Genomic DNA, 117,464 nt, shown 5'->3' on the forward strand with positions numbered 1-117,464 from the left:
CATGATTTGTATGATTTTGATTGGGAAAGAATAGGTCTTATTGATGATGTTGAAAATGCTTGGACATTTTTTTATGATGGTTTTACAAGCCTGGTAAATAAGCACGCCCCACTCAAGAGACATAGAGTGAAAGGGCGAAATAATACTTGGTTTAACAATGAACTGTCTGATCTTCTCCTACAGCGAAACCAAGCTTGGGCTCAAGCCAGAAAGTCAAAGCTTGAGTCTGATTGGATGAAATTTCGGCGTTTATGTAATTTATGTACTGTAAAAATTCGTAACGCCAAATCCACTTACTTCCTTTCTGAAACATCGAAAAACTTAAATAATCCTTTAAAGTTCTGGAAAACAATCAAATTAATGAAGGAATCAAAAACAGGTATAGAAGTACCATCTTATATTGTTGTTGAGGACAAAAAAATTATGGACAAAAATGAAATTTTAAATAGTTTTAATAATCATTTTATTGCTGCTAGCTCTCTCTATGAAACACAACATAACCCAATTTCTAGTTCTTCCACTGCATGTCCTGTTCATCAGTTACCGGTAGCTCAACAATTTTATTTTAAGGCAGTAACCGTAGCAGAAGTAAGGAAGGCCCTGAAGGATCTAGATCAAAAGAAATCATCAGGTCCAGACAAACTGGAACCATATTTTCTAAAAATAGCTGCAGACTTGATAGCAAATCCAGTTGCATATCTAATTAATCTTTCTTTAGCTACAAATCAAGTTCCAGCTATCTGGAAATCTGCCAATGTCTTCCCCCTTCATAAAGGTGGTGATCCGGCTAACATAAATAATTATAGGCCTATTTCTAAATTGTCAGTATTAGCCAAACTAATGGAATCATTTGTTAGCATGCAGTTGAAAGATTATTTAATTAATAATAATATTCTGAATGAATTTCAATCTGGTTTCAGGAAAAAACATAGTACAATAACAGCTGTCTCAAAAGTTGTTAATGACCTGGTTACGTTCTTGGACAATAAACAGTGCTGTGCAGCACTGTTTGTTGATTTGTCAAAAGCTTTTGACACAGTGGACCATAAGATACTCCTTCATAGACTCGCATCTGTTGGACTATCTGAACAAGCAGTGGGATGGTTAAACAGTTATCTATTAGGGAGAACACAATGTGTGCAAGTAGATGGCCTTACATCTGCCTCTTTAAATATTTTAAAAGGGGTGCCTCAAGGCTCAATCCTTGGGCCTCTTCTTTTTATTATTTATACAAAAAATCTCTGCTATAATATAAATAACATAAACTATCATTATTATGCTGATGACACTGTTCTCTATTGTTCTGGATCTACAGTAGTTCAAGCTATTACAAATTTACAAACTGCTTTTAACATTTTGCAACAAAATCTGGCTATTTTAAAACTGGTATTAAATGTTAAAAAAACTAAAGTTATGACTTTCACTCGTGGCCAATTAACTAAAAACAATGTTCCAGCCATTTATACATTTTCTGGAACAGAAATTGAAGAAGTGTCACATTACAGATACTTGGGTATAACTTTTGATCAATTATTGTCTTTTAAATTGCATATCCAAGATTTGGTTAAAAAACTGAGATTGAAATTAGGTTTCTTTTTTAGAATTAAGTCTTGTTTATCTTTTGATGCAAGAAAACAACTTGTAAATGCAACATTCCTATCTGTCTTGGATTATGGTGATATTTTATATATGCATTCATCCTCCCAGTGTCTGCATGCTTTGGACACGGCATTTCATGGAGCCTTAAGATTTATCACCAATCTAAAATCTCATACTCATCACTGTTTGTTATATTCTCGGGTCGAGTGGTTCTCCCTGTCCATTCGGCGTTGGATGCATTGGCATCTTTTTATTTATAAAGCAGTTTTAGGATTACTTCCTGCTTATCTGAACACTTATATTCTCCCGAGATCTGCTGGGTCATACCATCTGCGTTCACATGATCTGTTTTTATTGATAGTCCCTAAAGCCTGCACTGATTTTGGCAAAAAGGCGTTTAGTTATGCAGCTGCATCTGCTTGGAATCAGCTTCAGAATCAGTTACATTTGAAAGAGTTGGTTTCACTAAATTCTTTTAAGGGTTTTTTAAAGGATCTTGCAGAGAGGCAGTCTGTCTGTCATTGTTTTAAATTGAATTAGGTCCCAGGAATTTTTTGATGACATTGCTGTTTGTGTATGATGAGTGAAAGTGTGTTTATGTATTTACCTGTAAATGTTTTTGTATTTATTCGGAACCGCGTTGCTGCCACTTGCCAGGACACTCTTGTAAAAGAGATTTTTAATCTCAAGGAGTTTTTTGTCCTGGTTAAATAAAGGTTTGAATGAATGAATGAATAATTGAATTAAGAGCCTGTGAACGTCAGCGATACTTACCGCACCCCCAGCTAACGCTATACTCACCTCGAAGAACCTATAATTGAATTAAGAGCCTGTGAACGTCAGCGATACTTACTGCACCCCTAGCTAAAGCTATACTCACCTCGAAGAACCTATAATTGAATTAAGAGCCTGTGAACGTCAGCGATACTTACCGCAACCCCAGCTAACGCTATACTCACCTTGAAGAACCTGTAAAGTGAAATTAAGAGCTTGTGAACATCATTGATACTTACCGCACCCCTAGCTAAAGCTACACTCACCTCGAAGAACCTATAACTGAATTAAGAGCCTGTAAACGTCAGTGATACTTACCGCACCCCCATCTAAAGCTATACTCACCTCGAAGAACCTATAAAGTGAAATTAAGAGCTTGTGAACATCAGTGATACTTACCGCACCCCTAGCTAAAGCTACACTCACCTCGAAGAACAACATGATCTCACAAAGTTCCGTGGGATAGTCACGGAATTTTGTGCTAATTTTTCCGTGGCATTCTCACGGATCTCCGCATTTTTTCGTGGCCCTGCTATGACTGTCTTTTTCCGTGGCATTCTCATGGATTGGTTACTCAACTGCTTTTTCCTATTTTCAAACCATTTTCGCTTCAGTTTAGGGTTAGCTTTGGTGTTTGCGTTAGTATGTCACTTTAACTATTGGTTTATACTATTTTTTATGATTTATTATTTTATATTTTCTAAACTTTAAACAATTGTCGCCTGGTGTTGGGGTTAGAATTGGGTTTGGGTAGGGATGTCATTTCATGTAAATCTAACCCTAAACCGAAGCAAAAATGGTAAGAAAACAGTTGAGTAACCAATCCGTGAGAATGGCACAGAAAAAGACAGTCCGTAGCAGGGCCATGGAAAAATGCGGAGATCCGTGAGAATGCCACAGAAAAATGAGCACAAAATTCCATGACTATGCCACGGAAATTCGTGAGATCAGGTTGCGAAGAACCTATAACTGAATTAAGAGCCTGTGAACGTCAGTGATACTTACCGCACCCCTAGCTATACTCACCTCAAAGGAACCTGTAAAGTGAATTAAGAATCTGTGAACGTCAGTGATACTTACCGCACCCCTAGCTAAAGCTACACTCACCTTGAAGAGCACGGACGCTGAATTGAGAACTTGTGATTGTTTGAAATACTTACCTGTAGAGTCAGCCAGAGCCACACTTACCTCGAGAAACCTGTAAGAGGAATAGAGAGTTTGTGACCAACAGAGACCCCTACGTGTAAATTTAAGAAGCCATACTCATCCATATCTTGTATTCCAGTCACAGGCACCCGAGGCCTAGGGTGGCTGTTGGAGTTAAGGGTCTGTTGGAAGTCTGCGCGGAGTGGAGTGAGCGCACACGCCTCGGAGAGGCTCAGGTAGCTGCTTTCTGTTCTCCCCCCCTATTACACTCATCATGTGTTTCTGCCTTCAGGAGAAGTGAAGGGCGCCACGTGAACAACTTACACTGCAGGAGGTGGACAGGGACGAAGGAGCTCTGTCCTGTCCTTTCCCTGGGAATACTCACCCGGCTGGCTTCCCTGCTTCACTCTCTGGACCCCCGCTGTCTCCTGGAGGAGAACGAGAGAGAGAGAGAGAGAGAGAGAGAGAGAGAGAGAGAGAGAGAGAGAGAGAGAGAGAGAGAGAGAGAGAGAGAGAGAGAGAGAGTCATTTTAAATTCCCCTTCCCCATCCCCAACTTGTTTTAAATAATTTAATAAAGATTGTCCTATATTTTATGTATTTCACTCGTGTGTCTGGTCATTGGGGTGCTTTGGGGACCTCCTCGAGGTGGAACTTAAGGAGAGGCGTGACTCACAAAGTCTGTGGTCCGCCTCGACCTGTGACAACCGCATAGCACTTGCCCCTCCCACAAGAAGCGGATTTTGCCTCTGACGCGCGTCAAATGCTTACTTTTTCCGGGCGTCTACTCCTCTCTACACGTGCGAATGCATTCAAACTGTTGAAGTGGCAAACTAGGCGCAATTTTGACGCCTGAAACGCGGTTGGTGTAAACTCGGCATAACTGTGCTTTCACACCGCCACCGATGAGTGCGTCAATAAAAGCTCTGGCTGCTCTACTAACGACGCTATAGAACAGGTGTAGTGGACGGAATGCATTCTCTGTAATTCTTTAAAGCGGAGGTTACCGCCTTCCGATTGGTTGCCGCCGAACCGCGTCATAGCTCATTACCATAAAATTTAGCTGATTTCAACTCTCCTCAAGCCTCAGACCGTACATGGCGCACTGCGTCGCTGCTCGACAGAGCTCGCCGCCGGCTATCATTAAAAATTAATGACTTCCGGCCACTTTGACGCTCTCGCCGGTGTGAAAGCACGTGAGGTACATTCACACGGGGCGTAAGCGTTAACCCTTAACGCAGTGCTTCTCAAATAGTGGGGCGGGACCCCAGGGGGGGCTCGAAGCAACACCAGGGGGGGCGCGAGACCCCGGGGAAAATACTTTCTCAGGAAGTTATTTTTTTTGCACTGTCACTTAAAGACATTACACCCCAATCACGCTGATAAGCTGCTTGAGTTTTTTATTATTATTTATTGATTATATTTAATTTAATTTTTCAGTATCAAATGGTCAAAAAATATGCTGTAAATAAGGATAGATTTTTTTTATTTCAGGCAAATTGATGCATTTTAAGTCTTTTCAGTTACAGACTAAAAAACAATGTTAATAAAGTTATTCTTTGTTGTAGTTGTGTAACGGGTGCTTTAATGAAAGCGATGAAGAGGTGAATCCATGTGCAAAAGGTGTTTATTAAGTAAAATCCCAATAAGGGCCAGCAAACAAATCCAGTCAGGGTAATCCACAATCAGAATCCAAATAACAGGCGATATATCAGGGCAGGCGGCAAACAGGCAATAAATCCAAATAAACAGGCAATGGTCAAAAAACAGGAACAGATACAGGTAACAGGTTTAACAGATAACAGAATCAGACAGGTAACAGGCTGGGCTTACTATGTGTAATATTCAGCCGGGAACAGGTGAACAGGAAGTGACTTATATACCAAACAGACAGGAAGTGTGAACTGAAACATGGCATGATGATTTCAAAATAAAAGTCCGAACAGAGCAGAGTATCAAAATAAAAGTCCAAAATACAAAAATACACAGAACACAGAACAAAACCATTACAGAACCCCCCCTCTAAAGGGCGACTCCCGGAGCCCAACATACAAAACATACAGTCCAATAGAGGGTGGGCGGGCGGGCCAGGACCTCTTGGTGAAGGCAGGGCAGTTCAGGAGAGGTCCTGGGTCATATGGCCAGGATGGTCCAGAAACATGGGGCAGATGCGGGCCTGGGTCATGGGGCAGATGCGGGCCTGGGTCATGGGGCAGGCTAGGACCTGGGTCATGGGGCAGGCTAGGACCTGGGTCATGGGGCAGGCTAGGACCTGGGTCATGGGGCAGGCTAGGACCAGGGTCATGGGGCAGGCTAGGACCTGGGTCATGGGGCAGGCTAGGACCAGTGTCATGGGGCAGGCTTGGACCTGGGTCATGGGGCAGGCTTGGACCTGGGTCATGGGGCAGGCTTGGACCTGGGTCATGGGGCAGGCTTGGACCTGGGTCATGGGGCAGGCTTGGACCTGGGTCATGGGGCAGGCTTGGACCTGGGTCATGGGGCAGGCTTGGACCTGGGTCATGGGGTAGGCTTGGACCTGGGTCATGGGGCAGCCATGGACCTGTGTCATGGGGCAGGAATAGACCTGGAACACAGGGAGAGGATGGGTCCGAGCACACTTCGGCCTCCGCCTTGGTGTCCTCTGCCTCCTCCCTGTGTCCGGGTACTACCCCCCCCCCAAAAAAAAAACTTGGGAAAGCTCCCAAAGCCCAGGGTGGCGATGTCCCAGGTGGTGGACCAGATGAATCAGAATAGTCAGTTGAGCCAGGTGAATCAGACAAGACAGGTGAATCAGGCAGGACAGACGAATCATGTGAATCAGGTGAGTGAGACGAATCAGATGAATCAGACGGGACAGGTGAATCGGACAGGACAGACGGGACAGGTGAATCGGACAGGACAGACGGGACAGGTGAATCGTGCAGGACAGACGGTACAGGTGAATCGGGCAGGACAGACGAATCAGATGAGTCGGGCAGGACAGACGAATCAGATGAGTCGGGCAGGACAGACGAATCAGATGAGTCGGGCAGGACAGACGAATCAGATGAGTCGGGCAGGACAGACGAATCAGATGAGTCGGGCAGGACAGACGAATCAGATGAGTCGGGCAGGACAGACGAATCAGATGAGTCGGGCAGGACAGACGAATCAGATGAGTCGGGCAGGACAGACGAATCAGATGAGTCGGGCAGGACAGACGAATCAGATGAGTCGGGCAGGACAGACGAATCAGATGAGTCGGGCAGGACAGACGAATCAGACGAGTCGGGCAGGACAGACGAATCAGACGAGTCGGGCAGGACAGACGAGTCGGGCAGATCAGACGAGTCGGGCAGATCAGACGAGTCGGGCAGATCAGACGAGTCGGGCAGATCAGACGAGTCCGGCAGATCAGACGAGTCGGGCCGATCAGACGAGTCGGGCAGATCAGACGAGTCGGGCAGATCAGACGAGTCGGGCAGATCAGAGGAGTCGGGCAGATCAGACGAGTCGGGCAGATGAGATGAGTCGCTCAGATCAGATGAGTCGGGCAGATCAGATGAGTCGGGCAGATCAGATGAGACGGGCAGATCAGATGAGACGGGCAGATCAGATTCAGGGTCTTGAGGAACCTCGGGAACAACAGAGCAGAAGGCAGACCAGACGCACCACAGGGCTATAGCAAATTCAGGTAGTACTGAGTTAATGAGACATACCTCAGCAGTAGTCGATTCAGGCAGGGCGACCATCTTGATGTCAGGTGCAGGGTGAATATTAGCCCTCATGAGTGCAGGTGTGGTTGTGATGATGGCTCTCTGAAGTTCAGGTGCTGGGATGACGGTAGCTCTCTCACAAACAGGTGCAGGTGTAGAAACAGGCAGGATGGCGGCCATTTTGGGAACAGGCAGGGTGGCGGCCATTTTAGGGACAGGCAGGATGGCGGCCATTTTGGGAGCAAGCATGGTGGCGGCCATTTTGTGAACAGGCATGGTTTGTACAGGTGTGGGTAGAACAGGCGTGACATGGCTTGGTGGCTTGTGTACATACTCCGGAGGTGTATCAGCAACACCCACAGTGAATGGTGAGCCACACAGCAACAAAGCAAAGTCAATATAACTTTCCAGAGACCAAATATCCATATCCCGTGGCATACACAAACGCAACCATTCATCCAAAGCATTGTAGAACAAGTTCTTAAGAGTAACATCATCAAAATGTACCTGGTAACTCAAGTCCAAAAAATCATTAACATACTCCTCAATGGGCCGGTGGTTCTGACGGAGTGCAAGTAGTGCATAAACAGGTTTCATGGTGCTGGTGGGAGATTACTGACCTTCGCTGGATTCCGGTTGTGGCTGAATATTCTGTAACGGGTGCTTTAATGAAAGCGATGAAGAGGTGAATCCATGTGCAAAAGGTGTTTATTAAGTAAAATCCCAATAAGGGCCAGCAAACAAATCCAGTCAGGGTAATCCACAATCAGAATCCAAATAACAGGCGATATATCAGGGCAGGCGGCAAACAGGCAATAAATCCAAATAAACAGGCAATGGTCAAAAAACAGGAACAGATACAGGTAACAGGTTTAACAGATAACAGAATCAGACAGGTAACAGGTTGGGCTTACTATGTATAATATTCAGCCGGGAACAGGTGAACAGGAAGTGACTTATATACCAAACAGACAGGAAGTGTGAACTGAAACATGGCATGATGATTTCAAAATAACAGTCCGAACAGAGCAGAGTATCAAAATAAAAGTCCAAAATACAAAAATACACAGAACACAGAACAAAACCATTACAAGTTGATTGATATTTCTTTTTTGTGTTTTCTTTGATGTTAATAAGGATACAATGTTTTGCAGATGTGTAATTTTATAAACAAATTATACTATTTACAGTCCCGGCGGAGAGTTGGGGGGGCGCGAAATGTTTACTTCTTCCTGGGGGGGTGTGACAGAAAATAATTGAGAAGCACTGGCTTAACGGAAGGCTTGTCTGAAGTGTGGCCAACAGCCAATCACAGTGGCCACAACTTATGCTCCGGTCTTTTATAAACGTAATTGGCTGGTTCTGCCTAGGTTATTTGCATAAGGCGATCTGATTGGCTGACGTACTTATCAAAGAAATATGACACTGGTACACAATATTGCTATATTTCAAAACAAATAGCGATTAAAAAAATGTTGGTATCTGAACTGCAGCAAATTTAAAATCTGTTAAATGTTCATAGGAAAAAAATCTGGCCAGCATCTCAAACTTCACAACAATCATTTAAATGCCCTGATACCTGCCCATAACTATAAAATACAGTGATATCACCACTAACAGTACAGTGTTAACAAAGATAAGAATTTTTCCATATTGGCTTAGATTTATATTGCTAGACTTAAAGTCTATTGCTGCATAAATGTTTGCTTAAAGTGTTTTTTTTCTTTTTGAACTGGAACTCTTTCATCATCGTTTCGTTGCAACGTTTCTTCACTTACTGTAGCTTTATGTCATAAACCTTTATGATCGGGGTGGATCTACCAGGGTGGCACAGGGTGTCACCCCATATGCCACCCCAGCGCTGGTATCCCAATATATAATATATATGTACCCGAGTAGGCTCCTTTAGCCAAAAAGGCAATGTTTTCTCTAGTGTGCGTGTGTTTGGGGGTGGGAGACACATATCTGATGATGATTGGTGTGTGTGTCTTAAGCCCTATTCGGACGGGATTAGTTCTACAGGGGTAGATGGTGTAATGTAATTTTACCACAGGACGTCTGTAATATTAATTAAAAGCAATTATGTGATATGTTTTTTCTTCTTCGAATTGACACGTTTTCAGTTTCACTTTCATTTTGTAAAAATCGTCATGCTAGATGTGCTTCTTTCCTTTGTTAACATCAATATTTTTAATAGGCTATTTCTACCCACATGTAGGTATAAGCACATAATAATTATTTAAGATACAGTAGAGATATTGATTTATCGTATACATTTAAATGCCACGAAGACCAAGCGTCTTAACAAACAGGAAGATAATGAATAGTATCTGCGCTTTTTACAACATGATAAAGTTTTATTTTTTTATATAACTCTTGTAAATAAAAATATTTGTGTGGTCATTTTGTTAATATTGAATATTCAGTTTTTCGCTTTTTTAAATATCCCTTTTACATAACGGTTCACCCTTTGCCGGTAAACCATTGTTTTTAGAACACAGTTACGTTTTTCGACTGCATGCGCAGATTGATCTGCTTATGACATCAAGCTACCGTGAGACCTAAACGAAAGCATATGGGCTTGCAGTACTTTAATTCCCTCTATTGTTATACAGTACTCACAAGGCGAGGCCACACTGAACTTGGTCCTTTTAGTAAGCGCTTAAAACATAATGAATAAATATCAGTAATATGTTAAAAATTCTTGTCCTTATTTTACTATTGGTTCCAACAACAGCTCCAAAAGGTAAGATTTCAAATAAAAATCTTTTAATTAAACTTGTCTTCAAATGTTAATAGGAAATACCTCCTAAAAAAAAAAAAATTCATCTTGCTTTTTACCACACTGTACTGAAGAAAAATTATGAATTGTGATCATTATTAAGATGTGAAAATAAGTAAAGATATGAAACAAGAAATAACATGCAAAAAATCTTAATTGTTAATCTAAAGATTTTGTTTTTTGTTTCTATGTCTTTTAAATGCACTGCAACAAAATATGCTGCCTTAAAATTTGAGATATAGTAAAATAATTGCCACTTACCATTTCATATATTTGAAATGTTTCTACATAACTTAAACTAATCAAAATAAGTTACATTTCAACTTTTTTTCCCAAGTTGTAAAAAACGCACCAATGGGTTAAAAATTTTAAATAGTTGAAATGACTTATAAAGCCCATTTGATTGTACTTAAATTAAGGCAGCAAAATAGTTTTACACTGCAGATTTGTCAGTCCAAGACTTTGAATAAAAACAATTTCATTTTCATTTCATTCACATTATGTTTTTGGTCATTATTCTCTCTATTTAACCTCAACATTTTCTGCTGACATAAAACTGATTAGTCAATAGGCAAGTAAAAATATTTTTGGAGGTGTCATAAATAAGATATGAGTTAATTTGTGTAACACATTTCATTTTAATAAGGCCATATGAATATGACGACTAACAATTAAAACTGCACATTATGTTTTTACTTTTTTATTTATTAAAGGACATTTCAAAATTGTGGTGTTAACTGTTTCGTTATTCACAGGCTTGCAATTCACAGGAAAGGAGAAATACAATTTCCTCATTTTAGTTATGCATTGATCAGTCGCGGCCGTTTACTTCTTTTTTTGAGGGCGCTCAATGTGAAGTTCGTGTGTAGCCTGTCATGTATGTGGTTCATAATTTCAAAATATGTGTTTTGCGTGTCGACAGATCCTGTGAGCATCGCGTGCCTTGTCAAGGTGGGTGCCTGTTGCAGACGCGTCTTAAGGGTTTATGATAAAAGACAAGCTTGCGTTTGCCAGATACTCACATGATCTCATGTGTAATCATGTGTAATCAAAGTTTACTGTTAAGGGAGTCTCTTGCATGTATTTTGTGAACGTGAGTGTCTCTTTTATCATAAACAGGTTTGACGCGTGTGCAGCAGGCACTTATTTTGACAAAACAGGTGATGCACATGGTTCACATGACGCAACAAACACATATTTTGATAACACAAGCAACACACACGACACTCTGAACACTTATTTTGAATTTGCTCCCCGCGGATGAGCAGTCACGAGCAGCCACTGTAAAAGTACACAATTTTGATGTAATTAGGTATTAAATACATTTTAATATGCAATATTAAAGAATACACAGTATGATTTTATGCTTTAGAATGTAGTGAAGTAATTTTTTCCCCAAGACAAACACCCTAATAAAGCACAGATGCTTGAAAAATGTAACTATTGTAACTAAGTATTGTCCACCTCTGCTATCAAGTCCACCTCAATTCAATTTAAGCTGATAATAGTCAGTTTTCCTGGCTTTTTCGCAGCAGACGCTTTAAAAATCAGCCATTTTGTTGAACGTTTGCCACTCAACAGGGCGTGGTCACGTGGAAAAGTGACGTCAATGCATACCCTCTATACACAAATCTGATGTGAACTCTATGGGCACAGCCATCTTGACTGCCACCATTACTGCGTGCCTGCAGACAATGTGACATTAGCCAGTGCCCTCTAGTGGCATTTATATTAAAATGGATCCTGCTCATGAAAGAAAATGTCAGGTGAAAGGCAACATTGGTTGGATAATGTCAGGCAGTGGCCAAAAACTTACTAATGAAGGTAATTTATTGACAACATAATGTATTAAGACGCGTATTAATTGATGACAACAATAAAACAAAACACTGTCATTACTAGCTGTGTTGCTAATAATATGTTCACAAGCTGCAAATAATTATCAGGTTTGGTTTCATGTTTAGTTCTGTGTATACTACTGGTATTATTGTTTCATTTTACTTTGTTGTGTTTGTATTAAAAGTCGCTTGCGTTTGGATCCGCTGCCTCTGCCTGTCTTTATCCACAAATGTTACAGAATGGTTGATCAACTAGAATCCAGCAGTGACTCTCATCACTCCACGCCACGACAATATGGACCCAGCAGCGCTTCCAGGCCTACTTCTGTTCCTAAGATGGCCATTCCAGAACCCAATACATTAGTTAAACCAGGACGAGGTTTCAGGATGGCAATCAGAAGAACACCCTTCTCAAAGAAGACCGCCATGCCTGTACCTGTTCTCAGGATGGCCACTGCCATGGCTGTTTTTAAGATGGCCGCGACCATACCTGCACCTGTTCTCACACTTGAGCCTGTTCACAAGATGGCTGCTGCCACATTCGAGCCTGTTCACAAGATGGCTGTAGCCGCACCCGAACCGGTCCACAAGATGGCCACCATACCTGAATCAGTTTACAAGATGGGCACCACACCTGAGTTATTTTACAAGATGGCACCGTACCTGAGTCGGTACACAAGATGGCCGCCTTTTGGGTGAACTTCAAGACTAGATGTCTGGTTTCAAATCTGGCAGATACTCCCCTAGTGTCAGGGCGAGCAGCTGGTGTTCCTAGTTGGGTGGTCTCCATTACAGTGATCTCCAGTTTCCGTGGAACCTATGGTGCCCGAGGTATGTCCTTTGAATTCTGTGTTCCCTGTATTTTCCATGGCTCTGTGGTGTGTGTGGTCTGCTTTCTGCTCTTATGTTCCACAAGAGGTCCCTTCCTATTATGGCTGAAAGGTCTGGACCTGAGTTTCATGCGCTTCCTGTCACAGCTGAAAAGGTTGAACCTAAGTCCTCTGCACTTCCTGTTTTGGCTGAAAGGTCTGAATTCGAGTCCCCTGAGCTTCCTGTCTTGGCCAAGTTAGCTGAGCCTAAGTTTCCTGAATTTTCTGTCCTGATCATAAGGCCTGTTTCTGAGTTTACAAGACATTTAATCCAGAGTTTCCTGTGTCCTGTAGGTCAGCCTACATGGTCGCTCCCAAGTTTCATAGACTCTCTGCCCTTGTCAAAATGGCCATACACAAGCTCCCTGAACTCTCTGACTACCCCAAGATGGCCATCCTCGAGCTCCCTGAACTTTCTGCTTGGCCCAAGATGGCCGTCCCAGAGCTCTTTGCCTGGCCCAAGATGGCCGTCCCCGAGCTCCCTGAGCTCTCTGTCCTATCTAACCTGGCCCAGAGGGCCTCTCTCTGCTCTCTCCCTCTGCCTAGGTTCCTGTTATTGCCGGCACCACCATGGGTCCCAACGTTGCCCTGGTCTCTGGTTTCGCCCACGGCCCCGCCCCTGGTCTCTGATTGTGCCTGCTGGCTCTGCCCTGGTTTTAGTTCCACCCTGCCGGCTCCGCCCTGCCAGTTCCGCCCTGCCGGTTCCCCCCTGCTGGCTCTGCCCTTTGGCCCCTACACGGTCCTGCATTAACGCATTCGTCCTCACGATATCTTGCTCTCGTCTGTTTCAGCAACGAGCTCCGAGACAAAGATGTATTAGTTTGCACCGACAACACTGTGACTGTTGCATATATCAATCGCCAATGTGGTTTGTGCTTTTGTCACCTGTCGCATCTCGCCCGTCATCTCCTCATATGGAGTCAGAAGAATCTGAGGTTCCTTCATGCCATTCACATCCTGAGACACGTTGTCATGAGCAGCGTACCGGGGGGTCTGGCGAGTCCACCTCTAGTCGGTTCAGCTGATTTGGAAATGTTTTGTCAGAGCTCAGATAGATCTGTTTTCCTCTCCAGAGACAACCATTGTCACCTGTTTTATTCACTAACCAAAGGGGACACACGGCGTGGATGCACTGGCTCACTGCTGGCCTCGGTGTTCTGTGCAGATACGCTTCCCCCAGTGAGCATCCATGCCCAGACACTGTGCAAAATCAGGGAGGACAAAGAGAGCATTTTACTGGTTGCGCCTTACCAGACCACCAGGATGCATAGGCATAGGCCTCTGTTTAGAAGGTAGAGGACCTACATGCATTTTCGGACTAATATTCGTGCCTGCAGTTCAGGCCCGCTGAATCCAGCTTAACACTGAGACCCCATCTACGTGCCCAAGGTTCCCACCACTCCTTTCAGAGATCAGGTGGTGAGCAGACCTTTTGGAGGAGGCAGACCCAGCCATGGCTTTGTTATGTCCTTTGTTATGTCCTATGTACGCACACTGCGACTGTATGTGGACTAAACTCAAAGCTTTAGGACCTTAATAGCTATTTGTCTGTTATGGTGGTCAGCAGAAAGAGAAAGCTGTCACTAGCCAGAGGATGTCCCATTGGATTGTAGACACCATCACCCGTGCTTATCAAATGCAGGGCACCCTATGCCCATTTAACTAAAAGCTCACTCTATGAGAAGTGTTGCATCATCTTGGGCATTAGCTTGTGGTTCCTTGCTGACAGACATCTGCAGAGCTGCTGGCTGGGTGACACCTAACACGTTTACTAGATTCCATAGTGTTCGTGCCGAGCCGGTTTTCTCTCGGGTTCTTTCCTGAAACTGGTGAAACACAGAGGGCCGGCTTGTGTGTCGGCTTGCAGCTCAGTTTTAGTGCTACGCTGTAGTGCCATTACGGAGTAAAATTATGATTGATGACAATTTACAAAAAGTCTGAGACTCCTCCACCGCCTTGGTGGCCGATGTTGCGGAGCATCGTCTGTCAGCCTCATACTAGATGTATTCTTGAAAACCTGTGTTTGGCTCAACCTGGTCTCGCGGATTTCCGTGGGATAGTCGCGGAATTTTTTGCTCATTTTTCCTTGGCATTCTCACAGATCTCCACATTTTTCCGTGGCATTCTCATGGATTGGTTACTCAACTGTTGTCCTATTTTCTTACTATTGTCGCTTCGGTTTAGGGTTAGATTTACATAAAATGACATCCTTACCCAGACCAAACACTAACCCCAACGCCAGGCGACAAATGTTTAAAGTTTAGAAAATATAAAAGAATAAAGCAGAAAAACATAGTATAAACCAATACTTAAAGTGACATACTAACGCAAACACCAAATCTAACCCTAAACCAAAGCGACAATGGTTTGAAAATAGGAAAAATTGAGTAACCAAAAATTGAGTAACCAATCCGTGAGAATGCCACGAAAAAATGAGCAAAACATTCTGTGACAATCCCACGGAAATTCGTGAGATCATGTTGGTTTGGCTAGGCGCCCACATTTATGTTCCCTATGTGGGATTCCTATGTGTGTATTTCCTGTGGGGTTAATTCTACCACGTTTCTCTTAGCAGAGGTCACTCTGTATTTCTCTCTCTAGTATGTTATATTACTTAGACGACGCGACGTCGTAGTGACCGACTAAAAGGGAACGTCTCGGTTATGTAACCCTCATTCCCTGAAGGAAGGGAACAGAGACGTCAAGTCCCATCGCCACAGTTTGCTGTTCCACTGCTGATACCGGCCAGGCACTAATGCTCAACTTTCTCAGTGAAAATAGCTGATTTGGTATTGCACCTGCTGCTCGTTAAATACTCGTGCGGCATGCGTTTGCAATTTGGCGGCCACAACGTGGCGTCTCCTTTCCTGTAACCTGGGTGCTTTAAAGAAAGCGAAGGAGAGATGAATCCATGTGCAAAAGGTTTATTGTGTAAATCCCCAAAAAGGGCCAGCAAACACATCCAAAAAGGGCAATCCAACAAACGTAATCCACAAACAGGCAAAATGTCAGGCCAGGCAGAGAAACAGTCAAAATCCACAAAACAGGCACAGGTCAAAAACAGTAGTGGTGTTACATTTGAAGCAGGGCTTTACAGCTTGTGTCGAGCAAAAGGGGGTGTGCCTGATGAAGCATCATTTCGAAGCTTGTGTTGTTAACGTAGAAATCATGTGACCAATGACAAACGAAGCTTCACTTTCTGCTCAGTCACGTGTGCGCTTCGCTTTGCGTGTCAGAACGTTACAACCCCAGAGGTTTTTAAGCAGTTATTTGCATTATTCACATTTTAGTCCCACATAATACTGAATAGATAGTATTATATGTACATATACTTGTGCGTGTGAACATTATTCAATAAAATACAGTATTGAATCGTATGAATATGAAATCTTATTAATTAATACTGAAACTTTTGCTACACTTGAATGAATAAATACATTTATTATTTTGACCATTTACACACATGTTGTCTAAGCTTTATTTGTACACATAATATTAATATTCATCTGGATTTCACCAGCTTGTTGCTTCACTGACGGAACTTCTTCCAGAAGCGACTGCTATTATGTATTATTAACCAAAAGATGGCGCTTTTTTCGACACCCTTGTTGAGGCTTCGAATCATGGTTCGAAACAGTAAGGGAAGTATCGGTGCTTGATTCGATGCTTCATTTCCCCATCACTAAAAAACAGACAGGTACAAAACAGGATACAGGTAAACAGGTTAATAGATAACAGGCTGGACATACAAAGTAATAATCAGCCCTGATATGGTGTACAGGAAGTGGCTAAATACAAAACAGACAGGAAGTGTGAAGCGTGACATGGCATGATGTATATCAAAATAAAAGCTGGAACAGAACAGGATGTCAAAATAAAAGTCCTAATAACAAAAACACAGAAAACACAAGAAACACAGAACAAAACCTTCAGTTCCCTTCCTTCAGGGAACGAGGGTTACATACATTTCCACCCATTTGTCACGCCCCACTTGTAATGTTCCTATTCCCCACCAGTGGGGCCTGCCCCACACTTTAAAAAATGCTGGCCTTATGGGTAAGTCTGCCCCGATTGCCCAAAATAAAATTAACGTTAAACAATCGTTGCAATTTTTTTGATATGCAAAATGCTTGCTAGACGCTTTGATATATCACTGACATAAGTCCCTTTCACACATACTACAGTCCTTACTGGTAATTTACTGGTAAATTGCAGTTAACAGATCATGTGTGAACAGAACCTTTCCGGTAAATCAGTGCTCCCAATTTACCAGTAAGACAGGTTGTAAGATTACCAGTAATTTACCGGTAAGCGCTATGTGTGAACGAAAAGTATAGGATTACTGGCATTTAGAACGGACGACGTCAGACCGTGCTGACAGCTTCGGGCCAATCATAATGTTAATACAGATGACACGTTTACCCCCGCACTGTTTTACGGACGTTTCCACACACACGCTGCTTGAAAGTCGAGCACACCTGAAGTTTACGTCCACATTTCTTCACCAAAGTTGTTTAAAACAGCTTACCACCTACTTGCCGAATTGCCGACATCCTTAGCACACCCTCTGTGAAGCCTAATGTGCAAACAATACATTTTCGGTTTGACGTCGCCTCATGTAATGTTGTTTGGTCATGAGCAACTTCGCGACTGTCAGAGTTTACCACGGACGTGAAAACAACAAAATACCGACCGTGGATATGAACAATGTGGATTGTTTACAAATACAACACTGAGCTCACCGCGCGCCACAGGTAACTTCCGCTTTCTGAACAAATTTACCGGTATTTTGATTCTGATGTGTGAATGATGTCTTACTGGTAAAAAGACGGAATGTCACTGCGTGTGTGAGCAGCACATGTAAATTCATTCAGGTAAATTCATGGTAATTTACCAGAAATACTGTGTGAAAGAGGCTATAAAGTCTTTTGGGAATTATTATAATAATTATTATTTATCATAAGCGTCTTAGTTGAAAATTTTCTGAATCAATGATAAGTTTATCTGTACATTGCCCAAAGTAAAAAAAAGGCCACACATAATGTCTCCATAATTTAATGGGGAATTTGCTGGGGAATTTTTTTTCACATCCTTACTCTTAAGAATTGTCAATAGTATGACACTCTCAGAAAAAAGATACAAAGGCAGTCACCAGGACATGTTCCAGAAAAGTAAAACAATTCTCAACAGGGTCAATTTATTGTCCACATCGTTGTCCACATATGTCATAATGTTTTTGGTATATTATGTTAATATAGTTTAATTTATTGCTTTGATGAGAAACATTGGGTGACAGGAGCATTAATGGAGCAAACATACATAAAAGCAATCAGCTGTTTGTTTTTTACATTATCATATTATCAAAATGTTGCAATACAGCTAATAATGCACAATACTACTGTTACCCAGTTATTTTTGTTATGTTGGGGTGAGAATTAATCACTTGACTGATTTCTAAACTAGAATGTGTTTTACAAAAGAGTGAGCAGAGACATGACTATTTGATATCAAAACCTGTTATTCAACAGAAAAACGCATCTCTCTTTTAACTCAACTAATTTATGCACTCAAATGTTCATACTTTCCCATAACAAAAACAGTGCATATACTGTTACGGCATAGGGCATTGGTGAATTGGGAAGCAGGGTCAGAGTCCACACAGTATAAAGCTCCATTCTGTGTTTAACTACTTCACTACCATAACACAGCAGTCGAATAGTGACAGAACTAAATACCAGTTTGTTTAGTGACAGTATATGTGCACACTGTGTTAATTTTCAGGAAACCTTATGTGGTAACCGTTTTAGACTATAAAAGCATTTTTTTTAATTTAAAGGTGCCAAAATGCAGGAAATGGAATCTACTCCAAATACCCAAAACTACCTCCAAGGATGAACAGAGACAACACTTTGGTCAATTTTACGAGTGCTTATGTGCCGTTTAAATATCATTAAAATGGACAAAGCTCTTTTGCTGTTTCTACTTCCACTTCTACTTCCAACAGCTGCTCCAAAAGGTAAGATTTCAAAAGAAATCTTACAAAAAAGACAAACATATTCAAACCAAACATATTTCCTGCTTCTTGGCCAAATACTATGCAAGTCAATTGCATAGTGCTGAATGTTGTAAAAAAAATTAAATGAATGGTTGATTAAACAGTGCACTTCTAGTAAGTGAAAATGAGATGATTATGAAACTAGTTTTAATATAAACGTAGGCGATTCTTTACCTCATGTTTGTGTTCATTTATTAACCTTTAGAGTATTTATTGAAATAGCAACTGCTGCCAATGATACCAATGAAATGCAACATTTTTCAAACACCAAAATATGTAATATCTATTTATTAACTTAAAATTAAGTTTTTCCGCAATATCTTGCAAGGTTTGCGCAAAGTCTCACGATTTACATCCAGAACATAATGGGATACGCTTAGCCTTGAATCTTCGAAGCTCGAAGACACTGCACTTTGCCAGTTTTAAAGGTGCAGTGTGTAATTTTTAGATGGATCTCTTGACCGAAATGCAAAATAATATACAAAACTATATTATCAGTGGTGTATGAAGACCTTTCATTATGAACCGTTACGTGTTTATTGCCTTAGAATGAGACGTTTTTATCTACATATACCGAGGGTCCCCTTACATGGAAAATGCCATTTTGTGCCGCCATGTTTCTACAGAAGCCCTTAATGGACAAACTTTGTCTCTGATGACATGTTTGTCCGGTGGGGGCTACCGTAGCTTCTCTATGTGATTAAAAAACGAGGAGGAAGCAGTAGACTGAGCTGTTGTTTGCAATTCACCAGCACCTCACCACTAGATGCCACTAAAATTTACACACTGCACCTTTAAGACATGGGACAGTCTTGCGCACTTACTTCCTGTCATGTGCATGCACTCTCGAGGGGTCAAGATCGCAAGTGTGGGCATTTGGACACAGCCTGCCTGTTTTAGGTATAGGCCTTATGCAGAAAGACCACTTCGGATCAAGTTAAGTGGTTTTCTTGCCCCCATCATGTCCTAATATTAGTAACAATTTTAAATTGACAATTTTAAAGATGAAAATCATATTTAATAGTTACTGTCACAATATCATCTGGAAAATAAACTACATTTATTACAATGAGATGTTTCTATTCTTCTTTTCCCCCATATGCTGCAGAACTTGTTTCTTTCTTTTCATGAGTCAGCATTTCCAGTTTTATAATTTTTTTACAGGTTCCCATTCTTTGTGGTTGCTTGTGACTTTCATTAAAGGACAAATACCCTTTCCTGAATTTAGTTGCTTGGTGATGTTGGATGATGTTAGAGTTTTGTATTATAATGGTGACACAAAGACATTCATTCGAAGAGGAAACACAACAAATGAAGATGATGTGTTGAATTCTAATCTTGTCCGCCAGATAAGTGACTCTCTGCTACCAGGTTTCATGGTAAAATTTGATTGGATTAAAAATAACTTAAATACAACCGACAGTAAGTATTGTCCAGTTTTATCTTTAAAAGTGATGATAGACACTTGAATATATCCTTCCATCATCCATACTGTTATCCTTTAAATTGGAGTTATAGGATTTTGAAAAAAGATTAAGTGTGTTATGAATGATGAATGCGTAGTTATATAAATTATAAAAATATCTATGAAAATGTATGTTTGTCATGTGTTTTTGAGTGTGTTTTCATATTGGACTTTGTTTTTTTTTTATCTCAGTTAAAGGTCCTCTAGTTATTCAAAGACTGGTTTCGTGTGAGCTGAATGACAATGGTGAACCGGGACAAATGATCGTACGAGAAGCTTTCCGAGGCACCACCACAGATGAGTTGAGATATAATGACAATTATTTTACATACAACAGTACCTTAAATGCCACAGCTGAGGTGGTGAAATTTCATCTTGACATCTCAATGTGGCGCCATGAAAATTTTTACTACCCACACTGCATAAAAACTCTAAAGGGTTACCTTGAAAAAAGAACAAATCAAGTAAACAGAAAAGGTAAGATGACCTCTCCTGATGCTAATAGCTTTACTTTAATCTTACTTAAAGAGGACAAATCATGAAAATCTGACTTTTTTCATGTTTAAGTGCTATAATTGAGTCCCCAGTGCTTCCATTAACCTGGAAAATGTGAAAAAGATTAAACCATTCTTTGCAAGCATGTGAAAAAACAGGTAATTGAAATTTGGCTCCCCTTGTGATGTCAGAAAAATGTGTCACATCTACAAAGTGTCAATTTTAACATGTTACAATAAATTAGCTATATGATATTTTGAGCTAAAACTTCACATATGTACTCTGGGGACACCAAATATCGGCCCTTCTGGGACCCTAGATGGTCCAAATTTAAGATTAGAGTTGATTTTAACCCTCAAACGCTCCTCGTTTTCTGTTTACACTTCTGGCCCTTGGGGTCTATATGACCCCAAAATTGAAAGCATAATTGTAAGAAAAATATACATTTTCAATAATACAAATAATATATCATTTTTTTTTGTTTACTTCTCATCTATACAATAAAGCTGTGTTTTGAGAGATTTGAAGTAGTTTTGTACCTGTTTACCACTGAAATCCTCAACTACACAATTTGCTTTCCTGAAAAATATCAAATTTTTATGAAAATTCACATAAATTATGATCTAAATTTGATTTAAATTGTTTTTAGATATTAATATAGGTGTGGGGTGTTGAATTCAGGCATCGGTTTTAAGAAAAAAAACATAAGAGAATTACAGTGTAGGAATTAAATCATTTAGACCGGCAGATTCCCATAGAGACCCATTCATTTTCCTGGATATGGACAACTGCTCAAATCATTACTTTTGTGATACATTTTGTAAATTTATGTTTATATAAACATTAGAAAGGATATTAAAAATAAATATTATGTCAAATAGTATTTTTTTATAGTTTTTTATGCATTTTTGAAATGTCTGTTATTACAAAATGCCATAGAAATTTGACTGAGTGTAAGTGTGTGTGTCTGTGTGTGTGTGTGCGTGTGCACGCATGTGTGTGCGCGCACGTGTGTGTGTGTGTGTGTGTGTGTGTGTGTGTGTGTGAGAGAGAGAGAGAGAGAGAGAGAATGAGGGAGAGAGAGAGACAGAGAGAGAGAGAGAGACACGCATGTGTGCTTGAGAGAATGTGTGTGAGAGGCAGAGGGAGAGAGCATGTGAGTGTGTCTGTGTGTGTGTTTGTGTGTGTAAGAGAGAAAGTGTACATGTTCGTGCATTAGGTTACACCCCTTTGTATCATTTTTCTACATTTGTGACTGATTTTATTTGCCACATTTTATAAAAATGCTCTCTGTGGTAGTCATGCGTGTGTGCGTTTGTCTGCGTGTGTTTGTATGTGTTTGTGTGTGCGTGTGTGGGTTTGTATGTGTGTGTGTGGGTTTGTGTGTGTGGGTTTGTGTGTGTGCGCGCATGTGTGTGTGTGTGTGTGTGTGTGTGAGAGAGAGAGAGAGAGAGAGTGTGAGAGAGTGTGCATGAGAAGGAGAGAGAAAGAGCATGTGTGTGTGTGTGTGTGTGTGTGTGTGTGTGTGTGTGTGTGTGTGTGTGTGTGTGCGTGCGTGCGTGCATGCGTGTGTGAGCGTGTTTGTGAGTGTACATGTGTGTGCATTATGTCACACCCCTTTATGTGTTATTTTCTGCATTTGTGACTGATTTTATTTGCCAAATTCCACACAAATGCTCTCTGTGGCAGTCACACCTGTGTGTGTTTGTGTGTGTGTGTATTTGTGTGTGTTTGTGTGAGCATGTGTTTTTTGCATTGCATTTGTGCACAAGTACCAGGCCTTCATTTCTGTGTCAAAATTTTCAGATTTATGCTGGATTTATTGATATTTATTTTTTGACAAATGGAAAAAAAGTACATTTTTTTGCATTTCCCATTCACTTTCAATTGGGGTCATATTGACCCCAAGGGACAGATTGATAAAAAATTTTTTACATACCTTTAGAACAACCGAATCAAGCCCAGTCTTTTTGTGCATGTAAAGATAGATTATTTAGGAAAAGTCACAAAGTTTTACATCTCTGAGATGAAGGGAACCTTTTTTGTTAACCAATGAAATGTCGTTTGGGGTCATATTGACCCCAAGGACCGATTGAGGGTTAAAATGCATTTTTTAAATGTGGATGATCTGTTCCTTTAGGTATACTAAAAGTATATTAAATTCGAGTACATCTGTTATCTCTTTTATTAACAGTAAAACCTATAGTTAGACTCCTCCAGAAAGCAAACCCAGATTGTAAAGGGTTTCGGGTGATGTGTCTAGCAACAAGATTTTATCCTCGTCACATCAATCTGACCCTGTTCAGAGATGGACAGCCTGTATCTGATGATGAGATCACTGGAGGAGATCTGCTGCCCAATGATGATGGGACGTACCAGATGAGAAAGATCCTGAAGATCAGCGAAAAAGAACAGAGAGAGAAACACAAATACACCTGCACTGCCACACATCTCAATCTGGACAACAAAATGGAAGTTAAACAGGATAAATTATAATGGCAGAAAACCTGTAAAAAGAAAGAAAGAAAAATACCAAATTCATGTCATGTAAAACATCAGGCAAAATCATATAATCTCTTAATCTATGTGATCTTTGCTCATGGAATTTGTTTTAGAATATGATCATGGGACACCATTAAAGCCAGTGCTTAGCTCAGTGCTACCAATTTTGGTACTGGTCATGGTGATTGTGGTTGCTGTAGTTATATGGCGAGTGCTAAAAGCAGGTAAGATGGGGGTAAAATGAGTAAAAATGATCTAAACTAATACAAAAGTTATCTTTAGTGTTACAGTACTTTAATCATCAATAAAAGTCACTAAAACAGCTATGCTTTTTATTTCCTTTGATGCTGTATCTTCTAAAAGGGAATACTCCTCTGCAACTAGTAAGTATAACCTTTGTTTGTAATACATATTTACTTCAGTTAACAGTAACTTACTTGGTAATTTTCATAGGTTTTAATTTTATAAAAAATATACAATACCGGATTTTTCTGACTCGTATATATTTTTAAGTAACATTTTCAGCACCTGTAGAAAGTATGGACACAAGATCAACTAGTTGAGGCTGCAGGAATGAAGCCAAGAAACATCTTCAAACAACGATTAGTAAATAAAATAATAATGGTGAACAGATCAAGTTTAACACATATGCAGCAATAGTCTTCAAGTCTGGTAATGTGCAGATTAGATAGTTTACACCAGGGTTTTCAAACTTTTTATTCCCTGGTATGTTAAGTAAATATTTTATAGCACATTTGCATGTCTTAATTAAAGCAACACTATGTAGGTTTTTTTACCTTTAAATAATGTCTCTAAAATTATTTCAGTGATAGAATAACTTTTAACTGGACAAATTGTACTGTTGTTGCAACCTGAGCAGCCTCCTAGCTGCTACAAGCACACTCTGAAAGTGGCGGTGGAGGGTAGAGCACACAGCCCCGCCCCTCCCTCTGCCTGCAGAAGAGTGTCTGATACCAGGCACTGTTGCACTTTTCAACCACATGGGGGAGCTGTAAGTCATTTTTACATGGAAACTACATAGTGTTGCTTTAAAAAATATTTTCATCCATTTTTTTCAAGTTTCGTCAATATTATTTTACATAGTTATTGTTATTACCAGGCGCCCCTAGGGGGACACGGAGCAAAAATTAAATAAAGTTTAGTTTCGCGTGCGCACGTGAAACTATCGCGTACACACGTGAAACTATCGAGTTTACTTTCACGTGCGCACGTAAAACTACGTGCTCACATGAAACTTTCGTGTGCGCAGGTAAAAGGTTCGTGCGAGCTCGCAAAACTAAACTTTAAAAGAAAATTCTGTACATGAAGGTTTCGCGTGAGCACATGAAAGTTTCCCGTGAGCATGTGAAAGTTTAACTACCTCGGGCTCAGTAGTTATTGGATCTTTATCTGGTAATTTTCTTTAATTGGCACATAAAATGTATTTGTCCAGAGCTATCAGTTTTTAGATTTATTGTAGTGTGTAATTGTCAAATACATGCAGAATTATCAAACTATTGAGATTTTTTATTTTAAAATTATTTGTTTGCATATTTGTGATTTAATTGTATTTTTTCAAACCCTGGTTTGCACTGTAAAGGTCTCTCCCCATTGCCAGCATGCAATAAAGCGAGACGAATCACCTTAAAACGGTACATTTAAAGACGAAACCATTGTTAGCCTTGACAGGTGGCGCTAATGGACAATCAACGTCACTCAAAGCACTAAAGAAGCGGTTAACCCTTTCAAGCATCAGTATTAATAGAGTGCTTTAAAGTCACAATAAAATTGAAATACTGTAAATTTTGGGGAATATTGTGGTATTTTTTTTTACAAATGACTTATCTGTGAGCTTCATTATTTTTTTTAATTCACTTGCATAATCTTTAATCAAAAATGCAAATTTCCTCCCCTCCTCGAAACTCTCTTTACATCCGGTCATTTGGGGCGCATTCAAGTTCAAACGTTTTGCTTCGGCTTCTGGGTTAAACAACATGTTTCCTGGAAACGGTGTGCACTGGTGTGCAACAGGGTTTGAGATATATTTTTTCTTGTTTGACGGCTGTTTCAGAACTGTGGTCCAATCAGCATCAACATGTAAATAAACCATGCAGTACTAAAGACAGTCCTTCCAGTAAAACAAGTTTTTTTGTGATTGTTGCGGGCAAAAATCCTTGATCTTGCGGTACATTTTCTTAAAAAATGCAATGGAATATGCGGGATATTTATGCAATTTTACGCAATGAAATTGCGGGAACTTGCCAAAATTGCGGGAACTTGCAAAAACTGCAGGAACTTGCAAAAACTGTTCGCAGCTTTTGCAGCTGGCTGCACATGTGGGAAGTAAATGCAACATTTTTCTAATTTCTGCTAAGATATATATGACTTTTTGCAACAAAAATGCAGGGATTTTGAAATCATGCAAACCCTGCATGTTTTGCAAACAAAAATCTACAATTTAAAGTGCGGCGTATCTAAAAATGCAACGGTGATATTAAATGCAGTAGTGCTAGAAACAGGGATTTACACAATTTAAATTGCCTATTAAAATAAATATGGGTTGAGATGTCCGAATATTTTCTAATTTGTATCATATTTTAAACAGAAAATGTGTTTTGTTCTAGCGCGTTATTGCGGCAAACATTTGTGCCGATATATGCGGTCAGTGGGGAATAACCTTCAGTGAACAGGTATCAGGGCACTTTAATGCTGTGACGTTTACTGTGCAGTAATTAACAGTATTAATAAATGACTTGTAAATCTGAGTTGATTCAACAAAAAATTATAAAAAGTATTTTTTACAGTGTATGATTAATTTGACAATTATTCTATGTTATATTATGCTAAGGGTTAAATAAACTATACAGTGATAATCTTGAAAGTGAGAGCTTTTATTTGATGTACGTGACCCTGGACCACAAAACCAGCTGTAAGTCGCAGGGGATTGTCACCAAACTGGTCAGAAATTTGCCTACAAACTTGCTCTTGTAACCTGCTTTTTAGGGATTTTGGGGGAAGTTTAGTTTTTATGTAAATTTTTTTCAGTCCACATGGTCATTACAGACCTTTAAATGCACTTTTCTCAAAATTTAGATTTTTACCATTAAATTCAAGATTTTCATTGTTGTATCTCTTGACCAAATATTCTAACAAACAATACAAAGGAAAGCTTATTAATTTAGCTTTCACATAATCTCAATTTTAAAAAAATTACTCTTGCGATTGGTTTGTGGTCCAGGGTCACATATAATATTTTGTGATATAAATATAAAAATAGCCTAATAACAACTTGGTATCAGAAAACAATGTTTCCTTGTCAACTTGTGGACATAGCCCTTGGGTGCTCCACAGATTCATTTTTGTAGCCCAATACGCAGAGGTGGAAAGTAACGAATTACATTTACTCACGTTACTGTAATTGAGTAGTTTTTTTGTGTATTTTTACTTTTTTGAGTAGTTTTTAAAATCTGTACTTTTACTTTTACTTAAGTATGTTTTATTTAAAGTATTGTACTTCGCTACATTTTAAATCATATCCGTTACTGAGTAAAAAAATATTTTAAAAAGCAAGGTGATAAAGACGTGCAACGGATGTAAATGGGCGGGGCCCGGGGGAACGTGCAAAAAGAACCATGGAGACGGACGAGACAGGCGCGCGCTAATGCAGACCTCTTATGAAAGAAACCCCTGGTCATATTTAAGCGACCACTTTCCACTGACGCGAAGCGAGTGTTTCATTTCTATGAAAGGTAGGATTCATGCTCTTACGAAATTGCACGACGCGTTTTTAATACCATGCGCATTATCTTCCGAGGTCTAGCAGCTTTGCGTCAAGTCAAACACAACTTCAAAACGTCCTCTAGGATGCGCAGGTCATTAGACATTGCAGAGAGAGAGAGAGAGCGCGAGAGAGAGAGAGAGCGCGCGCGCGCGCGCGAGAGAGAAAAATAAAGGTCATCAGGTCCCCAGGTCAGGGAAGTAAGAAGATAATAAACGTGTCAAATGTATATAGACATGGCACTCATCTCATTATATGCTCATTTAAACTATATATAGTTTAATAAAATAATGTATGTTACCAGCAATACATCAATTACAACCTTACTATAGTGATTGTATTTACAAGCTGCTGACCACCTTCAAAAGTGCATAACTCACATGTAAAAATCATTAAACAATTTCATAAATGTTTCTTACTTTAAAAAAGCTTTTTATTTTATTAACTTTTTGTTATTGCACTTTAATTGTAAAGATGTTCCTACAATTAAAAACAACTAGTTTGAGATTTATATTCCCTTGTAGTTTTTGAACTATACTAGAATCCTCCACCTCTTCCCGCTGTAAAAAAGTAACTTTTACTCTGAGTAAAGTTAAAACGACTTACTTTTTACTTTTACTTGAGTAGATTTTTAGACAAGTAACTTTACTTTTACTTAAGTAAAATATTATTAAAGTAACTTTACTTTTACTTGAGTACAATATTTTATTACTTTTTCCACCTCTGCCAATACGGAAGAGAAATTGTGTTCAAGACTATTTTCACAAATGAACATGCTATAAATTTTGTCTAAATGCGTTAACTAGAAGTAAAAAGCTAACCTTAGGCTATAAGTAAAGTACAACACGGTCTCTTGAATTTAACAACATCACAACAGAGCTTCCGACAACTCTTTCAAACTTTATTAAATACATTTAAAAACATGTTCCTTGATAAGGAAATATCTGTGAATTAATCCTTTTTGGGAATTGTGCCATGTTGTATTGTTTTTGGGATTTTCATGCTTGATGATGCTTAAAGTCTGCTAAAACCTCTATAGTCCCATCTAGTAACTTGTTAGCAACCTCACTTTTTAAGACGTAAAAACTTCTATGCAAAATTCCCATAAAATGATCTAGTTCATATTAACTCTACCAGTGCTACACGCACCATTAACAAATAATTTTTATCCTGTCTTCCCAAACTAATTTTTACAATTTTAGAGTGTGCCACTGAATTTTACATCCACGTCGCACATGTGCGACCAGTAAATTTGACCTTTTTTTTGTGATGTGACACTGAATTTAAAACAGCACATTGTACTTTTTGCATCTATAATCAAAGTATTTATTAGTAATACAGTGTATTACTTAGTAAAAATGTGAATATTTGTTTAGCATGATGGTTTACGATGTGTGCCCCTAAATTTTCTGGTGCACCCCTAAAATTTTCAGCCACTGTGCTCCTAGTGAAAAAAGTTAGTCTGGAGCCCTGTGTTATACTATTTAAATCAGGCAGATAAGTTGGTGGTGTCCGAAGCCAAAGCTTACACATTGTGAACTGACCTGAACCTTGTAACATTTCTTTTCCATTTGGAGACGGGATGCTGTGTGTTCCTGGGCATAGCTGTCCATCAATTGTGACATGTGTTACTGTGCAAACAGATGGCATTTGATATCAAAGTATGACCATCAAAGAGTGTTTGTATATGGAGGACCCCACATACTTGGGTACACAAACTGAATGTGCATGGCGTGGTTTTTTATAACTCTGTGTATTGGGAAACACTGCTGTTTTACCGCTTCACTGAGAAGGTGTTATTAAAGGCAAGCTATGAGAGGACATTCAAGTCCTTTTAATGAGCGCTTAAAACAAAATGTAAATATCAGTAATATGTACAAAATTCTTGTTCCCCTTTTGTCACTCACTCGACGTTATGTTGATGAAGTGACACTAGGGGTTCGACCTGGGAGACCAATCGCTCTAATTCTCTATATAAAATTTGGTGTGTGAAATACAGATTAAATTTACATACGATAACTCCGCCCAGACATCCGGGTATAAAACGGAGGCCGGTAGGTGATTTCATTCAGTTTCAGTTTTTCAGAGCCTATGCTGACGAGTGTATCCCTCATATCGCCTGAAGATTTTCCTATCCTGCTCTGCAGCTGTTTGTGTGACGACACGGTTAAGCGGTCTCTTCTCCGGGGTCCAGCGCACGCTTAAGTGCATTGAAGGGTCCCCTTGGCGTTTCAGCAGTAAATAAAAGAGTGAATTTCCTAACATACATGATGCCCTTTCGTGTATGTTCTTGTCACGGTAGGCAAACACATTGTTTCCTCCGTGTCTTGTGTATGGTGTTTACTCACCTGTGATGTCATGTGCTCGTTATCCCGATTCCCTTCACCTGTGTTGATTGTCTCACTCCAGCTGCTCATCATTACATGCTCTCCATATATACTCACTCTGCTCTCTGTTCCCTGCCAGATCCTTGCTCTATGTCGGTCTCAGTATTGTTTTGGACTGTTTTGTATAGTGTGTGGATTGTTTCGCGTGTCGTCTTCGTGTTGGATGGTTTGGTCTTCACCTCTTGGATTATTACCACAGACTCACTCCACCAATGGCACCAGCAATCACCAGCACCCGCTCACCCCCGTAGTCCTTCGATCACCATAACCGTCATCTGGACATTTGTGTTTGTTCCTGTTCCCTGTGTGTGAGTCCAGTGTTTTAATAAATCTGTGTTTGCATCTCCTGCGACTGCTTCCTGTGTGAAGTTTATCGTTACAGTTCTACTGGGTCCGGTTGGTACCTCTCTCCCTCTAACAGGCACGATCGCTGTCTTTGGTGTTTGGGTCCCGCCCATGCCGAAGCGGCATTTGTAGAGGGTTCTTGTTCTCTTTGCGAGGATATGTCCATGGCAACGTTGCAGTCACGTGTCTCGTTCTTCCACAAGTAGAGCAAGACTTCCTCTGCTGCCTCCTCAATGGCACCCTCTGCTGCTCTGGCGCATAGGGAGGTTATAGTATGCAAAGAGGATGATTTGAGATCTACAGTGAGTGTTTCTATGTCGGATGATTTTCCACAGGACGCTCATTGCTCAACACGCTCGTTGCAGTCTGTTGATTTTACAGAAGCAATGAAGAAGTCACCTTATGGTGGCATTTCTGCTACTTTGGAGCTCATGACGAGGATGAGTAATCGATTGCAGCATCGGAGGGTTGGTTTTTCCCTTCAGAGGCTGATGACTCGGTGGCCCCTCCCCCAGCTGGTGGGTCGGCGCTGTCTGAGAAGGATGCTGAGATGGCGGACGTGCTTTCCCGGGCAGCTAAGAGCATTGGGCTGGAGTTAAACCCATCCCCAGAACGCTCAAAGGCTGGATGATTGGTTTCTGGGTTCGGGTTGTGGCGCCCAGCCGGGTCTGGCTCTGGTGCCTTCCTTTCCGGAGGTGCACGACGAGCTGACGAAATTATAGAAGTCGTCCGTTTTTGTCGCCAATTTTGTCGGCTCGTCCATTCTCATTACCCTTGATGGGGGGCAGCCAAGGGCTATGTTCAGCTCCAGTATCGAGAACGAGCACTTCTGGTGGCCCCTTATTGGCCCACCTGCTTGTGGTTCGCAGAGCTAATACTCCATTAGGACTCCCTCCTGGCCAATCCCCCTAAGGAAGGACCTTCTTTCTAAGAGGGGGGGCACGATTTGGCACCCTCGACCAGACCTCTGGAGCCTCCATGTCTGGTCCCTGGATGGGACGTGAAAGACTTAGCTGGCCTACCGCCAGCTGTGGTGGAAACCAACACCCAGGCTAGAACTCCTTCTACACGGCGGCTCTATGACCTGAAGTGGTGTCTTTTCATGATCTGGTGTTCCTCCCATGCTGAGGACCACACAGTTGTCCAGTGTCGTCTGTGCTCACCTTTCTCCATGAGAGGTTGGATAATAATTTGTCTCCCTCTACCCTGAAGGTATACATGGCTGCTTTTTCAGCTAACCACGTTTTACAAAACAGGAAGTCTGTAAGTTGTCAGATTCCTCAGAGGCGCTAGGAGACTTAACCCTCTGTCAGAAGACAGCCCTCCTGATTGCGCTCACCTCCATTGAGAGGGTCGGGGATCGGCAAGCTTTCTCTGCCACCCATGGTCGCCTCGAATTCGGTCCGGCCTTCTCTCACGTTATCCTGAGACCCCGGCCCGGCTATGTGCCCAAGGTTCCTACCACTCCCTTTCGGGATCATGTAGTAAACCTCCAGGCCCTTCCTAATGATGACCCAACTCTTGCTCTATTATGTCAGGTACGTGCACTTCGCACCTATTTGGACCGTACTCAGAGCTTCAGGTCTTCTGATCAGGTTTTTGTTTGTTTTGGAGGTCAGCAGAAGGGGAGGCTGTCTCCAAACAGAGGCTCTCTCATTGGATTGTTGATGCCATTTCATTGGCATATCATACCCATAATTTGCCCTGTCTGCTGGGGGTACGGGCTCATTCTACCAGGGGCGCAGCTTCCTCTTGGGCACTGGCTAATGGTGCCTCTCTTGCAGACATTTGTAGAGCTGTGGGTTGGGCTACTCCTAACACCTTTGCTAGATTTTATAATTTGAGGTTGCAAACAATGTCATCCTGGGTGGTGTCTGCTCTGAACATCTAACCCGGTCGATATCTGTGGGCCTGGATTGTGCACTTGTTTAGTGGTACAAATATTTCCCCCATCAATTCCCTCTAAGTGGTGAATTTGGGTATTATTATTTTCTTAGGTCACCTTTTTTCCTGGCGATCTCTTTAGGACACCGCTATTTGTCTTCATTTGTCTTTGATCCTGATTTAATTTTTCCCCATTCAGTTTCCATTTGTAAACCTTGTCTTCCCTGGGCGTGTTACAGTATTATCTTCGCCATGTGCCGTGGTAGCTCCACGCTGTGTAGCTCTGGCTCTGAGTTCATTTCCATTTATTTTTGGAAATGTTTGTTTGCACTTATACCTCCCATCATTTTTTTCAGTGTACAGGAGTCATGCTGTTAAGAAATAACCCAGTCATGGTGTTAATAAAAACAAATTTGTGAACCACAATATTGTCTCTTTCTTTTAAATGACCCTTGGAATTTTAGAAAAGTTAAATTGTGTTTGTCTTTTTTAAAATGCTATGTAGGACATGTTTTGTAGCTGTATGACGACCAATTGTGAATTGTACAGCAGATAAAATACTTTTACTTGGCTCATTCACCCAGTCAAATTTAGATTTATATGTTCCATCGATGCACTCAAATGTTTATACTTTTCCATAAAAATACTTTTAGGGCATAAAGCATAGTACGCAGGGTCAGAGTCCACATATAAAACTCCATTCTTTGTTTCACTACTCGCGCTTGCTGAACTAACATAACACAGCAGTCGAATAGTGACATGTGCCCACTATCACTAAATTAACTAGAATTTAGTGCTGTGTTAATTTTTAGGAAACTTTATCAGGTATGTGGTAACCGTTTTAGATTATAAAAGCATTTTTTAAAGGCACCAAAATACAGGAAATGGCATCTACTCCGATCACACAAAACTACCTGCAAGGATGAACAGAGACGACACTTTGGACAATTTTATGAGCGCTTACGTGCCGTTTAAATATCAGCAATATGGACAAAGCTCTTGTGCTGTTTCTACTTCCACTTCTACTTCCAACAGCTGCTCCAAAAGGTAAGATTTCAAAAGAAATCTAATAAAAAAAAACAATCTTATCCAAATAAAAAAACTGCTAAACCAAACATATTTTCTGCTTCTTGGTCAAATGTGGTACTATGCAAGACAATAAGATTGGTGATGAATGTTCCAAAAAATAAATAAATAAATGAAATGAATGGTCATAGAGTTACAAAATATATAAAACTTTGTAAATGTGACTATAATAGGAGATGTTTATTAAACAGTGCACTTTTAGTAAGTGAAATTGATATGATTAGGCAACTAATTTTAATATCAATGTTTTAATATCAATGTTTTAATACCGTGAAGAAAGGTGGCTACCTCATGTTTGTGTTAATCTATTAACCTGTAGAGTTCTTACTGACATAGCAACTGCTGATTCTGAAATCCATGGGAGGAGTCAAAACTCAGTACAGAAAGAGTCTTTGATTTATTTAAAGCATCACTGCAGATGTGTATGTTAGGAGGCTTCAAGAATTAGGTGTGAAGATATTTGCTGTTTTACTAGGTATAGGCCTAATACAGGTAGACCACTTTGGAATAAGATAATTTTCCTGCCCCAGAGATGTCTTAACATTAGAAATTATTTCAAATTCACAATTTTCAACAATGAATATCATATTTACAGTCAGTTACTGTCACAATATCATCTGGACATTCCTCTGTTTTCCTATGTTGCAGAACTTAAAAACGCAAAAACTAATCATTTACAACAGTTGTTCTCAAACCCTATGACAGTTTTATAAAAATATATTAATTCATCATAAATTCTGTGTAATTAAACCTCAGAAAAATAAGGCTGCTAACCAACAGCAATATAATTTAATTTGTTTTGTTTAATTCAAATTTTAAGTTTTTAGGAGGTTTTATGTCATACATTTTCTTTGGGGGGGGGCACAAATGGGTGCACCATACACAAGGGGGGCCACGTGCCGAAAAAGTTTGAGAACTGATTCCATGTGCTCAGAGCCGGATTAACGCAAAGGCAAACTAGGCACGTGCCTAGGGCCCGATTGGTGGGATGGGGCCCAGACAGAGGGGATTTTTTTTTTTACAAATGTCCCATCTACAACGTCGCTGTCGGGCGGAAACCTGGTATGTCCAAAATTTGTCAATTTTATATTTTTTCACAAACCGATGCTATTGGTCAATCCCCACGTGGGTCTGTTACTTTTACAATTTATTAACCAATCTAAAGTCCTGAAAAAGCTTGAGCGCAAACCTCTTAACTCCATTGGACATTTCAACTGTCTGAGAAACCTCGTAACTCCACCTCTTCATCACTCCGTAGGAGAGCTTCGCTGCATATTTCTCTTCAAGATTGAGAATCGCAACAAAATCCTCGTCGAGCAACACATCCACTGAGGTAAATGTCCTCAAAACACTGGTTATTTATGTTTCAGTTATAATAATTATATGATAGCAGTTTTTATATTATGTACAACAGTTTTATCTCGATGTAATGGTAGTGCTAAAGTCTAATGTATCGTTTCTGAGGCTGCTAGATTTTTCTTTACGCTATTCACGTTTGTGAAGTGAATTTAAAGCACAGATTGCTTGCAGTTGACTTTGTTAGCCACTATGCATTGGGTTTTTGGTATCATGTTTGGTGAGATATCTAACGTGATTTTCGTGGGGCTTAAAGAAAAAAAATCTTGACCCCGCTAGTTCTGCCATTGCAGTCATTAATTATTATGCAAGCTAACTGTTTTTTTGCCTCATTATTAAACGTAAACATGCCTTATATAACGTAGGGAAATAATCGTTTGTCCTTTATTTATTTATTTTTTGCAGCAACCATGTCTGTGTCCTTAAAGGAACTCTGTCAGGTACAGAGTGGAACGATGAACTTGAAAATCAACCATTCTGATGACTGGCGTCCCCATCCGAGTCACCATCTCAGACAACAGTCACAAAAACACATACACTCAGTAATGGGCTTAATGAAGTGTGTTAACCTATGATATCAGTTATTGATGTATTTTAAATATTTACGTATTACTAGGCTTATCATACATGCACTGAAGTTTTAAAATGTATATAATATAATACTTGAATTAAATTGAATGTTTTGGATACCATCATTAAATTATTTTGTGCATGTAAAACACAAGTAAAAGTTTTATTACAATCCAATAATTTGTTTTTGCGCCTTTAAACATGCTTCAGTTCATTCAAATTCCTCTATTTCTTCTTGAATTATAATATTTTGACAATTGGCCCTTTTCACCTCTTTTTCCAATTATTTCCTCAATTAATGACAGTTTGTATGTACATAATATCTGTAGCCCTGGAAGACATAAAACTTTTAAGCTGTGAATATTTAAAAAAAATTGTTTTGAGGGAATCTGGTGTTTATCACACAAATCTTGAAATGTAAGAAGTATCCCATCCATATATAAGTCTTTACAGGGGCGGATCTACCGGGGTGGCACGGGGTGGCAGTTGCCACCCTAAATAAAAGCATTGCCACCCCATATGCCACCCCAGCGCCAGAGATGTATAGTAACGAAGTAGAACTACTTCACTACTGTACTTAAGTACTAAAAGAGAGTATCTGTACTCTACTGAAGTATTATTTTTTTCTCCTACTTCCACTTTTACTTCAGTACATTTTTTCTTTGAGTTTAATACTTTTACTCCAATACATTTTTTATGTGCTGCATAGTTACTCGTTACACGCGTTATATAAATGTTACAAATCATTCCAAACCCACATTATCACTGCCGGAGCGGTGATACACGTTAGAAACACACACCTATCGTGGTCTAAACCAATTGGAGATGGAGATAGTGAAGGGCGGACCCCTCCCTCCCTCTCACTCACAAATATGAGCCGCGGTTGTGGACAAATGTGAAGCGAAGAGAGAGCCAACGTGCGCGAGAGAGACAGAGTTTGCGTGAGAGAGAGAGAATGCGCGAGAAAGGGCGCGTGTGCCCGAAAGAAGGAAACTTACATACATTGAAACACCTACCTTTACCTTTATATCGACTAATATTTCATTAATACTGAATTCTCTATCGCCATGTCAGTTAAATTAATCTGAATTAATCTGAACATTCCTGCCTTTGTACTCCTGCTACAGCCAAAGGAATTGTGAGTGTCCTTTAGCTTAAACATTTGAAATGATATAAATAATATTATATTCAAACTTTTGACTGTTTTCTTTAATAACTACATTACACAATACTTGTACTTTTACTTTCAGTACTTGAGTAGTATATTTTAAAATAAACTACTTGCAATACTTAAGTACAAAAAATGTTTAATACTTTAGTACTTCCACTTAAGTGCTGTGCTTAAAGAGCACTTCAACTTTTACTTAAGTCACTTTTTTGATAGAGCACTTGTACTTTTACTCAAGTCTTGGTCCCTAGTACTTTATACATCTCTGCCCAGCGCTGGTATCCTAATATATATAATATATACCCGAGTAGGCTCTTTTAACCAGAAAGGCAATGCAGCTTTTCTCTGTCTGTGTTTAGGGGTGGGAGACCATAGACCGTAAAAAAATATGGACGTAGTGTCCGTGACGTCACCCATTGGTTTGTGAAGATCGCTTTTGAAGCTTAAAGTAGGCGTCGCCTGCCGTCGCCATCTTGGCCGCGCGTACCCGCGAATTACTCGTGGAAAACCGAAAATGGGTAAAAAGGCGGGACATGGGTGAAGCTGAGGTGAAACCACGCCCGCCTAGCGCGAGTCTAGTGACAGCAGTGGCTGTTCAACCGACACTCAAGCGGCCACGCCCTTAATTATGCAGAAGTTTAAGGCTTAATATAATCTAAACGGGTGAATTACAAAAAAATTCACCCCCCTCACAGTTGTCATGAAGGGCAAAATTAGCTATATAGGCCAAAAACACTTTTTGTACCAGGCTGTAAACATATTATTTTCTACTGTAAAGTTGGCCATTTTTAACATGGAAGTCTATGGGAATTGACTCCCTTTTGAAGCCAGCCTCAAGCGGCCAGTCGATGAATTGCAGTTTAAGTCACTTCCGTGTTGGCTTCATTAGAGAGATCGGAAGGTTGCCCCTCGTGGGAGACACATATCTGACGATGATTGTGTGTGTGTGTGTCTTAGAGGGGGTGGGACAACTACATAGCTGATTATGATTGGCTTAATTTCCATCGTTAGCCAATCAGAGGCAGCAGAGTTCATACCCGGTCATAGCCAAGCACGCACAGTCAGTCCGAGCAGAAAGTCTTTTACCGTGTAAAAAAGCCCGCACAGTTTGCCAACTTGGTGACTTTGTCGCTATTTTAAGAAACTTTTTAGACCCCTTTAGCGACTTTATTAAAAAATCAACTAGGACAAATCTAGCGATCTTTTCTGGTGTGGTTGGAGACTTTTGGAAACTGCCGTGAAAGGAGGATGCATCACCCCATCCAAGGCACTCACATGCAGCCCGGTTCTCAGGCTGCAGTCCATCCGTGATCCGAGTCGCACAAACCCGCGACAACAGAGCGATGGAAAGTACAACGAGCTCAAAACAAAGGTAGCGGACGCAAGCACAAAGTATAAAAAGCACAAACGTTGAAACGTTACTTTCCATCGTTGAGGTGAAAGGCAAGAATGTTTATGAACGTGCAACTTATGCCCATCGATCTCTTCACGTCTGTAGCAAGTAATTCTGATCTATTAAAGCACCTCACATCATCACGCATCCCTGCAAAACATTAGTGGTTTCTTTTTAGTGTCTTTAAATGATTAAGTTGAGCATCACATCACCAAATCAGAGTACTGAATACGGTCATATTTTACAGATAAATGTTGCATCAGGATAAAAATACAAAAATTAAACTGTTGATTGTTGTAAAATATTGCCTGAGGTAGTTGCTTGGTAGTTAAAACTACTGAACTGCAGGTTTGTGTAAGCAGTAAATATCTTTTAAGCAGTTCTTTATAGTTAGCCCGTCATGTCTTGTTAGCTACTGCAGCAATCAAAATATTCCAAACGTGCATATATGAAATCGCTCATTATGATATTGCCTAATGTTTTTGTTTGTCTTCATTAAGGAGACAAAACTATTCAGTGTTGTGTATGTTTAGAAAGCTTGAAAGACAGCTTAATGCTGCATTTTCCAGGATAATATGAAAAGAAAGGCTGATATCCATTTTTTTTAACCAAAAAGAATAGAAAAATCCAATACTATGGAAGTGGAAGGTACAAATAAAACAGAAAAATATGTTGTAGAAGGGAGAGGAGTAGATGAAGTCATGAAAGAAAGAAACATATGGATGGCAAAGAGCTAAAAAGAGACAGAAATCCATCATGAAGTGAGTGAAATTATTAAAGAAGAGGGTTATGAGAGAAAGAGATGTGTGCCTTTTAAATATGTTTTACATTAATATAAACTAGGCAAACCTATTTTATTTATATAACAGTCTTTATACCATTATGTTCAACCTTGCTCATCATGGTTACAGTCAGTGTTTTTAGATATTGGTAAGATGTGTGTATTAAGACAAAGGGTGCTACAGTAGAGATGCTAAAGGTAGCTGCTTGGGTACTTATAGGAACATTTGTTGTTGCGTTTTTTATGTTATAAAAATTTGAGGTCCAGTATATACACCGAATATAGTATATACAGTATATCATTTCTTGTATCCACGACAACCATGCAAGGATGCTTACTTCATTGCCACCCCTCGTAGTTCTCATGCCACCCCCTTGCCACCCCATAAATATTTTTCTAGATCCGCCCCTGAGTCTTTAATAGTCTGAATACCTTTAGTTTTCCATAGTTTAAATCCACCATCCTTATATTTATTATTATTTATTGTTAGACAGTTTCTAAATGGTCTTGATGAATATGAAGGGGTCATGTTTGCCTTCTTATTCCTAATTACAACATTTATAAATGTTGTAAGCTATTGCATTTTGCAGAAAATCTTAATTAAATGTGTTGATTAAATGTAAACAGTTTACATAGTTTACTGACACCTATTGGTTATTTACTGGTACTACTGCCTTAACAATGACACTCCCAATGGATAAGATGAGGATAATTAATAGCATTTAATAGAGCCGTGTAATGACGTATAAATAATAATTTTGTCTGATAGACTGGTTGATATACAACACATGACTTCATTTGGCATAAAAACAACCAATTTGTAACCAAAGACTAGGCTATGTAAAATGTGAATTCACTTTTATTAGTAACTTTGGTAAGTTTCAGATTTCAATTCATAAATAACCTCGATGGGGGGGCCCAAAAAATGCAGCCTGCCTAGTGTAGTCCATTTGTTTAATCCGGCTCTGCATGTGCATCTTTTCTTATACCATGGTCTGTTTAAATTCTCGATTCTGATTGGCTGGAAGGTGTGCATTAAAACCGTTTAATGCACAGGTAGTTCCATTCAGTTTGATTACAGTTAGAAATTAATCCGCTACTAAAAAACTGGTAACACAGTTACACTTGCAAACTGAGTCAGAGACACATATGAAAACGTTTATTTAGATAGGCTACCGGGGGCGTGCACACCAAAGCTTTTACGTCCGCAGCCGGCGCATGTTTTCAATTGTTTCCAATGGAGGCTTTGCGTTTTTCAAATAAGCCAGCAGCTAGCGTTTTTTTCCGTGCTGAAAGCCGGATCTCAGCGGTTTTTCCGATAGTAAAACGAGATTCAAGTTGGAGTGAAAAGCTCCGCTCGTCAATGTCAGTTCTCACACGGTCGTCCAATCACAATGGGGGAGGGCGGGACAAATATCACAACAACCAACCAGGGCATCGTACAATGACTGATAAACAAATCAGCAGTATCACAGTAACCAAAGCGCTTAGCTAAAGAAAGCCTGCGCTCAGCTGATAAAACAGCTGGCATTTGGGGTCCTCCAGGCTTTTTCAGCCGTGTAAAAAAAGCTTTGGTGTGTCCCGCCCCTCGATGATTTTTGCATATCGTTTAACTTGTATGGTGAATATGGCAATTTTGAGAAATTGGCCCAAGCACAAGACGAAAAATAGAGAGCGCTTGGAGAGAGTGCATCTCTCTTTAAAGTGCGTCTCTCTCTCTGTCTCTCTCTGGTCCTTCTCTTTCAGTTGTCTGTCTCTCTCTTTTAATAATGAATTTAAATAAATGTGATAATTAATTTAAATAAAAGCAATACAATGGCACTACTTTATTTAAAGCAGACGGAGTGCGAGCCTTAACTTTAGAAAATGACCTTAATTTTTACCTGTCTGTTAAAAAATTACACTGTAAACATTAATTACAGCTTTAACTTGGCAAATAACCAAGGTATAAGCGGGATAATAAACGGCTAGCCATGCATTACAGGATTTTAATGCACTTCGCAGAGGCAACCATACGCGTCGGGTGGTTCCTTTAATGCATAGCCGTGGATTATCCCTTACATGTGTCATCATTTTTTTTACAGGTTCTCATTCTTTGTGGTTGCTTGCAACTTACATTAAAGGACAAACACCTTTTCCTAAATTTAGTTGCTTGGTGATGTTGGATGATGTCAGACTTCTGTATTATAATGGTGACACAAAGACATTCATTCGAAGGGGAAACACAACAAATGAAGATGATGTGTTGAATTCTAATCTTGTCCTCCAGATAAGTGACTATATGCTACCAGGTTTCATTGAAAGATTAGCTTGGATTACAGACAACTTAAATACAACTGACATTAAGTATTGGAATTTAAGTCTCTTATCTTCTCTTTAAAAGTCATGATAGACACATGAATAATCCTTCCATCATCCATACATACCGTTATCCTTTAAAGATCACGTTCTTCCTGATCCCATTTTTCAAACTTTTGTTAGTGTGTAATCAGGGCTCTCAAGTTTTATCAAAAGTTTGGAGTGAGATTTCATCTTTTAGGGGAGGAGCCACTTAAATATTTGCAGCAGCGACCCCTCGGCCCCAACCAATTCTCTCAGGTTTTTGGTAGCAGTTAAATTTAATATATTGTTTATAATTGATTAGCACAAATAGAAATTATAACAGTTGGGAAATCTAATTAAAGACAAAGTCATAGAAATTAAATACATTGTTTTATTTCAAAAATACAAATATATAAAAAATTGCCCCAAATGAGCCAACTGAACAGCAACATTGCAGAACTTGCCCTGAGCATACTTACAATACAAGGTGTGTTTGTGTGACATCTTTTAAACAGATAAATGCAATGATTAATGTATACATTGGCAGGATATAAACATTACTAAAATAAAAGCCAGAGTATAGCTGAATAGCTAAAAAGAGTATGAATAAAGTATAATTTGAAAATAATGAAATAAATGAAAATGAAATATCTTGTCCTTTCCATTCCCAGGTGAAAAAAATACTATAGTAATTTATAGTAAATACTATAGTGTTTTTGACCCATACTATAGTAATGTACTTGAATTAATTTGTTGTGGTAATTCTATAGTTGCTGTGATAACATAACAACTATAGTAATATAAACGTATTACTTTATCCAATACTGTACTACATTGTCTACAACTATAGGGTATAATATACTAGAATATACACTACAGATTACTGTAGTATAAACTAAAGAATACTAACGTTAGAGTATTTATTACAGTTTATCAGTTCACTACTATAGTTAATACAGAGTATGCTGTAGCAATCATTAACAAAGTGTTGTAAATACTATAATATACTAAAATTTACTATACTATTAGTATGGTTCAAAAACACTATAGTATTTCCTATAATATTTTTCACCTGGGATTGTTTCAGGTAGCCTCTAGTGTTTAGTACTTTCCTAAAGTTAAAGCTAATTCTGATTGCAAAGCAGTTCGATTTTTTTAATCAATAATAATTTACCTCGGCTATATTTCCCAACAACAGTTTTTATTATCTTTGATCACATTTTTGTGATGTCATCCAAGAATCGTAAAATCAAATTGCTATAAAAAAGAATGCGTTACCTACCGCTTTCATCGGATTCTTCTCTTCCAACTGCCACTTCGTCTGTGTGACGTGAGAATCTATGTTGCCTAGTAACGAATGTGCTTGCAGCAGGATCACGAAATTTACCCAGAAACAACAAATTCTGATTTCTGATTGGCTGGTAGGTGACAATTATATCAGGATGTCTAGTGTGACCGTGTCCGCGGCTCGACAGATATGAACTCGGCAGAGAACTTCTCTCCTGTGCCTCGTTCATTAATTGTATAGAGTGGGAAAAGTTTTCTTATTTTTTCAGCGTGAGAAATACAAGGTGTGGCGTGTGAGCGTGTGAACTTACTGAAATGCGTGAGTCTCACGGTGAATGCGTGAGACTTGAGAGCCCTGGTGTAATGTTGGTATAATAGGATACCGTAAATAATACCTGCAAAATGGCAGGCGATATATTTTCTTTAACAGAATTCCCCTTTCAAAGCCTACAGCGAACAGCCGGTTTGGACAGCCCTCTCTACTTTCCGATTGAATGACGTCAATAAAAGAGTTTTTGACTAAACTCCGCCCACAGGAATATGTCAGTCGCCAGCTAAGCTCATACAGCACTGCTAAGCTAAGCTGCTATTGAATCACAACACACTAAACAAACTACACAATCAGAACTCGATACGTATTTCTGAAGGAGGGACTTTATAGTAGAAATCAGCCCGTTTTTACGACAAGCAGCGGTATAGAAATAAGTCAATTGTGTGTAAAATAATGTGTTTTTTACACGTCACACATGAACACATGTTATATTGCGCACTGTAAACACAATCAAAGCTTCAAAAACACAGGAAGAATGGGACCTGTAAATTGGACCTTTTACTGTTTGTACACATTGATGACGTGGCAGCGTATGCGCGCGCATTTAGGCAACAGAAGTATGGCAAGAATCAGCAGTGAAGCAACCCAGACAGAGAAAGTTATTTTAAAAAGTTGACTTTATCAACTTTTCAACACAACTACCAGATTTGTGTATTATGGAGTGGTTAGAAGACGTCAGCAGATGGCCAAATATAAAGTGGCCAGATAGATATATACGTATATACTAGGGCTGTGAATCGATTAAAATTTTTAATCTAATTAATTACATACTCTGTGATTAATTAATCTAAATTAATCGCCTACATAATTTTTGCTGTGAAAGTATTAAATATTTCTTTTTAAATAAATCAGTGAATAATCAGCATTAGTGACATTGAAGCTCAAAAACTCTTTTATTATTACAGTATTTTCACTGTTATGATTCTCGAACTGCTCTCACGGGATTTGGATGTCATCTGCTTCTTGGTTCTTGTGGCGCCACATAAAGTGTACTCACTAGTTTAACAAACCCGTTTTATCAGCCACTGGTTAGATCAACGTAGCAGTCAAAAACGGGACGCGAGTAATCACATACGCGAGAAATCGTTTACCCACAAAATACAGGACACCTATACTGTGCTATATTTGGTTTTCTGATCCCAATCTTCATCATTCCGCTAAGCCAAGTCAATCTCCATTGGTCTTTTACACCTTTATCGATCTCCAAAACTTCGGAGCCTTCCTGCATAAGTATGTCCATGCTAGCTGAAATAAAGTTAGTGGATCCGGTGCGTAGTGATTACAGAAAGCTTAGAGTGGAGAGAGGAACGTGATTTTGCTCCAGTCCAGGCTTTGATCACATCCCACTTAAAAAGCTGAATACATGTCGTATTTATGAAAAGTTAATTTAATAATTTTGCAATTGACGGAAATCCGTGTAACGACGGAGAACTTTAATCCATGTGCTTTGTATGATGTGGTACTTTAGAGTGGACGAACTCTATGATATGCAAATTCTTTGCTGCAGACGTTGCATACTTTCTTTTTATCATCACTTCCATCAGGCCGTTTTTTTATAAGTAAATGTTCCAGTCAATGATCCAGTCACCGCCAGCGCGTTCTGGTCTACCTCCTTTATTTTACAGTCAAATGGTGGCTAGAATGTATCCAGGTTCAATTCGGAATAGATTAATCTGCGTTATTTTTTTAACGCGTTATTTTTTCTCAGATTAATTAATCGAATTAATGCGTTATTTTCACAGCCCTAGTATATACGTATATTATATTAGTGCAACCAAACGCAACAACCAGACGTTTTGATGCTGGGAAACCGTTTTAATAAACGTTGTTAACATGTTAGAACTAATGGGGAATAACATCACTTCTGTTGCCTAAATGCGCACGCAGGCTATGATCACGTGAGCTGTAAAAGGGTCTATAGGATTTAGAAGAAAAAGATTTAGTGAAATGTCTATGAAAATGTATGTTTGTCATATGTTTTTTTTTTTTTTTAATAATTGCAGAGTGTGTTTTCATATAGAACTTTGACTTTTTTTTAATCTCAGTTAAAGGTGCTCTTGTTATCCAAAGACTGGTTATGTGTAAGCTGAAGGATAATGGTGAACCGGGACAAATGATCGTACGAGAAGCTTTCCGAGGCACCACCACAGATGAGTTGAGATATAATGACAATTATTTTACATACAACAGTACCTTAAATGCCACAGCTGAGGTGGTGAAATTTCATCTTGACATCTCAATGTGGCGCCATGAAAATTTTTACTACCCACACTGCATAAAAACTCTAAAAGGTTACCTTAAAAAGAGGACAAACCAAGTAAATAGAAAAGGTGAGATGACCTCTCCTGATGCTAATAGCTTTACTTTAACTTGACTTAAATATTGGCCCTTCTGGGAATTCTTTTGGACAGATCTCTGAAGCTTGAATCACCTTTAGATGATCCAAAACTAAGATTAGAATTGATTTTAAAGTGCTTTTTATTTTAAAGGTTGGTGATCTGTTCCTTTATTATATATACTAAAAGTATACTAAATGTCAGTATATCTGTCTGCTATCTTTCATTAACAGTAAAACCTATAGTTAGACTCCTCCAGAAAGCAAACCCAGATAGTAGAGGGTCTCGGGTGATGTGTCTGGCAACAGGATTTTACCCTCGTCACATCAATCTGACCCTGTTCAGAGATGGACAGCCTGTATCCGATGATGAGATCACTGGAGGAGATCTGCTGCCCAATGATGATGGGACGTACCAGATAAGGAAGATTCTGGAGATCAGTACAAAAGAACAGAGAGAGAAACACAAATATACCTGCACTGCCACACATCTCAATCTGGACAACAAACTGGACGTCAGTTTGGGTAATTAATACAGTTGTGTTCAAAATTATTCAACCCCCAATGCTGTTAAGGGTTTTAGGGAATTTCGTGTACATTTGTAATTGTATTCAGAATGAAATCCTACAATGACTTCTTAAAGAACCATATGCAACTAAAAGGACATCAATTGGTTTTGTAATATAGTAGTAAATGTATCTTTTGTGAATTCTTCATTGACACAATTATTCAACCCCTTAAAGAACTACCACTCTGAAGAACAGAGGTTCATTGAAGTGTTTTCAATCAGGTATTGAAAACACCTGTGGATGTCAGGGAACAGCAATAAAGCCTAATAGGCACCAATTAGGCAGCTTTAAAATGACTGTGATACTCAACTCCTTCTAAACATTTACTGGTGTGGTTACAAACATGGTGAAGTCAAAAGAATGGTCCAGGAAGACAAGAGAAGAGGTGATTAATCTTCACAGGAAGGGCAATGGCTATAAGAAGATTGCAAAGATGTTAAACATACCAAGAGACACCATAGGAAGCATCATTCGCAAATTCAAGGCAAAGGGCACTGTTGAAACGCTTCCTGGTCGTGGCAGAAAAAAGATGCTAACTGCGACTGCTGTGCCCTATCTGAAGCGTAGAGTGGAAAAAAGTCCCCGTGTGACTGCTGAGGAACTGAGAAAAGATTTGTCAGATGTGGGTACTGAAGTTTCTGCTCAAACAATACGGCGCACCCTGCGTACTGAAGGCCTCCATGCCAGAACTCCCAGGCGCACCCCCTTGCTGTCTCCAAAGAATAAGAAGAGTCGACTGCAGTATGCCAAAAGTCATGTGGACAAACCACAGAAGTTTTGGGATAGTGTTCTGTGGAAAATTAGAACTGTTTGGGCCCATGGATCAACGCTATGTTTGGAGGAGGAAAAACAAGGCCTATGAAGAAAAGAACACCTTGCCTACTGTGAAGCATGGTGGGGGGTCAATCATGCTTTGGGGCTGTTTTGCTTCTGCAGGTACAGGGAAAATTCAGCGTGTGCAAGGTACCATGAATTCTCTTCAGTACCAGGAGATATTGGATGACAATGTGTTGCAGTCCGTCACAAACCTGAGGCTTGGGAGACGTTGGACCTTTCAACAGGAAAATGATCCCAAGCATACCTCCAAATCCACTAGAGCATGGTTGCAGAAAAAAGGCTGGAACATTTTGAAGTGGCCATCGCAGTCACCAGACTTAAATCCGATTGAGAACCTCTGGTGGGACTTAAAGAAAGCAGTTGCAGTGCGCAAGCCTAAGAATGTGACTGAACTGGAGGCTTTTGCCCATGATGAATGGGCGAAGATACCCGTAGATCGCTACAAGACACTTGTGTCAAGCTATGCTTCACTTTTAAAAGCTGTTTTAACTGTAAAAGGATGTTGTACTAAGTACTAAGATTGAATGTCACTTGGGGGTTGAATAAAACTGATAATGATGTGAGCACAGAAAAGACATTTGTGGTTATTTCATTATAAATGTTATGTTATATTTGTCTGACCTACACATGCCTCTTTGATGTAATTGTAAGCAGGATGACTGAATGATCAAAATCAGTGTCAAACCGGCCAAAACAATCAATTTCAGTTGGGGTTGAATAATTTTGAACACAACTGTAACCTACAAAACAAAACACAAATATAATTTAAGTTGATTGACAGTTGATTGTGGTGTGTAATGTGAGCAAAAAGTTCGGGATGCATGTGAACTTTGCTCATTGGTTGTGTTTCAGAGTTGGATCATGGGACACCATTTAAACCAGTGCTTTCCTCAGTGCTAACAGTTTTGGCATTGGTTATTGTAACTGTGGCTGCAGTAATTATATGGAGAAAGAAACATGCAGGTAAGACAGACTGCATTAACATGTCATAATAAGCTTAAACAAATCCAAAAGATATATTTAATTATGATTGATTGTCAATAATAATAGGCATCTTTTTTCACTTCCTTTGATGCTGTAGCTTCTTCTAAAGATGAATATTCCTCTGCCTCTAGTAAGTCATATGCTATAATTCATTTTAAAACAATGTTTTTTTGAATGAATGTTTACACTGCTAGATGTTGAAATTGAATTACAGGATTTTTTTCTGTCTTTTATTTTCTTTTATTTAGCTGAAGAAATAGTGGACACAACATCATAGAGTTCATGTTATCTTTATGACATGAAGCTACATGAAAGAAGCTGTCTTTTATCATGTCTTTTAATTTGTGTGCACAATTATATATTATTTTATCTCATATAAATCAATTTGCAATCATTAATAGTTAATTTATCTTATCTTAGGTACTGCCCATTTTTGTATTGTACTTATTATTATATATCTAGTTTTTTAATTTGTCTTGTGTTTTTCATGTATTTTATTTTTGTACTATGATACTGTGTTGACTGCAGATGTAAAATAGCTCTTTTGCTAACTCTGGTGCATTTACATTTTGAGTGTAAACAAAAAATGTTGATTGATGTGCATTGTCCGGAGATCATTGTGTTTGGCTCGCCTGATGTTCTGGAGAATTATTTTGGAAATTCTGGTATTTTATCTTCTTCGGTCAAATCAAGTGTAAAAAACTTAGGTGTATTCTTCGATAGTGCACTAAAATTTGATAGGCAAATAAATGCAGTTGTAAAAGCGAGTTTTTACCAATTAAGAATTCTGCCTAAAGTAAAGACCTTCCTTTCTTTTAAATACTTAGAAATTGCAACCCACGCTTTTATTTCGCCCAGAATTGATTATTGTAATGCGCTGTATGTGGGAATAAATAGCTTGTTAATAGCGAGATTACAAATGGTCCAAAATTCCGCTGCACGTCGGTTAACCGGTGTTCGTAAATACAAACATATTTCTCCTGTGCTAATGTCTTTACATTGGCTTCCGGTACAGTGTAGAATTGATTTTAAAGTGCTTTTGCTCGTTTTTAAGTCATTACATGGACTCACTCCCATCTACCTCTCGGATCTGTTGTGTGAATATCGTCCAGAGAGAACTCTTCGGTCTACCAACCAGAATCTGTTAACTGTTCCAAAGTCCAATTAAAATCTAGGGGTGATCAAGCTTTTGCCATAGCCGCACCTAAACTTTGGAACACGTTACTGCTTCATATAAGAATATCACCAACATTACATATTTTTAAATCAAGTTAAAAACATACTTTTTTTACTAAGGCCTATGACTCGTGATGATTCCCGGGGCTTTCCGGCGACGCCGGCCCCGAGTCCGTGCGACCCCGTGGACCGGAGATACTTCCGGTCAAATATCCGAATTTCGTTACCGCGCCGCTCCGGCGCCTCGGGCCCGGGGCCTTCGACCTTCGGGTCGATTGGTCCGCCGGAGGGGCCCTTTCGAACGAGCCCACTTGCGAGTATCTGGCCCTTTCCGCGGCGGAGATACGGGGGCCGTCTCCGGATTTTCCGACGACCGCTGCTCGGGCGCCTTTCGAACGAGCCCGCCCTCGACCCTCCGACCTTTTCCGCGGCCGAGATACGGCGGATCGAAAAAAAAAACGCTGGTCCGGAGTTCGCGCGCCCGTAGCGTCCGCTGCGTTCGTCCGCCGGAGGCGCGGCCGGTCTCGTCCGAAAAAGAGGAAACCAAGGCCGAAAACCGAAAGCCGAAACACCGAAAGAAATTATGCCAATTATTAGTACTACCATTGCACTTATGGTATTTTTGCGTGTAATAGAAATGGAGTCAACACACACAATTTGAGAAGAAAATTAAGCCAAACAGCATATGGCATAAACAAACCCAACTTCAGTTATTTAGGACAGTGGTTTTCAAACTGGGGGCCGCGAGATGGTGCCAGGGGGGCCCCAGTTTTATGACATTTTATGAAATACATTAATTTATCATGAATTCTGTGTAATTAAATAAAAAAAATAAGGCTACTAACCAAAAGCACTACATTTTTGTATAATTTAATTTTTTTTATTACAATTTTGAGTTTTAGAACAGTTTTTTGTCACAAATTTTCTTTGGGGGGCCGCGAAGAAATGTACCTTACACAAGGGGGGCCCGCACGCTGAAAAAGTTTGGGAACCACTGATTTAGGCTATCTGCCTCATGTCTGGAAAAACTGATGAGTAGGCTACTAGTGACACATCAGGTTGTTAAAAGTTAAACTGTTTGTTTAATTAATCCTTTGGTGCTTGTTTGCCATGCAGTATACGTTTAAAAACTGAGATGTGCTAGTTGTGGTTTTGTTTAACATTAATGTTACATAATGCTGATAAAAATGATGGCATTTTAATGCACGTTAAAACCCTGAATGGATCGAAGGCTCGGTCAAATGTGAATATCTTCGTTATTTAGTCTGACATGTTTTTGTTTAGATAGAAAGTCATATTTAGCCTACCTTCTCCGCTGAAACACGTTTTTCTCATTAATGCCAGCTGCAGAAAAAAGTCTGCTCTGTTGTTATCCAGTGAGAACAACAAACGGATCTAACAAATATATCTGAATTTAATATTATGTTACAAATAACGCAAGCTGGCTTGATACATTGTTGCTGAGGGCGCAAAGTTACGAGCTTAATTTAACAACACTTCACAAAACGGAGCTATTGTTTGCTGTTACGGCATTTGCAGTTATCGGGTTTGTTATAACCATATCCACAGATAAAATTAATGTTCTCCGTTTCGCTTTCCATGTGTGTCTCGTGTCGTATTAACGACAAAATAAACAAGGCTATATAAGGAAGTGAACAAATCTCTCATGATGCACACGGCTGCGGCGGCGGAGAAGCACGTTTAACACCCGGTATTAAACTCTAAACACTTAAAAGAGTCTGCAATCTGAATTACCAAAACAATCAGAAATACAAACATATTAATTTTCATGTATATTTTAAGTCTGTAAAAGACCGTAGAGGTGAAGTGAAAAAGGATTCAATGAGCAGTAGCCGTAATGCTGCGGTGGCGGATTAAAAACGTTTGAACATCATTTTTCCCCATTCTAATTATTATTGCAGATCGAATGTTTGACCATTCGTGCACATCCCTAATTTTAAAAGCAATCATGTTAAATGTCTGTTATTCTGGATGTTAATCTGAACGAATGTTTAGTCGGAGCTTGTGAAAACAGTACACAAATGCCCAGAGAAAAGGCATTGCGGAGGTCCTGGTCAGAAATTCGGCGGACGCGGGTTTGAGAGAAATCTAGTCCACACCGCAGATATGTTACTTCAGACAAGCACGTGCAGGTCGCGGTTTCTGTTTGCGTCATCACATTATTTCGGCCGTATTTTTTCGGTGATAAAAGTCTTTCGGCCGAAAACCGAAAATCCACTTTTGGGCCATTTTCGGCCGAAAATTTTCGGTGGCCGAATATTCGGTGCATCCCTACTAAATATGCTAAATATTCTTACCTGTCTGAAATTTAAACGGGTTAGTTCACCCAAAAATGAAAATAACATAATTAATTACTCAACCTTATGTTGTTCTACACCTGTAAGACCTTCATTCATCCTCAGAAGAAATTTTTTTATATTTTTGATTAAATCCGATAGTTCAGTGAGGCCTGCATTGACGACATTGACATTTCCTCTCTCAAGATTGATTAATGTACTAAAAACTTATTTAAATCAGTTTATGTGAGTTCAGTCGTTCAATATTAATAGTTTAAAGCGACAAGAATATTTTCGATGTGCCTAAAAAACAAAATAACAACTTGTATAGTAATGGCTGATTTTAAAACACTGTTTAAGGAAGTATCGGAGCTTTTATGAATCATTGTGCTGAATCAGGTGTTCCAAGAACCAAAGTCAAACGATTTCAGCAGTGTGGCGGATCTGACTCATGATTCGACACGCTAATTCATAACCGCTCCGATGCTTTCTGAAACAGAAAGAACTATCTAGTCTCTATATGATATTCCCCCGAGGGGAAGGGAAGTTCCCGAGTGCGTGTTAAAACTGGAGTGGAACGCATCCCAGGCTGAGAGACGACACAAGTAATTTACTCTGTGAGTGAATGCATGTCAGATATGGACAAGATTCTGGTGCTGTTTCTCCTTTTACTTCCTGCTTCTGCAGAAGGTAAGATTTCAATGAAATTATAAAAAATATATATTTTTTCTAGAGTTGTTCCGATTCCGATACCAGTATCGGAAATGCGGTGGATACCACAAAAATTCTGGCATCGGAATCGGCGAGTACTTGAAGGGTTTGAACGTGAGCATGTCACGTTTTCTGTTTGTGTCACTTTCACGTTTTGGTTACTCAACTTTTTTGTCCTATTTTCAAACTATTTTCGCTTCGGTTTAGGGTTAGATTTGGTGCTTGTGTTATATGTCACTTTAAGTATTTGTCACTTTAAGTATTGGTTTATAAAAAAAAAGATACAAGACTTATTCTTTTATTCGCCTGACGTTGGGGTTAGAGTTTGTTTAGGTAAGGATGTAATTTTATGTAAATCTAACCCTAAACCGAAGCGACAATGGTAAGAAATTGGGACAAAAAATTTGAGTAACCAAAACGTGAAAGTGACACAAACAGAAAACGTGACATGCTCACGTTCAAACCAGGCAAAACGTGACATTTTCACGTTGGTCCATACGTGAAATAGTCACGTATTTGCGTGATATTGGGTTGTGAACCCATATACCGATCCGATATTATTTTCTTAATAAACCTACCCAGCAAACACAGAACGTTCTCCTAACGTTAGTTTTTGGTTATATTTTGGTTATTTTTTGGGAACCATAAAATAACGTTCCCATAACGTTGTAGGGTGGTTATTTTTAAATAACCTAAAAAAAACTTATACAGAACGTTATTTTTTTGGTTATTTTCTGGAACCATAAAATAACCTAAAAATAACTTTTACAGAACGTTCTCTAATGGTTATTTTTTTGGTTATGTTTTTTTTTAGGAAATGAAGTGAAAGCATAATTAAACCCATTATTCCTTTAGTGTGCACGTCTAATATGCGCGTGCTTGTCTGCACGAGCTTACCCTGCCTTCTTCACGAGTACCCACTTTCTCTTGTGCTCAGGAAAAATCGTTAATTTAAAAAATAACGGTCCTTTCGTTTTTACCTCAGCGACTAACATTATTTTAGCGGTTCTTTTTTCTCTTTCTTGATTTAGTAACTTAAATATGTGAGAAGAAATATATATACGAGTGATTTCCAATCGATTTGAGGAGAATATAATGTTAGAAACTTTTTATTGTTGTAAAAACGGATAGCTGACTAACTGTGGTAAGATTTTTAACCTAAAGTGACTGATTTATTTGTCATTGCGTTTTTACTTCAGAGTATAACATTCTAGCGATTTCTTTTTTCTTTCTTCATTAGTAGCTTCAATATGTGAAAACGAAAATATATTTTAATTATTTCCATGAAGAGAATATGAAGTTAGAAGCTTTTGATTATTGTAAAAACTGAGAGAGAGATGCTGATTGTTGTTACTTAATAATGGAGAGGCGGCTGCTGTAAGGTCTGTTAAACTAAAGTGAATTAAATGTTTATATATTTTCAATAAATATCTGTTTTAAGTCTTCTTTATTGTGTTGAAGTCACTGGTTATTTATATATTTAATAAAATAGAATGTTATATTTTATGGCGTAATAGCACTTTTGGGAGTACTTCGACTCGCCAGAAAAGTCCGCTCCCCTTCTCACTCTCATAATGGGAGAGGGAGGGTGTTACTGCGCCGAGTCGAAGTACTCCCAAAAGTGCTATTACGCCATAAAATATAGTTCCTCTTTTAAATCCGCTTAGAAAAGCGTTACGTTTTATTTTGTACCACCAAACTTGCTCGTATAACTACTCGTCTTAAATAGGAAAAACGTTGATGTGTTTGGTCACTTCTAACTTTATCTCTGATTGGTACCATTGAATGAATGGGGCTAAGCTAAATGCTATCGAAGCGTCGCAGCGCGTTCCAGCGCTTACGTGCACGCACACAGATGATAGAGGAATGTATCAACAATTCTTAGTTAAGGTAATAACATATTTTAATATTGAAAATGAGTAGACTATACCTTTAACACAAGCTTTTTTATTCTGCTAAAATATATATAAACAATAATAGGCCTATGTTATTTTATATAGGCTACAAACTATAATTCTATCTTGACATGCCACACATGCACATTATCTGGTTCATGTTGGTCCAGTTTAATTCAGAGGACTCATTGGTTTGGTGTATTCATTTTAATTGTAAGCCTTTTAAAAGTAATTATTTTAGATGCAATTTTGTAATATTTAAATTCTCTAATTTGTTCTAAAAACATTTAAAATCATCCCACAGAATTCTGCAGATTTTTCCAATTATTCTAAAACTAAAATACCCTTTCAGTTTACAGTGTTAGATTTGTGGCTTGTTTTCTTTTAGGAAAATAAATATTACTGTCAAATGTCTTTCAGGTAATAAAAATACTCTATTTCACTGTTGTTCATGTTTTGTACAGGAATAAGTCTTAAGCACACCATAAAACAGTTATATCCATTCATACAGGGCTAGTAGTATGTACAGCTGTATATTATACAGATACACACCCAGGTATCGGATCGGTACTCGGTATCGGCCGATACCCTGAGCCCAGGTATCGGAATCGGTATCGGGAAGAGAAAAATGGTATCGGAACATCTCTAATTTTTTCAGTCCACATTAAAATATCTTTGACTAAAAGGAAATATGATTAAAATAGGAATATAAAATGGAAAAAAAAACTTAATAACATAAAAATAAATTCTTGTTTTATCAAAAAATGTAAAATACAAGCTAGGATATTTGGACCAATATATAGAGCAGCATCCAATTTATGATTAGAAAGCAGAAATAGAATCATGTGAAATTAAATAAAAACAAAAGCATAAGTGTTTTATTTTATAAAAAGATTATAAGCATGTTACATGAAAGATGATGTCATAAAAATGATATACAAGCCACAAAAACATGCAGAGTCTTTAATCTTTATTCAAATATGTTTGATGTGCATTTCTTAATTTGACTAGATGCAATTACACTTTATGAAACATCAGTTTACATTTGTAGTATAGATGGTTTAGCAGTAACAACATAAACAAGCGGCTTTCGTGGTCAACGTGTAACTTCCGGTAAACTCCGCCAAGAATAAATAACAACAAAGTACTTTAAACGTAGTTTATTTATATAACAAGCAAAATAAACAACACATAGATTACATCAAAACATTTGTTATTTTCGTCTAGATATTGTTCAAGAGTTCAGTTTAGCGTATTGCGTCACCGCACGTGCGTCCGATAAAACCGCCTATAGACCAGTTCAAATGATGTAAACAACGCTGGTCCAAAAACACTTCCTGTTACAGTTTGTGACAGTTATTTTTTATTTCACATATATTATTATCTTTAAGATGTTTTTTTAACTTCAGTTAATTCAGGTTTATATGTTCTGTTGGTTTATTTTATCCCAACGTTTATCTAGTGTTAAAAAACGGAAACAGGAAGTGCTTCTGGACCAGTGTTGTTTACATCTCTTGAACTGGTCGGTTATAGTCCACATTATTATTACAATGTTAATTTTCATATTTAACCTACAGAGTTTATAGTGGTGATGATTAAATAAAAAGAAAAATTTTGGGGGGAGGGTGAAAGCTAAGCTGGAAAAATTCTAAGGGTTTTTCAACTACTGTGCAGAAGCTCTTTGTTTAAAGTTTTTTTTAAGGAACCATATAGCAGGGCTTGACATTAACTTTTTGAGCAACTTGTCCTTCGGACAAGTAAATTTGTGTTTCACTTCCATGCACAAAAGTCACTTGTCCGGGTAAAGATTTATAATATAATGTATTTTTGTGTTTTGCTAATCAGTGGCGGAGCAAGGGATTTCTCATAGGGGTGGCCAGGCAGGGGCCAGTAGTTACTCTGGGGTGGCACATAAAATATCTATCATCCAACCTTAAAATACTTTTAAGTATAATAGGTGTGTTAATAAGAATAATGTATAACATACAATTGCTGCAATACTTTCATTTTAATTAAAATGAATTGAGATTAACATACAATTTATAGTCATAATTCAACCTCATGTTTTTTTAAACTATTTAATCAAATAATCATAATCAAATAATTTAATCAAATCATTTGGCTGCTTCTTGCTACTCTTTCTGGAGAATGATGCTATATCTGCTGCCTTTCTCTTTATTTTTCCCACATTTCAATGATTGTAGAAAAGTGTCACCTGTAATAAATGGACTAATCCGGTCACCCCTGTTATTAAGTGCGAAATGGACTGTTCCAAAACTTTCCGCTAGAGTCTGCGCAGTGTCGGAGAATTGAGCAGGTGAATGATAACGGGAAAGGAGATCGGCTGAATAGTGTAAATAGTTATAGTTTAAATAAGCTCTCTGTTCAATATTCCGCTCTGTGTTTGCGCTGCGCGTTCTGCTCTGTCGTTAACGGCACATAACGTGAAGTAACATTGATTGAAATGTAACTTGTCCAGTCGGACAACTAATTTTCTCTTACACTTGTCCTACAAAAAATTCACTTGTCCCGGACAAGCGGACAAGCCTTAATGTCGAGCCCTGCATATAGCCACAAATAATTATTGTATGTCATCGTGTAGCACCTTGTGTATTAGCAATGCTAAAATGGCTACCAATTGCTGATGTTTGATAAAAGTTGTTGAATACTTTTAAGGGGGACAGGGCTCTTCAGTGTATGATACAGATCACCAGAATTTAATAGTTCATTCCTGCAGTAAATTTATCATATTTAACTTAAATGCAGTGGTGGCTTGTGACTGCGCATCCAAGGGGTGCAAATTCAAAATATGTGTTCAGAGTGTCATGTGTGTTGCTCGTGATTTTAAAATATGTGTTTGTTGCGTCATGTGAACCATGTGCATCATGTGTTTTGTCAAAATAAGTGCCTGCTGCAAACGTGTCAAAACCATTTATGACAAAAAAGACACTGACGTTCACAAAATACACGCAAGACAAGATAAACCCTTTAGACGCATCTACAGCAGGCACTTATTTTGACAAGACACGTGATGCACATAGGTTCACTCAACGCGCAGAACACATATTTTGAAATTACGAATCACACACATGACGGGCTACATACAAACTTTGCATCGAGTGCCCTGGAAAAAATAAGTCACCGCCGCCACTGCTTAAACCAGGGGTGTCAAACTCAATTTCATCCCGGGCCACATCAGCATTACGGTTACTCTCAAAGGGCCGGTTGTAATGACTGTATGAATGTATCAACTCTTTTATTACTGTACATTGCATAATTCTCTCTGCATTTGCTTACTATTGGTCTTGTTAATAACTAAATTAATACCTAGCTTTGAAAGTAGAAGCCCAGGCAAATAATTACAAAGTGTATAGAGTACAACTATTCCACAGATTATTTAAAAAATATTTGTGGTGACAAAAACACATGTTGTATGCGAGTACACTCAAAATGTTCTGTTATCCTTCATTGTGCAAGTAAGAAAATGAGAGGCATTTTTAGATAAAGAATTTTACAATCTCCACCACAATATGCATTTATTAGACAAATATACTCTCACTTGTCATTTCTTGCCCTCTTTACAAAAAAGCTGTGATCTTTTACCTGGCTTTAAGTGTCTGATTGACTGTCGTCTCATGAGTTCAGTGTTGTAGGCTACAGATCAATAGTTTCAATCGTTTATCGGTTCAGATGAGTCATTAGTTCGCGTATTTAGCGGGAATACGCATTGTAAACTAATCCCAGCTGGACATCGCGAAACATTTCTATAAACGAGACGGAAAACATTTTCTCGCTGGATGCATGTGAGCGTGCACGAGAGAGGGAGAGAAAGAACGAGCAGATAATGTCCGTTTCTAAATTCAAAGGCTGCAGCCTGCGGAGGTCACATATGCAGCGTCATCAAGCCTGGTTTATTTAAGTTAACTAACCATTACATTCACAAGTCATACGCATATTACAACTATTTACTATAAACGAAGAATAATATTTAACTGTATAATTGTTAATATTCTGAAACAAGACAGTCTTGATGACGTATGCAGCCTGGAAATGCGACCTCCGGACTCTGCAGCCTTCGCATTAAGACACGCCCACTCTAGCAGCGCGCGCGTGCGGAGCACTGCTCGTTCTCTCTCATGCATCAACATTATCACTATAATTACATTACAAAAAGACTTTGGCGGGACAAAAGTAGTTTTGGTGGCTGCTAAAAAAAATCAATGTAGGAAATAACCTGCAAAAAATAAAACTTAAAAAAACAATAAAATAATCTGTAAGCTCTCACGGGCCAGATGAAATGAGGGGGCGGGCTGGATTTGGCCCACGGGCCTTGAGTTTGACACCCCTAAATGATAAAAGTGTTGAAACCTCTACTGTCTCACAACTTTACTGTCATTTCACTACTTATTATTTAGTCTCTATACAACTGTGAATGTGACAAATTAAACCCCTTAAAACCAGTGGCGGCTGGTGACTTCTTTTTTTGAAGCGCACGATGCGAAGTTCGTCACAACATGTATGTAGCTTGTCATGTGTGTGGTTCGTCATTTCAATATATGTGTTCTGTGCTTTGAGAGATCGTGTGTGCAATACGTGTCATGCCAAAATAAGTGCCTACTGCCTTGAACTTGAAAGGAGACGTTCGCGTGTGCCAGATACTCGCACAATCTCATGCGTAATCAGAGTTTACTGTTAAGGGAGTGTCTTGCTCTTGCGTGTATTTAGGGAACGCGAGCGTCTCTTTTATCATAAACGGTTTTGACGCGTCTCCAGCAGGCACTTATTTTGACAAAACACGTGATGCACACAGGATCTCTCCACATGCATGACACATATTTTGGAAAAGGGAACCACACACGTGACAATCCGAACACTTATTTTGAATTAGCGCATCCTCGGAAGAGCAGTCACGAGCCACCACTGCTTGAATCCCTTTGATTTTTTATCATTCATTAAGACAAATAAATTATTTCATATTCTCTTTTAATTAATTTAAATTTTTTAAATAAATGTTTCGTTTTATATTGCTTTCATTTTCAAAAGCCAACTAGGATTAAGGATAATGACATCCTCAAAATGATCCATTTTGTTGAAAGAACAAGCCTACGCCCCAAATCTAGGGTGGGACATTTCTAAAATAGCCAATGCTAGCACAACTTCTACAAGGGGCAGTATTACAATTATGCTGAGAAGGATGATAGCTCTTTCCTTATTAGTTCTTCCTTATTAAACCTTTATTAATCAATGTCAGCTATTATTTGTTTTTGAATAAATAATGTAATACTGTTCTTGCTTTTTTTCATTTTCCACAGGCTCTCATTCTATATCAGCACTTTTAACTTACCATCAAGGAAAAACACCTTTCCCTAAAATAAGTATTCTATCGATGTTGGATGATGTCCCCCTTGTGTATTATAATGGTGACACAAACACTATATTTTACAGAGGAAATACAACAAATGAAGATACATTACTTAATCCAGCTGAGTACACAAGCATATATGACTTCACAATCATCAAATGGGAAAAAGTAACAGCATACTTAAATAACACTCCAGGTAAGCATTGTGCATAATTGTTTTTTTAACAACATGTGAAATTGATTTCTGATGAATATAGAAAATGTTATGATTCTTGGCAGTGCCAGAATGTTAAAGGAGCATTTCACCCATAGAAACATTAATCTTTATTGAAAGTGTGTCATATTTGTAGTCAAAATGTAACATACATTTAGAATTTGGTAACCTATTTGACAGAGAAAAGGGGTGTTTGTAGTCTCACTCCCTCAACAAAGATATTGTACTTCCTTCTTTCAATGATGCAAAATTATGATTTTTACATAATTGAAAGAAGGAAGTGCAACACTGAAATCTGTATTTCTCCTGTTTCAGCAGCAACTGAGAAAATTATGCATGACCATTCAAAAACATGTCTGGGGTTCTAACTATACAAAGCTTAATGCAAATGGGTGAAGTGTCCCTTTAAGTGCTGTTAAGCATAAGTTTTCCTAAGTCAGTAAACCCCACCTTTACTTTATAAAAGGTAAATCTAGCGAAACTTGTAAGTGTGTATACCTAACACTGGGGTGTAAATTAGAAAGCTGGATCCAAATGCTATAATATCTTCTTGAGTCACATCATGGGAGCCATGAGAACCAAGAATACACTCAACGACAAACAAACACTAACAGAACAAGGAAAGACTGGATCTCCATATACAAAAGCATTCAGTGGTAACGAGACATAACAATAAAGGTGGGGTCACAAGAACAGGACTTAACTAAGGGAACAGTATAAAACAGAAAGTAAATGGACAAAACTGGTGGACACCTCTATTTTGAATTTTGAAGACACCTGGTTCCACACTCTAATCAGCTAAGTAACTCATCTGTAAAGGCCTTTAAATGGTCTCTCAGTCTAGTTCTGTAGGCTACACAACCATGGGGAAGACTGCTGACTTGACAGTTGTCCAAAAGATGACCATTAACACCTTGCAAAACTGCAAGATGCAAAATATCATTGCAAAGACACCGGCTAGATACGATATGCCAGACCCAACAATGCAGAAGAGTATAAGGCCACAATCAGAGCATCCGGGGCTCTCATAACACCTGAGCAGTGCCACAGACTAATCAACTCCATGCCACTCCGCATTACTGCAGTAATTCAGGCCAAATGAGCCCCAACTAAGTATTGAGTGCTGTACATGCTCATACTTTTCATGTTCATACTTTTCAGATAGCCAAGATTTCTAAAAATCATTTCTTTGTATTTGTCTTAAGTAATATTATAGTTTTCTGAGATACTGAATTTGGGATTTTCCTTAGTTGTCAGTTATAATCATCAAAATCAAAATTAAAAGCACTATACCACTGACAGACCAAGAAATAATACAAGTAACAGGACTATATGTAAAGGTTGGCCCTTTTAAAAATTCACAGTGATGGTAAAATGCAGGACTCTTTTCTTTGTGTTTTTATTTCACACTTTTAAAAAACATTGTCACATTGTGTACAGAATCCAAATGCAGACCGTTGATGAACATAAGGACTTTAGGTAACACTTTATTTTACGACCCGCAAAGTACCGCATAATTAAACCAAATTTACAGCGTACATTTGTAACAACAGAGTACCTCTACAGTACGTACTTGTAGGTATAAGGGAATAATATTTTAAGTTTGGGGTAATAATGGGGTAAGAATATGAAGAATTATAAATTATTTATACTGTAAGTATTTTATAACAACAGGGTACCTATTGTAATATTATGTGGTATTTTATGACTTAGTCAAGTCTATGGGGAAATTATGTTTTTTTTTTTATGATTTTATTGTTAATTTTTCATATTGACTTCTGAATGTTGTATACAGTCGATGTCTACGAGCCACATCGACAAATAAATATAACAGCACATCACTTTTATTTTAGAAGCCTATATTACTTGCTTTTAATAACAAAAGTCCAGCTGATTTAATGTGGTTATCACTTAAGGTAAGTACAATAAAAATAGCAACTTATTCCCTATTTACCAGGTAACTCTAACATTTGCGGACATATTTGAAGTGGTGCTTTGCAATTTTGACTCTGATTTCAAATGACACAAAAATGACCACAAAGCAGCATGCTGTTTGTTTATTTTTAATAGGTGCTATCATTGGTAGAATAAAACTTTGCAACAAGTATTTAAGTCAAATAATTTATGCAATGGCAAACCAGAATGAAACGACAGCAGATATCAGCTCCCACTAAAGCAAAAGACGACTACATGCGTAGGCTACTGCGCAGGTGTAGAGCGCACGGCCGTCTGCAGGAGGTTTGCTAGAAAGCGATCCTGAGGTGAAATTTCTTTAAGAGGTTTTAAATACTTTCTACACTGTGGAGTACGGCTGCGAGTGATGTGAGCAGTTTCCGCGTGCTGAATAAGGTAACTGGTTTTGTTAATACATGACTCACGCATTTTAAACAATGTTTTTTCAAGAAAGTTGCCAGCTAACGGTAGCAGCAGGTTAGCTAGCACATAAGTAAGCCTAAAGTTATTAACTGGCTCAGAAAACTCTGTTTCTTTCAAGGCACAGTGAAGAAACATTTACTGAAGGCTTTCATTTATGTTTTTCATATGTAATTGCAGAACAGCATTTGTGAGACGACATCAACTCAACATCCGAGTGGACAACAACACCAACAGAGGAAGCCAAGCCGCAAAAACAACGAAAAATTGTCATGACTTTTGAAATAAAAGTTTTGTGTTAATAAAAATTAAGTGTTGGCTTAATTATAGTGTTTTAAAGATGTTTTGAAATAAGTTGTTTTAAAATAAAAATAACAATATTCTGTATGTTTATGGTATTTACCCTATAACATTTATAACAAGAGGTGAACAAAGCACCACTATAGTTTACAGCCCGCAAATATGAGCGTTACCTGGTAAATACACGGAACAAGGCTGTAACAAGTGCCGCTTTAATTTACAGCCCGCAAAGGTAAGAGTTACCTGGTACATACACAGAACAAGCGGGGAACAAGCACCACTTTAATTTACAGCCCGCAAATATAAGAATTACCTGGTAAATACACAGAACAAGGCTGTAACAAGTGCCGCTTTAAATGTCAGCCCGCAAAGGTAAGAGTTACCTGGTAGATACACAGAACAAGCAGGGAATAAGCCCCACTTTAATTTACAGCCCGCATATATAAGAGTTACCTGGTAACTCCTGTATACATATACAGATCAAAGAGGTACAAATTGATATTATTTTTATTGTGCTGTTATATTTTATTTGCTGACGTGGGTTGTAGACATCAACTGTTGGCTATACAATACACTTTCATCAGATAAGTAGCAAATATGAAAAAAAAATCAATAGACCATATTGCCCATAGACGTAAGTCATACATACCACGTAGTATTACAATAGGTACCCTGTAGTTATGAAATACTTAGAGTATAAATAATTTATAAATCTCTATTTATTCTTACCCCCTTCTTACCCCAAACTTAAAATATTGTTCCCTTATACCTACAAGTACACGTACTGTAGAGGTACACTGTTGTTACAAATAGGTACGCTGTAAATTCGGGTTAATTATGCGGTACTTTGCGGGTCGTAAAATAAAGTGTTACCGGACTTTATCTATAATAGAAATGAAAAACAAAAACCCACAGGAGGGTAAAACAAAGCAATAACAATGACAATAAACAGACTAGACAGGACTAACACTAAACTTGACAGGAACTCGATTTCTTAACAATAACTTTTAACAATAAACCACTTGACTAACAGAGCATGTAAAGCACAAAACAAATCAACACAAGACCATAAGGGCCGATTCACACCGGCTGCGTGGCGTGTGCGCGTCTCAGCTGCGTGGTGTGTCCGTTTTTATTTAGGCTCCCATGTTAGCAGGTTTGACAGTTCACACCGCCTGCATGACATGCACGTCTCAGGCGCGGCTCGAGCCGCGCCGAAACGCATGCATGCTAGGAATAGGACCGACGCCTTTTTTTCACGCAAACGTTTTGGAAGTGTTTCCAGGCAAAATATATGTCACCTATAGCAACAGCCACGCGTCAGCACTGCGTCAGGCACGCTTCTGGTATGTACAGACACGGAAAACGCGACGCAGCAGCCACGCAACTGACATGCAACAGATACGCCACGCAGCCGGTGTGAATCGGCCCTAACACAAGGGCATTAAATAGGGAGGCAAATCAAGGGCCAACAGGTCAAATCAAATCAAAATCAAATCAAAGTTTATTTATAGAGCACCTTTTTAAAACAGCAGGTGTTCACCAAAGTGCTGTACATACAGTATAAAATAAACAGAAAATTAAAAAGCATAAAATAAATATAAGATAAAAAATTAAAAACACAATAAAATAAAAATACAATAAAATATCCAATAAAAACAACAGTAATCAGTAATACACACTTAAAAATAACTCCTAACAGGTAGCTCTCATACTGCGTTATATGCTGCACTATACAAATATGTTTTTAAATAAGATTTAAAAACAGTAAGTGAAGGTGCCTGCCTAATGTACAAAGGTAAATTATTCCATAGTTTCGGGCCCGCTACTGCAAAGGCACGTTCACCTCTGCTCTTCAATCTTGCATTGGGGGAGACTAAAAGCAGCTGCCCAGCAGACCTAAGTGCTCTAGATGGAGCATATGGCTGTAATAGATTTGAAATGTATTTTGGAGCATTGTTGTTTAATGATTTAAAAACTAAAAGTAAAATCTTGAAATCAATTCTAAAAGGAATGGGCAACCAGTGAAGAGAAGCTAAAATAGGTGTAATGTGGTCTCGTTTACGTGTCCCAGTTAATAAACGTGCAGCTGCATTTTGTACCCTCTGCAAGCGTGTTAGGGATGTCTTATCAATGCCCACATAGAGACTATTACAATAGTCCAGACGGGATGATATAAAAGCATGGATGACCCTCTCAAAATCAGTGAAAGATAAAAATGACTTGACTTTAGATAATTGCCTTAACTGATAAAAACACGATTTAACTACCAAATTAATCTGTTTATCTAGTTTAAAGTCACCGTCCATTAAAACACCCAGGTTTTTTACAACGGGCTTCACATATGACTTTAAGTCACCCAGATCTACATCGGGGGTATTGATGGTACCACCAGGTTTAAACAAAATGATTTCAGTTTTATCTTCATTAAACTTTAAGAAATTGGAGGCCATCCAAGCTTTAACATCCTCAAGACATCTCAACAAAGGTGCTATAGAGTTTGCATTGTTTCGTTTCAAAGGTAGATAGAGTTGCGAGTCATCTGCGTAACAGTGAAACGAAATGCCATGTTTCCTAAATATGGACCCTAAAGGTAATATATATAAAGAAAATAAAATGGGTCCAAGAATGGAACCCTGAGGGACTCCACATACAAGAGATGCAGTAGAAGACACAAACTCCCCAAGGCGTACCGAAAAAGTTCTATCACCCAGGTGTAGGTACTGAAACAATAACAAGATATTAATGAGTAAACGACAGGGGACGAAACAGGGGAGCAGCACATGGCCAGAGTCTACAAACAACAATGACCATGTGCTATAGCCTATGGGGCTATCACAATCCTGACACAAAACTAGAACAAAACTATGATCATAAACAGAGGCGTCATTCCCATTAAAACTGAGGGGCACGTGCCCCCTTGGTTTTTTGAGCCAAATGAATTTTGCATGCAACCTCAAAATCAAAGAAGCATCCATTAATCTGTTACTTTCTTTTAATCTGTTTAAAATGCCCAAATAATCAATTTTGTGCTGCATCCTTCCTTGTCACTTTTCAGAGATTTTTGCGTTTTGATTGTGTTACATTACTTTATTATGGCGGCAGGCGCTGCAGTCAGCGCAGCCGCAGACGTCAACGTCCGAGCTCGCTCACGAGCTTTGCTTTTGCTGCTGAATTTTGCTATATGTGGAATTAAAACGTGTAAGAAACGCTCACAACATTTCCAAACCACAGTACGGTAATGTGCAGTTAACCTCCTCTGTGTAGAAAACGTATGGTTTAAAATGTTACCGTCTCGACGTTATATTAGTAGAGATTTCTAGATTCATCTTCTTGGCACAACGCCAAAGTTCACAGGGGCGCAGAATCACACATGCTCACATGAGGTAAAATTGAATGCAAAAATCCGTTCCTCTAATAATTTTATCTAAACATATTTTTTAAAATCATATTGAACCATAAAATCATTAGACAACTCATTAAACAAAACGTAAATAAACGTAAATAAACAAAACATGCCGTTTCACATGTAAATATGATGCCAATATGTCATTAATCAGATTGAATAGTATCTGATATAAAAGTTAATCAACACTTTTATTTTGAAGGTTTTTGCATTAAGGCAGGGGCGCTCAGATTGTTAGAAATGTAAGTGCCATGGAAAAGACTGAAAGCTCTATAATATAATTAATTTGATGTATGTGTATGCACAAATTTCTGTGAGCTTTGCACACTGTGCCCCCTTAAAAAAAAATGGTGCATGACGCCCCTGATCATAAAGCCAGGATCGTGACACTGGACTTCTGGGTACAGAAATGGCTATCATTGGATGGAATGGCCCCTATAGTATTAGGATTTAATGGCTAATTGTTATATCTATTGGTTACAGGTGTTCCTACTTTTCAAAGCCTGTCTTTGTGTGAGCTAAAGGACAATGGTGAACCAGGATCAATGATCATAGCAGATGCTTTCCAAGGATCCACACTAGATGAGTTACACTGGTACAATGGTACTATAAAATATACATCCCAGCTGGAGACAGATTTTAAAAAGCGTCTTTGCAAGGCTTTCGAAAATGTCTATTACCCACTTTGCATTAAAGCTCTAAAGGTTTACCTTGAAAAAAGGGGAAATCAAGTAAACAGGAGAGGTAAGATGATTTATCTACTTAATAAAATGCATGTGTATACTTTATTATATAGCACATATAACTTGGACAAGTCATTTGTACCACTTCCAGACAAATTACATAAAATAAAGGCCAGGTTGTATTTCTAAAATGTACCTTTTGTGCACCACAGAAGAAATGACATCATACAGGTTTAGAAAGGGTGTGTAAGTTCAATAAATGTGTGTGATCTGTCTGCTGTCCTGAACAGTGAAACCCAAAGTCCATATTATCCAAACTCTTTCGGGGTCTCGGGTGATGTGTCTGGCAACAGGATTTTACCCTCGTCACATCAACCTGACCCTGTTCAGAGATGGACAGCAAGTATCTGATGATGACATCACCGGAGGAGATCTGCTGCCCAATGATGATGGGACGTACCAGATGAGGAAGATCCTGACGATCAGCGAAAAACAACAGAGAGAGAAACACAAATACACCTGCACTGTCACACATCTCAGTCTGGACAACAAACTGAATGTCACTTTCGGTAATTCATACTTAGAGAAAACCAAAAATACCAGGCAAAATCATAAATGTAATATCTGAATCTATATGTGATTTTTGCTTATGGGTTGTGTTTTAGAGTATGATGGGACACTATTAAAACCAGTGCTTTCCTCGGTGCTAACAGTTGTGGTATTGATGATTGGGATTGTGTTTGCTGTAATTTTATGTAAAAAGCAACAAGCAGGTAAGACAGGTGAAAGGAATATACAGTGGTGTGAAAAAGCGTTGGCCTGATTTTTTTTTATTTGCATGTTTGTCAATTTAATGTTTCAGATCATGAAACAAATGTGGATATTGACTAAAGATCACACAAGTAAGCACAACATGGTGTTTTTAAATTAAGCTTTTATTATGAAGGGAAAGCAATTCAACAATCCAAAACAATCCAAACTTGCACAATTACCCCAAGAGCGAAGCTACAACTCTTTCAAGAGGTCACAAAAGACCCCACAACAACAGAACTGCAGGCTTCACTTGCCTCAGTTAAAGGTGCAGTGTGTAATTTTTAGAAGGATCTCTTGACAGAAATGCAAAATAATATACAAAACTATATTATCAGGATGTATAAAGACCTTTCATAATGAACCGTTATGTGTATTACCTTAGAACGAGACCTTTTTATCTACATACACAGAGGGTCCCCTTACATGGAAGTCGCCATTTTGTGCCGCCATTTTTCTACAGAAGCCCTTAACGGACACATTTTTTCATGAACTCCGACGATAACATGTTTGTCCGGTGGCGGCTACCGTAGCTTCTCTATGTGTTTCAAAAGCGAGGGGTGAGCAGTGGACTAAGCTGTTGGTTGCAATTCGCAACCTCACCACTAGATGGCGCTAAAATTTACACACTGCACCTTTAAAGAAGGTCAGACTTTTTCATGTTAAGGTGCTATAATTGGATATCCAGTACTTGTATCAATCTAAAAAATGTCAATGACCTCAAGCTGAAGCGAACTTAGGTTCTGCAGCAGGACAATGATCCAAAACACACCAGCAAGTCCACCTCTGAATGGCTGAAGAAAAACAAATTGAAGACAATGGAGTGGCCTAGTCAAAGTTCTGACCTCAATCCTATTAGGATGTTGTGGCATGACCTTAAAAACCTTCCAATGTGGCTGAATTACAACAATTCTGCAAATATGAGTGGACCAAAATTCCTTCAAAGCCCTTTAACAGACTCATTACAAGTTATCGCAAAAGCTTGACTGCAATTGTTGCTGATAAAGGTGGCCCAACCAGTTATTAGGTTTAGAGGGAAAGTGCTTTTTTCACACAGTGCCATGTGTGTTTGGATTTGTTTTCCCTTCATAATAAAAACCTTCATTTAAAGAGCTGCATGTTGTGCTTACTTGTGTTTTCTTTGATTAATATTTGGATTTGTTCATAATCTAAAACATTAAAGTGTGACAAACATGCAAAAATCAGGAAGGGGGCCAACACTTTTTCATACCACTGTAAATGGTTAAAACCAATCCATTGGATATTTGTGTTTATGACATAGCACTTTGTTGTTATTATATGCTTTTCCGCTACTAAGTAGTTTCTTTTGGTAAAATCTTTTTAATCTTACTTTTTTTAAAGCTTATGGAATTTAAAAAATTGATTTTTATTTTTAACAACATTCAGTATTGTTTATAATAATTAAACAATAATGTTATTTTCAGCATCTAAAGAAGGTGTCTCGAGTCCAAAAGGCTCTCTCACCATAATCTCTCTGCGCTCACAGTCATCTGATGTCTAATGACCTGCACATGTCACAGTCACCTTATCAACCAGCACACACTCCAGTTTACTCCTTGTCTGGCCTTAAACAGACACAGGACACAGAATCCTCACATCATGACAACTTAATCAATTGGTTTTCAACATCATACCTGTGATCTGGTCCAATGTTTACTGAGGTGTACGGTTAGGCTATACTATGCTCTGTCATCCTGCCTTGAATCCTGTCTGTAAGCATCTGACATGGATCAATATATAATCTGCATTAATAATCTGCTTTATTGTATTCAATTTGCATCTCCATCTCTTCTCACCGTGTGTATAAAGTTTGCTGTTATTTACTTCCTGTTGAAACTAAACTAAACTGTTAAAACAAAGCTGCTTTGTTGGACACAACCCATCCAGTCACCAATGGTCAATGGGGCTAATGATGCCAGAAATCGCCAGCTCTCCATTAAAATCAATGGGATCTTGACACTTTGTCGCTGCGTGACGCTAGTAGTGTGAATGGGGCATTAAAGGAAAACTTTTTACTATGTTCTTACCTAAACTTAGACAAATTAATACACATGTTTTTTTCAATGTGTGCACTTAATCTTTGTACAGTGCGTTGTGAATGTGTTAGCATTTAACCTAGCCACATTCATTCCTTAGGATCCAAACAGGGATGAATTTAAAAGCCACCAAACACTTTCATGTTTTCCCTATTTAAAGACTGTTACACGAGTAAGTATGGTGGCACAAAATAAAACTCCATACTTACATGGGATTCTAGTAAAACCTGTGATACTTCTGATGTTCTGAGATAATGCTCCAGGAAGTGAGACAAAAACAGGAGAAACAGGACCTGCAGAATAAGAGGTTTTAGTGTGATCTGGCACAACTTCAAGACAGCAACACTGTAAAAGAAATCATAAAAAATGGTCAAATGACTGGCAGCCAAACAAAAAACATAAATTAAGTAAAAATTCTTAATTCTAATAAAGTCCAAAAATAACAAGTTTACAGATTTTTTTCTTCAACAGTTTTAAATAAAGTGACTAATAAAAGGAAAGAAAAACATGATTATTTCTGCATTTTCCCCATCCACTGAAAGTCACCAACACAGACACATATACTGGGCAACTATGGCCCTGTCCCAAATGGCGCACTTCATGTGGACTTTCGGTCTCGTGGCCTTAAATTGCGCATGCTCACTTAGTCCACGAGTCCGTAGGGTGTCCCATCTGTCATTTTTACGCTTTGAAGTGTGCTTATCAGCGCCTCCTTTGCCCCCTTGATGCGGTCTTCAGCGAAGCCCGCACTGCAGCAGGCTTTGCGCACTTTACCAACCCAGAAGTCCTTGCGAAAGAGCAATCAGACCAATGACACTGACGGGCAACTTCTCTACCTATTTCCGGTGTGACGCTCAAGTCTGTCCCAAAATACGACTCTGTTGCACCCACGTGGACTCGCATTAAGGGTCCCTAAAGTCTGGACTACGTGATGTCATCAAAGTGTGGACTCTGAGGAGGACCACAAGTCCGGAGTGTGCCATTTGGGACAGGACCTATCACTGCAGTACAGAAACACATTAGTCACTTCCTGCCATGTGTGAATTAAACCAACAACCTCTGGGCTACAAACAAGTCTGACTCTTTAACCACTAGCCCTGCGTTCCAGTTCGTTTTTTTATGAACTTCCCTCGCTAACTTCCCTCAGTCTCGTTCACTCGGATGTACGTCATTGCTTACGTTGTACAAGTGCCCACTACTGCTAGAACACTTGAAGTGGGTTCAAATGGATTGCCCTAATTAAGCCCTTGATCACATGGAAAGTGGAGACCGCCCCCTCCATGTGCAAAGCGTGAGTTGCTGAAGTGACGTCACAATCGTGTTGCATTGTGGGATATGAAGCTGCATGGAGGGTACATATGAAGTGGACGAGAGAAGTTTGTATGGACAGACCCTCGCTCCCTCGATTTTGAACGAGGGAGCGAGGGTCTGTCCATACAAACTTCTATCGTCCACTTGACGAAGTGGAACGCACTTCAAAATGGCGACAGGGATTCCCCCGAGGGGAAGTGCTTAGGGAAGTTCGCGAGTGTGTGTCTAAAACTGGAGTGGAACGCACCCCGGGCCACGATGTTTGAACAACACAAAGCTGTGAATCCTGGTCACTTTTACCTCTAGTCTGTGTTAGCTTTCTAGAACCTTTATTTATAGGCTTCTTGATGCCATTACCATTTATTGACATTTTTAATGGTTTATAAGGTACACATATTGTGCACTTATACCATGAACTTAACATTTTTAAATTTACAATAAAGTTGCATGTTAGGCTACTCACAATATGAGAATCTCACAGGTGTGATGTCGGATAATCGCGTGAGTTTTGCACCTCTCTGTGATGATTAAATTTGGTTGGCTTAGATGATAGTAAATATCATTAAGCTAGAAAATATCTGACTGTTGACAGTTTCACCATTTATACATATTTGGAAGTGACCCAATAGACTTTTTACAAAATAATTATAGGCTAAAACAGATATTGCTTTACATGTTTGTGTTTTTTATGTTAAATTGTTAGTATGGTCATGTACTTTTCCTATAAGAACTAGCCTACACTTTTTTTATTGTAAATTTGTATGTTATTTAAGAAAACTGAAAAATACTGTATAAATAATGTAGCATTTTTTTTTAATTAAGGCATTTATAAAATAATAATTTTAATAAGCGTGAAGCTGTTAATTGACAGATAATGTTTGTAAATTCATGTATGTCTATGGTGCAAAATGTAGCAAGTAATATATATAAGAGTATAAAAATTTGAAAATTATAAAGTAAAAATATAAGTATTAAAAAACAACACACTTTTTTATTATTTTTATTTGACTCAGTGGGGATCGTATACGAATCCATCTTACTTTTAGTAACATTTGATCTTTACCACTTTCATTCATTTATATTGATATGTGATTAGAGGTGTATTTACCTTCATGCAGTGCCTCCCAATAAACCGATAGGAGGATGACATCACCTTACCGCGAGAGCGATGAGGAATAACGATTCTCGCGGTATTTCTATGTCATCCGTTTGAAGGTCTGCGCAGGCGAGTGGCTGCAAGTCGAGCACTCATAAAAGCTAAAATCTTTGCAAAGAGTACTGACAAACTTACACCGCCACTGTTTAAACTTTAAGGAACCGCAAGTACAACCAGGTTTAGGTTTTAATAAAAAGTGAAAAAAATGTGATTGCTTGATTGATTGTAACCGACTAGCATACGCCGGAAATGACGTAGTCTGTCCTAAAACAACTGTCCTGCACATTAGTGTGTATAACGTTACCGTTATATAAAATGGAGATTTTACACTGCGAAAATTTCCGTCAATATGAACAAAATTCTCATACAGATAATGATTTTACTTCCAGCAGTTACACCAAAGGGTAAGTTTTGTTGTCCTGTGAAATATTATTTTTTAATAGTAAATAAACCTTGTTTTTCATAAGACGCTTGTCCCGCGTGGCATTTAAAATTAACTTTAAGTTACATAAACTAGATTACTACTCTAACATATGCAGCAATAAACTGTTAAGGATAAGTATAGGAAACGTATCTAAAAGCAAGATGTGACAATTATAACAAAACGAAAGTGAAACTAAAATTTGAACGACGTTAAGTGAAATACATGCAACAGTTGTTTTTATGCTGTATTATATTACTGTTTATCTATTTCGCTTCGGTGGGTTTCTCGAGTCATCCCAACTTTTTTAAAACAAGTACAAAGATCACCACAAAATGGAAGACTTGCAAAAACCTGTAACTTTTGCCTTTCCTATAGTTTTACAATTAATATCACAGCATTATACATCCATATGATAATATTACCCAAATAATTCAGTCAAATTGTCACATTTTTATGATGTGAAATAAATCTTTGGTGTCCCCAGAGTACATTTTAGCTTAAAATACCATATAGATAATTTATTATAACATGTTTAAATTGATAATTTGTAGGTGTGAGCAAAAAGGGTGCGCTTTTGGGTGTGTCCTTTTAAATGCAAATGAGCTGATATCTGCACTAAATGGCAGTGCCATGGTTGGATAGTTCAGATTAAAGGGCGGTATTATCCCCTTCTGACATCACAGGGGGAGCCAAATTTCAATGACCTATTTTTTCACATGCTTTCAGAGAATGGTTTACCAAATCTAAGTTACTGGGTTGATCTTTTTCACATTTTATTGATTGATAGAATCACTGTGGACCCAATTATAGCACTTAAATATGGAAAAAGTCAGATTTCCATGATATGTCCCATTTAAATAAGAAAGTAGCTAATCTAATTTGACCCTCATTACCTACTGAACACATGCAATTGTTTACATTTACTAATACAAATGTTGTTTTGCTATTGTTTCTTACAGGTTCACACTCTTTGTGGATGCTTGGGACGTACATCAAAGGAGAGACACCATTTCCAGAGTTTAGCGTCAAATTTATGCTGGATGACGTCACTGTAGGATACTATGATTCAGAAATAAAGAAATACGTTTCGAGAGGAAATAAGACAGATGAAGTTGATGTGGTTAATCCAAACCACGTTAAGTTTATAAGTGATCATATGCATACTCATATTGTGAGAAGACTAAGTCAACAGAAACCTGACAATCAAACTGAAGGTAAATCCTGATAAAACACCAAACATAACCCTACATCATTCATCCACAAAGTCATTTACATATTATTAATTATCCTATATAATGCGAAGAACATTTTGTGAAAATATAACCTTGATATCTTTAGTACTGACAACATTTTTCCTGTTTCAACTTGTCAATAAGGTCCTCAAGTATATCAGGTGATGAGTCTTTGTGAACTGTGGGACAACGATAAAGGGCAGCTGATCACCAAAGATGCTTACAAAGGTTACATTACAGATGAAAAGCATTTTTATGACAACATATTAACATATAAAGGCACAGTTGAAGTAACACAACTGTATCTGGAGCTCTCCAAGTGGCGTCATGAGATGTTTTACTACCCAGCCTGCATAACAACTCTCAAGAATTACCTTAAAATGAGAGGAACTCAAGTGAATAGAAAAGGTAAGACCTCTGCACCACACTTGTAGTATATTGCTTTTTGCTGTTTGTACCAGGTGTACCTGAAGATAGAAGATCTTGTAAAAAGTTTGACTTCATCTTTTCTTTCTTTGAACAGTGAAACCCAGAGTCCGTATCATTCACAAACCATCTTTACATTCTGGAGGGTCGCAGGTGAGTTGTCTGGCAACAGGGTTTTATCCTCGACACATCAATCTGACCCTGTTCAGAGATGGACAGCCTTTATCTGATGATGAGATCACTGGAGGAGATCTGCTGCCCAATGATGATGGGACGTACCAGATGAGGAAGATCCTGAAGATCAGTGAAGAAGAACAGAGAGAGAAACACAAATACACCTGCACCGCCACACATCTAAGCCTGGACAACAAATTGGACGTCAATTTGGGTAATTAACAATGCCGTATACCAGGCAAAAACAGTGATGTATGATGGTTTCTCAGTCTTTATGTTTGCTCATTGGTTGTGTTTCAGAGTTGGATCATGGGACACCATTAAAGCCAGTGCTCTCCTCAGTGCTAACAGTTTTGGGATTCGTTATTGTGACTGTGGCTGCAGTTATTATATGGAGGAATCGAGCAGGTGAAAGGAATATTAATGCTCTAATGAGCTTAGTAAAAAGTTATCAATTATTAACAGCTATGCTTTTTATTTTCATTTGTTGCTCTAGCTTCTTCTAAAAGTGAATATTCTTCTGCATCTAGTAAGTAATTTCCTATAAACTTTTAAAAATATGTTTCACGGTTTTTACAGGTTGCAAGTTTCAGTCTAAAGAGTTTATTTAGGTAACTTGCACATTATTTTTATTTGTTAGTTTTTAGTAAGTTTTATCATTTTTATTCATTGCTAGATAATAAATATCACTTACATAGTTTTAGTTTTCTGTATTGAATATTTTTAAATTATTAAACATTTATTTTATTTTCAGCTTCTGAAGAGTGTGTGTGCACAGCATCATAAAGGTTTATGTTATCATTATGAGATGAAGCTACAGTAAGTGAAGACGGTTCCAGCACAAACTGATGAAAGAAAAGCTTTAATTGAGCCAACAAATATTCAGCAATATAGACTTTGTGTCTAGCAATATAAATCTCAGACAATATGGGAAAATCTTTGTTAACACTGTAAGTGGTGATATCACCGTATGTCACAGTTTTGGGCATGTATCAGGGCATTTAAATTAATGTTGTGAAGTTTGAGATGCTGGCCAGATTATTTTCCTATAAATGGTAACAGTTAAATGTTAACATAAATGTAAACAGATTGAAAATTAGCTGCACTTCAGATACCAATGTTTATTGTAACAGGTATGATTTCATACACTATAAAATTCAAGGTTAATTTTTAACCCAGCTCTAGGGTTTGTTTATATTTGACCCAATCTTGAGTTAAACGACCTGTTATCATTTTCTTATCTTCATGTTGTTCTGAGTTTTTTTGTTTTGTTATATTAGACACAAAATAAGATATATTAATAAATGATGGTATGCACACAGCTGAAAACAAATACAATGAAATTCAATGGCCAACTGTGCTTATCATCATTTATCAAAATATTGATGATGACAGAATTTTATTTTTTGGGTGAACTATCCCTTTAAGAGAACTCTATAATACTGAACACTCTAAATGAATGTTGGGTTATTTTATTTTGGGGTCAAAAAAGGGCGAGCCCAGCAGCTTTGTTGAAATTAGCCCAGAAAATGTTTATGTTTGACCCAACAATGGGTTAAAACAACCTAGTATTTTGGGTTGAAACAACCAAATTATCCCTTTTTGACCCAATGCTGGGTTGAAAAAACCCCAGCATTTTTTGGAGTGTACAGTTTGGTCAGTTAATTATTGTAATGTTTGATGTGACAGCCAGTTGCTTAATGGATTTCAAGTGCCATTTGTTTTGAAATGCAGCAATATTGTGTACCAGTAGTGTCATATCTCTTTGATAAATTATTTTAAATGTATTGCTTAGATGCAAAACAAAGACATTGAATAGGGCCATTGAGAGAGAATAAATGCATTAAATAATTTGGTATTTTGTATCAATGATGTTTTAATTTATTGTAACAAAACCTTATTTTATTAATTTTGTTTACACTACAGAGCTCTATATTACTATAATTCCATAGTTAACCAGTTGTTGTTTTTGCGGTGTTTAAGGTGGCATTCACTTATTTAATTGATGTGTTTAACGAGTTTATTAAATAGAGACAGAAATCTGTTAAATCAATTCAGAGGAGGAGACTAAAGATTGCATGTTGCATGAACAACTATCTATGTATACACCTACACTGAAAAAACAAACTTTTTTTGTTATAAAACATTATATTAACCCTCATAATTTAGTAATATTAACATTTATTGGGAACTAGATTTTCCTAAGTAAAATGATAATAAATACACACTTAATTAATTTACAAATTTAACTGTGTGGGAATAGTAAGTCGTATTAGTTATTTTCTTGTATAATTTAACTGTTTTGCACATAGTCCTAAAATAATTTAGTATATTTTTAATCCAAAACTTTAGCACGTTCAAGTCAAAAATCTGAGTTCGTTTAACTTAAGAGTATAAAATCCATCAAACTAAAACATTCAAGTAAAACGAACTTAAATTTACTTGCACATGTTGTAAGGAATGCCCACAATTCATTCTAACATTTTGATTTTTAAGCTTTTTCACAGAATAAAAACTGATAAGAACTTTAACTACTTAAATATTTGTTAATTAAATGTCATAAAGGTTTAACCTTTTATAGTAATGATGTTGTTTTGTTGTAAATTATAATTTTGTGAAGTCACCGTTCAGTTAATCAGTGTTTCATGAACCCTGTTCAGAACATTTTATTTTTCTCTCTGCTGACAATGCGGGTTCAAAAAACTCAGTTTTGTGTGCGTTTCTGTGGAGAATCAAGTTTATTCAATGAATTTTGTGTTATAATGCTATTTATAACACTAAGAGTAACTAAGTCCATAGAACTATGTTAAAGAAAATAACAAACAGTAAATACAATATACCCTACAACAGTATAGATTTATTTAATATTTTTAGGACAGCAATGCTTCAGTATTCAAGAAAGTAATAGACTTTACCTAAATGGTTAAAATAAATCTTCTAAAAATAATTAAGTGAACTTTACTTCAGTATTTAACAAATGTTTTTCATGCATTATTAAGTAGATTTTATTTGATTTTAGTAGGTACACTGTAAAAATACTTTGCTGCCTTAAAATATTTTGTTGAATCAACTTGGATTTACAAGTCATTTCAACTTACTATTATTTATCTTGACTAGAGATGAGTTGTTATAACTACAGGGAAGTTGATTTTTCTCAAATATATTTTATTACCCAGGTGAAAAAAAAGTAGTATTTAATGTATTAAAAATATACTTAAAATTTAAGTAATATGCTTTTAATACATTTGTATTCCCAACGTGCTTATTTAAAGTGTATTAAAAAAATGTTAAATAGCATTTAAATGTATTTCAAAAAAGTGTACTAGAAGTACGTTGGTAATAAATATATGCTTAATTACACTTTTTAAAAGTATGCTAAACTCAAGAATACTTTTAATGTATTTCTAAAAAGTGCACTAGAGGTATGCTGGTAATAAATATATCTTTAATTACACTTTTTATAAGTATGCTAAACTCAAGTATACTTTTAATGTATTTCTAAAAAGTGCACTAGAGGTATGCTGGTAATAATGATATCTTTAATTACACTTTTTATAAGTATGCTAAACTCAAGCATACTTTTAATGTGTTTCTAAAAAGTGCACTAAAGGTACACTGGTAATAAATATATTTTTAATTACACTTTTTATAAGTATGCTTAACTCAAGCATACTTTTAATTTATTTCTAAAAACTGCACTAGAGGTACGCTGGTAATAAATATATCTTTAATTACACTTTTTATAAGTATGCTAAACTCAAGTATACTTTTAATGTATTTCTAAAAAGTGCACTAGAGGTATGCTGGTAATAATGATATCTTTAATTACACTTTTTATAAGTATGCTAAACTCAAGCATACTTTTAATGTGTTTCTAAAAAGTGCACTAAAGGTACACTGGTAATAAATATATTTTTAATTACACTTTTTATAAGTATGCTTAACTCAAGCATACTTTTAATTTATTTCTAAAAACTGCACTAGAGGTACGCTGGTAATAATTATATTTTTAATTACACTTTTTATAAGTATGCTAAACTCAAGCATACTTTTAATGTGTTTCTAAAAAGTGCACTAAAGGTACACTGGTAATAAATATATTTTTAATTACACTTTTTATAAGTATGCTTAACTCAAGCATACTTTTAATTTATTTCTAAAAACTGCACTAGAGGTACGCTGGTAATAATTATATTTTTAATTACACTTTTAAAAAGTATGCTAAAGTCAAGCATACTTTTAATGTATTTCTAAAAACTGCACTAGAGGTACACTAGTAATAAATATATCTTTAATTACACTTTTTATAAGTATGCTAAACTCAAGCATACTTTTAATGTATTTCTAAAAAGTGCACTAGAGGTACGCTGGTAATAATTATATCTTTAATTACACTTTTTATCAGTATGCTAAACTCATGCATACTTTTAAGGTATTTCTAAAAAGTGCACTAGAGGTACGCTGGTAATAATTATCTTTAATTACACTTTTAAAAAGTATGCTAAACTCAAGCATACTTTTAATGTATTTCTAAAAAGTGCACTAGAGGTACACTGGTAATAAATATATCTTTAATTACATTTTAAAAAAGTATGCTAAACTCAAGCATACATTTAACGTATTTCTAAAAAGAGCACTAGAGGTACGCTGGGAAAAAATATATCTTTAATTACACATTTAAAAAAATATATGTTAAACACAAGCATACTTTTACAGAAGTTTTGGTGTATTGAGAAAAAAAAACATATTTTTTTTAAAAACATGTACATTAATTTTAATAGGCTAACATTGCAATTTCAACATCATATCATTGAACATGCATTATATATTAATTTTACAAAGTTAATCCACATAAATTTGTTAGTGTTTATATTCAAACAAGACACGTGACGGACGTGACTAAACCTCATTGGTTCTTGGGATTCAGTACGTCACATTGGCTTCCTGATTCTGTTGTTCGATACACAACGTGCGTGATCGTTGGTAAATGTGGATTAAAAGTTGAAACTAAAACTGTTAAATTATATATAGTGATCATCAGAGGACTTGGCTGAAACAACGCGATTCACATGGATTACTTCGACGATGGTTTTTATTGTTGTTGCGATTAACTTTTTGAAATGTGAGCAGTTTTTAGTTCAAGTATCAAGTGGATCTGACATCGAGGGGAAATATACGTTTGGATTTCATTAAAAGTACCTCGGTTTTTGTTTGAAGATGAATGAGAGAACATGAGGGTAAGTTAAGTGATGCCAGATTTTTGCTTTTTTATTTTTAGTGAACTATTAAATAAGTAGAACATTTAGTATTACAGTATGTCTTAATTTTAACCCAGCTTCTTCAAGCGTGTATGTTGTGTGGCTTTTGGAACATACATTTTTTTGTAAGTAAATTTAGGCATTTCATTTCTCTTGTTGTATTTCAGAAATCTTAACAGCCTGTCTTTTTTAGCACAGCGGCATTCAAATTGACCAATCAGAGCCGAGAATTTCTAATAAGTCGAAGTAGAGATGAACAGATGAAGATACGGCCCATAAAAATACTTATTCTTGGTGGTAAGTTTTAAGTTCTACAGTATTCTTATAACATTTAGATCACTTTTACGTTTTTCTAATGCTAATGTTTAAAGAGTAACTACCCTAAACCAACTTTTTTTAGTTAATGATCTGTAGAATGATTTATTAGTGTAAGTTTTGGATATAAAGTGTTTCAATACTACAATATATGGTGTAAAAACGTCTGAGTGCTGCCCTCTTCAGGTTGAACGGTGGCTACTGCATTTTAATTTTCCTATTGGATGTTGGGTCCAAAAAATATGTTGTGACTAACCAGGTTCAAGCTCACTACACCCTTGTTACGATCTCACCACACACTTGGTACAAGCTTAGTTCGTCCTCTCTATCTCCATTGGGATCTGCCAACTTTTCTTGCATTTTTCAAATATTGCCAGTGGGTGGAGTCAGGCTCTGACCAGGGGTTTAGTTACGCTTCAATGCAATGCTAGTACTAGACTAAAAGGTATGTTTGAGCTGTCTTCTCTGAAAATAACTGAAAATAAATTTTACCATAGTCCTTTTTGCTTTGTTTTTTACATCCTCTAATGTTTCAAGATACTAACTCAAAAATAACCAAGTAAAAATGTTTTGACAATCGGCGTGAATATACCACAATAAAACAGTAAAACTCAGAACAGAACTCTGAATGTCACATTTTACACTATCAGCATCATATCATAATATGTTATTCTGTTCGTTTTGCTTTTTCCTCATATAGTAGTAAAAGTGAGATCTCACTTGTCTCTCTTATTTCACCTGACACTTTTACACAACATTACAAAGACATTAATATATTACTAACGTGATTAGCCTGCTGGATGAATTGTAAAAAACAGCACAATGTAAGCACTGCTAGTACAGGCTAGCTGAATTTATCTTAATGATTACAGAGATAAGACACATAAAAAACTTGCAACCTTTCTCAGTTTGCACATCTGGACAATTCTTCACACATCATAGGTTGTAAATTTGGGTAAATCCAGCAAACGAGTAAATTTTAGTGATTCTGCTGTCACTCTGCTTTAAATCTCCCGTATCGGAAACTTAACCTTGAGTCAAACGTGGAAGTTAAGCGTGCATAGAGTGCATTGGCATGACTTCTGATTTCCTTAAATCTCCTTAAACAGAGGCAAACTTTTCTTGTAAGCAAGACCACAATAGACATGTCAATGGAAAATGCCCTTGGTTAAAATAAAACACAATTATCAAAGTAAAGCATATCCTGTACACACAGGTTGCATTATATCAGTGTCAGTGAGTTAAGCCTCCTATAACCCTGTATGTTCAATGTAACTTGTAGAGTGCCATGTAGCGACGGATCAAACGGACACTCATGTCAAGCTTGATGAGGACACAGTCAAAGCTTTAAAAGGTAAACTGAGGAGTTAACAAAATTCTAATGCATATCTATGTTCATTAATTATTGGTTAATTTTGTATATTTCTGTTTCCTTTTCACAGACCTTGTGATTAAGTCTTCAGTGTCTGAATGGCAAGAAGAAGTGACCCTCCACTTAAAGGCGGAGTCCACGATGTTTGGAAAACGGTTTGGAAAGGAGACGGGCCGACCACCAAAACACACTTAGAGCCAATCAAATCAAATCAAATGCCGGGCCGCGCATGCGCGGGGCGGGTCCACCAACAGAAGGTCCAGATTCCACCGGGGCAGGGGCGTGCCCGTCCAGGTGACTCCAAATATCAACATTGGCTTTCAAACATCATGGACTCCGCCTTTAAACGTGACATTTAAACTGCTCTGTGTTTTGGTTCAGCCATTTGCAGGTTTATCTCGAGTTAGTTCAAATGCACTTCTGCATTTTTCCCAGTAAATTTTTGTTTAGAGAATTACATTATTATGATTATATGAATATTCAATGGTTGCATATAGTGTACTTTTCATATTGATGTATTAATGTTCCACAATTTGATAAAAGTAGCTCATTGCATTTCACTGATCTTTGTTTTATATTGTAAAATCATTTCAATAGCAGTAAATAAATACATACTTAGTTGTTTCTTTAACATTTAATTAGTTGTTAATGATGGAAGAAACCGGTTCGTATGTATGAATACAGAAAAGGTATCATTTTAGAATGAGTTAAAACATGTTTTGGTGGCAAACATGCAGGTAAAATACTACATATATAACATTCTAATAGTATACTGTACTGTAATTCAAATGTCACATACAGTACATTAGAAATGATTTATTTTATGTATACAAATGTGTGGGCAATATATTATTATTTCATTTTGTATGCTATATTATTTATGTAATATTATTATATCTGAAATTATTAAATTATATTTATAAATGTTTAAAATGTGGGTTCAAATGTGCTTCAAGTTGTAACTGAATACAATTTTAGAAAATAGCACAGTTGAGTACACTTAGATTGTCTTAAGTTTGTCTTAACAAGTACTAAATACTACTTTTTAGTATATTAAGCACAATTTACTGCACGAAAATAAAGCGCTTTTGGTACCTTAAGGTTGTGAACTTACAGTGTATTTTAGTGAACTTTTTCACCTGGGAATACATTTTGTATATTATTTTAACATACTACTAGTATATTTTAAAGTAGATTCGTAAATGTTTAAAGGTGGGTTCAAGTTGTAATTAAAGATATTTTTTAAATACAGACCTAGTATATTAAAATGACATTTTAGTTCAACTTCATGGTGTCTCAAAATAGCACAGTTGAGTACACTAAGATGGTCTTAAGTTCATCTTAAAAAGTACTTAATACTACTTTTTAGTATACTAAGTTCAAAATTAGTGTGCGAAAATAGAGCACTTTTAGTATAATGTGGAAAGTGTACTTAAATTGTGTATTTAAGTGAACTTTTTTCACCTAGGAATACATTTGGAATATTATTTTTACATACCATTAGTATACTTTAATGTATATTTAAAAATGCTTAAAGGTGGGTTCAAGTGTACTTCAAGTTATAATGAAATACATTTTTTAAATACAGACATAGTATGTTAAAAATACATTTTAGTTCAACTTCATGATGTCTCAAAATAGCACAGTTGAGTACACTAAGATGGTATTAAGTTCATCTTAAGAAGTACTAAATACTACTTTTAAGTATACTAAGTTCAAAATTAGTGTGTGAAAATAGAGCACTTTTAGTATAATGTGGAAAGTGTACTTAAATGGTGTATTTTAGTGAACTTTTTTCACCTGGGAATACATTTGGAATATTATTTTAACATACCATTAGTATACTTTAAAGTATATTTAAAAATGCTTAAAGGTGGGTTCAAGTGTACTTCAAGTTGTAATTAAATATATTTTTTTTAAATACAGATCTAGTATGTTAAAAATACATTTTAGTTCAACTTCATGGTGTCTCAAAATAGCACAGTTGAGTACACTAAGATGGTATTAAGTTCATCTTAAGAAGTACTAAATACTACTTTTAAGTATACTAAGTTCAAAATTAGTGTGCGAAAATAGAGCACTTTTAGTATATTGTGGAAAAGTGTACTAAGTGTACTTAAATAAAGTGTATTTTAGTGCACTTTTTTTTCACCTGGGTAGTTGTGACAACTCAGCTTTGTTGACATGACTTGTAAATCTGAGTTGATTTAACAAAAGAATTTAAGGCAGCAAAGTATTTTTTACAGTGTAAGTTGTACTTTAAAAAAGCAGTAAATTTTACTTAAAAAAAGTTTGTGCAAATTGTTACGAGGATTTTTTAAAGTAAATTTTACAAGTTGGTTTTTTCAGTGTATTCAGGGGTGTTACGTCTTTGGGTTCTTTCTCTATTTTACCTTTTCTCATTTACTCGCTAGTTAACCTATTAGCGCTTCCCCCAGGTGTTCCTCATTTTCTCACCTGCTCCTCATCTTGTGATTTACCTCCCTATATATAGTTCCCTTTTTTTTCCCTTCCTCTGTTGGATTATTATAAGATGGTCACGTTGTGTTGTGTCTCACTCTGTGTTAGATACGGAGCCGTGCTCCTGTCCTGTCCAGTCGAGTCGAGTCTTTGTAACTATCTGTGATAAGCAGTTTCTCCTGTGTGTTACCCAGTCTGCTCTCTGTACAGTTACTCTGCTGAGGAGGTGTGTGGAAAGAGCCTTGGCAACTCAGGCGCTCCAGTATTTCTCCTCTCTCTCTCTCGAGCCCGTCGCTGCTGCCGCAGCCGGTCACAGCCTGCCTTTGAACGCCGCGGTGTCGGCCAAGTCTGTCTGCCTACCCCTGGTTACACAGCCACGCGGACAAGTTTTGCTTTACCTTTTAAAGGACTGTGACCTCCTAAGTTTCATTACCTGAGTGGCTTTGCCTGTGTTTTGTTTTATTTTCTTGTTCACCAAGTGCCACTACCTGTACGGCTCGAACTGTGTATATTAAAGCAAAAGACTCACCTGCTAATTTGCCTTTGGTCCTCTTTTGTTCCCGTGACAGAATAATCCAACCAGACCACATGAATCCCGCGGAGGATAATCCTTTTCAGGCTGCCATTGAGCTGCAAGGTGCTATGCTGGGCAGACATGACGAGGAACTCGCTGCTACCCGTCATGCCGTTGATTCTCTCGCTGCCCAAGTAACCGATCTCTCCCAGCAGCTTCACCTTCTCCGCATAGAGCCCTCTCCCCCGAGACTCCCGGAGGCTCCGGAGCCGCGTGTGAATAATCCCCCGTGCTACTCTGGTGAGCAGACTGAATGTTTATCATTTTTGACGCAATGTGAGGTTGTTTTTTCGTTTCAGCCTGCCACCTATGCTAGAGATCGTTCCCGGATCGCCTACGTCATCTCTCTTCTCAAGGGACGGGCTCGAGAGTGGGGAACGGCTGTTTGGAACACCGATGCCGGTTGTCTGGCTCAGTATGTCCTGTTTAAGGAGCAGATGTTGCGGGTTTTTGACAGGTCTGTCCATGGGCCTGAGGCTTCTCGCCTGTTGTCCAGCCTCCGCCAGGGCAGGCGCTCGGTGGCGGATTTTTCCGTGGAGTTCCGCACTTTATCAACCTCCTGTGGATGGAATGAGCCGGCGCTGGTGGCTCGCTTCATTGAGGGTCTAAATGCTGATATCAAGGATGAGGTACTGGCTCGTGAGGTTCCATCCCGTCTCGACCCCCTCATCGACCTAGCGCTACGTGTTGAGAGACGTTTCGAGCTGCGCCGGAAGACGCGTCATGTGGAGACGTCACTCCTCTCTTCCCCGGCTGCCGGATCCTCTTCCTCAGCCGTCCCCGACACTGAGCCGATGCAACTAGGCGGGATTCGCCTTTCTGCTGCCGAACGCCATCGCCGCATCTCCAACCGGCTTTGCCTCTACTGCGGCTCGGATGATCACTTTGCCTCCTCCTGCCCTTTAAAAGCCAGGGCTCACCGGTAGAGAGAGGGATACGGGTGAGCGCCTCCTCTTTTCCCCCTCCTCCTCTCTCTCGGACTACCTTACCGGTCTCCCTCCGCTGGCCGAGTTCCTCGGCTTCTTGTCTGGCCCTCATTGACTCTGGCTCCGAGGGTAGCTTCGTGGATGAGGCATGGGCTTTACGGCACGGCATTCCGCTGGTGAACCTTCAGGAACCCACAACTGTATTTGCCTTGGATGGGCGGATACTAGCTAAGGTTGGTCGTGTCACTGCACCTGTGAGTCTCATCGTATCTGGCAACCACCGAGAGACTATTTCTTTTTTAGTTTTTCACTCCCCTATTACCCCTATTGTTTTGGGCCATCCTTGGCTGGTTGAACATAACCCTCAGATTAACTGGTTAAAAAGCTCCATTCTGTCTTGGGGTCTGTCATGTCATGTGAAGTGTTTAGTCTCTGCTGTGTCTCCTGTTTCTTCTGTTTCTGTGTTTCAGGAGGAACCGGGTGATTTATCAGGGGTTCCTGAGGAGTATGCCGATCTGCGAGCGGTTTTCAGTCGTTCCCGGGCTGCCTCTCTTCCTCCGCACCGTCCTTACGATTGTTGCATCGAGCTCCTCCCGGGCACCACGCCCCCCCGGGGAAGCCTTTATTCCCTTTCGGGTCCCGAGCGTAAGGCTCTTGAGAAATATCTCTCTGAATCTTTAGAGGCCGGTACTATTGTCCCTTCCTCCTCTCCTGCTGGTGCGGGGTTCTTTTTTGTGAAGAAGAAAGACGGTTCGTTGCGCCCCTGCATTGATTACAGAGGTCTTAATAGCATTACCATTAAGAATCGTTATCCACTCCCCCTAATGTCGTCGGCCTTTGAGATCTTGCAGGGGGCGCAGTTCTTCACAAAACTGGACCTACGTAACGCGTATCACTTGGTGCGCATCAGGGAGGGGGAAGAATGGAAGACGGCTTTTAATACCCCCCTTGGTCATTTTGAATACCGGGTCCTCCCCTTCGGGCTCGTCAACGCCCCCTCCGTGTTTCAAGCCTTGGTCAATGACGTTCTCAGAGACATGTTGAATATTTTCGTGTTTGTTTACATTGATGACATTCTAATTTTTTCCCCCTCTCTCCAGGTGCATGTGCAGCACGTTCGCCAGGTCTTACAACGTCTCCTCGAGAATAAGTTATTTGTTAAGGCTGAGAAATGTACGTTTCATGCGCGCACTACGACTTTTCTTGGCTCCGTGATTTCCCCCCAGGGCATTAGTATGGATCCCTCTAAGGTTAGTGCCGTCACTGATTGGCCCGCTCCGGACTCTCGCGTCTCGCTTCAGCGGTTCTTAGGGTTTGCCAATTTTTACCGTCGGTTTATTCGGAATTTCAGTCAGGTGGCAGCCCCCCTTACTGCGCTTACGTCTATTAAGACCCGCTTTAGTTGGAGTGACGCTGCCCAGACGGCTTTTGATCACCTTAAGTCTCTTTTCTCATCAGCCCCCATTCTTATTTACCCCGACGTCTCTAGAGAATTTATCGTTGAGGTGGATGCCTCCGAGGTGGGTGTCGGGGCTATCCTCTCCCAGCGCTCGCCCGCTGACGGGAGGATACACCCTTGCGCTTTTTTCTCCCACCGGCTTTCGCCGGCCGAACGTAACTATGATGTGGGGGATCGCGAACTCCTGGCCATACGTCTCGCGCTTGGGGAGTGGCGTCACTGGCTCGAGGGGTCGTTATTGCCGTTCGTGGTCTGGACAGACCACCGTAATCTCGAGTACATCCGTTCGGCTAAAAGGCTCAATGCTCGTCAAGCCCGTTGGTCTCTCTTTTTTACGCGTTTTAATTTCACTATTTCCTTTCGACCCGGTTCAAAAAACATAAAGCCTGATGCCCTCTCTCGTCAGTTCGCTCCCCCCGATTCTGTTCCCACCGTGGAAGGCATAGTTTCGCCGCAGATGGTGGTGGGAGCGGCGGTCTGGGGAATCGAACGTCTGGTTAAACGTGCTCTTTCCAACACAATCACACCGCGTCTCTGCCCCAAGGGCTTACTTTTTGTCCCACCTACCGCTCGACGTGCCGTTCTCCAGTGGGGGCATGCCTCCAAGATATTTGCACATCCTGGAGTCAGAGGTACTATTGCCTCGATCTCCCAGAGATTTTGGTGGCCCACTCGAGAACGTGACGTCCGCCGCTTTATCGCGTCTTGCTCTGTTTGCGCCCAGACTAAGTCTAGCAACCAGCCCCCCGCTGGCCTCCTTAGACCTTTACCCATTCCGTCGCGACCATGGGCTCAGATAGCGCTTGACTTTATCACTGGCCTCCCGTTGTCCGGAGGCAAGACCGTAATTCTCACCGTTATCGACCGCTTCTCTAAGACCGCCCGTTTCATCCCGCTCCCTAAGCTTCCCTCCGCTAAGGAGACTGCGCAGATAGTCGTTGACCACATTTTTAAGATCCACGGTCTCCCCGAAAATGTCGTGTCAGATAGGGGTCCACAATTCTCCTCCCTGTTTTGGAAGGAATTTTGTCGCCTCATCGGGGCTTCTGTCAGCCTTTCCTCTGGTTTCCATCCGCAAACCAATGGACAGGCTGAACGCGCTAATCAGACTATAGGGCGCATCTTACGCAGTCTCGCTTTTCGCAACCCCGCTTCTTGGTCCGAACAGCTCCCGTGGGCAGAATATGCTTATAACTCCGCCCCTTCTTCTGCCACCGGTTTATCGCCCTTTCAGAGCTGTCTTGGGTACCAACCACCGCTGTTTCCCGCCTCCAATTCTGAATCTAAGGCGCCCTCCGTCAAGGCTTTTATCGAACGCTGCAAACGCACCTGGAGAGCGGTGAGGTCCGCTCTTTGTAAGTCTCGGTCCGCTACCCGTCGAGCTGCCAATAGGCATCGCATTAAAAGTCCGCGTTATATGTGCGGACAAAGGGTCTGGCTTTCTACCCTCAATCTCCCTCTCCAATTCCCCTCGCGCAAGCTCGCCCCCAAGTTTATTGGACCATTTCGTATCGTTCAGATTCTTAGCCCGGTTTCTGTTAAGCTCCGGTTGCCCTCTAACCTTCGTCGCGTTCATCCGGTTTTTCATGGCTAATGTCTCAACCCCGTCATTCGCCCCCCCCCCTCGCCCCGTTACCACCCACATTCACGTAGAGGGTTCCCCTGTCTATCGTGTCCGTAAACTCCTTGATGTTCGCCCCCGTGGTCGGGGTCGTCAGTTTCTGGTAGATTGGGAAGGTTACGGTCCGGAGGAGAGATGCTGGATTCCTGCCCGGGACGTCCTGGACCGCTCGCTCATTGATAATTTCTATCGTTCTCGCCAGCCCTCCTCTAGTGCGCCAGGTGGCGCACTTTGAGAGGGGGGGTACTGTTACGTCTTTGGGTTCTTTCTCTATTTTACCTTTTCTCATTTACTCGCTAGTTAACCTATTAGCGCTTCCCCCAGGTGTTCCTCATTTTCTCACCTGCTCCTCATCTTGTGATTTACCTCCCTATATATAGTTCCCTTTTTTTTCCCTTCCTCTGTTGGATTATTATATGATGGTCACGTTGTGTTGTGTCTTACTCTGTGTTAGATACGGAGCCGTGCTCCTGTCCTGTCCAGTCGAGTCGAGTCTTTGTAACTATCTGTGATAAGCAGTTTCTCCTGTGTGTTACCCAGTCTGTTCTCTGTACAGTTACTCTGCTGAGGAGGTGTGTGGAAAGAGCCTTGGCAACTCAGGCGCTCCAGTATTTCTCCTCTCTCTCTCTCTCTCGAGCCCGTCGCTGCTGCCGCAGCCGGTCACAGCCTGCCTTTGAACGCCGCGGTGTCGGCCAAGTCTGTCTGCCTACCCCTGGTTACACAGCCACGCGGACAAGTTTTGCTTTACCTTTTAAAGGACTGTGACCTCCTAAGTTTCATTACCTGAGTGGCTTTGCCTGTGTTTTGTTTTATTTTCTTGTTCACCAAGTGCCACTACCTGTACGGCTCGAACTGTGTATATTAAAGCAAAAGACTCACCTGCTAATTTGCCTTTGGTCCTCTTTTGTTCCCGTGACACAGGGGTAAGTGTATTTTGTATATATTGAAAACAAGTTCACAATTTACCACAAAACCAGCAAAGAAGAATTTAAACCTTTTATAGTGGTTTCCCAGACAGAGATTAGCTTAAGCCAGGACAAGGCCTTAGTTTAATTAGGAAATATAACTAGTTTTAACAAATATCTCTTACTAAAAACATTACTTTGTCTGCATTTTGAGGCAAAACAAAGGTCACTGATGTATTTTAAGATATACAAGTGGTTTTCAGTTTGGACAGCTCTTAAATTTATTTTAGTTTTTATAGTGCATAATTTTTGCGTCCCTCAAGTTTCACATGGATTTGTAAGCAATTGCTTAAAAAAAGTAAGCTTAAACTGCTTAAAATTCCATGTAAAACTTACTTTAAAAAGTGGATGCAAAAATGATGCACTATATATAATTTTTTTTTAGTAAATCCAGCGCGTTGTTTTTTTCAGTGTAGTTTAATCCCTGTCCGGGAAACAGACCCTTAAAGTGTTAATGAATATTAAAGAAAGGTCTTATAATTTGTCTGTTCTTGCCATTACAATCTGAAAATGTATTTAATAATTTGTATCTTACATAGTAGTGATATCAAATGAAAAAAGTAAAGGAAAAACTGAAACTGCATAAGCTCACAGCCTGCATGGTTTTAGTCTAAAGTTCACCCCAGAGGCTATAATACTTCACATGAATTTCAAATCATTAACTTAAATGAAAACATCACATCGGTGGAATGAGACGTCATTTTCAAGTCAGTCATTTCGCTTTAAGTACACTGTATGGATATCAACAACATGAACAAACAAATGATTGTGCTTTTGCTACTTTCACTTCCAACAGCTGCTCCAAAAGGTAAGATTTTCCGTAAAACCAACCTGTATTCAAATTTAAATAGAAATATCTCATAATGTTTATAAATAAGGTTTAATGTTAGATGTTATTAATTAGTGTGAAATGAGTGAAGATAACAAAACAATAGCAAACAAAAAAGAAAACATTCCCTATATCTGTTTAATGCACATTTGTCAGACTTAGTATTAGAATTACATTATGAAACATCAGTTTACATAGTTCTTATTTTTATGTTTTTTAATCTCTTTATAACCTCCAGATTTTCTAGTGATTAAGCTGATGATTCACAATAACTAAACATGGAGACATTGAATCATTTTTGCAATATTGAAATATTTAAGGAGTTTCTTTCTTTTCTCTTCCATGTAATCAAAGTTGTAATAGCTGACACTTTAATCCCAATCAGTTTAATATATAATCTTTACAAGGATATAAGTTCATTGCTCATACCTTTCCTAACTTTGTTTTTTCAAAAATATTGTGTTGTTTTTATTTGTTTTGTTTTATTGTTATTCACAGGCTCTCATTCTTTGTGGTTGCTTGCAACTTACATTAAAGGACAAACACAATTTCCTCAGTTTAGTTACGTGTTGATGCTAGATGACGTGAAACTTCTGTATTATAATGGTGAGACAAAGACTGTTAGTAGAATAGGAAATACAACAAATGAAGACAACGTGGTTGATTTGAAAGAGCTCATCGCCTTAAGTGACAATATAGAGAAATCTTTTCTAATTAAATGGGCAGTAGCAACAGAAACCCAAAATAATACTGAGGGTAAGTATTGTTAAATCAATCAGTTTGATTGTTCTGTAATTATGAAATATTTATGCACATTTTGTTTTGACATGTGTTTAACTTATATTTTACTTGCTTTTATATCAGGTCCTTTTGCCTATCAAAGACTGGTTTTGTGTGAGCTAAAGGATAATGGTGAAGGGGGACAAATGATCACACGAGATGCTTTTCAAGGTTTCACAGATGAGCTGCGATATCTTGATAGGAATTTTACATATCATGGTACTTTAAATATCACAGCTCAGGTGTTGAAATGGCAGCTTGACATCTCTATGTGGCGTCATGAAAATATGTACTACCCAGTCTGCATGAAAACTCTCAAGAGTTATCTTGAAAAAAGGAGAAATCAAGTTAATAGAAAAGGTAAGATGAGAAAATATTCAGCTTACAAAAAAAGAAACGTAATAATTTAGTCCCCATTTCGCAACAAAGCAAATGATGATCTGCCAACTACCTTTCTTTAACAGTGAAACCAAAAGTCAGGCTTCTCCAAAAAGATCTGTCTTGGGTGACGTGTCTGGCAACAGGATTTTACCCTCGACACATCAACCTGACCCTGTTCAGAGATGGACAGCCTGTATCTGATGATGAGATTAATGGAGGAGATTTACTGCGCAATGATGATGGGACGTACCAGATGAGGAAGATCCTGAAAATCAGTGAAGAAGAACAGAGAGAGAAACACAAATACACCTGCACTGCCACACATCTCAGTCTGGACAACAAACTGGACGTCACTTTGGGTAATTCATACCAAACACCAGACAAAATCATATCAATCTGTATGTGAACTTTGCTCATGGGTTGTTTTGTTTCAGAGTATGATCATGGGACACCATTTAAACCCGTGCTTTCCACAGTCCCAACAGTTTTGGCAGTTATTGTGACTGTGGCTGCAGTTATTATATGGAGAAAGAGACATACAGGTAAGAGAGGAGGTGAAAGGAATAGAAATGGTCTAAAAAGCTTAGTATAACTGGTTAATCCAAATCAAAATGGTATTTTTATATGATAGTACTTAGTTGTCATTAATAACAGATTTTTTTATGCTGTAGCTTCTTCTAAAAGTGAATATTCTTCTGCTTCAAGTAAGTAATATCATATCATCTTTTTAGAAAAAGCCAAAGTAATTTACGCATGATGTGTTTTTATATATACATTGCTGGATATTGAATATACATTTTCTGGCTTGTATGTTCTTTTTAATTATTAAACTTTAAATTTCTTTTATTTTCAGCATCTGAAAAACATGTTTACAAAGAATAAAAGATTTGGTGTAATCATTATGACATGAAGATACTTAATTAAGTGAAGAAACATTTTGAGGACATAACTATGATTGTTAAATAAAAGGGCAAATAGTTCCTTAAATAAAGAATGAAAGAAACACAGAAATCGAGTAAAAAAACAAAACACCACCAGCTTTGTTGTTTTAACAAAGATTTAATGTCCATTTATGTTTCACTTATAAATACAGGAAATATGTACACAAAATTGAAAACAAAACAATTTTCAGGACTAAGTGTCTTCTTCAGGCATCAGTCAGTATAGTGTGCCCTCTCTTGGCCGAAACACATCTTGAGCTTTTTTGAGGAGACTGAAGTCCTGAAGTCATTCGATTGGAAATTGGGATTTGGTTTTATTTGGGTTTGATAGATCCTGCGGTTTCCTGCTGTTGCTCAGGTGGAAGGGAGTTTACCTTGGATACTTGACTCTTCAGCTTATACTTTTATAATGTTTTTAATAATACATGTAAATTACAAATTTCCTGTATTTTCTGGTTGTATTATAAGAGACTGAGAATTCATTATATATGATCACTATACCATTGCAAACACAACAAATCTAATGGTGGCCTAAGACCTTTGCACAGTACCGTATGTACCGTGCAAAATTATTGGTTGTTTTTGCAGTGTTATAGTGATCATGTATGGTTGTTTCTCAGTCTCTTTAATAGAATACAACCGGAAAATGTGTATAGTATTAAAAGCTATATAAAAGTGTAGGCTGATGTGGCAAGTTTTTATGGTAAACTCCCTTTTTACTTGAGCAATAGCAGAAAACTGCATGATCTCTTAAACCTAGATGAAATCAAATCCTAATTTCTAATTTTAAAGAAATTAGTCTTTTTTACTTCATTCTGCTCATTCTGCTTTGTTTAGTGCCAGGAGAGGTCACACTAAACACTGACGATGCCTGAAGAGGACGTTTAGTCCTGAGGATTTTATTTTTTTATTTTTGTGTACATATTTCCTGTATTTTCTGTTTGTATCTTAATAAAACAGATTGAACAATAAATATGGATGGACATTAAAACATCTAGAATAACAATTCTGGTGGTGGTGGCCTAAGACATTTGCACAGTACTGTATAATTGTTTTATTTTATATATTTTATATATTTTTTTAAATGTTTGAGGTGTCTGTGACTAGCAACATTTTTTTTTGTAAATCACTGAAATCAGTTGAGAAATGTAATCATTTTCGTGCATCTCTCCTGTTCACGTGCATGTATTTATATGGCAGTCTTGCCAGAAGTCGTATGGGGGCGCAGTTGACTTGTGGCAGCAAAGGACCGAAGCATTCAGTTTTCAATCTGACATATTGGCTACATGTGTACTGTATGACACAAACACTGTTATTTTGTTGTTTAGACAATATTTTGCTGAAGTACAGTTATATTGTAAAAGCAAATAATTAACCCATACATCTGCTGTGGTACTGTTTGTACAAACAAAATGTGTGATATCTTTGTTTAAAAAAGCTATTGCATGTTTCTCATTTGGAATTTACATATTTTTACAGTTTCACTTTCATTTTGTAATAATCAGATACGCTTCTTTTCTTTGATTACATCAATACTGTTATTTTGAAAATTTCTGTACACATTATGTAGGCTATAAGCACATAACAAGTGTTAAAATACAGTAGTGGATGTTTTATCGTATCATTTTAAATGCCACGAAGACCAAGCGTCATAACAACGGGAAGATGGCTGATTATATGCGCTTTTATATTACGATAAAGCTTTAGGATACTCTTTGATGTCTTGTAAATAAAACATTTGTATGGTAATTTTGTCCATATTGATTGAGAAAAACCGTTATGATAACGGTTCACGATTTGTGTGTAAAGCATTGTTTTAAGAAGTTACAGGTACTCGACTTCATGCGCAGATCGATGGGCGTGTGACATCAAGATACGTATTTCAACTAGCTCTCGCGGTACTGCCATACATCGATCGAATTCAGAAATACTCACAAGAGTGCAGCGAAACCTCAATGAAGTTTGTCCTTTTAGTAAGCGCTTAAAACATAACATATAAATATCAGGAATGTACAAAATTCTTGTCCTTATTTTACTTTTGGTTCCAACAGCAGCTCCAAAAGGTAAGATTTCAAATGAAAACCTTTTTTAAACAAACTTGTTTTCAAATTTAAATAGGAAATATCTACCCAGACTTCCTGCTTTTTGACCACACTGTACTGAGGGAAAAGTGTGAATTTATGTGAATATTGAGATGTAAAATAATTAAAGTAATGATATAAGCGAAGATATGAAACAAGAAATAACATGCCAAATAAAAAAATAGTTAATGTAAAGTCTTTTATTTTTGTTTCGATGACTGTTAAATGCACTGCACCAAAATGTGCTGCATTAAAAATTTAAATATAATAAAGAACTTAACAAATTTCAACTTACTACTTCAAATATTTTTTAATGTTTCTACGTAAGTTAAACTTAATTTTAATTAGTTTAACTTATGTAGAAACATTAAAAAATATTTTCCCCAAGTTATTTTGGTAATACTTTACAATAAGGTTCATTAACATTCGTAATGTATTAATTAACATGAACAAACCATGAGCAATACATTTGTTACAGTATTTATTAATCTTTGTTAATGTTAGTTAATAAAAAAAGCTTTAATTGTTTGTTCATGTTAGTTCATAGTGCTTTAACTAACGTTAACAAGATTTTAATAAAGTATTAGTAATTGTTGAAATTAACATTAACAAAGATATTAAATGCTTTATACGTGCAGTTCACTATTAGTTCATGTTAACTAATGTAGTTAACTAATGTTAAATAATGAACCTTATTGTAAAGTTTTACCGTTATTTTTTACTTATTTGCAACGCACCAATGGGTCAAAATGTAAAATGGTAGGTTTAAAAGCCCATTTAATTGTATTTAAATTAAGACAGCAAAATAATTTTAGCTGCAGATTTCTACACATTATGTTTTTACAATTAATTAAACCAAATTTCAAATTTTTGTTGTTTCAATGTTTTGTTATTCACAGGCTCTCATTCTTTTTGGTTGCTTGCAACGTACATTAAAGGACAAACACCATTTCCTCAGTTTAGTTACGTGTTGATGCTAGATGACGTGAGACTTCTGTATTATAATGGTGAGACAAAGACGTATTTTCGAAGAGGAAATACAACAAGTGAAGATACTGTCTTTGATCTTAAAGTTTTCTTCACCATAAGTGACAATATAGAAGCATCTTTTCAGAACAGATGGGCAATTGCAAAAAATACCCAAAATCAAACTAACGGTAAGCATTCATTGCAATTAGTCTTTTTTATTTGATAAGGAAAAGGTACAAAGGCTGTCACAAGGGCTTCTAGTACCAGTATGTCTTAATAGGAACTCTTTGGGGCGGTTTCCCTTTAGGTTAACAGGACTAGGCCTTAGTTATATTAGGACACTTAAGTAGTTTTTACAAACAAACCTTATACAAATACTGGTGTGCATCTTGAGAAAAAACAATGGCACTGATATAAGTTAAGATGTGTCAGGGCAAGGTGTTTTTAAATTAAGGCAAACAACCATTTTAGTGTAGGATAAGCAGTGGTGTCTGGAGAAGTGGGTATACTCTAAAATTATCCCCCTTGTAGAAGTGGGTATACTCTTAATTTATGCCCCCAGTAGAAGTGGGTATACCCTATGCCATCAAATAAAGAGGTGGGTATACTCCGTATACCTGCGCATACCCTGCACTACACCACTGAGGATAAGCCCTGTCCGGGAAACTGCCCCTTTAAGTTGGATGGTATACTTTATGAAAAGGGTACTGCCCCAGTGACATTTTTACCTTTTTTTGAGAGTGTATAGTAATTACTTTTGAAAGCACCTTTAATAATCTGTTTCACAAGCACTACTAAAACAGGTAGCTATAATTGTGTTTGACATTTTTTCATTGCTTTTTTATTTTATTTTATCTCTCAGTTAAAGGTCCTCTAACATTGCAAACACGATTCTTGTGTGAGCTGAAAGACAATGGTGAACCAGGACAAATGATCACACAAGATGCTGTCCAAGGCTTCACCACAGATGAACTGCAATATAAAGACAAGAAATTTGCATATCATGGTACTTTAAATGTGACAGACCAGTTGCTGAAACTTCATCTAGAGATCTCTCTGTGGCGTCATGAAAATTTATACTACCCGAACTGCATAAAAACTCTCAAGGCTTATCTTGAAAAAAGGAGAAATCAAGTAAATAGAAAAGGTAAGATCACTGACCTGCTGGTCAAACTGATAAAAATTACATTAGTATAACCAACAATAGACTTACATTAGTATTACTAAGCTTTTTTGCCAGTAACACCCTCTAGTTATTCCAGATAAATTTCTGTCTTCTCTGATGATATGGATGTGGCTTGAAATAATAATCAATTTATTTATTTTTTACAAATGTGACATACTGAACAGTTAAGGCAGAGTTGTATTTTCCTGGGGGAATGGGGGGTTGCTGTTGTGGCTGATGGGGATGAGGGGGAGTCCAAAACAACAGAACTGTCCAAAAAATTAAAGAGGGATTAGGAAGGGGTCTGGACCAGGCCCCAGAGACCGAACAGGACCAAGCCCCAGGGTGGAGTCGCTGGTGGGAGGAGCCAGGGTGGAGTGATGTTCTTACTACCCACCCTGGGGACGGACAACGGCTTTAACAACTGGTGGAGGATTCAGGGTGTAGCCGAGCGAGCAGAGAACCCGGGGGGAGCCGAGGAACCGGAGGGGCGGGGCAGAGCTGGTGGGTCTCCCGACCGAGACGTAGGAGGTGATTTGGAACTACGAGGCGGAGCCAGAGCAGGGGAACCCCAAGGCGAACGCCCGTAGGAGGGAGGAGCCCCAAGGCGAACGCCCGTAGGAGGGAGGAGCCCAACGAGCCGGAAGGGTGGAGTGAGAGACACTTGGTGAGCGACAAAAACCCGGAGGCAAGGACGGGACGACGACGACCGACCAGGGCAGAGCCTGAGTGGTGACGATGCCTGGTGACGTCGCTGTAGAGCCGGGAGCCGACAAAGGGGAGGGAGGAGAGACCTGATGCAAGCCCACTGGTCCGACGTGCCGAGGCGACCTCTTAGTCTCAGGGAGCAGAGGCGGAGAACTGGAGATCTCCCCGAAAGACGCTGGCAGAGAGGCACGCCACGGCTCAGTCGAACCAGCGCCAATGACACACTGAGGATGAGTAGGGGTGTTTCGCTGTGATGGCTGCTGTGGCTTCAAACTGGCTGAGATAGGCAGAGGAGGTGGGAGTGGGAGGCTGGGTGGGACCAACAGTGATGAGGGGGAGCTAGATGGAACCAGACACCAGGGTGGTGCCGCAGGCAGAGCCAGAGAGCAGGGCAGAACTGGGACCCATGGTGGCGCTGGCGGTAACAGGAACCTGGGTAGAGGGAGAGTGATGAGAGAGACCATCTGGGCTAGGTTAGTGAATGACATGTTAAACATGGAGGAGAGACTGACAAACTTAGGGACAGCCATCTTGGGCCGGGCAGAGAGTTCAGGGAGCTCGGGGACGGCCATCTTGGGCCGGGCAGAGAGTTCAGGGAGCTGGACAGAACCAGCGGAAGTGACAAAGGAGGGGAAATGCCCACAGCACAGTTTAAAAATGTAAAAATGGCCCCAAGAGACGTAATGTGCTCACCTTCAGCAGCGTGGAGGTGGACGTCTTCCTCAACGTCATCAGCAGCTCCCACAGCGAATGATGGACAACTCGGCTCCCGCACCTGGTCGGGGGAGGGATCCGGGTTATCAGCAACACTGGGCTCAGGGGTTCGCTCTGGCTCACTAGTCGCGCTTGCCGGGTTCTAAACAGGATTATTAACAATGAACTGAAACAAATACAATAACAAACACAAAACCCTGACAGTGGCAGCTGGTGGCATCTTTTTTGCGAAACTCGTATTAAGCCTGTCATGTGTGTGGCTCGTCATGTCAAAATATGTGTTCGGCGCACGTACGTGCACAGTCAAAAGCACAGCCTAATTACAAAGTATAGTTTATTTGACAATAATAAATTAATTAAGCAGGGCTGTTGATTTAACGCATTAATTCAGTGCAGTTCATAATAGAAACAAACAAATTGTTGGGAGTGCCCTGGTTCAATGCATGTAGCAGAATGCAGTAAGGATGTCATTAAATTCAATATATGGGGGCAAAATTACCAATTGGGTTTTTAACTCATATTGTATTATTAAGCACGAGCAATAAAGCTGTTTTCCCAAATGTGCATTGTGTTCGCCGACGAAACACAGCAAATATTGTACACTTTACAATATGCTTGGTTATTTTCATTTCTGGTGAGTTTATAATTCATTGAGTCATTCCTAAAGACATTAGCTGAATTGGAAATCACATAGGCCTACTGTATTTGTGCCATAAGCCATTTATTTAACATTGTTTTACTAAAGGGAAGTATAAACAGTTTAATATTTAGAACTGTAATGGCCACAATATGAGTAATAAAGCCTAATAATGCTGAATCAAATTAAATAATGTTTCTTCTTAAAGCTAGCAATCTTAACACAATGACTCCATGATGATGATATTTTGGAAGGTAATGTTATTTATATAAAATAAATGTTATTTTGGTGAAGCTTTAATTCCCACCCAGAGAGACAATAAATATAACAACAGCGAAAAAAAGACAATAAGATGGCCGAACTGTTGTCTGTCTTTCCTAATGAGCTAAACACCAGATCATAAAAATGCCCCCCCTTTGACCAAATACATTAAGGTATTTAGCAGATGCTTTTATCCAAAGCGACAATGAGAGAACAGTTTACTTACATGTAAAATGTTGTCTTGTGAAAGGGAACGGAACATACATTATTGCAACAGTTTTGTAAGCAAAAAAAACAACATCCTTGAAAACAAACTATACATCTGCCTATTACCATTGCTCAACAGTGAAACCCAGAGTCAGGCTCATCCAGACAGATCTTTCTTATGGGTCTCGGGTGGTGTGTCTGGCAACAGGATTTTACCCTCGTCACATCAACCTGACCCTGTTCAGAGATGGACAGCCTGTATCTGAGGATGAGATCACTGGAGGGGATCTGCTGCCCAATGATGATGGAACGTACCAGATGAGGAAGAATCTGAAGATCAGTGAAGAAGAAAAGAGAGAGAAACACAAATACACCTGCACCGCCACACATCTCAGTCTGGACAACAAATTGGACATCAGTTTGGGTAAGAAAACAAAAAACATCAGTCAAAATGATGGATGTTATCTCTGAATCTATATATGATCTTTGCTCATGGGTTGTGTTTCAGAGTACGATGGGACACCATTGACTCCAGTTATTATCACAGTCCTAACATTTTTGCTATTTGGTATTATTATTATTGTGGCTGTGGTTAATATATGGAGAACTCGACAAGCAAGGAAGCAAGGTGAAAGGAATAAAAACGCTAATGATTAGTAAAGTTGGTTAAGTTAAATGTAACATTTAAAGTATTTTTTTATATCTTTTAAGAATTTAAATGACAGGACTTCATTTGACAGGTAAATTTATTTAAAATATTAAACATTCCTTTTATTTTCAGCATCCAAAGAAAGTGAGGTTCCAATATTACAGATTTCACATAATCATTATGAAAGGAAGTAACAAGTATGAAGGTACGAAACATTTTTAAACGGTGAGTAAATAAAATGGAAATTGTTCCTGCTTAACTAAAGAATTTATAGTATTTATATATTCAGTTTTATATTTCAGAGTTACTGACTCGACAGCCTCTCAACGTTCCTCAGCACTTCACAATGGTGGTGTGAACCATGAAGTACTTCATGTGCTTAATTGTGGTCATCATTTTTCATCAAGTCTACGATGTTCAGGATGGCATTAATTATTGTTCACTCTTAGGTCAACAAGACTCTTATTTTGCACTGTTTGTTTCACTTAAATGAACCTGAATGTATGAAACTTGGATCAAAGATAGTCAGAGTTGTTTTTATTGGTTCTTCATGGCATTACCAAGTATTTTCAATGAAGCTATGTCATTATTGCTGTATCCTAATTGTATTATTATTATTAGTATTAATCTATTAATTATCTACCAATCTCTATTAGAACTGCTTCATCTTTTTTTAAATGTAAGTCCTTATTCTCCTTAGTGCAACTAGTTACAACTTCTTTATTTTTTATCTATTTATGTGTACTGTATAGATTCTCTTGTTTACACATGGCTGAGATTGTGTGTTTTTTTTTCAGGATTTTGAATCACTTTTGGATACCTTGAGTTGTGTTAAATCTGTTTTATAAATAAAGAGTAAGAAAGAAATATCTTATTATTGAATCTATGCAACTGGATAAGTCGAGGCCTTTTTTTAATGTGGTGTTTTCAACAGTCCTGACCTGCTCTAGACCCCTTTTTAGGGAGACTTCAGCCCCCCCCCCAACTATCAACTCTCAAGAAAAACTATATTTTTTATTACATGAAAATAATTTATTTGTCAATAAAAATGACAATAACAAAACAGGCAGATGGTAAAGGGTCACCATTTCTCGATATGCACTTGACGTCATTTATGGTGCTTTGTGGAAATTTCTTAAGTCTGCTGGAAAGCAACTTTGAATAATGATAATGTTGTAAACCTGTTAGATGCTTTTTTACTATCAAAGTCAGTCACTCACTCACACACAAACACAGGAAACAGGATATAGTGTGGGGGTGCAGTTGCAAAGCAAGCTAACTTAACCAACAACTTGCAAGTCAATTCAACCTATTATTTGTGAAAAACTGACATACAATTTGAAATTGTTTAACTTAATTTTAAGTTAAAGTAACAAACAAACAAATATATGTTGATTTGACAAAAATGCTGCATATTTTTACAGTGTATTAGAGGGGTTCTGGTTTGGAACAGACAGCAAGCCACACTCTAAAAATGTCTGGGTTATTTTTGACCCATAATGGGTAAATATCGGACAGAACACACAGCTGGGTTAAAGTTGACCCAATGCTGGGTTGTTTTAACCCAACTGTTGGTTTATATATGTCCCATGGTTGCAAAACAACAACCCAGCATGGGCTAATATTTAACCCAGCATGTGTTCTGTCCGATATTTACCCATTATGGGTTAAAAAATAACCCAGCCATTTTAAGAGTGTCTTCCCAAACACTGTTCCCCCAGTTTGAAAATAACACATGGATTGGACCATGTGTTTGGAGGATATTACAATTGTTCCCACATCATTTGTTTACAAATCGATTTACAGTATACGCACAAAAATATTGTCAGTCATGTTTGATTTATTCCATGCACAATGCATGCAGTGGGATAGTGCTCACTATTAGTGTTTACTTTATGCCTTCTCAGTGGGAAAGTACATAGACTATCACTGTTTCAAAAAGAGATTTAAGTGTTTTTTTTTAGATAGACGTAAACAATATTGGACAGGTAGACTAGATATGCTGATTTGCTGATCTGTGACTTGTATGGAGAAATTTCGTTTGCATTTGTTTGTGTGTTTGCCCTATGGATGCCTACTATGTAACTTCTCAGTATTAATACTTATGGTTTTGCTTGGTGTCTTTTGTACCTTGCTTACAATGTATACAAATTTGGATTCAAAGAACCTTAAACAGTATGCTATTGAAACACATAAGCTGTTGAAAGGTTTAAGCAGATGTCATCTGTGTCACAAGACTGCAATATGACCTCAAAGGTATATTTATTACGATAACGCCATCTATTGGTCAACTTAAAAATAACACTAGAATTCACTACACAGCTTGACCGAAACTTTTCACACCTTAGTTAGTATGTCCTCATCATGTAATGTAATGACCTAATGCCTAACTTAAGTGTGTGCTTTTTCTATAGGTCTTCCTCCCAAGAAACTTTTCAGTGTTGGATGACCTTCTTGAAATGAAAAACCAAAAGGCAACTCTGTTGTTTTCATTTCAGCATCACCTGAGATGCACTGACTGAATCAGAAAGAGAAAGTGAAGATTGCATGTTGCACCACATGTAGAATTATCATATATTGATGCATACAACTCTTCAGGATTAAGATTATCTAGTAACCTATTGTTTAAATGCTGAGTCTGTGATAGTGGAATGATCTACATCCAAAAGCTTACTTTAGCTGCATAAATCCAATAATATATTGACACTAATTATCAATTGCTTTTCTCTTTAAGTACAAAAGCTTAATGATAGCATTATGTCGACCAAAATTTTCAAATATAAATATTCAAATCAGTATAGGCTTTCACGATGTACAAAATTCACAAGTGCACATTTGAGGATAAAAACTATTCACAATATATCCATGTCAACACAAATTTAAGCCTATAAAGTAAAAGTCTATGAAAAGTCATACTGTATCTGCTCCCATCGTCAGATTTCGGCGTGCAATATAAGTCTTTTTTTGTGTGTGTAAAGGTCACCTTAAAAATAATTATTTACATAAATTGATAAATATTAACTTTAGTAAACATAAGTCGTTTTGGTGCTTATAAATCTATTTCTTCTTGTGTTATATTATTTGTTAAAATTCACATAACTTCGATGTCTTATAAGTTTTGGCAGAATATAGGCCTATATGGCTGATGTGTGCTAATTAGGCTACACAGTAAAAAAAATATTTGTGTGTCAGTTTAAAATTTAAACCAACTAGTTAGCTAGCTACTGATTAATAATTTATATTATGATTTCTTGTTGCAGTGTTGGAATAGTGGGTTAATGGTAATACATGTGATATATGAGTAATGGGGAGGGGGGCAAAGGTGATTATAGTGTGAGGGTTTAACAATTTTAGTAAGAGAAATAGGATTGTGGAGCGCTTAATAAATTGTAAACAAACTTAAATGAAGAACGTTGTCAGCCGTTAATTGAGATTGACAGCAAAAGTGGCCAATGGTAGGTACCTAAAAGTGAAACCGGAGGATGACAAACCTGAAGAGAAAAAACTAAACGCAACAGGATGCAGTTTTACAGTAGTATTTTTTTTCCTCAAAAAACGTTTGTGTTCACAGTTCCGTCATAAAAAATCCAAAGATATGATATAACTGCATTGTTATTATTTCGGACGCAAAATGGATTACGGGATAGGCTATCCCGGATAGCGTAACGTTAATGTTTTAGCACTTCTTCCGCGTAAATCCGTGGACCGCTTTAAGCCTCGAAAAAATACGCATTTAGACTACAGTCCAGACATATCCTAAAATTTCAGTTGAAACACAGTAACCCGAAAAGTGGAACGGCGGTATTTGATGTTGGTCATTTGACTGAAAAGCATCCCAAATAACGGTCAGCATGGAGAGGATTTTTGTGCTGCTTTTACTTTCTGTCCAAGCAGCTGCGCCAAGAGGTAGGCTACAATAAAAAAACTTTCTTTAAATACCAATAAAGTAATTATATCATTGATATATTTAGTAATGCCAGATATTGACCTGATATAACTTAGCCTAATATGGAGAGTGAGATGATGATTGTGGCCAAATTAAATGAACAAATCAAATGACAAATCACACATTCCCAAATAAATCATTGAAAACATGTTAAACTAACAGTTTATGAACTAAACAATGTGCTTTTTAAGCATGTGACTTAAAAATATATCGAAAACAATCTATTTCCATCTTCTTTAAAGATAGAAATCACATTCATTTTGATCACAACTGACAGGAAATGTAATACTTTGAAAGGATGGTGTCATTTGCATACTTTTTGTTTTTTTTAAAGGTTCTCATTCTTTGTTGATGCTTACAACTTACATTAAAGGGCAAACACCGTTTCCTCAGTTTGGTTACGTATTTATGTTGGATGATGTTAGAGTTTTGTATTATGATGGTGAGACAAGTACCTTCATTAGAAGAGGAAATACAACAAATGAAGATGCAGTGTTTGATTCTGCTGTTCTTCTTACCATAAATGCTCATATTGAAACAACCTTTAGGGAAAAATCTGCAGTTGCAGCTCAAAACTTAAATAAAACAGATGGTAAGTACTGTACAATATTACAGTCATTGCAATAGTAATTTAAATGCTTGAACGGCTTTCTTAATTTTCTTAATATTCTTAATTTCTTGGCTGAAGGTCTTGTCTTTCAAAAGCTGGTTTTGTGCGAGCTGAAGGATAATGGTGAACCAGGACAGATGATCACACGGTATGCTTTTCAAGGTTCCACCATAGATGAGCTGCAGTATCTTGACAAGAGGTTTACATACGATGGTACTACAAATGACACAGTTCAGGTGCTAAAAATGCATCTTGACATCTCAAAGTGGCGTCATGAAAATGTGTACTACCCAGTTTGCATAAAAATACTCAAGGGTTACCTGAAAACAAGAGGAAACCAAGTAAATAGAAAAGGTAAGATGAAATTATGTTTCCATATTCTTGCTGTGCCTTAACATTCCCTGACATTTTATAAACAAACATTTCATAATCTTCAGAAGGATTTGGAAGTATTAAACATTACGTGGTCACCCTATGTTGCACCAAATAAACAATGTTATTCAGGTTTGAAACAGGAGTGTACACTGTCAGAAAGAAATGGTCAAAATTTGTACCCCAGCTGTCCCTGGGGCGGTACCCTTTCACACAAAGTAGCTTTGCACCTAAAAAGTATATATTTCTCAGAGGTGCATATAGGTACCACCCTACCAGAGAAACCCTATATTACCTCAAAGATACAGCTGGTGTACACATTTTTTTAATCAGTGTACATGACAACTTATTTGTTATGTGGTTTGTCTGCTACCTTTCTTTAATAGTGAAACCCAAAGTCAGGCTTCTCCAAAAAGATCTGTCTTCTGGGTCTCGGGTGAGTTGTCTGGCAACAGGATTTTACCCTCGACGCATCAACCTGACCCTGTTCAGAGATGGACAGCCTGTATCTGATGATGAGATCACTGGAGGAGATCTGCTACCCAATGATGATGGGACGTACCAGATGAGGAAGATTCTGGAGATTAGTGAGGAAGAAAAAAAAGAGAAACACAAATATACCTGCACCGCCACACATCTCAGTCTGGACAACAAACTGGACGTTAAACTGGGTAATTTTTTATAATTGCAGAAAAACCTGCAAAAGAAAGAAAGAAAGAAAAGAAAAATACTAAATTAATGTAATGTAAAAAATCAGGCAGAATCATATAATCTCTTAATCTTTGTGATCTTTGCTCATGGGTTTTGTTTCAGAATATGATCATGGGACACCATTAAAGTCAGTGCTTGGCTCAGTGCTACCAATTTTGGTCATGGTGACTGTGGCTGCTGTAGTTATATGGCGAGTGCGAAAAGCAGGTAAGATGGGGGTAAAATGATCTAAACTAATACAAAAGTCTTTAATGTTATACTTCAATCATCAATAAAAGTCACTAAAATAGCTATGCTTTTTATTTCCTTTGATGCTGTAGCTTCTAAAAGAGAATATTCCTCTGCATCTAGTAAGTACTTACTTATTAGTAACTTTCACAGGTTTTATTTTTATAAAGAATATACACTACAGGAATTTTCCTTTAACTAACATTCATTTTATTTGCAGCATCTGAAGAAAGTGTGGACATGGGATCAAAAAGTTTGTGTAATTTGAATCTGCAGGAATGAAGCCGAGAAAAGTCTTCAAACAACGATTAGTAAATTAAAGAGTAAACAGATCAAGTTCAACTAAAGACTGAAAGAAACACAACAATTCAGGGAACACTTAAGATAGTTTATCCAGGGGTTTTCAAACTTTTTTGTCAGCTGAACCCACTTGTCCTAAATTATTTCCCTAAAATACCCCCTGATATTTTAAGTAAGTATTCTATAGCACATTTGCATGTTTTACTTCGATGAGCTCTCAGTTTTCAGATTTATTGTGATGCGTAGATAGATTTATTTTAGCACCGTTCAAGTTCAAACCTGTGCCCAACGTTTTGCAATGGTTTTCGGGTTGAACAATGGGGTTTGAGATATGTTTTTTCTTGTTTGATGGGTGTGTGTGTCAGAACTACAGTCCAATCAGCAGCAACATGTAAATAAACCACACGGTACTAAAGAGACAGCTTGCAAAATAGGTCTAAGTTGGAATGTTCTCTTTCATTCTGGATGGCAAGAGCAGTGCCTGTAACATTGAGTGTATTTTACAGTATTAAACACATATTTATAAAGATTTCATTAGGCTCCGGAAACATTTAAAAAAAGATCGCAGCGATTAGCAAATAGTAACATGACCCAACTTCAACGATCCAATCAATTCTCGAGGGATGAATTCAATTCCAGCACTACCTTTTTTTTTCAGAAGAATATACTTCACCACGGGAAAATAAGACAATCGCTACTTCTGTTTCATGGCAACTTTAACCAAGCTTACCATAGGTGGAAAACTGATCAAACTATAAGAAAAATCTCTCATGTTATCTCTCATTCTAGAACAAAGGATTTACACATCTGATTTTAAAATGCTGTATTATTATTCTACAAATAAACATGGGTTGAGATGTCCGAATGCTTTCAAATTTGTATTATATTTTTACTGCCGTTATTGTTACATTGTTAATTGCACTAAATATATGTGTTCAGTGGGGAATAACCTTATGTGGACAGGTATCAGGGCACTTGTGACGTTTACTGTGCAGTAATTCACAGTATTCATATTTTTATATGTAGTTTGTTAGTTTTGTAATATTTCACAATCAATTCAATAAATTCCTTTTAGCATTTCTTTGACTAAGATTATGTGTTTTTCATTTCCCTCTAATTGAATTGAAATATCCCAATTAGTAAATAAATGCAACCGGTCCAGTAGTCAAGGCTTATTTCTGTGTATGAATCTAACACTTTTCCATTTTATTTCTGCTTATATACAGTACATATTGAAAGATGATCAACTACAATTGAGGAGCTCAAATGCAAAAGCCTCTGAATGCCACCTTCGTCAATATGAGATATTAATCTTAACTAAATGCTTTCTGCACATATTATAGATTCATTAAATACTTTCACTTCAAATCTGCTTAATTCCTGGTAAGACGCATTTAGAGGGTTTAGATCTGAACTCTTCGATTAGAAAAGATTTGGTTGTAAGAAGCTAATTCTGCACATCCCAACAACTGTTCTTCTGTTAAAATGTAGCATTGTAAACTTAAAAACATGCATAAACAGGGTTTAGATCATGGGTCTCCAACCTTTTTTGTAAGCAAGGGCTACCACAATGGGGGGGGGGTACTTTTTTATATAGTCTACTCCAGTGGTTCTCAAACTTTTTCAGCATGCAGCCCCTCTTGTGTTAGCCTGGTCCAACCACTCTTGTACATTCATTTCATTTGTACAGAGAGTCTGGCCACGCTCCATTGCAAAGCGTTACTTCCGTTAAGGAGGGTCCTCTGTTGAAGTTTAAAACCATTGGATCTGCCCAGAGTCACTCAGGATCTGCCATAGGCGATCGCTAACGTGTGGTCGTGACATATATCATGCGCCGAAACTGGCCGAAAACAACAAGTACGAATAATCAGACCAACAAAACTTAGCAAACCTGGTTCTTGCTCCGGCTTTAACTTCTGTATATTCGGTAGTTTTGCAACAACGGACCGAATAGATTTTCTCACGTCTTTCTCCGCTGCCATTACTGAACTACAACTCAAACTGACGCACGACCTCAACGCCATCGTTCTTAGCCACCCCCATCTGTTCGCTGATTGGACCTGCAGATTTTTGCAGGAGAAAATGAAACTCTATACAGCAGTCCCAGACGTAAGCCGTTTCTCAATACCAAGTACGCCAAACTCGGACTTGTGTCCTTCGTAGTTCGAACTTGCAAGTTCAGACTCGGAAGAACGAACTCCTGACGCGAAATGCATTCTGGGAAACTTCGCTATCCTAAGTCCACACAAGTGTCCTCTGATGCATCCTCGATAAAATGGGCGGATCAAGAACACATCCGGGGATTTTATGTGAACTTGGGCTTGATGCGAACTTTGAATTGGAACAGTACTTGGGCCGCGACTGATGACGTTTCACAAGTCCACAAGAACACAATTACAGACAAGAACGCATATTGAGAAACGGCTGTACTGAAGCGAAATGAAAAGGCTTGTTCGACTTCATGCGGCGCCGCTAGAACTGACAGGCGGATGACGTCAAAGTGCCGCGAGAGCCAGACGAAATTACACTTCGTATGATTTCTCGAATCGTTCTCGCGGTACTTCGATGTCACCCAGCTGTCGGTTTTTGCAGCGCCGCATGAAGTCGAACAAGCCTAGTATTAAGCGGAAGCATGTAGGAGGGCGGAGCCAGGCTACCCTTGTGTATGGTGCATTCCTTCGTGCCCCCCCCCCCAAGTAAATTTATGACAAAAAACTGTTCTAAAACTTAACATTTTAATAAAACTAAACATTCAATTATACAAAGTAGTGCTGTTGGTTTGTAGCCTTATTCTTTTCTCTTTTTTACACAAATTTATGTATATTTTTGATTTTATTTTATTTTACTTGTTAATACGTTTTTATAACTGTTTAAAATGTTAGCATACATAAAAGTGCCAAGCTAATATAAAATATGCAGTAAAAAATAATAAAATGTGCTTTGGCGGGCAACTAACGAACTCTTGTGCCCGTGGGCACCATGTTGGAGACAACTGCTTTAGATTAAGCCAGTAGGCCTTAGCTATACTAGGATATTTAGGTAGATTTTACAATCATACCTTACAAAAATCATTGCAAAGATTTAAAAAATGATACATATTTTATAAATCCCCAACCTTATACATTTATTGTAACCGAAATAAAAAAGATTTACTTTTTATTTGTATTTTTGTGCGATATTATATGTGTTAATTGATTTGAATTTTAAAAGTGTAGTTTATCACATAAAAAGTAGATGTTGACACAGCAGTGTTTCTCTTAAAAAAAAATATGAGATTCAAATAAAAAGTAATATTTAAATGTATTTATTTTAAAAACAATAATAAATATACAATATATATACAAATGTATTCAATACAAAAATATTTTTCTGATAAATAATTTCAAATAATTAAATCACAGTGTAACAAAGTCTTTGGTTGTTCACACGCAGTGAACATCTTATTTTGGTGACCTCATGTCCTCCTCTCTGCGTTCTTCATTGATAAAACACTTGGTTGTAGTAAGCAGCATTGTGTGTCACCGCAGAAGGAAACTGTTGAAGGAAAGAAAGAAGCATTTAGATTCAAAACTTTAATACCAGATATGGAAAACAAATCTTATATCTTTTGCTTAAATAACAATCCTAGCAAAACATAACCAAAAGCATCCTTACCATACAAGACTGTGCATCTCTGACATATGAGCTAGTAGGAATTTTTGTATCCATCTGTTGTGTTGAGTCTGTATAGTTGGTGAATGTCGGACAGTACTGGACGTTGTCTTCCAAGTGTTTCTGTGGTTCATATGTTCCTGATATCTGCCCACACTGAAGTCTATCTGAAACGTCTTGTGTGCCGTAACATTGTGATGTTGTTTCATTTCCGGAGATTTCTTGATTCTGTCCCAACTGTTCTGACAAGTGTGAGATGTAGCTGATGGTGAGTCGAAGGGTCTCAATCTTGGTCAGGGTTTGTCCGGAAGGAGCCACCGACGGTGGTAAGAAGGTTCGGAGATAATTGAGGGCTTTGGTCAGGTCCCTCATCCTAAGCTTCTCTCTTTCGCTGGCCGACTGACGCTTCGTTCCAGGGTTTTTGGACCTGGAAGGTCTTTTTCCCTCAGATGGTAGAACCAACCTAGGCTTTTTTGCAGGTTGGCTGTCGAAGTCAATGTGTCCAGCGGCCTCTGGCAGTCTGCAAGGTAACCAATGGCTGGCAGGAGGAGAAAAACATCCAGAATCGATGGAGGAACTTGGAGAAAGACTGCCGCAGGCGCTGTAGTACCCAGCATCATTGGTAGGCGATTGCTCGAATTGAAAGTGGGATTTGTCTCCCTGAGGCATAAATTGAGAAAAGTTGAACTCCATGGTTGTGATCTTTCCAAAGCTGGAGAGATGTTTGCTTCTCGGTGTCTTGAGTGAATGCTGGAGAGCTGGAAGCAGCAGCCCAATATATCCTGGAAGAAGAGGTGTGATGTTGCACCTTCAGGAGGCGCTTAAGAATTTCAAAGCATTGGAGAGACATCACACCAGGGGCAGGGGGTCTCTGGGAAAACTCACGTCACATGCACAGGTGGGAGGTGGTGACTTTGAGGTTAAAAATCATGCACTGATAAAGAATACGTTTTGTTAGTTTTAACTTAGCCAAAGCATTTATTTATTTATTTATTTATTTTTGAAAGAAAAAAACAGTGTTAATTACTGTTTTTATGAGGGTAAATATTTAAACGTTGTGCTTGAATTACAGTAAATGTGTTGTGTTTGTTTTAGTTTTAGTGGCTATCGTATCAAAGTCCTCTTGAGCAATTTTATTTCTTAACTTACACAAACCCACATTTTAGACCTTATTTCACCTATTTTACACAAAAATGTTGAATTGTTTTAACCCATGTTGGTGTAAAATATGGACAAACCCAGCTCTTGGGTTTCGAAGTAACCTATGCTGGGTTGTTTCAGCCCAGTATGCTTATTTAACCGCGTGGCTGGGTCAAAGATTGGGTTTTACTCAGAGGTTGGGTTTACTCATATTTTACCCAACCATTGGTTAAAACAACCCAGCATTTTTTCTCGTGTAGATCAGACACTTGTTTTGTATGGTTTTGTCTTTAAGTTCTTTCAATGGGCCAGGTCTCTCAGAGCTAAACTCTCAGAGTAACACCTCTGTTCATGAAGTGTGCAGCTTATGACGTGTCACATGTTCACAGGTCTTTGTTTGGACAACTGACTTCAACCTCTGAGAGAGTCTCATGGGAACTGCAAAAGAAGAATTATTCTAAATAAGATCCATTCTGCGTCTATACTGAAATTCAAACCTATAACCAACAAATCTCTTTTTGTCCTATTAAATAGTTTGCCTAAAACTAATAAGCACTTATAAATAAATAAATAAATAATATATACAGTATTGTGCAAAAGTCTTGGGCCACCATGCTACCATTAGATTTGTTGTTTCTGCAATTATATAGTGATCATATATAATTATTTCTCAGTCTGTTTATTAGAATACAACCAGAAAATACAGGAAATGTGTATGTAGTATTAAAAACTGTATAAAAGTATAAACTGTAGTGTCGAGTATAGGATAAACTCCCCTTCCACTTGAGCAATAGCAGGAAAATGCAGGATCTCTTAAACCTACACTGTAAAAAATGTGCTGTAATTTTGCAGCTGGTTGCCAGTAACTTACTGTAGAAGATAAAGTAAAAAATGTTTCATGTTCATTTAACTTTGAACAAAATGTTGCCAGTAAATAACATAAATGTAAAATCTACAGTAGGTTGCTGGCAGCTAGTTGCCAGTAATACCCATTAATACTGTAATTTCTACAGACATTTTTTACAGTGTAAATTAAATTTAATCCTAATTTCTAATTCTAATCAAATGACTTTAGTCTCATCAAAAAAGCTCAAGATGTGTTTCGTGCCAAGAGAGGTCACACTAAATACTGACTGATGCCTGAAGAAGACATTTAGCCCTGAAAATTGTTTTGGTTTTATTTTTGTGTACATATTTCCTGTTTTTTTTTTTTGTATCTTAAAAAAGAGTGAAAAAATATGGATGCACATTAAAACTTTACTAAAACCACAAAGCTGGTGATGGTGGCCTAAGACTTTTCTACAGTACTGTATATATTTCAGCAAAGTTTTACATTTTTTATTGTTACCAATTTAAGTTTTTTTTAAGTTTATCCAACTTTTCACTTTTTATAGTGTGTACATATATATATACGTATTTTACTACGCTTATACCACAGTTACCCCAGACATTGCTAAGATATTGCTTTGGTGTTTATTTTAAGACATTTAACAGGTTAGGTGTGCATTTATGGCAAAATAATGCATACCTGTAGAACATTTCTCGACCAATCAGAATAAAACATTCAACAACCCCGTAGTATATACAGCCGCAGAAAAATATTTCAATTGTCCCTTTCAGTTTTTCTAAATTTACTATTTATGGCTCATGACTGCTCATCCGAGGGGTGCAAATTCAAAATAAGTTTTCGGAGTGTCACGTGTGTTGCGTGTTGCGTGTGTTTGCGTTTTCAAAATATGTGTTTGTTGCGTCATGTGAACCATGTGCATCAAGTGTTTTGTCAAAATAAGTGCCTGCTGCAGACGCGTCAAAACCGTTTATGATAAAAGAGACGCTCACGTTCACAAAATACACGCAAGACCTTAACAGTAAACTCTGATTACACATGAGATTATGTGAGTATCTGGCAAACGCGAGCATCTCTTTTATCATAAACCCTTTAGACGCGTCTGCAGCAGGCACTTGTTTTGACAAGACACGTGATGCACATCGACGCGCCAAACACATATTTTGAAATAAGGAACCACACACCTGATGGGCTACATACATGTTGTGACGAACTTCGCACCGAGCGCCCTCAAAAAAATAAGTCACCGGCCGGCACTGATTTAATTTTTGTTTTAATTCTGCCAACTACTGGCAACATTTCTGCCAAATTCTTAATAAAAATTAGGTTTTTATTTGCATTTTTTGCTTAAAATTGAAATGGGGAAAACATGGGCAAAATAACAAAAAATGATACAATGTTTTCCAATCTTTCATACTGCAGTTCAAATTCATTTCTCAACAACAAAATACTAATTACATGTATTTGAGGAAAAACTCAGATTTTAGTCACATCTTTCATTGGTCTTGTCATGCAGTTTTTTACATTTGCTGTTGGGTGACTTTATGTCACTACCGAGGTTTGCTTTTGTTGAAATTCAACAGACACTGGACTGAAATGGTAAACATCTAGAAATGAATATTAAAGTATTAAAGTAAAAACCTTTCTTTTCAAATTAATTTCTATAGCATTTATCACAGTTTTCATCATTGCAAAGCAGCTTTACAGTGAATACAAAAAAATACTTATAATATATATAGAAAACATATGAAGCTAGCACGATACTCTGTCAGAAAAATGGCCCCTAGCTGTCACTGGGGCAGTATCCTTTAAAAAGATCCTAATATGTACCGTATAGGTACAGATATGTATATATTTGGTACTAATATGTACATTTTAGGCACTAATTATAAACTCTTTCAGTGCAAATGTGTACTTTTTAAAAGGATGGTGCCCCAGTGACAGCTAGGAACCATTTTTGACAACTTTTTTCTGACAATGTATATATCCAAAAACATTTAAAACATAGATTACTTAAATGAAATATCAAACCTTCACAATACAATCTGCATATTTAGATATCTCTGTAAATAAAGGTCTCTGTATGCTGTGTCTGCTTTTAGTTTAAAAGAATTCGAAACTTGGACTTTATTGTTGTATATCCAGTTGTTGTTGTTGTTGTGAGGTGTGAGGTGACCTCTTCCTCATAAGCTTGTGGATTACAGCTTCAGTGCGAGCAGTGAAGGGAAATGGTTCCCAGATCCTCACGTGTTACTTTTTGCTGCTTCCTACCCAGCGCTGACCTGAAATAATTCGATTTCTATTCTTCACAGACTACACATTAGACTTTGATGATGAATTAAAACTTTTGGTAAGATTCAAAGCTCAGTGTTAAAAGATTGTCATCATGTTTAAAATAAAGCCATGTAAAGGTTTATAGATGTCATAGTAAATAATAGAAGAAACATTTTTGATTCCCCAAATAAAGTTTCAATCACAGAGCCTTTTTTCTTTACTTTTTTAGAAACTTTTGGAAACTTTTTTTTCTTAGAGTTATAGAACAATAGCCTACAAAATAAATAAATAAATAAATCAAACTAATAACCCAATATCACAAAAACCTTTAAAGGTGTCATTTAAGATGCAATGATAGCATGCTAATAATTCATTAAAGATTTTGCTGGTTCCTGTGAGTTTTCCCGAATGTTGATTTAAAGTCTCGGACCTCTCTGTAAATGAGCTCACTTGTAGCTTTTCAAAGCCTCTCTTAGTTTTTCCTAAAGCATCAAAGGTCGATTAGCACATCAATGCGATGTGTTTTTCTTATCCTTCCCCGGGTTAAATGTTGATTTGAGGTAAATAACTAAATTGTCTAAATCCTTTCCTCCTGGTGCTCTGTAAACTGTGTATTGAGCTCCGCATTAGCATATCAGTCACAGGGTCAAGGGTAACTAAAGCAGAGTCTTGCTTCTAATTACCTCCGTCTCTAACACCTCCATCCCGACGACACACGAGCCCCGTCGACCTCTCTCACATTAGAGGATTATGAAGATAAGGATGTATGAAGTTCAGGCTTTTGAAGGGATCATCCGACCCAGACTTGGAGGTGCGAGGAAGCTTTTCTTGTTGACTTGTAGTTCATTAGGAAAGAGGTTTTATTTGCCAAGGCCTGATTAGTACCTGACTGCTGATGGAGCTTTAAAGACTTTGAAAATAGCATGTAGTTTATTTCAAGAAATAATTGAACCACAAGAAGAAATTTGGGTCTATTTTTTCAGGAAAATCTAAATATACATAATCTGTTTGACTGTGTCTGTACTGTAACTGATATCTACTTTTCAATAGCTGATACAAATGCAAAGTGACTAAGATATAATGCTGATATATCATGGATATTAATAAAATAACTGAGACATTGACAAATATCCAGCACACACAGACACAGGAAGACATTGTATCCCTATTAAATGCATTGCAATGGGTGTCAGAAGATTTATGTGGATGATGTTAAAGTAATGTCAAGCACAAACTTATTTTGGAGTCCCTATATGAGAAAGGCGAGCATTCATTCAGTTTACTTTTATTGCTCATTCAGGCAGAAAGTGGAAAAAAATCCTGCTCTGTTATACTTAATAAAATAATTTAAAAAATTAAAAAATTAAATACAGTGCATCAATTGCAAAATTCCATGTAAAATTTACTTTAAAAAGTTGATGCAAAAATAATGCACTCTATTGTTAAGTAAATACAGCCTATTATTTTTAGTCCACTGCCTATATTTACTAAACTGGTTATATTTACTAAAATAATTCAAGTAGTTTCAACCAAAAATTATTAATTTAATTTCTTTCTTTTTTAATTTTACATGATAAAATTTGGTTAAATTTACTAAATAATGTGTTCATTTAGAATTACTCACATTTTTTGTGTTATTTTCACAAAAATTTGGTTAAAAAACAAGAATTACATTTTTTTTAAATAGAATTTACTCATTTTATTTAGTTAAATTTACTAAGCCACAAAATCATTTTTACAGTGTATTTATCTAAATAATTGGCTTATAGAAAATTGTTACAGAAAGTTTCAATGACATTTGCCGGCTCTCAGATGTATACTGGTCAACAATATAAGGTCACTTAAGGTCACAATTCAGTGTTTTATTATTAAATTTTTAAATTAAATATTTGACAATATATTTAGCAATAATTAAAAAACACGTGCAAACATATTGTTATTAATATTTTTTAGAAAATGTATATAAGAAATGTTTTTTTTAATGCATGGCTAGGACCAAATAATGAAGCACAGTGCTGAATAAGAGTCCATCATAGATGATATCTCTTTTAGTACTGTTTAAATAGCATCTCATGATGAGACCTCAAGAAGTTGATTTAAATTACATTTTACATACGGTACATTACTGAAGATACTTAAATATTACATAGTTTTAATTTATGTTGCATAATTTTAGTCACAACATAATTCACTTCCCTTTGTGTTCCATATGATTGTTATTCCATATGATTGTTGTATGATTATTTTATAATGTGAAAAAAATAAATAACGAATGAATAAGTGGTCCTAAAGTAGTGTATGTGTTGCCTTAAATAGCCCAGTATCAGGATTTGGAGGGCTGTAATTTAGATGTAAATGAGATAGACAAAGATGCTGTAATCACCCTTTAAAAAGCCTGTTAAACTGTAGTCTGAGGAATACATTTTATTCACACTATTTTATTCATTATGCATGTATGAGGCATTGATAACATTGTGTCAGAGGTAAAATGATGGGTTTACAAGAAAGGCAGAAATATATTCAGATTCAGATTTTATTTGTCACATACAAGCAATGCAGTGAAATGTTACAGACGGCTCCATGCTAAATAAAATATAAATATATATTTTTTTAATTATAATACAATGCAGATCTATCTTTATTTAGATTGATCTGAATCATGCATTGCTGATTGTATCAAATACAAACTATGTAACAACAAATAAAGACATAAATGGAGACAAGAATCTGACATTAACATATACTTAAAGGTACAGTATTTTTCAAAAATGAAAATGTATTTATTTTCTCACACTCAGGCCATCCAAGATGTAGGTGATGTTTCCTCTGCTTATTTTTTTTTAATTCAAAGTACTGGCATATGGAGTTGCATCTTTATGAATCCCAAGGACCATAGTTTTAGGGAAAATCTACTGTTCTACTAAAGTAGACCCCCATCTTTGATGGCCTGAGTTTGAGTAGTATTTTTTAATAAACTAGCCGCTTAAATTTGAAGCAAAATAGTGCTGGGCAGCTGTCACTTCATGTAGCTCTACAGTGGCGCTCTCTGCTGGAAACAACAGGCATTGCCTTTCTAGACCCATCTTAAAGGGATAGTTCACCCAAATATGAAAATGATGTCATCATTTACTCACCCTAATGTTGTTACAAACATGCATACATTTCTTTGTTCTGATGAATATGAAGGAAAATATTTTGAGGAATGTTTGTAAGCCCCATTCACTTCCATTGTAAGAAAAAGAATACTATGCAAGTGAATGGTGCTCACAAATATCATCCTTCGTGTTCATCAGAACAAAGAAATTTGTACAGGTTTGTAACAACATGAGGGTGAGTAAATGATGACAGAATTTTCATTTTTTGGGTGAACTATACCTTTAAAAATTACTGTATATAAAAATGAGTTTACTAAATACCTTCAAGTACTATTTTTTTTATATTTTGCCTACACAATTTATTTCTACACTATTCAGCATTTATGCAATTTTACTTTTATTCTCCGGAAACAGAATTTATAGTGGACGTTAAAGGTCAAGCTGTAAGTGCAGTGTACTTCTTTTTAAACTATTTAAACAACAATTTGCTAATTGTAATATACGTATGATCAATATTGTAATATTAATATTGTTTAAAAAACAATATTTAGGTAGTTTTGTCAACTACCTTTATGCCACCTTCTGAAAAATCTCAATTAATAATGAATTGATAATTGAATAACATTTAATAACAAACAATTCTTTATATTTCTTTAATTATAAATAGGAATAAATAAGTATTGTTTTATACAAAACCATAACATACAAAATATATATAATATTAAAATATAATTCTTAAGATAAGAAACAATTATATATTAAAATACATTAAATACTGTACAGCTTAGTCCATACAAAATTTTTGACACATGAAAAATGAGTCAAATGAGATGAAAGTACATCCAAAGTTTTATCCCCAGAATCCTGGTGCTATGCTCGGACAGTGGACAGCTTTTCCATAATTCTGGAAAGAAATAAAAAGTAAGTTAGTGTTTTATTCAGCATTTAAATAAAAAAATCACATCTGAATTCCAAAATAATATGCATGCATAATGAATGTGTTTATAGACTCTTTAAGTAAAAATCACAGTACACACCTGGCATGTCAAAGTTGTGTTTGCATATGAAGGATGATCCAGCAGAGACTCCAAGCTGGAGTTGAGAGAGTCATCATATACCGGCGTGTCACCGTTCATGCAAACTTGATTCAGGTCTACTTCTGTCTTCCTCAAGACATGTTCTGGTCTGAAGGTGTTTTGACACAGTTGCGCCGAATCTCCAAGTGTCCAGTATTCTGACGTTGAATCGTAACAGCAAAACCCTTCGGTCAGATTTTGAGGCGACTCTTGGTATTCAGATCTTCTCGTGTCTTTCATCTTATACAGAGCTTCTTCACTGAGACCGAGCTGAGCTGAGAGGTATGAGATGTAGCGAATGGTCAAGCGAAGGGTCTCGATCTTCGTCAGGGTCTGACCGGCAGGCGCCACGGAGGGAGGTAAATAAGTCCTGAGGTGATGAAGGGCTTTTGTCAAATCTCTCATTCTGAGTTTCTCCTTCTCGCTGGCGCTCTGTCTTTGCTTGCTCGGGTTCTTCGACCGTGTCCTTCTGGTCCCGACACGAGAACGTCCAACTTCCACAGGAGCTTTGGCACCTCCGGGGTGCGCCGAATGGGGTGAAGATGAACCATTCTGTGGTTGGGCCGAAGGAGAGAAGTCTATATAGGAGATTGGAGACACGGCTTCGGGAGATGAGATTGAATTGTAGAATTCCGAGTCTGAGCTCGGGCAGCTCCAGGAGTTTTGTGTGATGCAGTTGAAGAGAGGAGGAGAAACATCCATTCTGTGTGCTTAGAGAGACTCAAGTAATGCCTGAAGGTCTGCTGAAGGAAGGTTTTATACAAGACAACAGCCACAGAGGTGTGAAGTGACACCTCTGCAGGCCTCTCCAGGCCTCTGCTGGCCATCTCATGCAAGGCTACTGTGGTCACAGGGAGAGAGAGAGAGAGAGAGAGGGTCTAGTTCTGGTCTGGGAACCTGAAGGTTTGAGTCATCAGGTGTGATTTTTCACCCCTACACAGCATTTTTTCCCACTACTGTTTTTAACATCAAGTAGTCGAGCGGTTTGGATCATTTTCAAAACATAAATAGTATGGCTGTAACTTTATTGTGAAAATTAATACAATTACCGATGAAATATGTGAGGAATAATTGACGACGGGCCATTGAATTATAAGAAAATAATGCACACCAAGGTGGAAATGCGGCACGACGCGAAGCGGAGTGCCGTTACACCGCAGGTGTGCATTATTTTCAAATAATTCAAAGGACCGGAGTCAATTATTCCGCTTATACCACGGTTACCACAAATATTGCTCTGGTGCCTATTTTTAAGACATTTGAAAAATTAGGTGTGCGGTTTACAGAAAAATAATCAACACCC

General features: G+C 37.9%; 9 protein-coding genes and 2 long non-coding RNA genes across 13 annotated transcripts; 8 read left to right on the top strand and 3 right to left on the bottom strand.

Annotated features, from left to right (window-relative positions):
- The first annotated feature begins 9,830 nt into the window (after nucleotides 1-9,830).
- On the top strand, nucleotides 9,831-20,764 carry LOC141364308 (uncharacterized). Its single transcript, XR_012370021.1, has 4 exons — nucleotides 9,831-9,959; nucleotides 18,539-18,718; nucleotides 19,922-20,179; nucleotides 20,415-20,764. It is a non-coding gene; the product is annotated as an uncharacterized lncRNA (long non-coding RNA).
- An 11,530-nt stretch (nucleotides 20,765-32,294) lies between these two features.
- Nucleotides 32,295-47,174, top strand: LOC129434499 (BOLA class I histocompatibility antigen, alpha chain BL3-7-like). 2 transcript variants are annotated; one of them, XM_073868551.1, is made up of 7 exons: nucleotides 32,295-32,660; nucleotides 40,052-40,309; nucleotides 43,953-44,237; nucleotides 44,477-44,767; nucleotides 46,501-46,611; nucleotides 46,730-46,762; nucleotides 46,881-47,174. In XM_073868551.1, exons 1-7 carry the CDS (start codon nucleotides 32,600-32,602, stop codon nucleotides 46,907-46,909), a joined length of 1,068 nt encoding a protein of 355 aa, XP_073724652.1. In that variant the 5' UTR covers nucleotides 32,295-32,599; the 3' UTR covers nucleotides 46,910-47,174. The 2 variants fall into 2 exon arrangements, with proteins under 2 accessions (XP_073724652.1, XP_073724653.1); XM_073868552.1 differs by having other exon boundaries at nucleotides 40,237-40,309.
- Nucleotides 47,175-50,638: 3,464 nt separating this feature from the next.
- LOC129433820 (hereditary hemochromatosis protein homolog) lies at nucleotides 50,639-69,692 on the top strand. 2 transcript variants are annotated; one of them, XM_055192514.2, is made up of 5 exons: nucleotides 50,639-50,795; nucleotides 58,024-58,269; nucleotides 65,340-65,618; nucleotides 65,715-65,822; nucleotides 67,305-69,692. In XM_055192514.2, the coding sequence occupies exons 1-5, from the start codon at nucleotides 50,735-50,737 to the stop codon at nucleotides 67,379-67,381; spliced, it is 771 nt and encodes a 256-aa protein (XP_055048489.2). In that variant the 5' UTR covers nucleotides 50,639-50,734; the 3' UTR covers nucleotides 67,382-69,692. The 2 variants fall into 2 exon arrangements, with proteins under 2 accessions (XP_055048489.2, XP_073724654.1); XM_073868553.1 differs by lacking the exons at nucleotides 50,639-50,795; nucleotides 58,024-58,269 and adding an exon at nucleotides 64,817-65,110.
- A 778-nt stretch (nucleotides 69,693-70,470) lies between these two features.
- LOC129433818 (zinc-alpha-2-glycoprotein) lies at nucleotides 70,471-73,669 on the top strand. The gene is made up of 7 exons (XM_055192512.2): nucleotides 70,471-70,787; nucleotides 71,767-72,021; nucleotides 72,184-72,447; nucleotides 72,563-72,853; nucleotides 72,940-73,047; nucleotides 73,136-73,168; nucleotides 73,394-73,669. The coding sequence occupies exons 1-7, from the start codon at nucleotides 70,733-70,735 to the stop codon at nucleotides 73,423-73,425; spliced, it is 1,038 nt and encodes a 345-aa protein (XP_055048487.2). The 5' UTR covers nucleotides 70,471-70,732; the 3' UTR covers nucleotides 73,426-73,669.
- Nucleotides 73,670-76,837: 3,168 nt separating this feature from the next.
- On the top strand, nucleotides 76,838-79,735 carry LOC129447671 (uncharacterized). The gene is made up of 4 exons (XR_012370023.1): nucleotides 76,838-77,876; nucleotides 78,091-78,194; nucleotides 79,495-79,566; nucleotides 79,655-79,735. It is a non-coding gene; the product is annotated as an uncharacterized lncRNA (long non-coding RNA).
- An 8,430-nt stretch (nucleotides 79,736-88,165) lies between these two features.
- LOC129433816 (zinc-alpha-2-glycoprotein) lies at nucleotides 88,166-91,226 on the top strand. The gene is made up of 7 exons (XM_055192509.2): nucleotides 88,166-88,397; nucleotides 88,917-89,174; nucleotides 89,283-89,558; nucleotides 89,663-89,938; nucleotides 90,014-90,121; nucleotides 90,251-90,283; nucleotides 90,433-91,226. The coding sequence occupies exons 1-7, from the start codon at nucleotides 88,325-88,327 to the stop codon at nucleotides 90,459-90,461; spliced, it is 1,053 nt and encodes a 350-aa protein (XP_055048484.2). The 5' UTR covers nucleotides 88,166-88,324; the 3' UTR covers nucleotides 90,462-91,226.
- Nucleotides 91,227-92,341: 1,115 nt separating this feature from the next.
- LOC141349088 (major histocompatibility complex class I-related gene protein-like) lies at nucleotides 92,342-98,974 on the top strand. The gene is made up of 7 exons (XM_073868559.1): nucleotides 92,342-92,583; nucleotides 93,501-93,758; nucleotides 94,433-94,717; nucleotides 97,402-97,686; nucleotides 97,771-97,890; nucleotides 98,044-98,116; nucleotides 98,214-98,974. Exons 1-6 carry the CDS (start codon nucleotides 92,529-92,531, stop codon nucleotides 98,103-98,105), a joined length of 1,065 nt encoding a protein of 354 aa, XP_073724660.1. The 5' UTR covers nucleotides 92,342-92,528; the 3' UTR covers nucleotides 98,106-98,116; nucleotides 98,214-98,974.
- On the bottom strand, nucleotides 94,749-97,541 carry LOC141364309 (uncharacterized). Its single transcript, XM_073868560.1, has 2 exons — nucleotides 97,389-97,541; nucleotides 94,749-96,299 (listed from the first exon to the last, which is right to left on the bottom strand). Exon 2 carries the CDS (start codon nucleotides 96,013-96,015, stop codon nucleotides 95,278-95,280), a length of 738 nt encoding a protein of 245 aa, XP_073724661.1. The 5' UTR covers nucleotides 96,016-96,299; nucleotides 97,389-97,541; the 3' UTR covers nucleotides 94,749-95,277.
- Nucleotides 98,975-101,396: 2,422 nt separating the features above from the next.
- On the top strand, nucleotides 101,397-104,939 carry LOC129433817 (major histocompatibility complex class I-related gene protein-like). The gene is made up of 7 exons (XM_055192510.2): nucleotides 101,397-101,817; nucleotides 102,192-102,449; nucleotides 102,546-102,821; nucleotides 103,226-103,510; nucleotides 103,653-103,757; nucleotides 103,871-103,900; nucleotides 103,999-104,939. Exons 1-7 carry the CDS (start codon nucleotides 101,763-101,765, stop codon nucleotides 104,058-104,060), a joined length of 1,071 nt encoding a protein of 356 aa, XP_055048485.2. The 5' UTR covers nucleotides 101,397-101,762; the 3' UTR covers nucleotides 104,061-104,939.
- A 2,676-nt stretch (nucleotides 104,940-107,615) lies between these two features.
- On the bottom strand, nucleotides 107,616-110,408 carry mespab (mesoderm posterior ab). Its single transcript, XM_055191500.2, has 2 exons — nucleotides 110,398-110,408; nucleotides 107,616-108,537 (listed from the first exon to the last, which is right to left on the bottom strand). The coding sequence occupies exons 1-2, from the start codon at nucleotides 110,406-110,408 to the stop codon at nucleotides 107,703-107,705; spliced, it is 846 nt and encodes a 281-aa protein (XP_055047475.2). The 3' UTR covers nucleotides 107,616-107,702.
- Nucleotides 110,409-115,935: 5,527 nt separating this feature from the next.
- On the bottom strand, nucleotides 115,936-117,095 carry mespbb (mesoderm posterior bb). Its single transcript, XM_055191499.2, has 2 exons — nucleotides 116,123-117,095; nucleotides 115,936-115,989 (listed from the first exon to the last, which is right to left on the bottom strand). Exons 1-2 carry the CDS (start codon nucleotides 116,861-116,863, stop codon nucleotides 115,936-115,938), a joined length of 795 nt encoding a protein of 264 aa, XP_055047474.2. The 5' UTR covers nucleotides 116,864-117,095.
- Between the last annotated feature and the right edge of the window lie 369 nt (nucleotides 117,096-117,464).

This window comes from Misgurnus anguillicaudatus, chromosome 6 (assembly GCF_027580225.2).
Source record: "Misgurnus anguillicaudatus chromosome 6, ASM2758022v2, whole genome shotgun sequence".
Taxonomy (NCBI): domain Eukaryota; kingdom Metazoa; phylum Chordata; class Actinopteri; order Cypriniformes; family Cobitidae; genus Misgurnus; species Misgurnus anguillicaudatus.

Bases quoted from the DNA above. Each gene is read 5' to 3' on its own strand.
- LOC141364309 (XM_073868560.1), bottom strand. From the start codon at position 96,015: ATGGCCGTCCCCGAGCTCCCTGAACTCTCTGCCCGGCCCAAGATGGCT.
- mespbb (XM_055191499.2), bottom strand. From the start codon at position 116,863: ATGGATGTTTCTCCTCCTCTCTTCAACTGCATCACACAAAACTCCTGG. The intron at 115,990-116,122 runs GTGTGTACTGTG...ATTTCTTTCCAG, and splicing joins ACACAACTTTGACATGCCAG to AATTATGGAAAAGCTGTCCA.
- LOC129433817 (XM_055192510.2), top strand. From the start codon at position 101,763: ATGGAGAGGATTTTTGTGCTGCTTTTACTTTCTGTCCAAGCAGCTGCG. The intron at 103,511-103,652 runs GTAATTTTTTAT...GTTTTGTTTCAG, and splicing joins CAAACTGGACGTTAAACTGG to AATATGATCATGGGACACCA. The intron at 103,758-103,870 runs GTAAGATGGGGG...TTGATGCTGTAG, and splicing joins ATGGCGAGTGCGAAAAGCAG to CTTCTAAAAGAGAATATTCC.
- LOC129433816 (XM_055192509.2), top strand. From the start codon at position 88,325: ATGGATATCAACAACATGAACAAACAAATGATTGTGCTTTTGCTACTT. The intron at 88,398-88,916 runs GTAAGATTTTCC...TGTTATTCACAG, and splicing joins TCCAACAGCTGCTCCAAAAG to GCTCTCATTCTTTGTGGTTG. The intron at 89,175-89,282 runs GTAAGTATTGTT...CTTTTATATCAG, and splicing joins AACCCAAAATAATACTGAGG to GTCCTTTTGCCTATCAAAGA.
- LOC129433820 (XM_055192514.2), top strand. From the start codon at position 50,735: ATGTCAGATATGGACAAGATTCTGGTGCTGTTTCTCCTTTTACTTCCT. The intron at 50,796-58,023 runs GTAAGATTTCAA...CATTTTCCACAG, and splicing joins ACTTCCTGCTTCTGCAGAAG to GCTCTCATTCTATATCAGCA. The intron at 65,619-65,714 runs GTAATTCATACT...GTTGTGTTTTAG, and splicing joins CAAACTGAATGTCACTTTCG to AGTATGATGGGACACTATTA.
- LOC141349088 (XM_073868559.1), top strand. From the start codon at position 92,529: ATGTACAAAATTCTTGTCCTTATTTTACTTTTGGTTCCAACAGCAGCT. The intron at 93,759-94,432 runs GTAAGCATTCAT...TTTATCTCTCAG, and splicing joins TACCCAAAATCAAACTAACG to TTAAAGGTCCTCTAACATTG. The intron at 94,718-97,401 runs GTAAGATCACTG...ATTGCTCAACAG, and splicing joins AAATCAAGTAAATAGAAAAG to TGAAACCCAGAGTCAGGCTC.
- LOC129433818 (XM_055192512.2), top strand. From the start codon at position 70,733: ATGAACAAAATTCTCATACAGATAATGATTTTACTTCCAGCAGTTACA. The intron at 72,854-72,939 runs GTAATTAACAAT...GTTGTGTTTCAG, and splicing joins CAAATTGGACGTCAATTTGG to AGTTGGATCATGGGACACCA. The intron at 73,048-73,135 runs GTGAAAGGAATA...TTGTTGCTCTAG, and splicing joins TATATGGAGGAATCGAGCAG to CTTCTTCTAAAAGTGAATAT.
- LOC129434499 (XM_073868551.1), top strand. From the start codon at position 32,600: ATGGACAAAGCTCTTGTGCTGTTTCTACTTCCACTTCTACTTCCAACA. The intron at 44,238-44,476 runs GTGAGATGACCT...TTTCATTAACAG, and splicing joins AAACCAAGTAAATAGAAAAG to TAAAACCTATAGTTAGACTC. The intron at 44,768-46,500 runs GTAATTAATACA...GTTGTGTTTCAG, and splicing joins CAAACTGGACGTCAGTTTGG to AGTTGGATCATGGGACACCA.